Raw genomic sequence first — 104,013 nt, 5'->3', positions numbered from 1 at the left:
TTAACAAAAACTGGTAAATAAAGAGATGCAAGAATGTTTTACAATAATTTAAAATAAATTGAAATAATTCCTGAATGCAAGCAGACAAGCTTGTGGAAACAGATTTTAACCAAAGTTGAAAGTATTCAAAATAATTGCAAAGTTTAAATACCACATTAAGGAGAAATTGAAAAGTATGTTTTTCTGCAGATTCAACATCAGAGATTGTCTAATAGGAAACTTTTTTAATTTAACTACAAAATTTGGCTATTCCTGTCTGGCTCGAGTACGAAGAGTACAGTGGCTAAACCATGGCTTACAAGGGAAGTTAGAGATGCTATCAGATGCAAAAAAGACCTATAGATTGGCAAGAAAGAAACAATAGGATTTGAGGATTGGGAACAGTTCAAAATTTGGCAAAGGAGGACCAAGGTATTATTTAAGAATGGAAAAGTACAGTATGAGAGCAGGTTTGCAGGGACCGTAAGAACTCACTAAAAGTTTCTATAGGTATGTAAAGTGAAAAAAATTGGTGAAAACTCATGTAAATCCTTTACGGTCAGGAACAGGGGAATTTATAATGGGAGAAAAGAGAAACGGCTGATGAATAAAACTAATTTCTATCATCACAAGGGAAGATACGAGTAACGTATCAAAAATGATGGAGAACAAAAGGCTTAGGGACATGGAGGAACTGAAGTAAACTCGTTTAGTTGAGAAATGGTGTTTGAGGGATTGATGGGATTGAAGGTTGATAAATCCCCAGGGCGTGTCAAACATTATCCCAGAGTACTCCAGAAGGTGGCTCTAGAAATACTGGATGCATTGATGTCATCTTTAGACTCTGGATTGGAGTGTAGCTCCAATTGGAGTGTAGCTAATGTAACCCCACTATTTAAAGAGGGGGGTAAACTAAAAACTGAGAGACCAGTGAGTCTGATGTTAGTAGTGAGCAAGATGCTAGAGTCCATTATCAAGGATATTATGGAAGAAAACTGAGAAAACAGTGGTAGAATCAGAAACCAAAAGATTCTACCAAAAGAAACAAAAGGAAATCATACTTGAGAAATTTTCTGGGATTCTTGGAGGGTGTAACTAGCAGAATTGATCAGAGAGCCAGTGGATATGATTTATTTTGATTTCCAGAAGATTTTAGACCAAGTCTCACATAATGTGTAATATTAAAGTGCATGGAATTGGGGCTAGCATTGAGAAGGATAGAAAATTGGTTAGCAGACAGGAAAAAAAGGAATAAATGGGTCTTTTTCTGAAATGGTAGGCAGTGACTAGTGGTCTAGCGCAGTAATTGGACCCCAGCTATTCACAATGTTAATAGTTTAGATTCGGGAATTCAATGTAATATCTCAAAATTTGCAGTTAGCTTACCCTAACTCACCTTTTGAGTAATGAGGAAGATGCAGAGATGTTGAAGTGTGATTTAGACATGCTGAGAAAGTGGGCAAATGCAGGATTATGCAGATAAATGAGATGTTACCCACTTTGGGAGCAAAGTAACAAAGGTAGATTATTATTTGAATGGCAGTAAATTGAGAGAGGAAAATGTTTGATGAGACCTCAGCATCCTCCTCCGCCAGTTGCTGAAAGTAAGTATGCAGTAGCATTTCATAGAGGTTTTGAGTACAGGAATGAGGATGTGTGACTGCAATTTATACAGAATATTAAGGCCACATCTGGAATATTGTGTGCAGTTTTGGTCTCCTGAGGATAAATGTGTTTGCTGCAGAGAGAGCACAGTGCAGGTTTACCAAATTTATTCCTGGAATGGTAGGATTAATATATTAGGAGAGATTGAGATGGTTAGAATTATATACACTGGAGTTGAGAACAATGAGGGGGGTTTCATGGAAATATATAAAGTTCTAACCGGACTAGACCGGTTAGATGCAGGAAGAATATTCCTGATGGTGGGGGAGTCTAGAACCAGGGTCATATTTGAACCATAAATACTGAGATGATTTTTTTTTAATCCAGACAATGGTGAGTTTGTGGAATTGACTTCCACTGAAACTTGTTTCGGTCAGAACATTGTTTTCAAAAGGAGATAGATGTAGCTCTTGTGCCTAAAGGGATGAAGTGCTAGAGGAGGAAACCAGGTTCACTAACTAGCGGGAAACGTCGCCTAGGACAATGGGAAACTTGCCTGCGTGCCAGCTTTATATCCAGTATTCAGTGAGGTGCTTTCCAGGAGCCTGTTCTCTTCCGCCCCCCCCCCCCCCCCCCCCGCCCCAATCTTCCCATTCTCAGCCCCACCATTTGTTCACTCATTAATGGTCCCTCACAGATGAGGATGACTCTCTTCCACTCTCTGGTAGAGCTGTCGATGACTGTATAAACTGATGCAACTTCTGCAGGCTCTGTTATATTTGGGGCAGATGGAAGGGGTTGGGTGGGGCATTGGTGTGGCAGCACACTCTGCACCATTTCAACCTAGCTTCCACTTTTTTCCGACTGCAAGTCTTGAGATCCCAAATGTTCTTCCTCTACTTTGGATGTCTTGGACCAGTGATTCCCAGGTGTCTGTGGGAATGCCACATTTGGCCACTGAGGCCTTGAGGACATCACTGAAGCACTTCCTCTGTCCATCTGGGGCTTGCCTGCCATTTCAGAGCTGGCAGTAGAACACGTGCTTGGGGAGTCTTGTGTTGGTCATGCCATTGACATATCTGGCCCATTGCAGCTGATCAAGGATAGTCAGTGCCTCAATGCTATGAATGTTGGCCTGTTTGAGGAGTCTCGTTCTTACATCTTTCATCCCAGTGGATATGCAGGGTCTTACACAGGCACTGTTGATACTGCTCCATCGCCTTGAGATGTCTGCTGTAGACAGTGCACATCTAGCCATATAGGAGGGCAGGAACCACTACACCTCTGTCAACCATGATCAGGATATCGGATCTAATGTTCTTGAACACCTTTCCCTCAGGAAGCTAAAGGCTGCGCTAGCACACTGGATGTGATTCTGGATCTCATCAATACTTGCTTTGGCTGATAGGGCACTCCTGAAGTATTGGAAGTGGTCAACTTCCTCGAAGGCCTCTCCATGGACCTTGATTATTGGGGGTTTGTTCTACAATGCCAGCCTAGCTTGGTGGAGGGGTCCTTTGTCTTGTGGATATTCTGGGTGAGCCCCATGCTCTCATCTGCCTCTTTCAAGGTGCTAATGGTGCTCTGGACTTTGTCCTCTGAGATTGCATATTCGCAAACAATATCTGTGTACTGCAGCTTAATGATACTGGTTGGGTGGTTTTGGCCTGAAGGCAGTGGAGGTTTAATAATTTCCCACTGGTTGTATAAGTCAGCTCCACTCCAGCAGGGAGCTCATTGGCACTGCAGTGAGATAGATTGAGAACCATGTTAAGTCTAAAATGCTGCCCTGCTTTGACACCGGTCCAAATGGGGAATGGCCGGGTGGTTGAGTCATTTGTCATCACTCTAATTTGCATGTTGTTTTCGAACAGTGGAAGGATGCTCCATTATGCTTCGTGGTTGACTGTGTCCAAGACCTTTGTAAGGCCAAAGAAGGCCCTGTACAAAAGTAGGTTATTTTATCTGCATTTCTCCTGCAGCTGTTGCACAGTGAAAATCATGTTTGTTGTGCCCCTTCATGGCTGAAAGCTATACTGCAATTTGAGGTGGAGTTCCTCAGCCACAGGGAAGAGATGGTTGAGGAGGATGTTAGTGATGACTTTTCCAATGGTCAGCAGCAGGGAGATTTCCGTGTGGTTACCACAGTCAGACTCGTTCCCTTTTTTGAAAATGCTCATGACTGACATCTCGGAGTTTTCCTGTGATGCTGTCCTTCCGATAAGGCAGGCTTGGCTTTGAAGCTGCAGCAGGAGATCTTTGCCTCCACAGTTCAATGCCTCAGTGGAGATACCATCTGCTCCAGCAGCCTTACTTTTCTTAAGCTGATGTACGACCTTCTCTACTTTGTGCAGGCCTGGGGTGTCATTGAGCTCATGGTGTATATTGTGCTGTGGGATGCATTCAAGCATGCCCAGATCCAGACAGAGCCATAGCTGAGGAAGTCTCTGAATTGCTCCGTCCAGCACTGTTTGACGGTGTTTTTTGTCTTCGATAAGAGCTACTCCGTCATTGGTCAGCAATGGGTTAGGGCCTTGGTGTCTGGACCACGAAGGAAACTTTGCACATAATGTTTACCGGCCATTTGTTGTCTTCCAGTTCTTTCTCCACCCACCAGTTGTTCTTTATGTCACAAGTTTGTTGGACGTCTGCCTTTAGTTGCCTGTAAGCCTTTTCTCTTCTCAGTGCAGTTGTTGTTATACATTCAGAAATACCATGTGCCTCCAGCTTATCAGTTCTCATCGAACGAGTCTTGGTGCTTCATGTTTGAGTGACTGAGTTTTTGCAAGCATTGACAATGGTGGTCTTGAGGGCAGACCAGAGACTGTTAGGATCCTGTGACTTGGTGTCACCGAGAGTCATTAGGTTTGTGGAGAGGAGTTGGTTGTATGAGGTTATTTTTGCTCTGTCTTTGAATGCCTCGATGTTAAATTTCTTGCAACTTTGTTTTTATTGTCTCTGTTGTGATGGGGCTTTATTTACATTGATCCTGATATTGGATCGGAGGATGGTCTGTCCAGTATTCGTGCCTCCTCTCATTGGGCGGGTAAGTTTAACATCTTTCCAATCCCTTGCTCTGATGATGACGTGGTCAACAAAGTATGTGTTTGGAGCATGGGTGCCGCCACATTGTCTTGTATTTGCCCCTTTGTCAGAACAATGTGTTGGTGATCTCCCACCTCCTGTACTCAATACTCTGACCAATAAAGGAAAGCATACCAAATGCCTTCTCCACTATCCTATCTACCTGCGACTCCACTTTCAAGGAGCTGTGAACCTGTACTCCAAGTTCTCTTTGTTCAGCAACACTCTCTAGGACCTTACCATTAAGTGTATAAGTCCTGCTAAGAATTGCTTTCCCAAAATGCAGCACCCCACATTTGTCTAAATTAAACTCCAGCTGCCACTTCTCAGCCCGTGTTGCAGCTGTACAGGACATTGGTTGGAATATTGCGCGCAATTCTGGTTTCCATCCTATCAAAATGATGTTGTGAAACTTGAAAGGATTCAGAAAAGATTTACAAGGATGTTGCTAGAGTTGGAGGATTTGAGCTTATAGGGAGAGGTTGAATAGGCTAGGGCTATTTTCCCTGGACCGTCGGAGGCTGAGGGGTGACCTTATCGAGGTTTATAAAATCATGAACTATAGATCAGTGAGCCTGATGTCGGTAGTGGGCAAGTTGTTGGAGGGACTCCTGAGGGACAAGATGTATATGAATTTTGAAAGGCAAGGACTGACTAGGGATAGTCAACATGGCTTTGAGCGTGGGAAATCATGTCTCACAAACTTGATTGAGATTTTTGAAGAAGTAACAAAGAGGATTGGTGAGGGTAGACCGGTAGATGTGATCTATATGGACTTTAGTAAGGCATTCGACAAGGTTCCCCATGGGAGACAGGCTAGCAAGGTTAGATCTCACGGAATACAGAAAGAACTAGCCATTTGGCTACAGAACTGGCTCAAAGGTAGAAGACAGAGGGTGGTGGTGGAGGATTGTTTTTCAGACTGGAGGCATGTGACCAGTGGAGTGCCACAAGGATCGGTGCTGGGTTTTTGTCATTTATATAAATGATTTGGATATGAGTATAAGAGATATAACTAGTAAGTTTGCAGATGGCACCAAAATTGGAGGTGTAGTGGACAGTGAAGAAGGTTATTTCTGATTTCTACAGGATCTTGATCAGATGGGCCAATGGCCGAGAAGTAGCAGATTGAGTTTAATTCAGATAAATGCGGGGTGCTGCATTTTGGGAAAGCAAATCTTAGCAGGACTTATACACTTAATGGTAAGGTCCCAGAGAGTGTTGCTGAACCAAGAGACCTTGGACTGCAAGTTCATAGCTTCTTGAAAGTGGAGTCGCAGGTAGATAGGAAAGTGAAGAAGGCATTTGGTATGCTTTCCTTTATCGGTCAGAGTATTGAGTACAGGAGTTGGGAGGTCATGTTGCGGCTGTACAGGACATTGGTTAGACCACTGTTGGAATATTGCGTGCAATTCTGGTCTTCCTATCGGAAAGACATTGTGAAACTTGAAAGGGTTCAGAAAAGGTTTACAAGGATATTGCTAGGTTTGGAGGATTTGAGCTATGGGGAAGGGCTGAACAGGCTGGGGCTGTTTTCCCTGGAGCGTTGGATGTTGAGGGGTGACCTTCTAGAGGTTTACAAAATTATGAGGGGCATGGATAGGATAAATAGGCAAAGTCTTTTCCCTGGGGTGGGGGAGTCCAGAACTAGAGGGCATAGGTTTAGGGTGAGAGGGGTAAAGTATAAAAGAGACCTAAGGGGCAATGTTTTTCACGCAGAGTGTGATAGTGTATGGAATGAGCTGCCATAGGAAGTGGTGGAGGCTAGTACAATTGCAACATTTAAAAAGCATCTGGATGGGTATATGAATAGGAAGGGATTAGAGGGATATGGGCCAGGTCCTAGGAGATGGGACTAGATTGGGTTGGAATTTCTGGTCGGCAGGGCCGAATTGGACCGAAGGCTCTGTTTCCGTTCTATACATCTCTATGGTGTAGAGGTGGGCGTGATTGTGGCATTTGGTCAGAAGGTGCCGTTGAGTTTTGCCATCCTCCCCTCTTTCCCGATGACATCGCTCCTTTTGTGAACTCTGGAGTTGGAGTCGCCAAGAGCAATTAATTTGTCTCCTGCTAGTACCCGTGAGAGGGATTGGTCAAGGCTGGAGTACAATTTCCCCATATCCTCACCTGCTGCATTGAGCATTGGGGCACGTGCACTCAATACTGTGACATACTGGTTCTGAGTGAAGATGAATATAGGTGGCATGAGCCATTCACTTCTTCATAACCGCCCCCGCCCCCGCCCCCGCCCCCGCATGACTTACAGACTCCGCCCACGTAATGAGGCCCCGCCCCTCACCCTCCATCTCGAGCGTCCTCCCCACCCGATGCCCTTTGGCTCCACCCACGGCGCTGGACCACGCCCCTTAAACCGCCCCTCCGCGCCCCATCCTCAGGCCACGCCTCCCCCTGGGTTGGAGTCGCCTGTTGCCGCTACGTGGCAGAATCTGCCATATTGACCGCGTCAGCTGTGCGTGCGGAGCCGGTAAGTGCAGCACCTGAGGCCGGAGGTTGTGACAGGCCTCCCTGCGGTGAGTTGCTGCTGTCGCTGTAACCTGCCCTGAACGCAGACAATGGCGGTGTGGGTTCAGGTTGCTCCTGGAGATACATTCCGGAACCGCTCGCGGTTTGGTCTGTATGTGAGCTGCCCCAGTTTCACTGGGCTGTTGGGTGTGAGGTGCCCGGTAACACTGAACTCCTGAGTGCAAGGTGTCACTGGGATCGAAGTACAAGGGACGGTTTGAGGTTTCCTCTGTCACTGGGCTTACGGTGGGGGTTGAGATGCCCGGTATCACTGAGCACTTCACATCTTCTCATCACTCCTAGGCCAGAGACACTGGGTACTCTGAACCCACTCACCCCCGATTCAAGTGACCCTGGCTTTGGGGAGTCGGAGGTTGGTTGGGACAGGTGTGAATAGAGACTGACAATGAGCAACTTACAATGTCCTGAAAGACCATCTAATGGTTTTGGTAGTAATAGGGTGTGAGGTGCCAACGACACTGGGTTTATGATTAGATTAGACTAGATTTTCTACAGTGTGGAATGGGTGGACAGGATGGTATGACGTACCTGGTCATTGGGTTCAAGGTGGGTGTGGGGTTTGGAGTTGAAGAAGAGGGTCTGTGGTGCCTAATGTCACTTGACTTTTATTGTGGGGATTGATGAGATGCCCAGTTTCACTGGATTGCCTCTGTGTGTATGTGTTTGTCTGTCTGTTGTCATTGGGCTAGTGGGGGAGGGAGTGATGGAGAAAGTGTTGTGTGTCAGGTGAGATGTCTGTTATTGCTCGCCTGTAGGTTTGTTTATGCCAAGGCTGTAGTAGATGATGTGTGGGAAATGCCTTCTGTTCTTCGCCACAAGCTCTCTCAACAGGTACTTGGGCTTTTCTGTGGGTATATGTGAAATCTACATACTTTGTGTTATCTGGGATTTTTGACTGATGTCTTAATTTAAAGTTAAGCAGGTTCTGTATCTCAGTTGAAGGACAGGTCTCCACTGCTCGTTCTGATCCTGGGTCCTTGCTTCCCTCCTGAATTTAAACTGCAGTCCTGGTTCCATTTATTACAGAAGTTAGTTAGTGCTTGGAGTCCCCCTGTACTGACCAACTGCTGCTAGATGAGCCTGGTCAATCAAACGGTGCTAATTTGGTTCTTTTTAAGTTTTTTATTTAGCAACGTTGGACAATTTCAACAATTTAAAATGATACTGCACTTCATTTTAGAGAATATAGGTATAATGTTTAAATTTTTTTTCTCAGCAAAAGGTGGTCCAGTAGAACTTCAGTTGTGATTTAATGCTTATGTTAAAATCACAATTTTTGAGAACGCAACCCTGACTTTACTTGCGGCCAACTGTACTGAAATGAAAGAAGTGCACACAAATCCCTGATTCACCTAGTAGTAGTTTAAGTCTTTGGTTAGTGGCGAGGATAAGGGCAGGTGTTGCAAAGAAAACACCACTGGGCTAAAACAAATTTTGACAGAATATTCCCCAGAGGGCTACATTTGTTTAATATAGTATTTCCATTTGAAGTCCTTGGAGAAGTAGAGGTTTCAATTACTAACAAACATGTTTTTGCTGAAATACCTCAAAACAGCTCCAAGATATTTCTTTAAAACAATTATTATTTAGTAAACATTGGAATGTAACTGATGAAGACTTTTTAAAATTTGCTAACATGAATGAGAATTATTTTGAACATATCCTATAGTGCAGTACCATTGGGCTAATATTGTCTTGTAAAGTTTGTATCCTGGAAATTTATTTAACCACATCCCTGTTGAAAACTCTTGAAAAGTTTTGATTTAGTATCTGTCTCCGAATAGGTTTTTATTTAATTATCCCTTACCTTTGTTTTTATATTCTGTTTTTATAAAATTGCTGTTTTACTACCTATAGACCTTCCCACAAAAAATGCCCATTACTCTTCTGATTTCCATTTTTACTTCTCTATATTGGTATGCTACAATTGGCTTTCTTGATTAGCTTTAACCCTGACTCTAATTTGATTTTCTTTCCTCTTTCAACGGACTCCAGCTTTTGCAACCCATCATTCCTTGTGGAGCTTGTATATAAATCATCTCTTGCTTGATGATTTGTCCATATCCATCAAATTTGCTCTCCAGTTTATCTCCGTTTCTGTTTATTTCAGTCACTTTTCAGTTACATTATAGTTTGACTTATTAAATGTTTTCTTCATTTTGCTTTGCCTACTTGCCCACCCTTAATTTCTGAGAACTGGATTAGGCATGTTTTGGACAAAAAAAATAAGCACAGATGGAAAACCATCTCAGGTACATTGTACAGTCTCATCTGTACTAAACTGACTATATCTTTACTAATCATTAGTTTTCCCTATCACTGAATAACTAAAATTATTCATGTTTGAAGTATTCTTTTTTAAAAATATGCAACTCTTCCACTATCTTCTTTCCATCACTTTTATTCTTTAATTTCAAGCAAAATTGAACTTTTGAATTATCGCCTTGATCATTCTTGTGATTAATATTTGTGTTAAATAATCTGTCTGTCAGTACTTGCATATTGTTTACCAATGAAATCTTTGCGTGTATTTCATCAATTTTAATCACAGCTGTTTGTGCATTTCTAACTCAAATTTCTGCTCTGCAGACCTTGATATTTTTATCTCCCTACTGCTTGTTCTAAATTGCATGTAACTTTCCTGTTTTCTCTTTTATCCTTTGTGCAATTATTGTTCTTGCTGTCAGTTCCTTTCTTATCTCCCTGCTACTATTATTTTAAATTATTTTATGCATAGGAAAATGAATAGGCTATTCAACCCATTGAGCTTTACCCACCAATCAGTATGGATGATGAAACACTTCGATTCCTTTTCGCCATTCCATCCAAATAACACTGTACACCATTGATAATCTACCTTAAACATGTTCAAAGACTAAGCCTCCAAAGAATAAAGAATTCCAAAGGTTCACAACCCTCTGAGAAAAAATATTTCTTCTCCCTTATTTTTAAACTATATGCCCCCTTGTTCTAAATTCTCTAAACAGAGAGAACATGTTATCTGCATCTATTCTGTCTATCCCTTAGTATCTTCTAAGTTTCACTGAGATCACCTGTCATTCTATAAAACTCTACTGAACATAGGTCCAGTTTGCCCAGTTTATGTCCATACGACAGTCCTGCCATCTGAAAGGAGGACTGGTGAACTTTCACTGCATGATCTCTTTCCTGAGATAAGCAACCAAAATTGCACCTTCTCCTCCAAGTACAGCTTAACTAGGCCTGTAAACTATTCCTGTTCTCAGATCCTCTTGAAATGTAGGCTGACACTCCATTAGCCTTCCTGATGGCTTGCTGTTTGTTTATATTAGCCTTCAATTACTTATTAACAAGCACACCTCATCCTTTTTTCACTACTTTTTAAAGTAAATTTTTGTCTTTTTTCCCTCAGTTGCATTAAATTGTGTTCCCACTTTCTTTATCAGTGTCTTAGTCCTCCTTTGTATTGAAACAACCTTCCAGTCCTCAGGCTGCTATTTCCTTGAATCTTATACAATCCTGAACTTCCTCTGTTCGCCACAGTTCATGACCATTTCAGTTTCATCAAAGTGTGAAGAAACTGCACCATGTCTCCTCCAACTTTTACCAATCACCATGGCCTTAACACTACTACTGCCCACATGCCTAACATTTCTTCCTTTGACTTGAAGAGGGTGTTGAAACAAGTTTGAACTTCACTGGTTACTCTTTGATTTTGCACTACTTTTTCCTACAAGAAATTAAGACATTCATGACAATCCTGTGTAGTATTTTGGCAACCTATTTGTCATAGTTGAACAGTACATAGGTCTGTGTCAGGTAAAAGGAGAGATTAGTGAGAGACCCAGAGTTTGTCGTATAAAAGCATTATAGACAATGAAGGTTATTTTGAAATAAGCACAGAATGGTGGAAAAGCTCAGCAGGTCTGGTTGCTAGCATCTGGAGTTTCCCTCCAGTGTTCTGTTTTTCCAAAGTTCCACAGTATTTTGCTACTTAAGGGCTATTTTGAGTTGAAGCTGGAGAGCAGTTCAAGTAACTGATAAAGTTTGCCACTTCAAATTGAAAATGCTTTAGTGTTTGAGGAAAACCTCAAATAAACCATCAGCAAATGTACCTGTTTTCAGCCAGGAGCTGTGTTCCCCATAAGATGTAATCTATGCTCTGGAAGTCACGGTCACAGGTGGTTTACTGTGAGATAAATACTGGCTGAGTGATTGTAAATTTTTCAATGTACATGTCAAATTTTAAGTTAAATTGAAAGTTCAAATTGAAGTTAAATTTTCACGTTGAAAGTGATATAACCTCATATGCACTGTGTACAAATGTGCTGAATATTTTTGCAGTACATAGATGAATATTCTGTATTGTATTTGAAGCTTTGTAGATTATCCAGCCCCTTTATGATTTAATAAGACTGCGAAATACTATGGAGAACAAAGTTTACTGTAATCTCAGCCACCTTTGTAGGCTAGGAGTTTCTTTATAACCATAAAGACACAAACATGCTGAGAGTGATATCGGAATTGTTCTGATTAAAATGGTAAAAAAGGCATCTGTTGTTAGGCTGTTCTTTGTGGCATCTAAGCTCTCATTTGTGTATTTAAGAATGTTCTAAGCTGCTGATAAGTGAAGTGCAAGAAGGTCTCTGTTCAAATCTCACCCACCACTTGGTGTGTCATTTACATATCTGAGACAGTTGATTTAAAAATACTGAATTACAGTGGCAAACTGCAGTCAACATTATGATAGCTCATAGAGAGACATGAGTTAGCAGGATGGGCAAAAGTTTTCATGAAATGTTTGAAACCATAAAACATTCCTATTAATCCAGGGCACAGCTGCTTCTTCAAAGATTCTAGGATGTGAAGAATGGGGAGCTTCTATGGTGTTCAGAACAATATTGTTACCCAACCAATACCATAAGGAAGTGAACTAGCTGCTCGGTGTTTTAGAGAATCTACAGATCACAGAATCATTACTGCAAACTGCCATTTAATTCACTGTACTTCAAATGAATTAGTTTCACATGAATTACTTTGGGACAACGCATGAACATCGATAAAGTACTGATCAATATGTATACAAGTTTTCTATTAACTTTTACATTGCATTTTAAGTGACTAGCTCCATTTTAAAGGTTGCATGATAACGTTCTTCCATCACATTAATAATACTTATGCATTTATTGTGATGATATTTTGCAACCAGCCTCTGGAATGAAGACAATGCATTTGTTCAAACTGGTAAACACTCTTTAATCTCTGCTTTTCTGGTCCAATGGGGAATATGCATCAATTTGTCTGCTCTACAGCATAGTATAAAGAATTCCTTACCCCATTTTGATCCCAATACAACTACAGATGAGGCCGATCAGTGAAGTTTTCACTTTGATTTTGAGAATGCTGTGTTACTTAAGATGCGAATTTACAATTCTTCAAAGTTCTGTTGGTAGAGTGTGGTTGATTAGAGTGGTGCTGGAAAAGCACAGCGCAACAGGCAGCATCCGAGGAGCAGGAAAATCGACGTTTCAGGCAGGAGCCCTTCATTAGGAATGGAAGCCTTGGGGGTGGAGAGATAATTGGGAGGGGTTGGGGGTAGGGAGAAGGTAGTTGAGAGTGCAATAGGTGGATGGAGGAAGGGATAAAGGTGATAGGTTGGAGAGGAGGGTGGAGTGGATAGGTGGGAAGGAAGATTAACAGGTGGGACAGGTCATGAGGACAGTGCTGAGCTGCAAGTTTGGAACTCTGGTAAGGGCGGGGAGGGGAAATGAGGAAACTGGTGAAGTCCACATTGATGTCCTGGGGTTGAAAGGTTCCAAGGCGGAAGATGAGGCATTCTTCCTCCACGTGTCAGGTGGTGAGGGAGTGGTGGTGGAGGAGGCCCATCATCCGTAGTTACACTGGCACTACTCCCCACCTTTTCCTTCACTACATTGATGACTGCATCGGTGACACCTCATGCTCCCACGAGGATGTTGAGCAGTTAATCAATTTCACCAACATGTTCCACCCTGACCTTAAATTCACCTGGACCATTTCTGACACCTCCCTCCCCTTCCTGGACCTCTCCATCTCCATCAATGACGACCAACTAAACATTGACATTTTTTTACAAACCCACCGACTCCCACAGCTACCTGGATTACACCTTCCACCCTATCTCCTGCAAAAATGCTATCCCGTATTCCCAATTCCTCTGCCTCCGCTGCATCTGCTCTCAAGAGGAACCAGTTCTACTACAGAACACACCAGATGGCCTCCTTCTTTAAAGACCATAATTTCTCCTCCCATGTGGTTGAAGATGCCCTCTAACGCATCTCATCCAACCCCCACACCTCCACCCTCAAACCCTACCCCTCCAACCGCAACAAGGACAGAACACCCCCCCGGTCCTCACCTTCTACCCCACCAACTTCCGCATAAATCACATCATCTGGCGACATTTCTGCCATCTACAAACTCCTCCAACACTGTCACTCCCTCACCACGTGATGCCTCGAGGAAGAACGCCTCATCTTCCATCTCGGGACTCTTTAACAGGGCATCAATGTGGACTTTAGTTTCCTCATTTCCCTTCCCCCACAACCTTACCCCAGTTCTAACCTTCCAGCTCAGCATCATCCTCATGACCTGTCCCACATGTCAATCTTCCTTCCCACCTATCCACTCCACCCTCCTCTCCGACTATCACCTTTACCCCTTCCTCCATCCACCTATTGCAGTCTCAACTACCTTCTCTGTAGCTCCACCCCCTCCCATTTATTTCTCCACCCACGAGGCTTCCAGCCTCATTCCTGATGAAGACCGCCTGCCCGAAATGTCGATTTTCCTGCTCCTCGGATGCTGTCCGACCGGCTGTGCTTTTCTAGCACAACTTTCATCTTGACTCTAATCTCCAGCATCTGCAGTCCTCACTTAGACCATAAGACATAGGAGTGGAAGTAAGGCCATTCGGCCCATCGAGTCCACTCCGCCATTCAATCATGGCTGATGGGCATTTCAACTCCACTTACCCGCATTCTCCCCGTAGCCCTTAATTCCTTGTGACATCAAGAATTTATCAATTTCTGCCTTGAAGACATTTAGCGTCCCAGCCTCCACTGCACTCTGTGGCAATGAATTCCACAGGCCCACCACTCTCTGGCTGAAGAAATGTCTCCGCATTTCTGTTCTAAATTTACCTCTAATTCTAAGGCTGTGTCCACGGGTCCTAGTCTCCTCGCCTAACGGAAACAATTTCCTAGCATCCACCCTTTCCAAGCCATGTATTATCTTGTAAGTTTCTATTAGATCTCTCCTTAATCTTCTAAACTCCAATGAATGCAATCCCAGGATCTTCAGCCGTTCCTCGTATGTTAGACCTACCATTCCAGGGATCATCCGTGTGAATCTCCGCTGGACACGCTCCAGTGCCAGTATGTCCTTCCTGAGGTGTGGGGACCAAAACTGGACACAGTACTCCAAATGGGGCCTAACCAGAGCTTTATAAAGTCTCAGTAGCACAACAGTGCTTTTATATTCCAACCCCCTTGAGATAATTGACAACATTGCATTCCCTTTCTTAACCACGGACTCAACCTGCATGTTTACCTTTAGAGAATCCTCAACTAGCACTCCCAGATCCCTCTGTACTTTGGCTTTACGAATTTTCTCACCATTTAGAAAGTAATCCATGCTTCTATTCTTTTTCCCAAAGTGCAAGACCTCGCATGTGCTCACATTGAATTCCATCAACCATTTCCTGGACCACTCCTCCAAACTGTCTAGATCCTTCTGTAGCCTCTCCACTTCCTCAGTACTACCTGCCTGTCCACCTAACTTTGCATCGTCGGCAAACTTCGCTAGAATGCCCCAGTCCCTTCATCCAGATCATTAGGCCTAGAATGTGGTTGATGCCTGTCCATAATTTTGATTGGTTGATTTGAAACCAGTAGATCGTTCACTTTATAGTCTGAACAGAATCCAAAAATAATTTTGTCCATTATCTGATTATCTCATTCACCCCATGTAAAACGTTGAATGAATTTCTAATATCTTTAATTTCTTGTGACTGGTAACAAAGTCTGAGTTCATTTAAAGCCAATTCAACCAACAACTTAAATTGATAGTAAAGTGTTATTCAGCTCCTTGGATAGACTCAAAAATCTACAATGTTTTGGTAACTTTACATGCGTTAGTCTAAATGGAAAGAATGTTACTGGAAAAATGAATAAAAACCAACTTTTTGATTGTTTTCAATAATTTTATACTTTCAGAATGTGATTTACGCATATTTGTAAATTGGATGCTATATTTTTGATTATTAGATTAGATTACTTTACAGTGTGGAAACAGGCCCTTTGGCCCAACAAGTCCACACCGACCCGCCGAAGCGCAACCCACCCATACCCCTACATTTACCCCTTACTTATCACTACAGGCAATTTAGCATGGCCAATTCACCTGACCTGCACATCTTTGGACTGTGGGAGGAAACCGGAGCACCCGGAGGAAACCCACGCAGACACGGGGAGAATGTGCAAACTCCACACAGTCAGTCACCTGAGGCGGGAACATTTGGAACGTTTGCTAAAATTCTATATCAATTATATCATTTCTCCTGAGAGAATTTAAGATCAAATCTTTTCTCGGGATAGGGCTAAAACCGGACTATTGACTCCAGATGCCCTCGTGCACTATGCTTGTCGATAAGTACTGATGTTAAGTAGAATGTTTAATTGCTTTGTACCTCCAATTCTTTCACAGTTTGGACTGTGTATTTTTAAAGTTATTTCAAGGTGCATAACAGTATGCTGCATGTTGGTGAAACTATCTGTAACGAGCTGTAAAATTTTGAAGTATCGTTCAAGTACTGGTCATCCTGCTATAATGCACATTTCATTAATGTGAATTTGCTAAAATGCACTTGACAAATTGAGAACACACTTTCTGAAGCCTGAACTTTTGAAGCGTGTATTGGTTATAATGGGATTCTGGCCCTGTTAGTTTAAATGGTGCTGCTATTATGCAATTTTCTTATAACGCAGCATTGCATGAGAATGGAACTACTGCGTTATAGCACAACCAACTGTATTATGGATTAGTTGCATCAGATTTTCCCTGGTGTTACCTCACTATAACTGTTAGGTGCTGTGCTTTTATCCTCATAACTTCATTAATTTTAACCCACACTCAGTTTTTTAGCACTTCTCTGCTTTATTCGTCTTAATCCTCCTTCACAGTTTTCTCAACATGTTCATGGCCCCTGCAAGGACATTAGTGCCACTTCATTTCAGTAAAACGTTTCTTCTTGCCGATGCCACATTTCACCCTCAAATCCAGAAGTCAATTTATTATTCTAACTGCGAGGAAACAATTAGATTAAAGGCCATCTATACCACTGACTTTGGAACACTATTTACCACTCTCCTGTTCTCCCTCTTGCCCTTACCATCAATTAGCCACTTGACTCAGAAGAGACTGGCCCTTAGTAATACTCCTTTTGCTATACTTCATAAATCCTGGTGTTTAGGATGGGGCAGCTGTCAGTTTTTGCATTTTTAGAAGCATTTGTTTGCAGAGATGCACAGTACAAATATACATTTCCTAAACTCAGACTCCAGTTCCGGTATATACCTTTTTATAGAAGCTGAAGGGAACTCCTAGTTAGTGCTCACCATCAACATTCAACAAAATAAATTCATAAACACCGTGTACCTCCATGTTTGTTCAATACAAGGTGTCCTTTGTGTGGTCCGAGTTACTCGGAGGTCTCCAAACCTGTGAATGGTCACTCACATGTTTCCTCATGGTATTTCTTTGTTGTGAACCATCGGGTGACTACATTCTGGAATGTGCCATCAGAAAACCCTCATCATATGCTGTAGTATTTGGCCTATTGTTGCTCAATCACAGAGATCCTGTCTTGATTCCATTTTCAGAACATGAAACATTGGTCTTGACTTTGTAATTGTGTAAAATGGACCATAGGAACAAGAAGCTTATTTTACATCTTTTTAAATCATTTACTGTGTCACATATTTTACCTGACCAATTTGTTCCATTTAATAGGCGTTTTCTATCCCTGGGCACACGGAAAATCCATGATAACCACAGTACATGTTCCACATATTCATTGAAGGTATTTTTCAATCCTTTGTATCTACATGAAAAAATGTAGAGCATATACGTCTGAACTCCTACTGGCACTAAACTCCTAAGATGTGAGCAAATAATTTTACGTGATCACAAATCTGAGCTTCAGGGTAAGCAAAGCTCTTGCCTGATGTTGTTTCAAGACTGAACACTTTCCTGGCTTCACATAACTACCATTTCCGTCTTATTGCTGAAGATTGAGCTCTTGCTGCTTAGCTTAACTCTTATTCAGTAGTTAAGTAGTATGAGTTAAAATGTCGCCGGAGAAAGAAGCTACCATTAGAATTTGCATTTTGTAATTTAAATCTTCATAAAGTTTCACAGAACGATAGTGCTTTCAAGCTTGTCTTTCTTCAAGTCAGAATATTTATACCAATAACTTAATTTTGATACCTTTTTAAAAATAAAATTATTTTCTTTCACAGACTTAAGATTGTGAAGTTACAATGGCAACTTTTATGGAGTTCATCCAGCAGAATGAAGATCGGGATGGGATTCGGCTGAGCTGGAATGTTTGGCCATCAAGTCGTTTGGAGGCAACCCGAATGGTTGTTCCTCTGGGTACCTTGTTTACACCATTAAAAGAGCGACCTGACTTACCTCCAATTCAGTATGAACCTGTGCTTTGCAGTAGGGCAACCTGCCGTGCAGTTTTGAATCCATTATGGTAAGTCAGTATTAGAGATTCAAATATTTGAATTGACCAGTTAATACCTCTCAGTACAGCATGAATAACTTTCTCTAAGGTCTTTACAGATTTCATTTTGATGCAAAAAATTGGAATATACTACTTAAAATGTAAAATATATTTAAACATCCTTGCAATTCACACAAAAATGAGCTGGAAAAAATTGCAAATTCTGGAGATACTACTGAAAAGAAAGACAAGTAGACATTTTGAATATGTATATTTTGAGCATAAGGTTTTTGTAAATATATGTGCTGCGTATGCTTATGATATAATAATTGGCTATTGCTATTAACAAAAGGAGAGATGAGAATAATTGCCCTTGATATCAAGGCTGAATTTGACCAAGTGACAAAAATGAGTCAAGCAAAATTTAGTAGGAATTAGATGGAAATTTCTCAGCTGATTGGAGTCGGAACTGAGCACCAGGGATTAATCTTTTAACTTGTTGATCAGTGATCTTCGCTCCAGAACATCACTACAGGAGTTCCTCAAAGTAATGTCCCAAGGCCAAATCATCTTCAACTGCTTCATCAATGAACTCTCCACCATCATAAAGACAGTAGTGAGGAAGTTCAATGAGGACTTCACATTGTTGAGCCCAAGGTCCTTGGATACCCAAGCAGTCTGGGCAATATCAAGGCTTGTGCTGACAAATGACAAATAATATATCATATGTGCCAGGCAATGACCATTTCCACCAAACGCTTAGTGCATTTGTACACTACTGTACTTTCAGTTGCACAGCAGAAATTTATCTCCTGAAACAGCAACTTCTGAATCCATGACAGCTACCACCTAGAAAGACAAGGGTGGCAGATGCATAAGAACGTTATTAGCTGCAAGTTCATCTCCAATCGACTTAATGTCCTGACTTGTAAATGTATCACCATTCCTTCAGTGTCAGTGGAATACAGTTCACCACCACCTTTATAAGGACTGTGCCTTTTTATCTTGTGTTTTTAAACCTGGCGATTGAATAAGAAAGAACATTCTTAACAACCGGTATTTAAAAGGGTGGTTCTAGTTTTGAAAGTATGTATCCTGGCACCTATATCAAACATTGTGTAAACAATAATTTGGACATTTAGTAAATGAAATTAAGATTGCAGATGTTTGGAGTCAAAGGGGTGTACTGGTGCAGCTTTTGCTGGCAATGAGAATTTCATTGGTCTATGGACGAGTGCTGAAACTTTATTGCTGGAACAGCACAGCAGGTCAGGCAGCATCTAGGGAACAGAAGATTCGACGTTTCGGGCACATGCCCTTCTTCAGGCATGTGCCCGAAACGTCGAATCTTCTGTTCCCTAGATGCTGCCTGACCTGCTGTGCTGTTCCAGCAATAAAGTTTCAGCTTTGATCTCCAGCGTCTGCAGACCTCACTTTCTCCTATGGACGAGTGACCATGTAATGCTGATGGAGACTTTTCTGCTTGTCAACAACTGTGTGATTGGTTTTCAGTTAGCTGAACGGTTTGGAGCTGGGAACAAATTAGTGACAGAAGTGTTCAACCTTTCCCCAGCTCAAGAGCAGTCTCCCTATTCTTAGCAGTCAAAACTCACTAAACCTGAAGAGAACCATTGATCTTTGCTGCATCAGTTTATGTATGCTGTGGATTTTAGCTGATATGACAATTTTTTATAAGAGAACCAGCCATCTTTTTTGCCGCACTAAACAGTTAAAAATGACACAACATCAGGTTATAGTCCAACAAGTTTATTAGGAAGTACGAGCTTTTTGAGCGCTGCTCCTTGGAAGTACCTGGCGAAAGACAACTGAAGCAAAGTGCTGGTCAGCAGAAGATTATTAGGGTCATTTCAATGATGGTACCTGTGAACAAAGACTACTGAACTGTTTTTCCAATTTTTCTCCCTCTGCCTATAATCTATTTTACTCTGTCTGCTCATTTGTGTGTGTGTGTGTGTGTGTGTGTGTGTGTGTGTAAGGGGGAGTTTTAATTAATATTATATATTCACAATTTGTAACTCTTTACCTATAGCTAGAGTCTAATTACTTATAATTATAATTCATATTTGGTGCCAAAACCTGCACCATACTTTCTAGCAGCTTGGATCTGAAAGACGAGTGAATCATAATAATTTCTCAAGGGAAATTAAGATGGACAATAAATGTTGGCTAAGCCAATGGATATCTCATGAGTGCATGAAAAACAGTGCACCTTAACATGGCTCCTGGTAAACTTGTTACAATATGTGGAATAAATGGATACCTGGGTGAGGCACTGATCCGCAAAATCCAGATAGGTGCAATGCTCGTCCTCTAAGCCTTGCAAGTGCTTGGAGGTGAAAATTGGTCCCAATTGGAAAACTTGAGTTGGACCTTTGATTTCATGGATGTTACTTGATGACTCTCGGGGTAAATGCGTTTTCTGGCACGCCGTTTTAGCTCACACCAGCAGAATTGACATTAAGGTAAAGTTTTGTTATGATCCTATTTTTAGAGTTATTATCCAGCCAAGTCATTACCATAAGGAAAGAAAAATGAAGATGGCTACTAAGATGTTTAGAAAAAAATAGATAAAATTGGTACCATGTGAATAATTGCTTTTTATTTCTGTGCTCTAAGATAAATTGAGGAAGGCACATGTTTCTACACTAGTCTAAAATAAGTCTTTGAGTTTTTCTCTCTAATTTGACTTTTGTTTGTTTTTAGCCAAGTAGATTACAAAGCAAAACTGTGGGCTTGTAATTTCTGCTATCAGAGAAATCAGGTAAGTTGGTCATTATGGTTGTTAGTATAGTAGTTTGCAGCAGTATGTCTAGATACTGTGTAGTAGACATATACTGGAAGTATTTATGACATGAATCTAACCCATCATGGGCGTAATATCTTTAACTACTTAAAAACAGTGGTCATTTACTATTTCAATTGCTGTATTGGAGAATAGGAACAGGTGTACATTGTTTAGTCCTTTGACCCTGTTCTGCAATAAAACCCAATCATGAATGATCTTTGCCCTAACTCCATTTATCCCTTCATCTCAGATTTAGAATTAACTGTGATCTAGCATTGCTTCTGTTATCTTTTGTGTGTAAAAGCATTTTGTTATGTGGCTCCATGTTATATATTATGACCATTTTTAGTCTGAGAGTTGCTGATCAGTGGCTGTAATTTCTGCATATTGATTTCCCTTAATTTCTTGAAAATTTGGATCAAATCACTTGTCAGTCATTTGAATTCTTGCAATTACAATTCTAGGTTGTCACTTCTCTTAATTTTACCATTGGAAGACTAACTACATTTTGATCTATGCTGTACTCATCCCAAGGCAAACAGGTCCTGCTTAAGGTTTTGTACCCAGAAATACACTCCTGGTTGAAGTGTAGTCTAACTAGGACTTTGTAAAGTGGGAGCATATATCTTGCCCTTGTATTCTATTCCTGTAGATATAAAAATCAATATGGCATGAACATTTTTGTTTATTTTCTGTACCAGTTCATGACATTTTATAATCTTTGTTCAAGGTTCCTCAGTTTCTTTGAACCTCCACTGTTTCTATCTTAGTACCATTTAGAAATTACTTCCTTCTGTTCTTTTTCACTCACGGTTGGAAGACCTCATTTTCTGAGATTTAAGTCTTTTTGCCCCAGTTTTGTCAATCATTTAATTAATTAATATATTTGTTGTTTTCTGCTTCAGCCTAAATTCCTTACAATGATATTTTATCTTGTCATGTGACTTTCCACTTTATTATCAGCATCAATAATTCATGTTGTGATAGCTGAAGACCCAATACACATCTTTTTGGGCCACCATTAGTCATACCCTATGAATTCGAATAGCTGCTCATTTTCTTAACCTTGTCTCTTAGAATTTGGCCAGTCTCTTCTGAGGATGCTTATCCAGTGCTTTTGTAAACCTGTATGATATTGCATTTATTTTTGCTATTTTAGTTGACTCTTCTCAAAATCAATTCAGATTCATCAGATACAGCATTGCTTTTTCAAATCCATCTTTAGTTGGAAAATTTTAAGGTGTTTCAGTTACATAGCTTTAATTATAGACTCTAGTAATTTCCTGACAACCCGATGTTAGGGTAGCTGGTCTGGAGTTCCTTGTTCTCCTATTTCCACAAATTGTGAAATGAAGAGTATTCTAATCCACAGGAAAGGTCCCAAAATTGGCAACTTTGGAAGTGATATAGGCTTTTGCACTGTTCACACCTACTTCCTAAAAAAAAACCTTCAATAGAACTTATCTGGTCCTGTGGTTTTGTTATGGTCTGTACCACACTGGAATCTTTTCTTTGTACACCTCCTACTGGTTGGATTTTATTTAACCCATGAATTGATTTAACAGTTTGCTGTTTTCTTGTCTCATCCCATTAAAGTCAGTCTCATGTAAATTTCAGGTCTTAGCTTTTCAAACATTACATTAAAATCTTCATGTTATGATTGCTAATCAAAAAGGAAGTCCCGATACAGGTATTCTGGGATAGCACACATTTCAAGAGTGCAATTTGGCTATAACGTGGCTGAAGAATTAGGCAATGGTATTTTGGAGAACACTTACCTCTGTTGACAATAGCGCGATTCCAGTGGAGATCGGTTTGCACATTTTGTGATGTGCGCGCTGAAATCTGCCCATCATTTTGCGCATGCCCCGATGTTCTTGTCCACACCGAAGTCTCTGTGCTATTCTATGCATGCATGATGTCAGTGCTGTTCTTTGTGCTATTCTGCACATGCACTGATGTCAACTGCCGACAGAACAGTTTTCTGTGAGAAGTACTGTACAGAGAGCATTTTTAAAATGTGCTCAGTTAAATTTCCTTTTGTCTCATTAATAAATATGATTTCAACCTTCATTCAGGCAGTGGTATATCTTGTGTTAGGCTTTTAGGTGATTTTTGGGCGATTAGTGAGTGATATTTCTTTCTGGTCTGCCCCAACCCCACTTTTCCCATGGACCCCTTTATTTCTATTAAGCAAGGTTTCACTGGTATGCAAGTACGAGATTCTAGGAGAACTACCTGTATTTTTACAGCAGTCTTCACGATTACCACATATTTCAAAACACTCTATAGCTGATGGTGCTTTGATGTACTGAAACGTAGTCAGTGTTGTAATGTAGGAAATGTCAATTGCCCATTTTCCTATTTCTTTGGATATTTTAGAACTCTGGGTTCTTTCATGTCCACCTGAGAGGGTGGGATGGACCACCGTTTAATATCTCATTTGTAAGCCAGCATCTTAAACTGTACTGTTTTCTCACATTAGTACACTGCAGTGCAGTGGAAGAATATTTGTGGCTCTGAAATCACAATGGTACTTAATGAGCTATGGCTGACACAACATGCATCCACGTTAACATAGCATTTGTTAACTAAATATGGCTTATTGCTGAATCTAATTGGAATGTCTCCTTGTTGACTGACTGACTAGGACACATTGTAGCAGGAAACTATCTGAGACAGACTTAACAGATTCACTACCTTTTAAATTGATAGTCTTGTCTTCATTTGTATGGAAATTAAATCCCTTCATTAAAACCACGAGCCTTTGTTACATGCTTATGTAGTTTTTGTTTTATGCAATTTCCCAGTTCCGAGCTGCTACTAGGGGCCTATGTATCACTCTTAAATGATCATCTGCTTCTTGATTATGTCCTTAAAGTTTCCTCATTCTACTTGCCTCTCATTACATTCCCTTTCGTATAGGTGTAGTTTCATCTTTAATGATTGAGCTTGCTCCTTCCATTTCTATCATTTTTTCTTTACCTTTTCACTGTATGTCTAATAACTTAGTATGTTTAATTTGCAGTCCTGACCATTTTAGGCATGGTTTAGCGATGGCTACCATGACATACCTCCCATTTGAAGCTGTATTTGATCAATTTCTTCCTTTGTACTCCAGTCACCTTTAGAATCACCCATGTGCCATAACCTGTCATTCCACTCGAATGTTTTTAATATTTAATATATTTAATATATCTAGTTTAATTATGTTGCAATTATTAGTTTTTAAACTTTACTCTTTTCCCCTTTTTGTTTGGTTTTAAATATTATTTATACTAATATTTCCACTTAAACTTTTACTGTCCACAAATTGGCAGCACGGTGGCTCAGTGTTTAGCACAGCTGCCTCGCAGTGCCAGGGACTCAGATTCAATTCCAGGCGACAGTCTGCATGGAGTTTGCACATTCTCCATGTGTCTTGCGTGGGTTTCCTCCACGTGCTCCGGTTTCCCCCCCTCAGTCACGAAGATGTGCAGGTCAGCTGAATTGACCAGGCTAAATTGCCCATAGTGATAGGGGCATTAGTAGAGAGAGAGAGGGATTAGGTCTGGGTGGGTTATTCTTTGCAAGGTTGGTATGGACTTGTTGGGCCGAAGGACCTGTTTCCACACTGTAGGGAATCTAAAACAAATCATCTCCTCCCATCCTGTTACTCAGTTGAAGACATTGTACCTATTACCAGGACCCGCGTCGCAGCCCAATTTGAGTGGAATCCATCCAGTATTTCAGTCTCTTCCTCTCCCAGTGCTGGTGCGTCTACCCTACCACTCATTCAACAATGTGTTCATCTTTCTAATCTGCTTATCCTCTTGCCTGTTTGCAGTATCTTCGATTGGGTCAAGTACTCGGAATAAAACAAGTATTTTGTATGCAAGAGAAAGTAATTTTCATCTGTGGTTTCAACTTGCCTCTTTTGATGATTTTTTTTTACTTCGAAACAGTTTCCTCCTTCCTATTCTGGGATATCTGAGATGAACCAACCCGCAGAACTTTTACCGCAGTTTTCTACAATTGAATATGTAGTCCAGGTAGGACGGTTGAACTCCATTTTTACTCGACTTTTGGTTATTGTACTGGTAGCAAGTGATTGAAATTAAATACCAGTGAAAAAATAAAACCAATCTCATTAATGCAAAAAGTTAACTTGTTCTGCTGTATCTTTAATTTCTGTTTTCTAATATTAAATTTGAGTTTTGCTTTCACTTTTATATGCACATCTTTAGAGATTTAATAGATTCGCGGTTTAGAATAGCTTAAGCAGAACTATTTAAGAGCTCTTATCTTTTTCGATATAATTGAACTTTACAATGCCAGTGTTGTACAAGTGGTCTGAGGTAATCCTGTTCAGATCAATTTGCTGCATAATTTACACTTTGGACTTTATTTCTTTTACTGCTGACAACATAAAAGTCCAGGAGAGGTGAGAACCAGCCTCAGCCAGTTTTAACAGCAAGACCGCATTAATATATCACTGGCTAACTTCCTTATCACAAAGGCCAAGAAGCTGTTGCTTTGCTCAAATTCAGAGAATGGTCAGAAGCAAATATCCCAAAGGAGACTCTTGGTCATATTGGGTGGAGAAGACATGGCGATGATTGAAATCGAGCGAAAGTGCAATCTTATATGACCTTGCCTACAAAGAATATGTTTTGCTGTTCCTGAGTCAACACTAAACATGCCCCCAACTGAAAAAAAACATCTAAGGAAGAATAGTAGCTGTGTATAGTCAAATAGAAACTAGCTGCCGGGGGCAGGTGATTTTGATGTCTGCAATTTAAAGTTTCATGTCTGTTATGTAGGAATGAAATTTGGTTCCGCCCAGTCAAAAGTTGTTAAAATTGACGAGGCAGGGGAATGTCTGTAGCAAGAAACCTGTCATTGTCATTAGCAGCTGTTCAATGTCAGTGTGAAGAGAATCAAAGGACAGGCTGAAAAATCTAGGTAGGTAGAAGAAATAACCTGAAAAATAAAGGAAGGAAAATATTTTAGAGATACAGTAGGAGGAGCTGTCATAAAAAGCTATAGCAATTACAACATAACGTGTAAACCTAAGTAAAGCAAAACCCAAAACTTCAGAGATTTGAATTTCAGTTGCTGACCTCAAGTAAACACACAGTAATTCAAGAAACCTCTTGACTTCATTGAAAATGAAACCTGTAAATATCTAGACAATATTTGATGCACATTAACAAGAGGGAAAAATACTATTTGACATCATCTTCACCAATCTGATTGTTGCAGATGCATCTGTCTATGATGGTGTTGGTAGGTGTAACCATCATACAGTCCTTTGTGGAAACTAAGTCCCATCTACAAATCCAGGATACCCACACTTGTTGAGTGGCAATATCACCCTGATAAATGGGATATATTTCAAATGTGTATAGCATCAAACCTAGGCAACCACAAGGCACTGGGCCATCAGTCAAATAAACTCTTGGCTTGGCATTATCACGTTTTGGAGTTTAAAGTTTCATGTCTGTTATGTAGAAATGGAATTTGGTTGGCTCCAGTTTCTAATATTGCCATCAAGATGGGAGATTGTAATAAAGAATGCAGGATCCTTGAACACCACCAAGCATACCTAAAAACAAGGTGTCAAAGAATAAGTGATCCTATATCCAACATGTCGGATCTGAACTTTTCGGTCTTACCACGTTAACTGTTTACTACCATTCACCACTTAAACAGCTAACAGGAGTAGAGGCTGCACAAATGTCCCCATCTTTAATGATGTGGAGCCGAGTGCATTAATGCAAAAGAAAAGGATGAAATGCTGAGTGGGTAATCCACCTTGGCCTTCTTTGCTTGATTAGCACCCTATCCCCTCCACTTTTACCATTATCCCCTTCACCACTAATGCACAGTGGCAGTGGTATGTATGGTCTAGAAGATGCATTACCTTGACTCATCAAGGTACCTCTGATAGCACCTTCCATACCTGTGATTTCCATCATTGCCATGTCTTCTCCCACCACTATAACTGGGATTCTCCTTCCAGGATATTTGCTTCAGACCATTCTCTACACTTGAGCAAAGCAACAGCTTCTTTGCCTTTTTGATCAGGAGGTTACCACCTATGAGGTCAAGGCCAGCAACTGTATGGAACATCATCACCTGCAAGATTCCCTTAAAACTGTACATTCCTTCACTGTCACTATGTTAAAACTCTGGAACTCCCTTCCTGACAGGCATCATGGATCGCATACATCCCAAGGGCTGCAGTGGTTCAGGAACCTCAGGACTGCTTATTCTGTGGCAAATAGGAATGGGCAATCAGTGCTAACCTATTCAGTGATGCATATATCCTATGAATTTAATTTTTAAAAATGCAGCTTTAAGAAAAGGATTTTAATTATTAATGGTGTAGAAATTTCAAGATCGTTGCAGAGTTGATTGTAATGATTACTCCAAATTAGCTGAGTTTATTTGGGGTTTCAAATTTTTATCTGGGCAGTATTGAAGAGAGCCCTGTTTATGGAAGAAAACATTTTGAACAAAGTCGTTTAATATGAGTTGTTGTCGATGTGTCCACAGCTTTTGAATTTTTTTTTAGTATGCATTCAAATACCAATGTACTTGTTGCATCGAGTGAATAATGCTAATAAGATGTTTTAGAAAAAATGCATGATTGAGCAAAGCTTGATTTTTTTTTTTTGTTGTTTCGTTCACAGCGTGGCCCTCAAATGCCTTTAATCTTCCTTTATGTTGTGGATACTTGTATGGAGGATGAAGATCTACAGGCCTTAAAAGAATCCATGCAAATGTCCTTGAGCCTTTTGCCACCTACAGCTTTGGTTGGTCTCATTACATTTGGCAGAATGGTGCAGGTTCATGAGCTTGGTTGTGAGGGTATTTCCAAGAGCTATGTCTTCAGAGGCACAAAAGACCTAACAGCAAAACAGCTTCAGGTAGGTTATATTGTTCATGTTGAAAACTTGAGATGCGCAATTAACTTTGAAGTATTTTCCTTTAAATGTTGAAAGAAGCTTTCAAACTAAGTGTCAAGATTTATTTTGAAATGAAAGTACAGGTGTTTAGTGTATTTTTTGCAGCAGATGTAATGGAAATATGTTCATCTTTTTATCTGCTGTAAATTTCATTCTGTTGAGCACGTTTGAAAAACACTTTTAGTCAACTCGTGGGCTTTGGTTAGTTTCTCTGTGAAATTTGACATACAAGTTGGAACTCTTTTTGAGCTTTGGTTTATAAACTTTTTAAGACATTTAAGCCATCTCCTATATATTAGTTCAAAAGTACTGCATCTTGTGCCCTCATTAGAGACATCCTTAATGGCAAAAAGTAAATTGGGAATTCCTTTCTCTCATTCATTAGGTTTCCTCATATGAAGCTCTAATCATGGCCTTTAAAGTCAGACGTCATACGACACTAGGCTTTCGTCCAACAGGGTGGCTCAGTGGTTAACACTAGTACCTCACTGCGCCAGGGACCTGGGTTCAATTCCCGCCTCGGGCGACTGTCTGTGTGGACTTTGCACATTCTCCCTGTGTCTGTGTGGGTTTACACCGGGTGCTCCAGTTTCCTCCCACAATCCAAAGATGTGCAGGTTAGGGTGGATTGGCCTTGCTAAATTGCCCATAGTGTTCAGGGATGTATAGGTTAGGTGCATTAGTTAGAGGGAAATGTTGAGTTAAGAGGGGAATGGGTCTGGGTGGGATACTCTTCGGAGGGTTGGTGTGGACTTGTTGGGCTGAAGAACCTGTTTTCACACTGTCAGGATTCTGTGGTTTCTATGGATTTGTTTGAAATCAGAAGCTTTCAGAGCACTGCCCCTTCATTAAGTGAAGTGAAGAAAGACAAACAGGCACAGAATTTAGAATCAAAAGAGATCAAATGATTGTACGAGTGTGAGTGGAGTGTCAACAGGCTGAATGATACGTCTGTGCAGGTGATCAAGAATGTCAGACGGTGTGAGTAAAGTAGGCAAAAGTATTGAGGACTGCAGATGCTGGAGATCAGAGTCTAGATTAGAGTGGAGCTGGAAAAGCACAGCAGGTCAGCCAGTATCCAAGGAGCAGGAAAATCAATGTTTTGGGCTAAAGCCCTCCTTCAGGAATGAAGGCAGGGAGCCTCCAGGGTGGAGAGATAAATGGGAAGGAGGTGTGAGTAAAGTGTCAACAGCCGGATAACAAGTGAAGGGATGACTTATAATCTGATTAATTAAGGCAGAGTGATAATTACAAAAAAATTAAAAATAAGGTGGTGTTGGAGACTATTTAAATGACTGAAATGACATGATAGGTCTCATACTGCGGGTCTAACCGAAGTAACAAGTAATCCAAAACTGTACATACTAATTAAGGTAGAGACAACATAACAAATTATCAAGGTGATGGTGTCAAAGCAGGAAGGTAATTAAGATTTTATGAATACAGATCAGTGTGGTAGGGTTACATGTAGTGTGTGACATGAACCCAAGATCACAGTTGAGGCTGTCTTCGTGGATATAGAACTTAGCTATTAGTGCCTGCTCGACGATTCTGCATTAATGTATATATTGAAGGCCACCTTGGAGGACCCTTGCCTGAAGATCGGAGGCTGAATGTTCTTGTCTGCTGAAGTGTTCCTCAACAAGCTGGGCACATTCCTGTCTGGTGATTGTTGCGCAGTGTCCATTCATCCGTTTTTGTAGCATTTGCATGGTCTCACCAATGTATCATGCCTTGGGGCATCCTTGCCTGCAGCTGATGAGATAGACAGCATTGACCGAGTCACCTGAGTATCTGCCATGTATGCAGTAGGTCGTGTTCCCACGTATGATGGTTGTATCCATGTCGATGCAGTGTCATGTCTTGTAAAGGTTGCCCTAGCAGGGTTATGTGTTATTGTGATCAATGTTTTCCTGGAGACTGGGTAGTTTGCTGCAAACGATGGTCTGTTTAAGGTATGGCACTTGTTTGAAGGCGAGAAGTGGAGACGTAGGGATTATCTTGAGATGTCTGTCAACATTGATGACATGTTGAAAGCTGGGAAGAAAGTGGCATAGTTTCTCTGCTGTGGTGAAGTACTGGATGTCAAAGGGTACTCTATTGGTCGTGTCTTCTGAGGAGGTTGTTGCAGTTTTTTGCTGTGGCATGTCAGAACTGATCATTGAGTTCAGCATTGTATCCCATTTTTACGAGGGTGTCTTTTAGTATCTTGAGGCATCCATTGCATTCTCCCTTGTCTGAGCAGGACTTGTCCACTGGGGATGGCTTCTTTTAATATGTTTAGTAGGGAAGTTAGAGAAGTGAAGCATTGTGAGTTTATCTATGGGCTTGTGGTAGAATGAGGTACTGAGTGTCTATCCTTGATGGAGATGCAATGATACTGATTCTAAAAAGTATCCATAGGAAGTCTGGTGGGATGAAACTTGTGGATATTGTTGCAGTCGTTTCAATGATTCCCTGCCATGAGTCCCAAGGAAGGAAATATCGTCAGTGTATCTGTGTTTAGCTTTGATTAGAGTTCCTGTGCAGCAAAGAAGTCTTGTTTGAACTTGTGCATGAAAATGATGGCATATTGGGCTGCAATGTTGGTCCCTATGGCTGTTCTGTGTGTCTGGATGAAGAACTGGTTGTCGAAGGTCAAGATGTTGTGGGCGAGGATGTAGTGGATGAATTACAGGATGGTGCCTGGAAATTGGCAGTTGTTGGTATTGAGTACCGAGGCTGTTGCAGCGATCCCATTGCCGTGGGGGATGCTGGTGTAGACTGCTAAAATGTCTACTGTGATGAGCAATGTTCCTAGTTCAACTGGTCCTTGGGTGCTGAGTTTCTCTAAGAAGTCTGTAGAGACGTGACAGAAGCTGGGGTCCTTATACATTGGGTTTCCCTCGACTTAGCCAGAGAGGTTCTTACATAGGGTCCCATGGCCTGATATGATGGGATGTCCAGGTGTTTTGGCTTTATGTATCTTCAAAAGGCAGTAGAAGTCTCCTATGTGAGAAGATTGTGGGTTCAGAATGCTTAGGATACTCTGAAGGTCTTATCAGGCTGTTGAGTTAATGTGTGTGTTATTTAGTCAGATTAGCAGGTAGTGTTACTAGTTGTTCAGTTGGTATGTTTCTTTGCAGTAGTCCATTCTATTCTGCATGACGATGGCTCCTCCTTTGCTGGTTTGATGGCGATGTTGCGATTGATATTTAGAGCATAGATGAGCATTGCGTTATGATTGGGTGACATTTTGCGCTATCTTGTGAGCATATCTGATGAATCTGGCTTTAACACACCTCCTCCCCTTGAGCATACATGTCAAGCCTGGGGCAGCGGCCTTCTGGAGGAGTCCAATTTGACTCTTTCTTCTTTGGTCAGTGCACTACAGATCTCTGTCGCTTATTCCAGTTCATTGGTTGTCTCATTAGTCTTGCTGCTGACAACTTGAGGTTTGTTGAAGAATTCCTGGAGCTCTGCCTTAATTAATTGGATTATAGGCCATCCCTTCACTTATTAACACTTTACTCACACCATCTGACACTCTTGATCACTGCAGAGTTATAATTCCACATGTCGACACTCTACTCACGCCATTTGTATAATCTTTTGATCTCTGATTATAAATTCTGTGCCGATGTGTCTTCTCTTCATTTTGTCTGATGAAGCTGATGAAGCTCTGAAAAGCTTGTGATTTCAAATACACTGGTTGAACTATTACCTGGTGACTTCTGACTTTGTCCACCCCAGTCCAACATCACACCTCCACACCGTGGCCTTTAAAGTTTGATGCCAACTTTCCAATGTTATTTGAGATTGTGGATGATGAGTGGAAGATGTAAATTGTTTTATTTGCAAGCTGTTCAGTATTTCTTTAAATATTTGTGGCAAAACATGAATCTTAATCTGATTGCATTTCTTCAAGTAATCCATATTTCGTATAAAAACAAAACTGGACTAACGTTTTCGCTACTCTATTTGCTGTAATTTTCCCCAAAACTGGTGGGGGTTGAACAGAGTAGACCATGAAGTGGGCTGTTCAGTCGTGAAGAAAGCTTTTCTGCTCCTATTCCATGAGCAAAATGACCAAGTCAAACACAGGATGGCAAGGTGGCTCTGTGGTTAACACTGCTGCCTCACAGCACCAGGGACCAAGGTTTGATTCCAGCCTTGGCCAACTGTTTGTATGAAGTTCACACGTTCTCCCTGTGTCTGTGAGAGTTTCTGCTGGGTGCACCGGTTTTTTCCCACAATCCAAAGATATGCAGGTTAGATGGATTGGCCATGATAAATGTGGGGTTATATGGTCAGGTGGGGGCTGACTCTGGTGTGGGACGCTCTTTGGAGGTTTGGTGCAGGCTTGATGGTCCAAATGGTCTCTTTATGCACATAGAGATTTTATGATTCTATGAAATCTTGCCGAATTATCTGTACTTGTTAAAAAGATACTGTTTTCTACTCGAGATAAGGGTCCTGAGCTGTCTGTTAGGACCCTGCTAAATGGTTCTTCAAACAGTTGCAGCTTATTTCATAACTGGGTTTTCCCAATCTCCAAATATGTGGCATATCAAGCAAAATGTGGCCATACGGTTACATAATCAGTTCAATAATGTGTCAGCATTGTAGCAATTTTCCTAATATTAAGTCACTTGCTATTGGAATTTCTTGAGACACTTAAAAAGAATTGTTATGGTACTTAGCTGGAACTAACATGAAATTAACTGCTTCCTATTCCTCTTTGAAGTGGTTTCCATTTCTTCCTTAATACTGTCTTTTAAATAACAATTCACGTGTATTAATACTGATTCAATTTTTGACTATGCTGTTTGGTATAACCCTCAAATCGGGATCTATTGTTTGTTTTTCTGTTAAAGAAGATTGATGAAACATGTCAGCCTCCTTTTCTTTACCTTTATCCCTTTGACTCAATTTTTGAAAATTTAAATAAGTCAACTGAATATCCAAAAAAGTACCTTTTTTTAATATAGACCTTTTTCCTTTCTGTGTAATTCTACAGGCCTGAGGTCTAGTTGTGACATAGTCACAAAACAATCCAGGATGTTTTTCCTGCAGCATCTCCAAGTTTTTTTTGCTACATTGTGCTGCTCCTTTTTCTACTGATTGTCCCACCAGCCTTTTTTGAGGCCAGTCTTTTGGAACCAGTTAGGTTATTCCCCAAAATAAAATCACTTCCTTCTGTAATGATTTGTACACTACTTCAATTTAAACCTCTCCATTTACCAAGTCACTCGTTAATCCAACTCAATATAATGGGACGTATTTGTAATCTTAATGTACATCTCCAATTAATATTTTCTTCTTCACTGACCCCTTTGAAAGATGCATTGTATCTGCAGACAGCATAACTGAGTGACTCGCTCCGGTGTTTCCTAATATCCGTTCTGATTTACCTATTTATTTAGAAACGTAAACAAATATTTCCACTTTTGAAACAAAATATTCATACTTTCAGTGGTCTGAGTCTCTTAGTAATCGAGAAAATTTTCTTGACTGCCCTGAAACATCTCCCTTCTTTGTAGGTTCTTGGGGAATTGCTCCACTTGAGTTACAGCTATATTTTCAATAACTGTTTCTTTTCCTGAGGCAACCTTTGCTGAAGATTCCTTAAGTGTTCCTATTACTCCATTCAGTTTCCTATTTTAACTTGCAATAATTGGCTTTATTATGTCAAGGCTTAGTACAATGGACTAATGTTATTTTCTTTGTCACTTTCAGATTCAGACCTTTCTACTATTATTATCGTCGTCATCATTGTCATCTTATGTCTAGATTCTAAACTTTTTCCTTGATTATTTTGGAATTAATCAGTTTGCTCCCTAAAACTAATACCTTTACATCCCCAGATTTTCCAGTTTCCTTCATGATTTCCATTTAACCAATTCTCCATAAGTAACTGTGTAAAAGATACCAGTACTGCTGCTTCTTGAATCTTTGATATTTTATGCTCATCTAAATTATTCTTGAGGTTTGCTGAAATATGAATTTTGGAATTCGTCCATCATCATGATTTTGTTTACAATTTCATCCTTGTGACATTTTGCTTTTACTTCTAACTTCAATTGCCAGATCTTTCAGTGGAGCCTTAATCGAACATTTCAAATAATTAACTTAGGTTTTCTACTCCTAGAAATGTCTTAGTAAAATTTAAATCCATTTTGAAATCCACTTTGTGTATTATACTTCAAAATGACGCTCTGTTTTGTGGCCAGTACCTGCAAGTGCTTGTGCTCGTTTCTTTAAAGATTCACAGATCCTTCTTAAATTCAGTGAATTTTCATGTGCCATGAGCCCTCCACTTTGAATCCAGCTCAAAATAACACTGGAGAAGTCAGATTCCACCGTAAAAAACTTGGTTATTTTTGCTTTTAGTTACTGTGGTGGTTTGTCATTCAATAAATCGACACAAGGCTATAAATGTTCTTTAATCAAGGAACATTAGTTCTCCTCTACTGTAAACGATTTTGGTTGAGTCGAGGAATGGACAATAGATCTGGTTGCATGATTAAAGGCTTTAATTTGCATTGTCAATTTTGTTATTAGGACATGTTGGGCTTAAGTAAACCATTAGCCACCCAGGCAAGTCGTGGGCCTCAAGTTCAGCAACCACCACCGTCCAACAGGTAAACTTCCACTACGACTATATGAAGTTATTGTAGATTAGTTAGTCTGGATCTTGTAGTTATGATGACAGCAAAACTATGCATGTTAGGTGTCATTTACCCTGTGAAACTGACAGCAACTTCTGGTATCTGCACATGCACAGTTAAATGCAGAAATTTGCAAGTTAGTCATGGTTCTTTCTTGCACCTCCACAAGATCCTCTGCTGAAGTCTTTGCAGAGGGCTATCTTCAAAATCATTTCAGTAATGAGAACTATGCCTTTTATCTTGTAATATCACTCTTAAAAACTTATGATAAAAATTATGTCTCCTAATAAGATATAATTGAGATTTTAGTGGTATACTAAATCGTATCTTCCATAAATAAACCCTCTTGTCCTTGAAAACAAACACTATTTGTGTAATGTCAACTTTTTCCATTATGATACTTTCATAGAATCTCTACATTGTGGAAGCAGGCCATTCAGCCTATTGGGTCTACACTGACCCTCTGAAGAGCAACTCAGCCAGACCTACCCTATCCCTGTAACCCTACGTTTCCCATGGCCAATCCACCTAACTTGCCTATCTTCCGACTGTGGGAGGAAACCCATGCAGACACTGGGAGAAGGTGCAAACTCCACACAGTCGCCCAAGTGTCGAATCAAATCCAGGTACCTGGTCCTCTGAGACAGCAGTGCTAGACTTTGAGCCACAATGCCACCCATAGAGATTTAGTTTTTTAAAAAAGTTTCTTAAGGTATTTCAACTTTCAAAATGTACACCCCAATCCTATTTCACTCTGTAAAACCTTTAAGAAGTGCAAAATAATGAGTTCATTGTGCATTTTGATTGACTGTTAGAGAATTCTGCAATTAGGTTAACGACTTAGTCTGCTCGATGATAAATACTATTCTCAATACCTGGGGTTTCTCTGGACTTGGTCCAAGATTAAAATTGAACTCATGAAAAGTAAAATACATGTCATGGGCTATGCAAGGTCTTTGTGTGCAGCTTTCTTTTGAGATCAGTGGCAAGCCACTGTCTGCAAATTCCAGCTATGAATTGAAGTCATGAGAAAGCAAACCATTTGGTTACCTCTTATATAGTTCACTGAGGACATTCCTTGAAGTAGCAACACAGATATTTGTACTTTTCATGACCACTGAAATAATATCTTTTAGCAAAGATTCAGTTTTGAAGTAAAAGGAATACTTTTAATTTTAAAATTAGGAAAATTATGTTTATTAATTATTTGAGGATGCGTCAGTTCCATATTTTCCATGATCAGAGTGTACTTCAAAAAACCCCAAATTTAATTTCAAACAAAACATATTCTGAGATTCTGTTCTATATAATGTATAATCCAAAATTGCTGATAGTTACTTTGCTATATTTTAAATTTGGTAATTTTATATGTTCAAAACCCATGTGGCATTATTGTTGATGGAGAATCAAAGCATAATAGGCTAAGGTACATAGAATATCTGATTTGAATCCAGTAAAGATGGGTAGGATTTTCTGTTGTATGAATTTTGGTAATAACCGTCCATCACTGAGAGAGCATGGCACATAGCTACACTAAATTAGTTCAGCCATATGGATAGCTACTGCACAGAATGACATAGTGGGTGAAATTCTGACTTGTTTCTGGTTTATTTGAGAAATTGTGGTTTAAATAACATCAGCCAGAGTTGAATATTATGTTTAGAGAATGCATAAAACTGCAGAATAATGCTAAATTTATTGTTTAATTTTTTAAATTATGCATTTATTTTAAAATATTTGAGTTGCAAATAGAGACATTTTCAATCAAGTTAATGGGAAAGAGCAAGTAGCTCAAATGATTTTAGTAGAATCTAAAATTTATTTCAAAATTATACCTTAATTGCGATTACATTATAAATAATTTTAATCGAGCTTTGTTTGAACATTTTGAACCTTCTACCGTCTTAGTAAAGATTTCTGAGGAGACCATTGTAATGGTAATATTTAAAGAAGTAATGGGCAGGTAGCTGAAGGATTTAACTTTGAGATCAGTTAAATGGCTTATAGGTCCTGTACTTTCCAATGTTTTTAAAGATATTAGTACTACAACTGAAATAATTTTTCTATTCTTAGCATCTAATGCCACTGTCTGATATTATAAGGCTTTACTTATGTGTAAGGTGTAATTCCCTCTATTCTGCCCAGACTACTTCATTCAATAAATTTAAGGCTCACTTCCATGTTGCTGGCCACCTTGATTTTGATGGGTTTTTTTTTCTATGTTCTACTCTAAGACTTCCTCTGACCTCTGATCAATTATGCCAAAATAAGGCCATTTTTCCCCCCATGGGCTAATTCTTAGCTCTGGATCTGGATCGAGGCTACCTCTTTTACGTTTGATTGTTACAGCCAATAAATAGACTTTCATCTCTGTGTGGCTTGAATTTGAGCAAAATATAAAGAGCCAGTGTCCAAACCACCACAAGCTTCTGCCACCAACTGGCTCTGTTCTAAGTGGGCACGTTATTTGCCAGGTCGGGGCACTTTTCTTTTCTTGCAGCTGCCTGGTATTAGATGAAATAGCTATAAGTTCCAAAAAATGACAGCTTTTAAATGCAACATGGAAAATTTATAATAAATTGATTATAGACTTCGCCAAAAGGAGTGCTGTAAATTCTGCTGCTTGTGCTGCTAGCTTCAATCTTTAAAATACCTGAATGATAGTGGTTTCAGTGGTACATCTAACCACAGTGTTATACTGAGGGTAGCCATAAGGCGATGCTTCATAGTCTCTAAAATTCCTGTTTTGAAGTCTCATTGTTGAGACAGAAGTAATCAATATTATTTTTTGCATGGCAATCTCTGCATTTAATTTCCTGTTCCAAAGTAAATTAGTTTCCCAAATTTCAGATGTTTTAATTTTAAAAATACTCTCTGGGATTTTAGGATCAAGTATTCTGGGATCAACTCTGGCTACTGGCTTTGCCTTTCTGAAATTCTCTTTTTTTTTTCTTTGCAGTAAATGCTTTTATGGATATTTTAGGATTATTCTTGACGTTGCGCTAAGTCTGTATCAAAAGATAAAAATGAAATGAAGCATTGGCCCTGACTTAAGAATTCAGCTATGTATAATTCTATTTTTCTTGTGGAAAGTTGTCTCATAGAAAAGAAATTATGGAGGAAACATTATGCCCTTTATATTTGCTTTATTTAATATTCAATTTTTCTCTGCTTTTGCTACCGATGTATTGTTTAGTACATGATTCATGAAAGCCTGCATCTTGGAAGTGCAATCTATTTGCATACTTCTGTTACTGAATATTGCAGCTCATTTCTCTGTAAACTAGCTGCATTACCAGGCCTGACTTCTGAACATAGAATTACTGATTTCCAGCATTCGCAGTTCTTTGGTTTTTTTTGTAGAGAATTAGTTACAACATACCATTTATCAAATTCTGCCATAATCATCTCACTAACAGAAGGCATCTCAATGGTCCCAAGAAGAGTGCAAATAGTCAAGAATATCCAAATAAAAATAGGAAATCTTCACTGTCTATTGTTCATATATTTAGTGCCATTTCACCTTTAATGCATGCATGTTTTTCATAAATTCTGCATTATTTAAAGCAATAATGTTCACATGTTTAACATTAGAAGTGGTAATTTTTGATGGCTAAACAACAATGAATAGAAATATTCCATTCAGTATTGCAAAGGAATGAAAATGGAAATCCAAATGGAGGCCAATTAGGGGTATGGAAGAGGGGAATGATTATTAGTGAAGAATTAACCACAAAAGGCAGTGAGAAAAGAAATTGAAATGTCCAATGAACTGTAAGCAATCTAGCTGAGCTAGAAAATGAAATATAATGTAGTCAAAAGGAAAATTGCACCACCATCACAGAATTTTTACCTGTGACTAATTAAGATGGCCCCAGCACTGTAACAGGGTGCAAAACGTAACAGTGATGAACAGTAGTGCTTCATGTGGTTCAGCCAGATCCAGTAATGAATGATAAAATCTTCATATGCTAGATCAATCCTACACCCTTTATACTTGAGGGAGAAATGCATGCAAAATTGAGCAGTGATATAATTGAATTGTTTAACATGATGCAATGGTTTCACAGGTTTGGTCAAGGAAACAATTTGCCATGAAGAGGAATAACCTTACAAGCAGAGTTAGACTGTTTAGAAGCAATGTTAGAGAGCACTTTTTCACACACTCAACCAAAAAGCTATTGAGGCTGGGCCAATTCACAATTTCAAAGCTGAGATTGATCAATTTTTGTTCAGCAATTTGCAGCAAATGTTTCAAAGGTACAGGTAAAGGAGTGGTTGAGCAGATTGATGTTTGTAGAAGTGTTAGGGAAAATAGTAGCCAAAGACTAAGCAGTTTGGTGTTTTGCAGTGCAGTTATAAATAACTAGGTGGAGAGTTATTTTTTTCCTGAAAGGCATACCTAGAAGCTGGGTTTGAAGATGTATGTAAAAGGTAGAGAGGCCATGGTTTAGAATTTAAAGTATCAATTTGAATAGGGATGGTAAAAGGGAACAAGACGACAGCAAAATCGAAAGAGAGTGGGCAAAGTGACATGATCTGGAGATGGGGATTGGCTGAAGGGTAGTTGTTCAGTGCAGACGAGGAGCCAAAAAGTGAGAAATACTTTAGTGAGAACTTTGAGAAATGCATGCTTTTGGATGGCTTTTCCAAAACCAATCCTCAGTAAACTTTACAATAACTAACATGATATGATTGTAAATGTTATTGCATATATTTCTGAAGAAAACGTGCCCATCAAGTATAATAGTTTTAACAATATATAATACATATTCATTTGGGTTTCAAATCAAAGACTTTAGAATAGATATATTTTCCAATTGCCCTTATTTATTTACTCTGAAAAGCTTCCAGGATTTCTGTCACCACTAGAATATCTTAGCCAAAACTCTTGATTTGTTTTTCCAGACAAAAAAAATTATCTTGTTGTCAATTCATGATATTCTTCAAAAATGCATAATTAGCAGCAGTTCCAACTTTTGGAAAAGTAGCAGGCACCGTCCGAATGTTAACAACGTACCTTGAACATTCAATCTTTCCAAAGCTCACTAATGGATAAATAGGGAATTGTCATCCATGCCATGAAACCAATGATCAGGCCAAGAAGTGTTTGAACATATTTGGAGCGTAGTAATTCCTTTTATGTCTCGTATTTTAATATTTTTGTTTATTAAATTTCTTGTTTTAATCTTGTATCTGTTTGATCGCTATTTTGGGATCTGAAACATCCTCAGCATAATTATCCTAAAGTGCCTGAAAATATTTTTTTTGTTAAAAAAATGATTTCACAGATTTTTGCAACCAGTTCAAAAAATTGACATGAACTTGACTGATCTTCTGGGAGAATTGCAACGTGACCCTTGGCCTGTACCACAGGGGAAAAGACCACTGAGATCCACTGGAGTTGCTCTATCCATTGCTGTTGGCCTGTTAGAGGTATGTGGCCCTTCAGGAATTCCACTCTATGTATTAACTTTGCAGCAGAGCTAATGTATTATCAGATAAAGCAGTGCTAACTCTTTTTGAATTCATCATAACCATATTAATTTTCCTTACACTTCTAGTAGAGTGGGAAGTATAACCTGAGCACTTATTTCATGTTGTTAGTTAACTGGTTATTTGGCTAAATGCTAATATGCTAGGTTGCACACCATTCCCCTTCCCACCTTTTTTCTGTCTCCTGTCTTCTGAGTGAGAGATGTCATTGATATTGCTCTTTCCTTCAACCAAGCCTTCAACTGGAGCTCTGGAATAGATTGATGTGGGAGTCAAGGAATCTTTAAGTTTTTATTAATTTCAAAATAGATCCTAGCAGTCTACAAATTATATCTGCATATTCTTCTTGTTTTCTGGTCGTAAAAATAATAAGTCACAATAAGAAGTAGTACTTTCTTGCTGTCCATTCTATTCTGTTATGCTTAATACAGAAGAGGGAGCTGTAAGACCTTTTTTTGGTCTTTTTGATTCTCAGTACAGCGATCCTGCAATGGAACAGAATGAAGGATAACACCGACATTTATCCTTTGGGGTAAAGTCAATTTCATGGGACTGTGTATTGTTGTTTAATGTATTCTTTAACGTGGCCCTTGTCCAAAGTGTAGCCTGTGGTGATCTGTTTCAATAAGTTATTGTGTGTTTCTGTGCAAATACTAGGTCTTTGTCCCAAGTGCCTCTTAACTGATAAATTGAAGTATTTTTTTTTCATGTCACCCGTGTAACAATTTTCTGTTACTGCTTTGGGATTGCAAGGTTTGCCAAATTAAAGAGTAAGGAAAACACGTAATTTCAGTCCATATCCCTTGCCATGATAGGCGGCAGAAGCAAGATTGCCTTTTCTTCAAGTGCTGCACAGCCATTTTCCATAAAATCTTTACAATAGTTGCTGAATGAGAAGACCAGAGTCATTCTTTGCGTATTTTTGGATGACAAATCTAAGGGTGAGTCACTGTAACTCTGGCTGCTAATTCTGTAACTTGGCACCAGTGTCAATAAAAGTCCCTTTTAAATTAGAAGTGTTGGTTGAAAATACTGTTTTTACTCTGAGAGGAAATATGATGTATTAGAGGGTTCACACAATCTGTTTGGTACAAGTTTTTTTTAAAATGTTTCTCCCCTTTGAGATAAAGTGGGGAGGTGATGGAAGGATTCCTAGGCTAATTATCCATTAATTGAACAAGATCATGAATGCTGCTTCCATGCCCAACAAGTCCTAGTGTGGAACTTGGACTTGAACTTGAGCTGTTGGCCCAGAGGTGAGGTTATTACCATTATGCCACAAGACCCCTCTCTTTCTGTGACATTGTTTATTGACTGGAATTTTCCATATTAATTTTAAAGTAACTGACAAATCAGGCTTGTCAATCAATTTAATTTCAAATATGTATGTCCTATTCCTGGAATAGAGAACTTGATCATTGGAGAGAAAAACAAAAATGGCATCAGATTATTCATATTTAAACAGGCAAGTTTGATCCCATTTATTATCCTTTTGTGGACAATTTTCTTCTTTCTCACTTTTTTTTGTGAAAGTAATATTCTCTTCTTGGTGTCTTTAAAAAATATGACTTAATTACCATCAAAGATTCAATAATAGTATAACAAAGGAAAACAAACTATATCATCAGCATTCAAACTAAGGGCTGTATGCCCTTGTAATTTGACCCATGAGCCAAATTAAACTGGTGCACACAATCCACATAACTAACTTTATATTTCCACCCACATTGTCTTCTCATTGGTTTACCTGTCTAATTATTGAGAATCTGGAGATTTGAGTGTTACTGGCAGATAAATTCTAAGAATGGCTCATGTTCACAGCTTAGTCAGAGACGTACAGCACGGAAACACAGCCTTCGGTCCAACTAGTCAATGCTGACCAGATATCCCAACCCAATCTAGTCCCACCTGCCAGCACCTGGCCTATATCCCTCCAGAGCCTTCCTATTCATTTACCCATCCAGATGCCGTTTAAATGTTGCAATTGTACCAGCCTCCACTTCCTCTGGCAGCTTATTCCATACATGCACCACCCTCTGTGTGAAAAAGTTGCCCCTTAGGTCCTTTTTATAACTTTCCCCTCTAACCCTAAACCGATGCCCTCTAGTTCTGGACTACCCCACCCCAGGGAAAAGACTTTGTCTATTTATCCTATCTATGGCCCTCATGATTTTATAAACCTCTATAAGGTCACCCCTCAGTCTCCGATGCTCCAGGGAAAACAGCCCGAGCCTACTCAACCTCTTCGTATAGCTCAAATCCTCCAACCCTGGCAACATTCTTGTAAATCTTTTCTGAACCCTTTCAAGTTTCACAACATCTTTCCGATAGGAAGGAGACCAGAATTATGTGCAATATTCCAACAGTGGCCTAACCACTTTCCAAAACCTGGCTTCTTCCTGTACAGCTGCAACATGACCTCCCACTGTAAAACAACTGGTAAGTTTCTTTTGCCGTTTCTAAATCTTCAAAGTGTGCATTAATGAATCATATGTGCACACTTAACTTTAATTCATGTAATTAGCAACAATCTCTAACCAAAAATTTTAAGTGTAGGTTCTTAATTAATGTTATTTCCTTTACTCTGTAAAGAAAATGCCTTATTTTTAAACATATTGAACTTTCAAAAGCTGATTGGGGCAGATGTTCACAGGTAAAAGGACAGCTGGAAAATTGAAAACCTTCAGAAATTAGATAACAAGAGTCCAGAGACAGGTATATTCCTGTTAGGGTGAAAGGAAAAGCTGGTAGGTGTAGGGAATGCTGAATGACTAAAGAAGTTGAGGGTTTGGTTAAGAAAAAGAAGGAAGCATATGTCAGGTATAGACAGGAGAGTGAATCCTTAGGGTGTAAAGGCAGTAGGAATATACTTAAGGAGATCAGGAGGGCAAAAAGGGGACATGAAATAGCTTTGACAAATAGAGCTAAGGAGAATCCAGGGGGTTTTTACAAATACATTAAGGACAAAAGGGTAACTAGGGAGCGAATAGGGCCCCTCACAGATCAACAAGGCAATCTTTGTGTGGAACTGCAGGAGATGGGGGAAGATACTGAACAAGTATTTTGCATCATTGTTTACTGTGGAGAAAGACATGGAAGACATAGACTGTATGGAAATAGATGGTTACATTGTGAAAATCATTTTCAAGGTATGTAATCCTCCATATTACAGAGGAGGACGTGCTGGATGCCTTGAAATATATAAAAGTGGATAAATCCCCAGGACCTGATCAGGTGTATCCTCGACCTCTGTGGGAAGCTAGGGAAATGATTGCTGGGTCCCTTGCTGAGGTATTTGTATCATTGATAGTCACAGGTGAGGTGCTGGAAGACTGGAGGTTGGCTAACATGATGCCACTATTTAAAAAAAGGTGGTAAGGATAAGCCAGGGAACTATAGACCGGTGGGCAATTTGTCGGAGGGAGGAAAGGACGTACATGTATTTGGGAAGATAAGGACTGATTAGGGATAGTCGGTATGGCTTTGTGTGTGGGAAATCATATCTCACAAACATGATAGAGATTTTTGAAGAAGTAACAAAGAGGATTTGATGAGGGCAGCGCGATGGATGTGATTTATATGGACTTCATTAAGTTTCTCATGGGAGACTGGTCAACAAGGTTATTTGTCATGGGATACAAGGAGAACTAGCTATTTGGATATAGAACTGGCTCGAAAGTAGAAGACAGCAGGTGGTGGTGGAGGGTTGTTTTTCAGACTGGAGGCCTGTGACCAGTGGAGTGCCACAAGGATCAGTGCTGGGTCCTCTAGCTTTCATCATTTGCATAAATGATTTGGATGTGAGCATAAGAGGTATAGTTAGTAAGTTTGCTGATGACGCCAAAATTGGAGGTGTAGTGGACAGTGAAGAAGGTTACCTCAGATTACAATGGGATCTTAATCAGATGACCAAATAGGCTGAGAAGTGGCAGATGGAGTTTCATTTAGATAAATGTGAGGTGCTGCATTTTGGGAAAGCAAATCTTCGGAGGATTTATACACTTAATGGTAAGGTTCTAGGGAGTGTTGCTGAACAGAGACCTTGGAGTGCAGGTTCGTAGCTCCTTGAAAGTAGAGTCACAAGTAGATGGGATCGTGAAGAAAGTGTTGGTATGCTTTCTTTTATTGGTCAGAGCACTGAGTACAGGAGTTGGGAAGTCATGTTGTGGCTGTACAGGACATTGGTTAGACCACTGTTAACATATTGTGTGCAGTTCTGGTCTCCAAGGATGTTGTGAAACTTGAAAGGGTTCAGAAAAGACTTACAAGGATGTTGCCAGAGTTCGAGGATTTGAGCTATGGGGACAGGTTGAATAGGCTGGGGCTGTTTTCCCTGGAGCGTCGGAGGCTGAGGGGTGACCTTATAGATGTTTACAAAATTATGAGGGGCATCGATAGGATCAATAGACAGTCTTTTCTCTGGGGTGGGTGAGTCCAGAACTAGAGGGCATCGGTTTAGGGTAAGATGGGAAAGATATAAGGGACCTAAGGGGCAACATTTTCACGTGGAGGGTGGTACGTGTATGGAATGAGCTGCCAGAGGAAGTGGTGGAGGCAAGTACAATTGCAACATTTAAGAGGCATCTGGATGGGTATATGAATAGGAAGGATTTGGAGAGATATGGGCCAGGTGTTGGCAGGTGGGACTGGATTGGATCAGGGTATCTGCTTGGCATGGATGAGTTGGACCGAAGGGTCTGTTTCTGTGCTGTACATCTCCATAACTCTATGTTCCCCAATCTCCAGTCAAGCTTTTAATCAGATTTTTATTTCCCCCTCATTTGCCAACTTTACCTGACTATGTTTACAAGAATTTTCCACATGAGAAATGCTATGTAAACACAAGTTACTGTTGCTACAAAAGTAGCTAAATTTTGAATTGTATTTATTTTTTTTCTCTGTGAAAAAAGTGGCATTGCCTTTTAATACCTGCAGAGGGAGAACCTGAGCTTTAAAGAAATGACCTGCCCAATAGACAGGCTGCATGGTACCTGTTTCCTTTAATGTAGAAGATTAAGAGATGATCCTAGTATAGAATCACATCTCATTGAAATGTTCAAGATTGTTCAAGGAATTTATAGAAAACATGAAGGAAGCTGTTTTCTTTGCTGGGGGATTCCAAGCTATGATGTTAATAGAGCTAGGAGTGATGTCTGACAAGCATTTCTTCCCGTAAAGGGTAATGAAAATCTAGAACTCCACATCCCAATAAGCCGTTGAAGCTGAAAGTTAGTTTAAAACCTTTAGCTCTGTGATAGCAAGAGATTTGTTTAGCAAGGTCTTCAAGAATTAAAGAAACCAAAGTGGATAGATTAAGATACAGAATAGCTGTGATCTAATTGAACAGCAGACCAGACTCAAGGATGAGATTAGCTTGCTCCTATATCCCTGACTGTTGAATTACAGCACAGTAGCCGACTACTGGCTTTATATCATGTCTATGCCAGTGGCATACTCTTCAACTACAGCTACTCATTATAATCTCATAACTCTGCCCTCTTGCTGTACATTTTTCTTTATTTTCAAATATTTTTCCAAAGTTTTAAGTTGGATCATTTGTGCATCAAGAGCATTTATAATAAAGCAGTAGATATCCCTTTGTATGCACAAAGCTTAACAGGCTCAGGCACGGGCATGTGCCATTCTGGCATCAGACACAGCCAAAGGCCAGTTGTTACATATTTATGAAATTATTGCCAAATATTTTCAGCCAGCTGTCCATGATTGTTTACAGCAATTTAATCAATAAGCTGCTTTTAACGGTTAATAAGTCAATTTTAGGCCTTCAGCATACATATTTATGCAAATCCCCGGATTCTGGAGCACAATATCCAGGCTTGAGCTGAAAAGTGGCAAATAACATTTGTGCCACACAACTGTGAGGTAGTGGCCATTTTCAATAAGGGGCAATGTTATTTTCAATGATACTGCCATCATTCAGGTCCTCTCTTTTAACATCCTGGGGGTTACCATTGATTAGAAACTGAATTGAATGGGCCATATAAATGGTGCAAGAGTAGGTCAGAGGCTAGGAATGCTGCAACAAGTAACTCATTTCATGACTCCCCAAAGCCTATTCACCACCTCCAAATCTGGAATGTGATGGAATGCTTTCCATTTACTTGGATGGGTGTACCTCTAACAACACTCGAAGTTTGACACCATCCAGGACAAAGCAGCTGGCTTGATTGCAACCACATCCGCAGTTATACACTCCCTCTGTCACCAATGCTTAGTAGCAGTTGTATGTACTATCTGCAAGATGCAGAAATTCACCAGAGCTCCTAGATAGCACAAACCCACAGCCACTTCCATCTAAAAGGACAAGAGCAGCAGGTACATGGGAGCATTGCCATCTGCAAGTTCCCCACTGAGCCAATCACCATCTTGACTTGGAAAAATGTTGCTACTTCTTCAATGTTGCTGGAATTCCTTCCCTAACAACATGTGGGTCTATCTACAGCAGGTCAAGAAGGCAGCTCACCACCACATTCTCAAGGGCAAGTCAGGAAGAGTAACATGTCGTTTCAGACAACGATGTGCACATCCCACGATTGAATGAAAACAAAATTAATTCCTCAGATTCTCATGTTCATAAAAACTGGATCGCCTTGTATATCCCTGTGCCTTTTTTTTACATTTATATTGCTTGCATTCACCCATTTTACATTATTACTTTTGGTGAAGGTTTTTACACTTACATTCCTGATTAATGTTTACTTTGCTATTTCTCCTGGAACTCGGATTGCATTGTGTGTGTGAGAAATTTGGTTATTTCCTTATTTTAGCATGTTAATTTCAGCCCGGGGACTAAACATTCAGTGGCAATATGGATACAGAATTGTCTAAGCGACGAACAGTGGAAAACTGGGGTTAAGAGTTGCGTTTGAGTGGAGGGAGGAAAAAGGTTGTGTTCCCCAGGCATTGCTATCAAGATCATTGCTGTTTTTATAAAAGCAAATTACTGCAGATTAAGGCAATATAAAATTTAAGTTGTAAATCCTAACAGTACACTGAGAGGAGACAGAGATGGAAGTGTGTTGCTGGAAAAGCGCAGCAGGTCAGGCAGCATCTAGGGAACAGGAGAATCGACGTTTCGGGCATTAGCCCTTCTTCAGGAAGAAGGGCTAATGCCCGAAACGTCGATTCTCCTGTTCCCTAGATGCTGCCTGACCTGCTATGCTTTTCCAGCAACACACTTCCATCTCTGATCTCCAGCATCTGCAGACCTCACTTTCTCCACTGAGAGGAGACAAGCAGGGCAAAGATTTCTGGTCCATGACCAGAAATATTAACTCTTCTATCTGCATACGCTGCCTGACCTGCTGAGGATTTCTAACATCATCTACTTGGAAATGATGTAATTCCAAAGTTTACAATGAATTGAATCCTAAAAATGTAGTTGACATTGAGAAGGATAGTAACATACTTCAGGAGGATGAAATCAGTGCAGAGAAATGTGAAATGATTTTAGTAGGATGAATGAGGAATAGACAATATCAATAAATGGTACAATTTTGAAATGGATTCAGGAACAGAGATCTCGGGTTACATCTTTAAAGATGACAGAATGACTTGAGGAGAATTCTAAAAAATACAAATGGAACCCTTGGTGTTCTTAACAGGAATAGGGTACTAAAGCAACTGCTGTCACTATAGTTAGTGATGGATGTAGATAAGGTTTAACGTGGTAGATCAAATAAGCTGCATTTTGGTTGATAGTGTTGAGTTCGTGTTGGACCGCAATCAACAAGCAGAGAATAATCCATCACATTGCTGATTATGTGCCTTGTAGACATTAGTCAGGATCTAAACAGGGGAGAAGTTAGATATTCCCACCAAATTCTGAGCTCCTCTGACCTGCTCTTATAGCCACAGTATTTATGTGGCTGGTCCAGTTCAGTTTCTGGCTAATGTTAATCCTCAGTTGTACACTGAGTGAATTGAATTGTCTGAAGTATGGCATCAACACTGCTGTGAATATGGAGAAGCTAAAATAGATCATACTGTCAGCACTGACTGAAAGGGTTGCAAGTGCTTGATTCTGTGCATGTCATTGGGAGCCAGTTAGGTTCTCTTTTGTTGGAGATAATCATTCCCTCTCACTTATGTGGCATGCTTGTTATTTCCAATTATTCACCCAAACCTTAATGAAGTCTGAATCTTGTTGCATATTGAGGACAGACAGCTTCTGTATCTGAAGAGTTGAGAATGATGTTGAATATTGTGAAGTCATCAGCAAGCATTCCACATTTGGTCTTATGATGCGGGGAAGGTTGTGGATGAAACCGTTGCAGCCTTTCTCTAAAGAAGACCTGCAGCAATACCCAGGACAGGGGCGATTGTCCTCCATTAACCAAAACCTGATTCCCATTGACTCCAGTTCTGCTAAGAGTTCTTGGTGCTGCATTGGTGAAATGCTGTCTTGCCGTCTCACCTCACAATTTTTAGTTACAACTTTGCAGTCCATGTTTGGCTTTAATAAGATCAGGAGCCAAGTGGCTATGGTGAAACCAAAACTGGGAATCACCGAATAGGTTACTGTTGTGTAACTGTCGCTAGATAGCACTGTTGACAACACCTTCCATTACTTTGCAGATGATTAAGAGTAGAATGTTGAGGTGGTAATTAGCTGCATTGGTTTAATCCCAAAAGGCTTTAGAGGGATGTGGGCCAAACACAAGCAAAAGGATTAGTTCAGTCTAAGAAAACTGGTCAGCATGGACAAGTTAGGCCAAAGGGCCTTTTCTGTGCTCTATGACTGAATGACTTGTGAACAGAGTGTACCTGGATGATTTTCCACACTGTTGGCTAGATGTCAGTTGTAGCTGTATTGGAGCAGTTTGGTCTGGGGAGTTGCAAGTCTTCAGGTCTACTCCATAAAGTTGTTAGGTGCCTTTGCACTATTCATTGCCTTCAGCCATATCTTGATACTTTCTGGAGTGAATTAAGCTGGCTGAAGACAGGCTTCTACACTGTTGGAAGCTTGAGGAGAAAGCCAAGCTGGACCATAAGTTCAACATTTCTGTCTGAGGAGGTTGCAAATGTTTGAGCCTTGTACTCTGCACTGATGTGCTGAGCTCCAGCGTCATTTATGATTGTGATACACTTGTCAACTCCGGTAAGTTATTATTTGTCCACCATGACACATTCCAACATCTATTACCATATTTGATTTTTTTTTAATAACTGTGCACAGGCAGTTGTTTTCTGTATGTTGACATTTAAATCTATCTTTATTCACATGTTTGTCTTTCAGTGTTATGCAAAGTAAAACTGACCTACCATGCTGTAATTGTAAAAAATAATCCTGATAATATCACTGACCAGCTCTGTAGGCATTGAATTTTTTTGTCCTATCGAGTAAAGTTGAAACTCATGCAGAGAAACTTATTGAACTCCCTGTAATACTGCAGCATTCAGAATCAGTATTCATTTCAAATTATCCAAGATTGGATGAAGTATATAAACCATTGAATATTTAGGAAAAGTTATCTAAATTGGTATAAGTTATTCAGGATTTTTAGCTTATCCTTACAGAAGTACTAATAAATTGCCATATTGTACATTAGTGGTTTTGATTAATTTCTTAACAGGTTATATTTGCTCCTGTGTTTTCATTTGATGTTTCTTCTTTTAAAATAGTGCACTTTTCCCAATACTGGAGGTCGTGTGATGTTGTTCATTGGGGGCCCAGCCACACAAGGACCAGGAATGGTTGTGGGTGATGATCTAAAGACACCTATCAGGTCTTGGCATGATATTGAGAAAGACAACATTAAATATATGAAGAAAGCCATGAAGGTAAATATTATGCACATCTTTTCCTAAATTGGAACAAAAGTAGGCTATGTAACCATTCCAGTCTATTCTGCTTTTCTGTGAAATCATGGCTCATATGTGATCCAACTTCATAAAGCCACCTTTATCCTATATTACTTAATACCCTGTGAAAGAGTTCCAAATCTCTTCTGGTTTATTTGTGGTAGTTTTCCTTATTTTGTTTGCAGCTCTGTGGCCCTTTGTCCTGAATGCCCAACAGTAGTTTCTCTTAATCTATCTTCTCAATTCTCTTTAATATCTTGAAGACTTTGAAAATTAAAGCAGAGGAGTTGAGGGAGAAAAGGGAAGAGTTCAAATGGTCGATGGGAAGGCGAGGGAAAGGTGGAAATTACAAGCAAAGTTGATGGAATTTTCCTGGGCAAGAGCAGGAATCAACATTGAGACTGTCAATGATGTATCAGGAGAAGAGATAAGGGGGAGTACCTGAATAGGGTTCGAACAATATTTCACGTATTTCAAGAAAGGACAGGCATATCAGACCCATCCAAATTCTAATGTCAACATCTCCTGTTTCGAGGAATTGCCAGTTGGACAATACTTCAACATTATCTCAACTCTTTGACTCCTTCGACTTGAGCAATTGCTAACCAAGTAATTTATTTGCTCCACTTCTATGAGGTAGCAGGTTCATTGCAGGAATTTTATTGGATGTGTCTGGAAAGCCATACAATTAACGTTTTAAAACACCCTTTGACCACTATTATAGTCATCTGTTCAAAAAACAATCAAGTAGATTCATCAGTTTTAGCCTGCTCTTTAATAATCCATGCTGGATCTCTTCAATCAACTATATTGCTCAGGCATAATAATTTTGGAGCATTCTCTCTCTGGTTAAATAGTGGTATTCATAGGATGACAGCTATACTAATCCTTTTTACTATTCTAATTGCTAATCCAAAGTAATTATTCAACCTTTTTACTATTTCCTTGTGAATATTACAGTAAACGGCATGATGGCACAGCGGTTAGCACTGCTGCCTCACAGCACCAGGGTCCCAGGTTCGATTCCAGCCTCGGGTGACTGTCTGTGTGGAGTTTGCATATTCTCCTCGTGTCTGCATGGGTTTCCTCCGGGTACTCCGGTTTCCTCCCACAATCCAAAGATGTGCAGGTCAGGTGAATTGGCCATGTTAAATTGCCCATAGTGTTAGGTGCATTAGTCAGCGGGGAATGGGTCTGGGTGGGCTACTCTTCGGAGGGTCGGTGTGGACTGGTTGGGCCAAAGGGCCTGTTTCCACACTGTCGGAAATCTAATCTAATCAAAACAGTGAACGTACCTCATGCATATCTAATTTTTGTTTAAAAGAACAAGCAGATTAAGACACTTTATAAATTGACATTTCTTGTGATGTTTCTTATGACATCTCTATCTGTAAGTTATTCTGTAAGGGGATGCGAGGCTTTAACTCTTAGTCTTCTATTTCTTCACTGTCTTAGATGAGGAGAGAGAAATAGAGGGGTGGACAAGTTGAGAGGCAAGTCCAGAGTTTAGGCCTTCAGTTGAAAGGATGGCTGCTTCATGGAGCATTTAAAATTGAAGACTAAAGAGGCCAGAATTGCAGGAGTGCAGAGATATTAGTGGATTTTAGGGCTGGAAGAGATAACAGATAAGGTGCTAGGCCCTGGATGGATGGGAATTTTAAAATGAAGATATTTCTTAACTGGTAGCTAATGCAGGTCAGCGAGCACAGTGGTGATGGGTGATCAGGACCTGAAGCATGTTAGTATATAAATGCTACAGTGTAGGATAAGTTAAAGTTTCTGGAGAATGGAAGATGAGAGTTCGGTGTGACAAGGTTAGAGGTAACATGGGCAAAGTTGAAGGTTTCATGAGATTCTATCACGGAAGGAATGAATCATCTTAATGATGGGACAGCTTTGATGAACAGAGGCTAATCGTAGGTCAAAAACAGTTGTCTGGTTTAACACCAAATGATTGCCAGTCGATGTCTCAGGAATAGATTTTATGGTGTAGTTAAAGACTATGATCTTGATCTTCCCAACATTTAGTTGCCAAGAATTCTACTCAGGATTAATGGTGCTGGAAAAGCACAGCAGGTCAGGCAGCATCCAAAGAGCAGGACGATCAACTTTTCAGGCAAAAATCCTTGATCGGGAAATGGCTTTTGCCCGCAACATCAGTTTTTTTTTCCTGCTCCACGGATGTGGAACAGTCAAAACAAGTGATGTATGTTGTCAGTGTACTTGTGGAACCTGGCGTTATGTCTTTTGGTGCTGTTACTGAGACTCGACAATTGGATTAGCTGAAGGCTGGAACCAATAATTGGTCCTCGGGGAACACCAGAGGTGATGTGTGATAACAGGAAGAGAGACCATTATAATGATTCCCTGGCTAAATTAGATTGATTAGAATAAAATAAAGCTGGTATACCTTCACCCATTTAGATTAAAGAGAAAAACCTACTCTTGTTTTCCCCTCCATCCTTATCTGTCTCAATTTCCCGATACCCACCTCCTCCCTCCCCTTGCATTCACAATTTTATATACAGAGATCCCAACTTCAATGCTATTAAAAATATTAGGAAACATTGTAACCATCTGAAACTAGTTCAGCAATGCAACTATATTTGTTTAGAATGTTGGCTTTAAGATCTATTTTGGTCAATGGCCACAATAATAAAAAAAGAGAAAACATATTGTTGATGCAAACAGCAGCTTGATCACCTTTCTGTGTAAAAACTAATTGTTTCCTTTCTCCAAATTTGTACATTCATTCTGAGTCCTCTTCTACTTATTATTTACTCTTCCTGCCCAAGAATGGGAATGAAGAAATTGATGGTAACACAGATAACTAGTTTCTAATCTTAGAGATGTTGCATATTTGCAAAAAAAGACAAAGCATTAAAAAAACACAAGAAAAAGGAGCAGGTCGGTCAAATGATTCCTTAGGTCTGCACGGCAATTCAGTATGGTTTTGGCTAATCTGAGAACAAACAAAACTTACAGCCCAGGAACAGGCCCTTCAGCCCTCCAAGCCTGAGCCGATCCAATCCAAATCCACTGTCTAAACCTGTCTCCCAGTTCCTCAGCATCTGTATCCCTCTGCTCCCTACCTACTCGTGCATCTGCCCAGACACATCTTGAATGAATCTACCATGCCTGCCTCTACTACCTCTGCTGGCAACATGTTCCATGTACCTACCACCCGCTGTGTAAAGTACTTGCTGTGTGTATCCCCCTTGAACTTTTCACCTCTCATCTTGAAAGTGTGACCTCTCGTTATTGAATCCTTCACCCTGGGGAAAAAGCTTATCTCTATCTATCTGTCTGTACCCTTTATGGTTTTGTCGACCTCAATCCGGTCCCCCCTCAATCCCCTTTTTTCTAAAGAAAACAATCCTAACCTATTCAACCTCACTTCATAGCTAGCACCTTCCATACCAGGCAACATCCTCGTAAACCTTCTCTGCACCCTCCCCAAAGCGTCCACATTCGTTTGGTAATGTGGCAACCAAATCTGTACACGGTGTTCTAAATGCGGACAAACCAATGTCTTGTACAATTTTACCATGACCTGCCAGTTCTTATACTCAATACCCTGTCCGATGAAGGCAAGCATATCATATGCCTTGACCACTCTACTGACCTGTGCAGCAATCTTCAGGGTCCAGTGGACCTGAACTCCCAGATCTCTCTGCTCATCAACATTTCGAAAGGCTCTTCCGTTTATTGTATAATTTGCTCTAGAATTAGACTTCCCAAAATTCATCACCTCACATTTGTCTGAATTGAACTCCATTTACCACTTTCCTGCCCAACTCTCCAGTCTATCTATATTCTCCTGTATTCTATGCTTTCTGCTACTCCACCAATCTTTGTGTCATCTGCAAACTTGCTGATCATACCAACAGTGCCCTCTTCCAAATCATTTATGTATATCACAAACAACAGTGGCCCCAACACTGATCTCTGTGGAACACCAGTGGTCATCTTTCTCTATTTCGAGAAACTCCCTTCAACTACTACTGTTTGTCTCCTGTTGCTCAACCAGTTCTTTATCCACCTAGCTAGAACGCCTTGCACACCATGTGACTTCACTTTCTCCATTAGCTTACCATGAGGAACCTTATCAAACGCCTTACTAAAGTCCATGTATATGACATCTACAGCCCTTCCTTCATCTATCAACTTGGTCACTTCCTCAAAGAACTTTATTAAGTTGGTAAGGCACGATCTCCCCCGCACAAATCCATGTTGCCTATCACTGATAAGCCCATTCCTTTCCAAATATAAATAGATTTTATCCCTCAGTACCTTCTCTAGCAACTTTCCCACCACTGACGTCAGGCTGTATTTACCCAGAATATCCCCACTACCCTCCTTGTACAGGGGGACAACATGAGCAAATCTCTAGTTTTCTGGCGCTTCACCTGTGTTTAATGATGCTACAAAGATATCTGACAGGGCCCCAGCTATTTCCTCTCTTGCCTCCCTCAGCAACCTCGGATAGATCCCATCCAGTCCTGGGGATTTGTCCACCTTAATAACCTCTAACGTATCCAACACATCTTCCCTTCTTAGGTCAACGTGATCCAGAGTGATCAAACTTCTATCTTTAATCTCAACATTCATCATGTCCCTCTCCTCAGTGAACACTGAGGCAAAGCAATCATTCAGAATCGTACCCATTCTCTAAGGTTCGACACACAACTTTCCTCCTTAGCCTTTAGTGGATCAATCCTTTCTCTAGTTACCCACTTGCTTCTTATGTAAAAACAAAAGGCTTTGGGATTCTCCTTAATTCTGCTCACTAAAGCTATTTCATGACCCTTTTTAGCCCGCTTGATTCCTTGTTTAAGATTGGTCCTACTCCTCCGATATTCCTCCAGGGCCCATTCTGTTCTTAGCTGCCTGGACCTTACATATGCTTCCCTTTTCCTCTTGGCTAGTACAATTTCTCTTGTCACCCACAGTTCACAAATCTTGCCTTGCCTTTCCTATCCTTTGCTTTCAGCAGGACATGCCTATCCTGCACTATCTTTAACCTATCTTTGAAAGCATCCCACATATCAAATGTGGATTTCCCTTCAAATAGCTGTGTCCAATCCACATTTCCCAGCTCCTGCCTAATTTTGATATAATTGACCTTGGCCCAGTTTAGTACTCTTCCCTTAGGACTACACTCATCTTTGTCTACGAGTATTCTAAAACTTAGAGAATTGTGGTCACTGTTCCCAAAGAAAACCCCACTGCAACTTCTACCACCTGACATGGCTCATTCCCCAACACCAGATCCAATATGGCCCCTTCCCTTGTCAGACTACTGACATACTCCTCGACGTATCTTACAAGTTCTGCCCCATCCAGACTTCTGACACTAAGTGTATCCCAGTCAATATTGGGAAAATTAAAATCTCCCATCACCACCACCACCACCCTGTTGCCTCTACAACTTTCCATAATCTGTTTACCTATTTGTTCTTCTGCCTCACGCTCACTGTTGGGAGGCCTGTAATTGATCCCCAACAATGTAACTGCACCCTTCTTATTTCTAAGCTCCACCCATAATGCCTCACTACTCAAGCCCTCCATTGTGTCCTCCTTTAGCATAGCTGTGATATCATCCTTGACCAGCAATGCAACTTCTCCGCTCTCTCACCCCCACCCCCCCCAACAACCCTTTTACTTCCCTCCCTGTCCTGTCTGAAGCGTCTATATCCTGGAACATTACGTGCCAATCATGCCCTTCCTTCAACCAAGTTTCTGTGATTGCAATAATGTCATACTCCCAGGCACCAATCCAAGCCCTAAGTTCACCTGCCTTACCCACTACTCTGCTTGCATTAAAGTATATGCACTTCACACCACCAGTTCTTTTGTGTTCATCTGCTCTCTGCCTGCTCTTCCCCTTATTAATGCTCACTTCACGATTCTTACAGTCTCCAGTTTTCCACCTCGCTGTCTACTTGTCTTCTCTTCTGGTTCCCAGCCACATTAGTTTAAAACCTCCCCAACAACAGTAGCAAAAACTCCCCCCAAGGACATTAGTTCCAGTCTGGTTCAGATATAGACCATCTAATTTGTAATAGTCCCACTTTCCCCAGAACCGGTCCCAATGTCCAACAAATCTGAACCTCACCCTCCTACACCATCCCTTAAGCTACATGTTCATCCTGCCTATTCTTTCTTTTCTACGCTGGCTAGCGTGGCACTGGTAGTAATCCCGAGATCACTACTTTTGAGGTCTTCCTTTTTAACTTCTCTCCTAGCTCTCTGAATTCTTCAGGACCTCATCTCGTTTTTTACTTATATTGTTGGTGCTTGAATACATCAAAACAACTAGCTGTTCACCTCTTTTAGAATGCTCTGCAGCCGATTGGTGGCATCCCTGATCCGTGCACCTGGGAGGCAACATACTATCTGGCAGTCTCGTTTTCAGACACAGAACCGCCTATCTACTCCCCTTAGAGAATCCCTTATGACTGTGGCCCTACAAGTCTTTTTCCCGCCCTTCTGTACACCAATGCCTGCCACACTGCCATGATCCTGGCAACTGCTGCCCTCCCCTGGTGAGCCATCTCCCCCAACAGTATCCAAAACAATATACCTGTTTTGGAGGGAGATAACCGCAGGGGACACCTGTACTGCCTTCCTACTCTTTCTGCCTTTAGCTCACCCATTCAATGTTTCACTCAGCAATTCTAACCTGAGGTGTGACCAGTTCACTAAATGTGCTCTCCACGACCACCTCAGCATCGCAGATGTTCTACAGTGAGTTCATCCATAGCTCCAGAGCCATCATGCAATCAAACGAGAGCTGCAACTGGACACACTTCTGCAAGTGTAAGAGTCGGGAACGTCAGCCACTTCCCTGAACTCCCACATCAAGCAAGAGGCACATGCACGAGTCTGAGGTCCCCTGCCATTGTAAGCCTTAGCTTTATATCAACTAACTAAAACCAAACAATGCATTTAAATATATAAAAGAAAAGAGAGAGGAAAAAACAAGAACTTTACCTTACAGAGTCTTTTTTTTTCCTTCAGGTTAGAGGAGGTGGGGATGGGGGGTGGGAGGGAGATACCACATGTGTAGTATCTCTGGTTTAGCTGCTGCTCAAATTTATACCAAGTCCTTACCTTCCCGGCAACCTCCTGTTCTCCACGTCACTTCCGCTCTGTCTCTCGCTGCACCCGGACAGAAAAAAAAATCTTACGCTGAATAGGCTGGGGCTATTTTCCCTGGAATGTCAGAGACTGAGGTCACCATATAGAGGTTTATAAAATCATGAGGGGCATGGATAGGGTAAATAAACAAGGTCTTTTCCCTGGTTTGGGAACTAGTGGGCGTAGGTTTAGGGTGAGAGGGGAAAGATTTAAAAGCGACCTAAGGTTCAACTTTTTCTCACAATGGGTGGTGCATGTATGGAATGAGCTGCCAGACGAAGTGGTGGAGGCTGGTGCAATTGTAATATTTAAAAGGCATCTGGATGTATATACAAATAGGCAGGATTTAGAGGGGTATGTGCCAAATGCTGGCAAATGAACTAGCTTAGGTTAGATTATCTGGTCAGCGTGGATGAGTTGGACTGAAGGGTCTGTACATCTTTGACTAAGTTTCCAACTCATTTCCCATATTCCTTGATTCCCCAGTATACCAACAATCTCTCTATCTCACCCTTTAAATATTTTCAGGAGTGGAGCATCTGCAATCTTTTGGAATAACAATTCCACAGGTGTTCCCTCGTTTTGAGTGAAGAGATTTCTGCTTCTCTTAGTCTGAAATGATTGGAGCCTGATCCTGAGAATGTGTGTCTGTTTTCTAAATTCCCCAGCTGAGAAACAACTTCAATACATAACCATTCAAACATTTTCATTCTTCTTAACTCCAATGAATATAGTCCCAGTAATGTAACATGCTAACATATTGTCCCAACTCATCTCGCTCTCGCCTTGTTTGGAGTCAGAGTTATACAGCACAAAAGCAGGCCCTTTGGTCCAACTCATCCATGCTGACCAGATATCCTCAACTGACCTCATCCCATTTTCCAGCATTTCGTCAATATATCTCCAAAATCTTCTACTCATGTACCTATCCAGATGTCTTTTAAATGTTGTAATTATACCCCCTCAGTTACGTCCAATCTTTTTGGAAATCCAAATATACAACATTTCTTGCCTTTTTTTTAAATCTACCCCACCTCATTAAGAAATTCCAATTACTTTGTTAAATATGATTTCTTTGAATAAAAAAGCATGTTGACCTTATTCATATTTTTTTGGAGCATTGCTAAGATGCTTTTAATGGATTCCAGAATTTTCCAGGTGACTAATGTTGGATTTTATTTTCTTGAACTGCTCCAATACTTTACCTCCATTAATATTAATTCCCTTAGTTTTCTGTCTTATTAATCTATTGGTTAGGCTCTCTTTCTGGAATGTGACTTGTGCCTTATAGTATGTAGCTGTATTGCTGGAACAGCACAGCAGGTCAGGCAGCATCTAGGGAACAGAAGATTCGACGTTTCGGGCACATGAATGTGCCCGAAACGTCGAATCTTCTGTTCCCTAGATGCTGCCTGACCTGCTGTGCTGTTCCAGCAATAAAGTTTCAGCTTTGATCTCCAGCGTCTGCAGACCTCACTTTCTCCCCTTATAGTATGTAGACAATGCATTATTTGTTCAGTTTCTGCTGTTTCTAGGAGAGTTTTTCCTGTTTCTTCCTCTAACAGAACAAGATTTACTTTAGGCATTTTTAAAAATGTCTACATGAAAGTTCTTATTATCTGCTTTCGTTGTCCTGGTTCGTTTACTTTCTCATTATGTTTTCTTTCTCTTTTTAATCAACCCTATGGTGCCCTTTGGGATCAAAGGTTGTATGGAGAAAGCAGGAGAATGGCCTAAAGAAACATACCAACCATGATTGAATGTTGGAGCAGCGATGATGGGCCAAAAGGCCTAATTCTGCTCCTGGATCTTTTGGTCTTTGCTGATTTCCGAGACACCCAGAATCCAGAGACTTATCATTAATCTTTGCGACATACAGGCCTCCTTCTCTCACCTCATGCTGTCCATAACTTCCTTAGCAACTGTTGTATGCTTTTTGCTTAGCTTTTTTCTTTTCCAGCGATATATGTTTGTTAAACAGTTTAAATTGCTTGTTTAATTGTTCCCAATGTCTATTATACTTTTTGTTTTTTGCCCAAGCAACTTGGCAAGCTTCCCCCTTTTGTTGAGGACTAGAAGATGCTTTCAAACAATATGGAATTCAGTTTTATCTTGACCACCTTTTCTAAGCCGATCATTTCCAATGAGATGGCAATTTAACCTTGCCATATTGCAAATTACTAGATTCTAGTGTAGGTTTATACCTGGTCTACGCAAAATGTATTTTGTATTGTCAATAAAGCACTTTACAAATTCATCTTCCAGGCCCTTTTACCAATTTGAGTTGTCCAGTCTAAATGAAAGTTCAAGTCAACTACTGGTACAAGGTTGCCTTCATATTAAATTTCAATTATTTCTCACTTAGACTTCTAACCAACGACATAGCTACTGTTAAGGGATCAACTAGTTATTCCTGTTGATACTTTTCTGACTTTGTTCCTCTTAATCTCCATACTGATTCCAGCACAGGCTTTTTGCAAGAGCAACTTAGATAGTCCCAAACCCTCTCCCCTACCATTTTCCCCCAGGCCAGAAATTTTGTTTTCTCCAGATGGCTGTCCAATTCTCCTAAAAATCAATTTTTACTTGATATTGTAGATATTTCAGCGCGTTTTGAGAAGATGTGTAGCTCCATTTGAGGTTCTGGATGTAGTTGTGCTCGTTGAGCTGCAAGTTTTGTTTTCAGATGTTTCATCACCATACTCGGTAACATAATCCGTGAGCCTCCATCAGTGAATGATGAAGCACTGGTGGCAGACCTGCTTTCTATTTATGTATTTAGGTTTCCTTGGGTTGGTCATGTCATTTCCTGTTCTTTTTCGCAGGCGGTGGTAAATGGGATCTAAGTCAATGTGTTTGTTGATAGAGTTCCAGTTGGAATGCCATGCTTCTCGGAATAGAGACACGCATGAGAATTCCTAGAAGTGTGCCATTCCAACTAGAACTCTATCAACAAACACATTGACTTAGATCCCATTTACCACCCCCTGCGAAAAAGAACAGGAAATGACGTTACCAACCCAAGGAAACCTAAACACACAAATGCCACCAGTGCTTCATCCGGAGGCTCACTGATGATGTTACCTAGTATGGTGACGAAACTTCTGAAAACAAATCTTTAAGCTCAGCGAGCAAACTGACATCCAGAATTGTAGATATATCTCAAATGCAGACTTTTAAATCAAAATGAATGGAAAAGATAAATGATACTAGTTATGTATTTACCTTTTCAAATAAAAGCTTGTGTATGAGAGATGTTGAGTTGGTTTGATATTTCAGTATTTTATCATTTACTGTTAATGTAGCACTATGAAGCCTTGTCAAATCGAGCAGCAGCAAATGGCCATGTCATCGATATCTATGCTTGTGCATTGGATCAAACTGGGCTCAATGAAATGAAATGCTGCCCAAATCATACAGGGTGAGTAGTCTCTGGCTTGTTGAAATCAAATTACTAATGCTAATATGCCAAAGCCAAGTCTTAATGTATGAAATGTGAAGTCCGCAATGATGCAAGTGCAGAGAATATAGTTCCGTTTCTTTTGCTGAATGTGTTTGTTGTAGGGTCATCCAAACAATTTTTATTCTTTGCAGTTTTCCAAACAAAATCTATCTTGCCTCAAGTCGCTATTGTACTTTTTCTTTTTTATATCAAAGATAAATCTGTTTGGGGGAGGAGTAGATGATGGTGGTTGAAAGCATGAAAAAATAGATTCTCGGAAAGTTTTCCTCTCTAGTTGTTAACTGTAATCCAGTGAATTTTGTACTACTTTTGGGTTTCTATGAAGGTTTAATGCTTTCGTACAGTGCTTTCCATATAATGCTTTCATATGCTGTTGATGGAAGCACGAATGTTCCACCATGCAAATTAATAGCCTATCATACCTATAAGGAGTTTGGTTTGACAATCCGAAAGACAAACATTATGATCCAGGATATTGCTCTACCATCATCAATCTGGTACAAGGGCAGCTGCCACTTAGACAAAGAATATTGACAACTGGGAGATCGTCGTTGAGTCATGAAATCATGGCGGGTCATTTGAAGGGAGTTGGAGAAATAGAAATTTACTAGTGTGCGAAGGAGAGGGCCCAGGAAAAACAGACCAGCAAATCTTGCACTTCTCAGTCCACTGTCTTCTGAATCGCACCAGGTGACATTTAACATAGAATTGACCACAAAGCACAATTGTCACCATACAAGTGTGCACATTGTCTTGTTATAGATTTAGGCAGTTGGAAAATATGCAGAAAGGCTAGCAGCAGTTCTGTCTTGTATTATTTCACAAAATGTTGAGAGGGTACCTAATGCAATCTTGCTATGCTTTCCAACTTTCATAAATCTTGAGATGTCCCTTTTGAACGTTTCCATCTTTTAACAAGTTTGTGCTTAAGAAAATGTGGATTTTTTCTGTCTGTTTACCTTTTATAGATTAATGTATCTCTTTTAAAACTGAATTGTTTAAAAAAAAAACTAGAAGTCCCATACAAGGCAACTGGTCATGGCTGTAGGATTATTACTGAACTGGGGATCTGTTATTTGCTGTTGCCGTGTGATCCATTTTTGAGGATTGAAGCTGTGCAATTTTGAAGTATTGCAATATGGAAGCACTGCAGCACTATCTTTGAATTGCCCATACCTTTTATGTTTAAAGAGTGGTAAATATGTACAAGTTGCAGCTTCTAACTTGGTTTTGAATTTTGATTGATTGGGAAAAGAATAACAGCAGTTGTATCTTATAATTCATGCTTTTATGTATACAGACTTAACATTTTTTTATATCTCCAATTCAGAACCTATTTCAGGGAACTTACATTTTCTTAACTTATCAGTCACAGGAGTGTCTAATTTCTTGGTGTTCCCTGCATGTTGAAACAGGAACACATAGTTTGCGTTCCCCTTGGTTTTGTGTTTCTCCACACTTACTTGGAAAATTGTATTGAATATCTTGTTTTGTAATGTTACTGTTAGATTTTTTTTATCAACATGTTTGAATGTTTCGTGCTTCCTAAAAAAAGCAAAAGCCATGTCATATTAATGGCATGTTAAAAACGGGCAGAAACAATAAATTGCTCATTTTAGTCATTGGAACTATTTTGTTGACTTGATGTGCTGAATATTTGGAGTGAATTGGATAAGTTTGTTCTGTTGCAGAGCTGGCCATCCTGATGCAGCATATCAGGTTTTAATTCTTGAATACTATGCGGATGTTCTCAATTTTTATAGATTGTTAACGTTTGGTTTAAAATTACATTTGTCTCCTCTTTGCCTCTCAGTTTTACTGTTGTTCATGGATACAGCCTTTAGCTGTTGATGTTACAGATTCCTGATTATCCCAAATGATAATCTAAGACAATAGGAGAACAAATTCTTCATCTAATTTCTTCTTACTATGATGAATCTTGACCTATCACATACTGGAGCTTAAATACCTACCTGTTTCCTAGACCAAACTTGTGCATTGAAGCTGCTTGAGTGGGATTTGAACTCTGACAGTCATCTCAGCTTTAAGTTGGCATTGTATGAACTGGCATTTAATCTTACATGTTTTGTTTTAATTGATTCTTTTTCTTCAATTTTAGTTGAGGATAAAGCCAATGTTTTATGTTTTCTACCCCCCCCCGGCTCCACCCCCAATCCGTTTTTCAGAGGTTACATGGTGATGGGAGACTCCTTCAACACATCCCTGTTCAAGCAAACTTTTCAGCGAGTGTTTACAAAAGATATCCAGGGACAATTTAAAATGGCTTTTGGAGGAACACTAGAAATTAAGGTAATGGTGTTAGACTTATTTCTCACCATAAACTATTTTATTATTACAAGCTGTGTTTGGAGCCTTGAACCTTCCTGAATTCTAAAGATTTCCAGAGGTCATGCTATCAACTATCAGATCCCCTACAATGTTCACAAGTTCCATTATTGGAATGCAAAATGAGCATCAATTTTGTTTCGTTTGTTGAGACATTGCATATAAATATACTTGGATCAGAATTTTCTGTAGGATGTAAATTGCTAGGAAAGGAACAATGAAAATGGAGCTGGGTCTTTGTGTGAGGCTAGGAGAAAGTGAGGACTGCAGGTACTGGAGATCAGAGTCAAAATGTGTGGTGCAGGAAAAGCACAGCCAGTCAGGCAGCATCCAAGGAGCAGGAGAGTCGATGGTTCTAGCATAAGCTGTTCATCAGGAGATGATGAAGAGCTTATGCTCGAAACGTCGACTCTCCTGCTCCTTGGATGCTGCTGTGCTTTTCCAGCAGCACCACTTTTCACTTTGTGTTAGGCTGTTTACTGGCCTACAGCTTATTTTCAATTACTCCTCTTGCAAACATATAGTTGTGTTTTGCCTAAGCCAGAATGAAGACATTTTTGAATATTCCCTGTATAACCTTCAATTCTAAGTTCTTATAAAAACGTATGGTTTTGTATCACTGGTCACTTTGGGAGCAGTGCTCTTTAAATTAAGAGTATCTCAGAATCAATAGTAAACTACCGTTCAAAGGTAATTTCCAACTTTGATCCCAAGAAGTCAAGAATCAATATCAAGAACCAAATAGCTTTGCGAATTTAAAATGTATACAATGAACAGTGGCAGTAACTGTTCCAAATCTAGCTCATTCTATTCCTGTGTTAGCTAGTTTATTCATCATTAAAGAGGAATGTTAAGTTTGCCATCCAAAATGCTGTATCAAATTTTATGCTTACATTTCTGACATGTTGCCAAGAAGGTTGATTTACTTCACTGTTTTTAAGAAACCATTATGTCAGCCTTTTAATTAAACATACAAAGTCATCCAGTATTACTTAGAATAATTGAAATAACTTCCACAGTTCTGCATCTGGTGAATTTAATTCTGAATCAAAATTACACACCAGAAGTTAGTAGAATTATTCATGCATTTTTAAAATAGGTTATCTTGCTCCGCATACAATTGTACATGGCAAACAATTGAATGGAGTAATATTACTTGACATTCTTATTTTGATATTGGACTTGGAAAGTTTATTTTTAGTTGCAGGTGGATGTTTATTTCAAGACTTGAAATGAGAAAATTTATGTTCCTTTAAATCTTGAACATTCCTAGACTTAGACCAAACTTGTTTTTAATTAAAATCAAGCATAAATCTGCATTAAAGGTATATAATTTTTAAAAAAATTTCCTCTAAAGACATCAAGAGAAATCAAGATTTCTGGAGCCATTGGACCCTGTATATCGCTGTGTGCTAAAGGACCTTGTGTGTCAGAAAATGTGAGTAGTCTTCTGTTTTTATTCATTCTTAATATCCAGAAATAATATTACAGAAACAATGTGATGTTTGTGAAAAGAATTGCAGCAAGGGATTGCCTGTGGTTTCATGTGGAAGTATCTTATTTATCTTCCATGCTAAATATGAAATTAGCACTGAAGTGATAAGGGGAGTAAATTTGTCCAACCACAGTTCAAGTAATAGTGTGGTCAGCCATTGGTACGGGTTTCATGCAACTTCCAAATCTTGAAAAGGGAAGTGTTATTGTGAGAACCACATTGCATTATGTTCAATTTTTGAAGGTGGAAATGTATCCAGCAAAGTTCCACTGGAAGAGGAAATTGATGCATAGGACTGTAGAACAGGGGAGATAATTTTAAAGATTCAAGATTTTGCAAGGGGATGGAATATTTTGCATACATCCCATTTATAGAGATAAGCTACCAGGAGTGTTAGGATGTCTCGGATAAATAAAGCAGTTAGAAACTATTTAAAATTACACCGAGGACGATGATAATGCAAAGAAATAAATAAAAAAAGACTTTTAACAGCAGGAAGAAGTGAGGTAGAAAATACACAAAAACTCGGAAAGTGTACTTTTGAAAAAGAACTTAAAAATGCAGTATTAAAAAAAATCCAACAAACTGAAGATGCTGGAAATCAAAATAAAAACTGAAATTGCTGGTAAAACTTACCAGGTTTGGTAGTATCAAGGGAGACAAAGCAGAGTTAACATTTCATGTCCAGTGACTCTTCTTCAGAACTCCTCTGAAGGAGTTCACACCTACTGAGTTATGTGAGAAATTTGTTTTTGTTTAAAAATGCAGTCGTTATCTTGAAAAAGGCATTGTTAACTTGTAGAGATGATTACATTGGATATGTCTATCTGAGAAGTATAAGGAAGTTTTTGCTAAGCTATAGAAATTATATTTCATTGTACTGTCAAGCATAGTTACAGCCGAGAAGCATGTAAATAGGCCAGTGTAAGACATATTGTTTCAAAGGAATGCTGCATTAGCACAGTCTATATCACTAAACATCTTTGGGACAACTGTCAAGTTTGTTGTTAAGGATAAATTTACCAAAGAGAAAGTTGGAAGTTGCCAGCAAAGATTTCACAAGTGCCAATAATGTTTGACAAACAACATAGATGTCTCGGAAGTAGTAAGTAGTGTAATACATGTAGAAAATAAATTCAGTGCCGTGTTTGTGGACTTTAGCAAAGTGCTTCACAAGGCATAGAAATTAGAAGCAGGTATAGGCCAATTGGCCCTTCAAGCCTTCACTGCTATTCAGTACGATGATTGCTGATCATCCAACTCAGAATCCTGTTCTTGCTTTCTCCCCATACCCTTTTGATCCCTTTAGTCTTAAGAGCTATATCTAACTCCTCCTTGAAAGCATTCGACGTTTTGGTCGCAACTACTTTCTGGGTCACTGAATTCCACAGGCTAATCACTTTTTGTGGGAAGACATTTATCATCACAGGCTTGTTTATTCCTATTCTTTGTTCCTTTGTACCAACTAGTTCTCCATCTATGTTGATCCATTAACCCCCAGACCCATGTGCTTTAACTCTACATGCTGATCTCTTTTTTGGGACCTTATTGAGAGCCTTCTGAAGATCTAATAAAGCCACAACCACTGGCTGCGCCTTATCAGTTCTATTCATTACATCCTCAAAAGGTTGCTGTAGATTTGTCAAGCATGATTTCCCTTTTGCAAATCCATGCTGACTCTGTGTGATCCTGTCACTGTTATCAGAGAGCTCTGCTTTTAAATCTTTTATAATGGACAGCAGCATTTTCACTACTATTGATGTCAGGCTAACTGGTCTATAATTCCTTGTTTTCTTTCTATCTCTTTTCTTAACTAGTGGGGTTCCATTAAATACGCTCCAATCCATGGGACCTGTTCCAGAACCTTGAAAGATGCCCACCGTGCAACCACTTTTCCAGAACTATTTCCATAAGTGCCCTAGGATGTAAATTATTGGGCCCTGGGGCTTTATCAGGCTTTAATCTCATCAATTACCCAAACACTTTCCCTATCAATCCCTTCAGTTCCTCCCTCTCACTGGACATTACATTTCCCCAAGACTTTTGGGGCATTCTATGTGTCCTCCTCTGTGAAGACAGAACCAAAATATATATTTAATTGGTCTAACATCTGCTTGTTCCCCGTTATAACTGCCCCTGTTTCTGACTATAATAGACAACATCTCTCTTCCTAATCTTTTTCTCTACACATATCTATAGAAGCTACTACAATCAGTTTGTATATTATCTCTAAACTTGAACTTGATTTTCCCATCTTAATCAAACTGCTTCTAAAATGTAAACTGCTTCCAATCCTCAGGTCTCCTGGGTTGTTTTCTTTTTTTGACCAACTTATATGCTCTCCTTCAATCTAATACCATCCTTAATTTCCCACCTTAGGATCAATTTTCCTGGGTGTTTTTTTGTGCCAAACATGAATGAACGATTGTTTACAGTTTCTCCATCCATTCTTTAAATGTTTGCTGTTGACAGTTCGCAGTCATCCCTTTAAGTAGCATTCTCTGATTTATCATAGCCAACCTGTGCCTCATACCATCGTACTTTCCTTTATTAGATTCAGGACTCTGGCTTCATAATTTGCTGCATCACTTCCTGCCTTCATGATGAATTCTGACATATTATGGTTACTCTTCCTCAACATTATGACAGGTTATTAAGCAAGATTATTTCCCTAGATGATATAATCTCATTGATGGAGCAAGAGCGTGTATTCTGGCAATGCATAAACTTTGTCTTTTTATGCTGGAATCTTCCAGTCCTGCCTCCAGTGATGAGCTGACTGGGAGGCTCACTGCTGAATACTAATTCCAACAGATAAAAGGGTGAGCCATGTCTGAAAGGGACACAGTTTTAGCAGTGTCAAAAAGGGTGAGAGCAGTTTTGTTTTTGGATAGGGAAGTGAGGATGAGCCATATTGATGTTAGCAGCGGGATGGTGGTGCATTTGCACATGGTGTGCAGTGTCAGGCAGCACATATGTGCATGTGAGGTGTTCATGTGACCTGTCTTGGGATTGTCATTGTTTTGGGTTCCTTTGTTAGTCTATTTGATTTACTTAGAAATATGCTCCTGAGCAGCCTTTTACCAGTAATGCTTCTAAGTAAGTCAGTGTAACTCATGTTGGAAGTTGTTAATTGTGTTGTAAAGTGAATTCCCAGAACTTTTGCCATCATGATCCTCAATAATGAGCATTTGTTGATTTTCTGCAATTGAGATCAGAATAAGTGAAAAGAGTAAGAGTCACAGACAAAGGGTAGTGGGATGGGTCTGGGTGGGATGCTCTTCATATGGTTGACTTGTTGGACCAAATGGCCTGTAGGGATTCTATGAGGAGCAAAAACAGTTGAGTGCATTTTTCTGCGTTTGCAATGTGGCTCATATAAGTCATTTAAAGGTTGGAAGAGTACGAGATCAAGGAGGTGATGGTGAACTTGTACAAGATAATAGATTTGCCTTTAGTATTTCATCCAATTTTGGGCACTGTTGAAGCTTTAGGAAGTATATGAAGCTGGTGGAGGGAACGCAAAACAGGTTTATGAGTGTTTCTAGCTATGAAGAATTTCAGTTATAAACATTGGAGATTTTGATAGTGTTTTCTTTGTTGGAGATGTCCACGTAGAGATATGATCAAAGTATTTGAGTATCCTGAGCAATCTGCACAGAGTTCATGCAGAGGAAATATTCCCAGTCATATAAGTCTTGAAACTGGATTTAAAGTGATTAGTAAGCAAAACAAAAATAGTACAAAGAAAGATGTTTCTACAAAAATAGAGTGGCGAGGGCAGGTTCAATCGAGGCATTCAGAAGGGAATTAGGTATTTTTGAAAATGAGCCACACGGAGGGCTACAGGGAGAATGCAGGGGACTGTCACCAATTGGGTTGTTAATTTAAAGACGCATTGAGCTAAATGGCCTCCTTCAGTGTAGTAACCGTTCCGTTATGGAGTTCATTTCTGCAACCATTTTTGTTCATTGTTTATATCTGTGATTTGGATTTTGACTTGGAACAGAGTATGCTGCTGATGTTTCTGGATGCCTGATAAAGGGAACATTATTTTTGGGGGTCAACCAAATTATGCTTCCACTGGTGGCATCTGTGCTGGGAAGGAGCATGAACATGTTGAACACTATTTCCACCTCTCTCTCTTCTCTGAGGCTCTGCATTTTTTGTACTTTTCTATGGTCATACAAGTTGTGATATTGCTAATGTTATTTCATATTATTTGTGGTTATGAATAGCTCTTGTATGTGGAATGAATTTCTAATAAACACTAATAGTGCACAGATATGAGTGTTAGCATGAATTATATGGTTAAGATTGCTATCAAGGGACATTGATCAGCAGAGAAATGAGCTACACAACATCAAATGGAATTAAATATTAATTGTGAGGTGGTGCGTATTTGTTTTACAAAACTGCATGTAATTATGCTTTAGTGTCGGTTCCATGTTGTGGAAGAGACAAAAGGTTTCACGAAATATGTCAAAATTATGACTGAATTGTAATAAGAGGGACTAAGCATGCCAAATTGTAAAATTTTAATAGAATGTACAGATTTAAAAAGAGAATTTCAGCTAACAGTCTTTGGTTGCCTTTATTTACAGGAAATTGGAACAGGTGGGACCTGCCAGTGGAAGATCTGTGGTCTGGACCACAATACAACTCTTGGTATATACTTTGAAGTTGTGAATCAGGTGTGTAAGAAATGGATGTGATGATAGAGGTCCTTCCCATGGTTTCTACCCAATGTGCTCCCGGACCCCTGTATTACCACCCCATTGAAAAACTCCAGTGTACTCTGATCCTAGCATTGCTTGCTCAACATTGTGGGATTCCTGAAATTCCCCTCACTTACTGATACGTGTGCTCACGCACACGAGTGCACAACTTCCCCACACACATACCACATGCCCCCCACACATCCACCCCTTTCCATCGGTTTCTAGGTGAAAGATACCATCATGCTACTTTTTTGAAGATTTATTTAGAGGATCTAGGCATCACTTACTGGGCTAGCGTTTATTACTCATTCAAATTGCCATTCAGAAGGTCGTTATGGTCTACCTTTTTGAAAAGCTCAAGTCTGTTTGGTGGAGGTACATGCATAATGGTATTAGGCAGAAAGTTCCAGGATTTCGATCCAGCAGCAGTGAAGGAATGATATTTTTCAAAATCAGGGTGGTTAGTGGTCTGGAGAAGAACTTGCAGATGGTGATATTCCCATCTGTCTGCTGCCCTAGTCCTTCTAGATGGTAGTGGTTGTGGATCTAGAATGTCCTGTCTGAAGAGTGTTGATAAATTACTATAGTGCATCGTGTAGATGGTACAGACTGCTGCTTCTGTGCATAGGTGGTGTAAGGATTAAATGCTTATTGGTGTAATAGCATTCAAGTGGATTAATTTGTCTTGAATGATGACAGGCTTCTTGATGAGTGTCTTTGGAGCAGTATTCACCCAGGCAAGTGGGAAGTAATTCACCATACTCCTGACTTGTGCCTTGCACATGGTAGCCAGGCTTTCTGCCACATCAGAAGGCCCCTGTCCCAAATTCCCCAGTACTAATGTATAATTCTGTATCTATGATATCATTGTAATTACCCACTTCAAGTATAAACTAATTTTAAAAAATTAATTACATACTTCAGGACCTTTGTTTTATTTAGTATTCTTGTTTCTCTAAACTTTTGAGTCAAATATGTATGTGATTCTGGATTGCAATCTTGAAAATATCACCAGCAGCGTTACACTATATGGCTTAGGGCAAATCTAACATGATTTATTGAATTGCAGTTTACTTTTAGCCATGATAATATAATAATATATCTCACATGGTGGGGGGGACAACGCAAAAGGTGTTTAACTAGCATGCATGCCTATCCCACAGCATTTGTCTCAGCAGACTGAAAGGTATGGTCCTTTGTAAGGAGAGGGGTTATTTATGTCATTGATTATTTTGGTATATGAGTTAGGTGAATGGTGGATTTGTAAGAGAATGTGAACAAGACATAGTATCATGTATATATTCGTTTATACAACTCAGCAGTTGGTACATTTCAAATGTATTTTATTACATTTAAATGGTTTTGAGATTTTGTCCTAAGGTTGTGAAGCATTAATGCAAGTCTTCTGTAAATATGTAAATGAACAGCTATAGGGGTCATCTGTGGCCCTGCCCCCTCTCCCCACCAACCAAGTCCTAATCTGCACTGCCATTTAATCTGATTGAAACTTCAAGCCTACATTTCCACCTACCCAATTATTATGTAAATTGTGTGTGTAATATATCTGCACCATAAAATAATTTAAATATATAATTATTAAATAATCATCCCTCTTCATTTTGAATAATCATATTTTCTTTTGTAGTTTTACAGATTTAGTTAGGGAATTCTGAGTAAAACAAGCTGAAAGTGAGGGCTGCAGATGCTGGAGATTAGAGTTGAAAAGTGTGGTGCTGAAAAAGCACAGCGGTCAGGCAGCATCCGAGGAGCAAGAGAGTTGACATTTCAAGCATAAGCTCTTTAATGGGGGAGCTGCAGAGAGGGCTGAAAGATAAATGGGATGTGGTGGAGCCGTGGGGAAGGTAGCAGGCATAGGTAGATGAAGGTGGGCCATAATGGTGATAGGTCGGAGAGTTGGGAAGGGAAATGAGCAAGTAGATCAGTTCATGACGGTGGTGCAGAGCTAGAGGGTTGGATCTGGGATAAGGTGGTGGCAGGGGAAATGGGGAAACTGGTGAAATCAACATTGGTTCCATATGGTTGGAGTGTCCCATGGCGAAAGATGAGGCGTTATCCCTCCAGGTGGCTAGAGTTTGGCGGTGGAGGCGGCCAAGGACTTGCATATCCTTGGCAGAGGGGGAGGGGGAGGGGGAACGGCCGCAGGGTGGTAGGGTTGATTGGCATGTTAGTCCCAGAGATGTTCTCTGAAATGTTCCGCAAATTGGCGTCCTGTCTCCCTAACATAGAGGAGACCACATCGAGAGCAATGGACACAATAGATGACATGTAGAAGTACAGGTAAATCTCTGTCAGATATGGAAGAGTCATATAGATGTACAGCATGGAAACAGACCCTTCGATCCAACCCGTCCATGCCGACCAGATATCCCAACCCAATGTAATCCCACCTGCCAGCACCCAGTCTATATCCCTCCAAACCCTTCCTATTCATACACCCATCCAGGTGCCTCTTAAATGTTGCAATTGTACCAGCCTCCTCCACTTCCTCTGGCAGCTCATTCCATACACATACCACCCTCTGTGTGAAAAAGTTGCCCCATAGGTTTCTTTTATATCTTTCCCCTTTCGCTCTAAACCTATGCCCTGTAGCTCTGGACTCCGTGACCCCAGGGAAAGGACTTTGCCTATTTACCCTATCCATGCCCCTTGTAGTTTTGTAAACCTCTAAGGTCACCCCTTAGCCTCAACCTGTTCAGCCTCTCCCTATAGCTCAAATCCGCCAACCCTGGCAACATTCTTGTAAATCTCTTCTGAACCCTTTCAGGTTTAACAATATCTTTCCAATAGGAAGGAGACTAGAATTGCACACAATATTCCAACAGTGGCCTAACCAATGTCCTGTCCTTTGGGGCCTCGCCATTAAACTAACAGACAAGGAGGGGGGTGCAGTGGTAGTTTGGCACACCAATCACAACACCACTGAAGCCAAGCGCCAACTTGCAGACACCTCCTCTAACTGCCTCACCTCCCATCACCAAACCATCGTCTCCCAGACCATACACAACCTCACCACCTCAGGGGATCTTCCACTAACAGCCTCCAACCTCATTATCCATGAACCCCGCACCACCTACTAAGATTTACAAACCTGACTGCCACCATCGACCCATTATCTCAGCCTGGTCCTGCCCCACTGAACTTATCTCTGTATACCTTGACACCATCCTGTTCCCCTCAGTTCAGGATTTCCCCACATACATTCGGGGCACCACCCAAGCCCTCCAACTTCTCCGTGACCTTCGTTTCCCCGGTCTCCAATGCCTCATCTTCACCATGGACATCCAATCCCTGTTCACATCCATTCATCATGACTAAGCTCTCCATTTCTTCCTCACCTGTCGACCCAACCCCTCCACCGACACACTCATTTGATTGGCTGAACTGGTCCTCGCCCTCAATAACTTCTCCTTTGAATCCTCCCACTTTCTCCGGACCAAAGGAGTAAAAATGGGCACCAGCTATGCCTGCCTCTTTGTCGGGTATGTGGGACAGTCCATCTTCTGCAGGTAACGGGCACCATTCCCCACCTTTTCCTCCGCTACGTTGATTACTGTATCGGCGTCACCTCGTGCTGTCACTAGGAGGTTGAACAGTTCAACTTCACGAGCACCTTCCACCCTAATCTCAAGTTCACTTGGACCATCCCTAACACCTCCCTCCCCTTCCTCAGCCTCTCCATCTACATTTCTGGTGACTGACTCACCACGGACATATACTTAAAACCCATAAACCCCCACAGCTACCTGGACTACTCCTTCTCCCATACTGCCTCCTGCAAAAACACTAGCCCTTACTCCCAATTCCTTGGTCTCTGCCGCATCTGCTCCCAGGCGAACCACTTCCAACATAGAATGTCCCAGATTGCCTCCTCCTTCAGGAACTGCAATTTCCCCTCCTCTCGAGTTCAATGATGCCCTCTAGCGCATCTCCTCCATTTCCCACACCTCTGCCCTTGAACCCCACCCCTCCAATCACAATTAGGACACAACCCACCTGGTCCTTACCTTCCACCCCACCAACCTCTGGATACAACATGTCATTCTCACCATTTCCACCACCTACAAACAGACCCTACCACCAGGGCTATATTTCTCTTCCCCCCCCCCCGATCTGCGTTCTGCAGAAACCATTCCCTCCACGACTCCCTTGGTAGGTCCATGGCCCCTCACCAACCCACCCTCCACCTTCCCTTCCCACAGCAAGAAATGCTAAACCTGTGCTCACACCTCCCCCGTCACCTCCGTTCATGGCCTCAAAGGATCCTTCCACATCCGACAGAGATTTACCTGTACTTTCACACACCTCATCCGCTGTGTCCATTGCTTTCGATGTGGTCGCCTCTACATTGGGGAGACAGGACGCCAACTTGGGGAATGTTTCAGAGAACATCTCAGAGACACACGTCAATCCACCCCACCACCGGCCAAAGATTTGCATGTTCTTGGTGGAATGGGAGGGGGGTTGAAGTCTTCAGCCACCTCCACTGCCAAATTTTAGCCACCCGATTCCTGCACGAAGAAAGCCTCATCTTCTGCCTTGGGACACTCTAACACATGGGATCAATGTTGATGTCACTAGTTTCCTCATTTCCCCTGCCCCCACCGTATCCCAGATCCAACCCTGTAACTCTGCACTGCCCTCATGAGTTGTCCTATCTGTCCACCTCCCTTCCCACCTATCCGCTCCACCTTTCTTTTAGACGTATCACCATCGTCCCCTCAACCTAATCTACCTATCTCATTCCCAGCTACCTTCCGCCCCCCACCCAGCCCCACTCCCTCCCATTTGTCTTTCAGTCCTCTTGCCACTTCCCAACCCCCCCACCATCATTCCTGACGAAGAGCTTATGCTCAAAATGTCAACTCTCCTGCTCCTCAGATACTGCCTGACCAGCTGTGCTTTTCCAGCCCACTCTTTTCAATTCTGATTAAAAGTAAATTCTTCTGAAATTGTAAATTAAGGATATTTAAATTGGTTTTAGTATTTCTATCATGTAGTCTATCTACTGTATTTACATAATTGGCCACTTCATCATGCATTTATGAATATAAAATGGTTTATGTGCTGGATGATAGTATGCGTGCCTTGTCATGAAGCTGCTTCATTGGGTGATGCTCTAAATTGAGAAGCAGAAGCAGAATTTCAGTAGGTTACCTGTCTAATATTGACCATGAATTATGTAAACTTGCATCTCACAATGTTATAATTTTTTGTAATGATTATTTGATAGTTTGAGTTTTAAAATAGAAGTAAGTGGGTTTTTAGTTTTACTTCTGTGAGGTGACTTCTTTTAAGAGGTCAGAAAGTCATTTTGGAACATAGTTCAAACATCAGTTCCAAGAAAATGTAACTTAAGCTTGGATCAGCTACCTGGGAGTTTAATTGCTGAAGGTTTACTAAGTTCATTTGTCTCACCTACTACAACACAGATCATCAGGGACCGCTATCAAGTAGATTTTATTAGGGAAAGATTTATCAGCAGAAAGGCCATGAGTATAGTAGAGAGTTTAGTTGAAACGGTGGCACAGTGGTTAGCACTGCTGCCTCACAGCACCAGAGACCTGGGTTCAATTCCCGCCTCAGGCGACTGACTGTGTGGAGTTTGCACGTTCTCCCCGTGTCTGCGTGGGTTTCCTCCGGGTGCTCCGGTTTCCTCCCACCATCCAAAGATGTGCAGGGTCAGGTGAATTGGCCATACTAAATTGCCTGTAGTGTTAGGTTAGGGGTATGGGTGGGTTTCGCTTCGGCGGGTCGGTGTGGACTTGTTGGGCCAAAGGGCCTGTTTCCACACTGTAATCTAATCTAATCTAATCTAAATCACCAGGTTGAGAGAGTTGGAAAGACATCTCTTGACCATTAGAGCTAAAAGAAAAATTGCAAAGGCTGAGAAGCATCGGTGTCTATATTTGTGACTCTGGAAGAGAAATTGCATCTCATGAATGTGCAGAAAATAAATTGAATCAGAAATGAAGAGTTAAGATCATGAAAAGTTACTTTGCTAAAGTTGAAAGTCTGTACAGAATTTTTGTTTTGCTGTTTAAAGTGAGACTTTCCCAAATTGTCTTATATATGTAACACGGATAGCTTTTTCGTTCAGTAACTAATCACTACTCTAACCAAAGTGCAAACACAAATGTCTCTTGATCTATTAATCCAGATTTTACTCTGGGATCTGACTTGTTCAATTCTACCATCAGCTGGGATCTGAATGTTTGTCACATTTCTGAATCTGTCATGTGAACTAGCTAGTTGAGAATATTTTTGTGATTAATGTAATTGCATGTTTAGGATTTTTCTGGTGTATTATGTATGAAGACAAATTCCATTATGCAGAGTTTTGATCGTAATTAAAATTTGTGTATGGGATGAAAGTTCATGAATTACATGTTTAGTGAACATTGGATTCAATGGAGAACAGGAAAATGCAAGCTATGATTTTGCAAAACGTAGCCTGCCTCTGAGGAATTGAGTCTTTGTTGTGGCAACACACAGATGAGATTGTTCCTCAGTGTTGACTGTTTAATACATTCATTTACCTGTTTTTCATCTGCTTTGAATGCAGTCCTTAATTTCAATTTCTTCAGTTATTCTGCAATGCTAATTCATGGTACATCAGTCATGAATATGGATGCACATCAGATTTCTTGAGATCTGAAGCTTACACTTGCTTCTTTAGCTGAAGAAAGGGGGCATTTTTCTTTGTGTAGAACTCTTCTTTTGAGGTTTCTCCAGCTTTCGCGTATCTCATTTCTGTACTTCCTGAGTGAACATTAATTGAGTTATGAAATAATTTCTTTTCATTTTTGAAGAGTTGCTGTTTTGCAATCAACTGTTTTAATTGTATAATTATTCATATAAAACCTCAAAATTATTTTGTACCTTTTAAAATACATTATTGGGTCTTAATTAATTCTTAAGAAACTGACTCAAAGTAGTTGTCAGCAAGAAATTACTCCATGTTGACAATGCAGCTTTTTCAAGTGACAAAAGAACACTTGTCTACTCCACTGGTTCTGATTAATTTCTATTCTACATTTTTCAAATTATTAATATGGTAACTGATTTTAGCACAGATTTACAATACAATTTGCATAAAAGTACATCTATATTTGAAATCAATTGAGGATCATTTCATAACTGTAGTAGTGACTAACCACTGTTTAGTCCTAGTTTTTAGAAAGTATTTGGAACAATGTGGCAATATCTGGAAGATTGTTCATAAACATATTGCAAGATTTTTATTTGCGTAACAAAATAGAAGATATGGTGATGAAGAACTCAGTCTTGTGCCATTGATGTTGATGTGTTAAACAAGCAAAATAATGTACATAGACTGAAGCAACTTTTCTATTCCTTTAGTTAAGAAGAATGGATTTTTAAAAAATGCAAGGCTGTTGATTTGGTCAATAACTGAAACATTCATGATGTTTGCACTAAACTAAGCACTCCTCGATCAACCACAACACTGAAACAATAAAATACCATCAATTGGTGTACTGGTGCTTGATTATTCACTATGCTAGATTTTCAGTCAAGTCTTGAACATTGTGTGAACTTAATACAAATTTATTGTTGCTTAAGGACAGAAGGAACATGGTTGATTTTGACCAAGCTAACTCTTAGCAACCATGTGATACATCTGAGTTTTGGTTTTGGTTTAAGTCATAAAAGACTAGTGTATGAACTGCTTTAGTATTAAGTTATATTTAAAAAGTGTCAGTTTTGATGTTTAAATTGTTACTTGATAGAATACATTTATTTTTGAACAGTTACAGGTATGTGGAAAATGTCAACTTTAAACTGAAACTATTCATCCTATGATTAAATTGCAAAGCAGCAGAAAATATTGGAGCAGGAGTAGGCCATTTGGTCCTTTTACGTCTGCTCTGTCATTCGATATGATCATGGCTGATCATCATAATTACAAGGAGGTTTTATTTTAGCTCTTAATCTAAAACCTTAAGAAGGTAACTAGATAAGATCAAAAAGCTAAGTGCAGCAGCTATTCCCTATTCCCCATTTCTAATTGTTTTAATGTAATGTTACGTACTTCTGTGGCACAGAGTTGGTCAATGGATTCAGAGCAGATGTGAGAAATGCAAGCCATGTAGAGAGCATTTCTGCAAGTGGAGGAGGTTTGCCTTCGAACGTTTCATACATACTGATGGTTATATGTGGCATCCAGCATATTAGAAGGAGAACTAGAAAAAAAGGCAGAATTAATCAGTTTTAAGAACATACACGCCCTTATGACTTTTTTCTCTTCTGCATAGTCTCATGAAAAAGATTTACATGTCTAGTATTTCAAGCAGCATATCTTTAATCTGACTATCTGATCAAAAATTAGCTTTTTGTGTCTGTACACCTATCTTTAGTGCATTGTGTTTAATTTTTTGCACTTTCTTGTCTGTTGTGTTTTAACTGAAAAAAAAGTCTATGACTCAACCGTCACAATAGTTCAACACATTGAACTTGAAATGCAGGAAATGCACTAAGTTATCAGGTCTATTTTATTTCTGTTCATTTATTGTTTTTGCTAAATGGCTTTTCCTGAGTGAATCTTTTTTCATTGAATTCAGAAGCCAAGAAATATGTTTGAGGTGTCTCTAAATTCTTTGTGCTCACAAGATATGATAGTCATCTCCCTTTGGCAACCATGTACTTCCAACTGAAATTCTGAATAATGAGGGTCAAAGTGGATTTTGACCACAGGTGTGTATTTTGTGCTTAGTAAGGTTGGATAACACTAGCATGAGAAATGCTACTTTGGTTGCCGTTAGGAACTAGCCACGAGTGAAAGGCAAAGAGAGATGATGGGAACCAATCTGAGAAAAATGATCAGTGGGACATTTGACAGTAAGGAGAAGAAATACTTTGAGACTGAGAAGCAGGTAGAGGAGGTCTGCAGGCCAGGAGCTGTAGAGTGATACATCATGTACTGCAAAATTAATTAGAGTTCTTTTATTGCTTGAATTGCACTGGAAATATTTTGGAATTCTTGCTATAGAGGAATAGGCTGAACCAGATTGAGATGTTAAGGCAGAATAAAATATCATGACAATAACCTCTTATATGAAGGTAACTACAAGTGCTTCTTCCTTAATCAAGAAAATTAAGAAGTTCAATTGTCTGCATTTGTGTGTGTATACATAATACACAAAACTCTGAGTAAATAATAAAATCTGATAAATCACTGAATTAGTTGAGCCCTAGAAACATATTGCTGCCTTTTATATGTTAATGGAGAAATAAACATAATCAGATTTTAAATAGAAATCAAGATGTTGCTGCCCTTAATCTAAAGGTATCTAAAAATAATGAATTTCTTCATTTAGAAGGACCTTGCAAACTGCAGTCTCTGACAAGAAGCCTTCTGTTTATGGAAGTTATATTGCATTGTGTCGCCATAGTCTTACCAGATCATAGGGCTGCTCTCTCATTAGAGAGAAACAACTGGTGGTGATTTAACCTGAGGGCCACCAGACCTCAGGTGAGGGAAGAGGTTTTGAATGAGAGTCCTTCATGGTAACCTCAAACCAGTGATGGGAATTAAACCTACGCTGTTGGCATCACACTGCTCTGTAAACCAACAATCTAGCCAACTGAGCTAAACTGATTCCTGGGAAGTTATGAACATTTACGTTTAGAACAGGAATAGTACCAGTTATGTTATATAGTAAGGGGTTTTATAATATAGAGAACATTATTACCCCCTGTGAACTAATGCAGGCTGTCCTTTCGTTATTACTATATTCAATTGATTAAAGAATGTGTAGATAGTTTCAGATTATTTTCCACTCAACTGTTTGGGCCATAATTTGACTTTCAAACATCATGAATCAAATATTTGTTAATTGACAAGTTAAATAATGAAGCACAGCTGCACTGTGAAATAACGCTTGATTTAGAATGCCATTTTCAACGATTGAGTAAATTGTTTTAGTTCTTCACATTGCAGTATAGTGAAGTCCCAATTTAGTTTTGCCATAAAATGGAGTAATGCTGCTTTCCGTTAAGAGTTCTCCATTTGGTCTTGGAATTTAATGGTGTGCTTTACAATTTAACTCTGAAAGTTGAGCAAGTTTTAAAAATTTATTTTCATTTTAAAAAAATTTGTATCAATTAAAACATTAATCAAAGATTACTAACTTTCACATTTCAGAAAAGTACGATGTCGTTATGATCACATAATCTGACCGAGAGCGATTTTTGCCATTGTTATCTACAAAAGGACTTTGTTTTGCATAGGTCATGCAGTTCAAAATGTAAAACTAAAGTTATACATACATACAAAAAAGAATAGGTTTCTAAAAGGCAACTTACATGCTATTGAAATCAGTGCGATTGTGCTCCTCAGGTAGCGTTTCGCTGGCACAGTGTAACAATGTTGATCATTGCATTCATAAGTTCCTCGTAATGTTTGATGTCTTGCAATTTGTACAATGTAAACAGCCAAACAGCAGACTATCATTAATGGAAGAAGTACTCCAATGGCAATAGTAACCAAACAATATGCTTTTAAAGAAGGACTAAAAGTTGGTGCACAGATATACTTGTGTTCCACATATGTGTATTGTCCTAATCCTACAAAGGGTAAACTTGCATTGAGAATGCAGTAGATCCAGATAGAGAAAATGATTACCCAAGCTCGTTGTCTTGTAAACAGTTGTACATAATGGAGAGGCAAACAGATTTCTGCAAATTTGTCGACAGTCACCCAGGTCATTGAATGAACAGAGGCAAGTTGCAGCAGTGTGTAGAGAAAAGCAAAGAATTGGCACCATAATTCCTTTCTGCTATAACAATCTCCATTAGACAGAGCATTGTGCACTCCACCAGGAATCACAGCAAGTCCCAACATTAAATCGCAAATGCAGAGGTTAAACGTAAGTACCGATGTGTCTTTCTGCAGCTTTCGGTTGAATCCAAGTATCAACAACAACAGCATATTTGCAGTAATGGATACTGCACAAGTAAGGCTCATTAGGCAGGCATACAGAACTTTGATGGAAAGCATCTTCATTTAAATATTCATTGTAGTGTGAAGTAATTATATTTTTGTCAACCTTGATTTACACAGTGGGAAGTATTCAAGTCAAAAGATATATAAGCAAGCATTCAGAATGTTGCACTCTCTCACTGTGAATCACTCAGCATTCCTCAATTATATTTATTAAAGTAAGTCTCTGCAATGAAACAGAATTTTCCTAATCAGAAATAGCAGCATATTATCATATTGAAGTGTTTAAAAACATGAAGGACAGTAGGAAAAGGCTTCTCTGTTTCAGATCCATAGATACCAATAACCTTACAATACCTCACCCAGCTGACTTTGTTTCTAAACTTCCAGCAACATATTTTGACTTTTCTACTTCAATTTACTGAATGTATTGTTCCTGATGCAGTGATGATTGCTCTATCGAGCAACTCTGTAAAGTCAGTAAAAATGACTGAAATTCTAGTTGCCTCTCGTTTTAATTCTCCATCCTGCTCCCATTTTAACTTCAATGTTCTTGGCTTCTTACACCAAACCAATGATATTAGAAGCTTGAGGATCAGCAACTGATCTTCCAATTAGACAGTTCACAGCCCTCCTGACTCTGTTCAATTCAACGAGTTCTGATCATAATACTTCTATTTTTTCCAAACAAAAGCAGTTATTATTTCTGCTAATACTATTTATCCCTTCTCTTGACCTTTGTTTTGTTTCCTTGTTTGATCCGTTACTGTTACTTTTATTCTTGGACTGTTAGCCATTTTGTAATTTAATCTTTGTTTTTGACCTTTTCGACGGCCTTCTGTTTTATTTGTTCATTCTCTCTTCCTCTTTCCAGCTCATGCACTTGTTACTGTTTTACCAACTCTTGTAGAAGGTTATTGACTAGGAGGATAATTTGTTTGTCTCCGTAGATACTGCCAGGTCAGAGTATTTCCATCATTTTCTGTCTAGATTCCAGCATCTGCAATGTTTTACTTTTGAGTATTCATTCTGTATCACCAAGCTTCTGGTGCAAACTAAAAAATGTGCACTTTGTTTAATAAATACTGGCACTCCTAGATATTATCAACGCTTTATTTTTTTAAAAAAATTAAGTATTAACATACTCTTCCATATATTTGGCATATGCTGTAAGGAATTTGATAATTATTTTTCAGTTCTCTTTGTATTGTGTACAAAGCTTGAAGTTAATTAGGTTATAACACTTGTATTGTTTTACTGAAATTGTGTACAAAACTGAGTAAAGATAATGACTTCATGCAGAGGTAATTTTGTTATCAGCTGTGCAACCAGAAGGCAGAATGGCAGTTGGTGCACAGAGCAAGGTTGCAAAATTACAATGCAATTCCCATTTCACTGCTTTTGGATGTGAACCAGTCATCAAGAAAAAAAAACCAACAAGGTGGGTGGTTTTAACTGGTCATCTTTTTTGTTCGAGCATAACAATTAAAACATTTAGATTAGGATGTGGAGGAATAAGTTTAGTTGAAAGGTAGGGAATAAGAATTCAAGAATCCTTTGATGCAAAGATTCAGACCTTGTCAATTATGTAAAATACTGATTACTGTTACCTGCCTGCCGGGGCGTTGATTTTTTTGTTCTCCAGCTTATTATTTATCAATGTGTAAATACTGAATAAAAAAAAACTGAAATAGAGATAATCAGTGCAGACTGTTTTGTAGTTAAAAGCACCATATGCTAGATAAAGCAGCTGTCATTTGGTAACTTTTTTAAATGGAGAAAGTGAGGACTGCAGATGCTGGAGATCAGAGCTGAAAATATGTTGCTGGAAAAGCGCAGCAGGTCAAGCAGCATCCAAGGATGCAGCGTTCCTGAAGAAGGGCTCATGCCCGAAACATCGATTCTCCTGCTCCTTTAATGCTGCCTGACCTGCGCTTTTCCAGCAACACATTTTCAGCTCTAACTTTTTTAAATGGCAACAAGCTTACTGGCCTATATTTCAGAATTATGTTTTAAGTTCATACCACAATTTAAAGCTCTTTGTGATTCTATCTTAGAGATCACACAAAGGTGAATTTTTCCTACAGCCTACATGCTGATTAAAAGGTGTAAGCCATTTTGATTATTCAATATCTGTAGCTGCACTGCCATTTTAAATGAGTATATGTGACTAAAATAAGTTGAGTAAAATAAGTACAATGGGAGAGCAAAAGAGCTACTAAACAATAAAATTTCTTCTATAGCCTCTGGTATGCATGAACTTAATCTGTAATCATCATTTTCATTGTTTTAAATGAGCTAATATTTAAGTTAGTTAAATTCCAAAACATTTTTATAAATATCAAATAATAACAATTTTTAATTCTGTAAACTAATGGTACTGTACTGTTTTTCCAGATGAAAGCATTGTTCTCAAAGTGACTTTACTAGGTCAAAGAAAAATTTTAATGTTCATTTGGATGTGATCTCTTTCAGCTGTATGAGATCTAAAGTAGTTTAACCTTTAACAGATTTTCTAATATGTACAACACTTGCGTTTTCCATACATGGCTGATGTTTATACATGTTGAACAGTTGCAGTTATTTTAAAGAGTTACAGTTTTCAAACACGTTTTCAAAAAAAAAACCCTTTTTAACCTTTATAAAATAAAAATGACCACTGCATTGGTATTTTAGTTCTTAATTTTTGAGTATCCTAATGTTTCTCTTTTTTTTGTAATTAAAGTAAGCTAGAATTAAACATTTACCTGAATAATTGTGCAGATGCTGTTGATCCAGTTTTGTTTCCCTTGTTGTTCATGAACTCACTCTGAGACTGAAGAGTTTACAAAAGCAGGTCTAAACTTCATTTAAGCATCCAAAGAAAACTCCACGCTTTGTAAAATATTTCCACTGATTGGAGAAATATCTATTTAATCTAACAATTTTAGCCAAGCAGGTTAGAAAATGCCTCTAGTCTATTCTGTCTGCTGTTCATGAAGCAGCTGAGTACGTCGACTTATGAGCTGAATGTGACTGTTATAGGAAGTGGGTGGTGAACTAAAAGACTGTGTCCATGGTTAAAATTGAATGCTACGGTACTGTGTGCTTTGTTGTTTCATTGACCTTTTCTGATTGTTGCATTTTTGTATGGTAAATTTTCTACCACCAAATATTGTTTTTTGTCAATTATTCTCAGCACAATGCTCCAATTCCTCAAGGTGGTCGTGGTGCAATTCAGTTTGTGACACAGTATCAGCATTCCAGTGGACAAAGGCGAATCAGAGTTGCAACAATTGCTAGAAAGTAAGTGTAAAATACAGTGGCTGTACAGGTACTTTTGAAATGTTGCTTTAACTTTTATTGAAGTAATAGTTGTGCATTACTAATAGAATTTGACAGAGATGCAGACTTATGTTTGTACTAATGCAGATATGTTGCTTGGTTTAAATTTAGCTGTTCTGATTTTTATAAAGTTGATTCACAGTTTGAGTCTTCACCTATATTGCGTTTTACTCTTTGGTTTTCCTTCTGCATTTCACTCACTGGGGGCACAACATCTTTATTAAATTTCTAGCTGTATGCAACATGCATGTGTGAAATCTTGTTTCTTTAGCATCTCCTATGTGTTATTCTTGTTATGTCAGTGCAAACTGTTTCTTTTTACCTGTGATTTTTCATCCATTTTGTCCTCTGTTCTCCATTGTAGTTTTTTGTCTCTTTCTTTTGCCTCCCTAACTTCCTTGCATTTTGTTTCTGTTGTCTTTTGTGTGATTGTTTTTGTTTCATTTGGATTGTTTGAATTGTTATCGAATTTGCTGGTTTAATGATTTTGATCTATTCGAGAATGCACAACATTGACTTAGTGCATGGTGAAATGAGTTCGATATGGTCTGCTCTGGATTGTCTTGGGATATGGGAGTGGACAGGTGAGAGGGAATGAATAGTGAGAGCATTAGCAGCAATGGTCAAAGTGACTGCACATGAGGGAAGAAAAGGGTGAAGTGAGAGCAGGATAGAGCTGGGCCTGTCTATCCTGAAGAAGATAGTGGGGTGGCCAGCTGAGGCAGGCTGGTTGGGTTGCCCACCTGGGCCTGCTGGAACCTCTTACCAGCTTTATTAACTGTTAACCCCTTGTCCATGCCTCCTGGCATAGTGTTTTTAAAGCAGTAGTGATGGCTTCAGCATTTTTTAAAAAGTTAAATAGTGGGACTTTATTTAAAAGTAACTTCAGATCATGATACTTAAACCGACATTATCTTTCCCTTTGAGAGCATCTACATCTCCTTCATCAAATTGTGATTCCAACATGACAGATTAAGGCTGTGAAGAAATGTCATATTGGACTTGAAGCATTAACTCTGTTTCTCTCTCTGTAGATGATAGACTGAGAATTTGATAGGCCATATATGTTCTGTTGAGTATTGCTGTGATTGGAACCAAATAATTTTAATTTGCTGAATTTCCCCAAGTCTTTGTTTATATTTTATTAGCCAAAATTATGTTTGCCTTATCCCAGTGCTAGGTTTAAATAACACTTCTGAGTGCTAGAATCCCACCGGTGAGATTCATGTCCTGCCCCCGTCCTTTCGTCCACTGGCAGAAATTATATGTAACTTCTGCGTTCTGACCCGGTCTTCATTTTTTAAAGATATGCTTAGTCTTCTGAATTTGGCAAAACTCCAGCTCCTAGAACAGGAAAGGAACATGAGAGTGGACTGAATAGTAATTACAAATATGATTAGATGATGTACATTAAGCATAATACAGTTGACTGGAGTGGGCATTGTAAGACTGAGGCTTAATGATGGTGTAGTCCTGTTCTCACTCAATCTGTGTGTGCATTCATGTTTTATGAAACCTATTTTCCCAAATTATCAGTTTGAAGCTTGGTGCTAAGAACCAGTCAAGTGAAGTTGAACTGGACTAAGGCATAAGGACAAACCATTTATGTTTTAATCACTTAAAATGCTATAAATGCTGTCAGTAATTTAAGAACAAATTTCAGACATGCAACTTTGTGCTGAAAACTGATGAAGAGGATTTATGCTAAATCTGAAACAGGGATCATAGGCTAGGTGAAAATGGGTATCTCAGAAACCCTGTTGGAAAAAGATCACAAAGGATGAGACTGGCTTGGGTGGAATTGGAAGTCAGGTTGCAGAAAGAAATTCTAGCTGGATTCTGGGATTGAAATAAAATAGTTGGAAATCCTAAGTGAGGTGAACTGTCATACTGTGAGATTATGAAGGTGATGTATGGGATATTATAAGGTTTCATACATGTGTATGATGATATGCTTGAATGGTTTGAGGGACAGCACTTTGTTTTGGCACCAGTAAGGAGGGCTTTGCAATGTCGACAGGATTGGAGGTGCCATTATTGTTTCTGATCCTTGCGTTGATGCTTGGTATTCCTTCTGGTTACATTCCTTTTGTCATTATGATAATTTGATACAAATGAGTGACTGCTTGACTACTTCAGAAGGGATTTTAGAGTCAGTGGATCCAGAGTCACAGACCATGTCATTAAAAGGCAACAATTGACACTGATTTCATGAACATCATTAGACCAACTTTTAATTCCAAATACAGCCTGTATACTAATAAAATTCAAATATTGCCATCTTCTATTGAATTGAGCCCACATCCCAGAGCATTAGCTGTGACTTCTGAGGTACTCATCCAATGATATTGCCACAATGTCGCCACCTCACTTGTGTATTTTTTGAAAAAAGAGGTCTGGTTCAGCCCATGTATAGGCCCCATGATTGGCAAGGAAGTGATTTTTAAAGACTTATCAACCTGTAATTAATTCCTCAATTTTATTTTTGGTTAACAACACAACCTTTCCTTGTTAATAATTTAATTTTAATCAACACTGAAATTAAAAGCCTTGTTCCTGCCTAAGAATTAACTTCCCAGCTGCTTAATATAATAACAATCCAGGGAAATTGCATATGTATTTAGATAAATTATGAATGTAAATTTTTAATTTCAGAATTACAAATTTACATTTGCTCACACTTGGTTTCAGCTCTGGCTTTAAACATTGCAGTTGGTTGAGCAAAGTATGTACAACTGTAGAAATGATAGGAAAATTGAGAAGCACCAACTGGTACATTAATCATGCTGTTGATTAAACCTAAGATAAGGTTGCTGAGATTGATCTGGGTGTTTATTTTTGGCCATTTTTGCTGAGCTAAATCACTTGACTTACACATGATTTAGAGTGGCAACGAAAATATCTATTCCTCATTTAACTAAATATACAACATTAAATAAAATGCAGTATCCAAGTTCTACATTTTAACCTAACAAGTTGCTCAATAATGTCTATTTGTTAAATGAACTGGGATTTGATTAACGATCACATTTCAATGGCTTAGAGATTGCTTTCACATCTTCAGACATCAATTAATAGCACCATTAATTTTCAATCCATTGTTTTTATGCTTGATACTCCACTTCTAAAACTGCGCAAGACATGATTGCTTTCCATGATTGTACAAGAATGCTGCTGTTGTTTTGAGGTCTGCGGTTCTGAAATTCTTTCAGTATTATATAAAATAATTGCATGCTTTTGACTTTGCCCTGGGTTAAGTATATGCTTCCTCAATAGCTGTAAGGCGTCTACAAGCATCTGTTTGCGTTCTCTGCATTTGCCACTATGTCGCCGCCTCACTTGTGTATTTGAGAAGGAAGAGGGCCGATTCAGCCCATGTATTGGCCCATGATGGGCAAGGAAATGATTTTTAAAGATTTATCAACCTGTAACTAATTTGAAGCAATGTTGTCAACTCTGATTTTATTTGTTCTAGATTGTTATAATAAACATAACCATATCTGCCCACCCTTCTCCAAATCTAGCCGATTTTGCTTTCAGGTGTTCATTCCTCAGTTGTTGATTCCTTCCTTCACAATCCTCACTACATTCAGAAAGTTATTCACATGCAGGCTTTGCATACCAGACTGAGGAGAAGGCAAACAAAAATACATTACTCTTGGAAAAAGATGATAGAATAATACTCTGTAGAACTTTATACTTTTAAAAACTTTAAATTCATGTGAAGTTGTGATATTTGCACAACTAATCCACCAAGCAAAGTTAAAAGCCTCCTGCACAGATCCTTGCTTTCTTCAGTTGCCTAATACTTTATGCCTATATTTTTCATTTTCTTTGTCTTTCTCTGGTTTAATTTCTCACACATTTATTGCGCCTCATGTCTTTTTTTCTGTCTCCCCCAGTCTCTGCTATTGCACATGTGCATTGGCAATCTTTGCAGTTTCCTCGATTATTGGCTTGTGTTGACTTTGCACCTGGCAAAAAGAAACCTAGATTTTCCAAGTGAATGAATTGCGTCTTAATTATATTCTGATGGTGGACATTAACTGCAGTTTGACTTATGTCCCTGTTAAAAGAAAGACTGAACCTAGTGATTTATTTAAGTGTAATACATTTCCATTAGAATTGTCATGATTCGCTCCAGGGCGTTGATGAGACCACATCTTGAATTCTGTACAGTTTTCATGTGGCTTATTTAAGAAAGGCTGTAAATGCATTGTTGGTGGCTCAGAGGAGGTTGACCAGATTAAAATCTGGAATGAGCGAGTTGTTTTATGCAAGTAAATTAAAGCTAATAAAATGCTGGCCATGATATCTGGAGGAATAGAGTACAAGGGATGCAGAAGTTATGCTGCAGTTAAACAAAACTCTGCACTTCAAGTAGAGTCCAACCAATGAGCAGATCAAGGCATCACATCTTAGGAAGGATATATTGGCCTTGGAAGGAATACAATATAGGTTTACAAGAATGATACTTAGATTTCAGGATTATGAGGAGACATTACACAAATTGGGCTTTTTTTTCTCTAGAATTCCCAAACGTAAGGGGTGATCTGATTGTTGTTTTCAAGGTATTAAGAGATTTAGACGGGGTAGATAACAATGAACTATTTCCACTGGTTGGGTATTCTAGAATTAGGGGGCATAGTCTGAGAATTAGGATCGCAAGTTCAGAAGAGATGTTAGGAAGCACTTCTGCGCACACAGGATGGTAGATGTTTGGAGCTGTTGCCCAGAAGATGCTGAATTAGTTGTAATTTTAAATCTGAATTTTTTTTTGTTGAGCAAAGATGTTAAGGTATTTGTGACAAGGGCAGTTTTATGTAGTTAGATCACAGATCACCCATGATCCCATCCCAAGATCAAACAAGCCCAGCCTGTTAGAAACATAGGAACAGGCTCGAGAGGCTGAATAGCATGCTCCGGTTCCTATATTTCTAACAGACTGATCTTATTTCTAATCTTGTTACACAAGAGAGGGGTGACTTGATTATAACATGGGTACTTTCCCTACCTCTGAGCTAGTAGGCACAGATTTGAGTGCTGAAGAAGGGTTATACCCAAACATTGATTCTTCCACCTCCTGATGCTGCTTGGGTTGCTGTGTTCTTCCAGCCTCCTGTTTGCTCCAAATGTGGTCTCCTCTACACTGGGGAGACTGGACGCCTTCTCTGAGAGCACTTCAGAGAACATTTCCAGGACACCCGCACCAATCAACCCTACCACCCTGTGGCCGAACATTTCACTTCCCCCTCCCACTCTGCCAAGGACATGCTGGTCCTGGGCCTCCTCCATCGCCACTCACTCACCACCTGACATCTGGAGGAAGAATGACTCATCTTCTGCCTCAGGACCTTTCAACCCCAGGGCATCGATGTGGACTTCACCAGTTTCCTCGTTTCCCCTCCCCTCACTTATCCCAGTTCCAACCATCCAGCTCAACACCGTCCCCGTGACCTGTCCCACCTGACAATCTTCCTTCCCACCTATACTCTCCACCCTCCTCTCCGACCTATCACCTTTACCCCTTCCTCCGTCCACCTATTGCACTCTCAGCTACCTTCTCCCCAGTCCCGACCCCCTCCCATTTATCTCTCCACCTCCAAGGCTCCCAACCTCATTCCTGATGAAGGGCACCTGCCCGAAACGTCGATTCTCCTGCTCCTCTGATGCTGCATGAGCTGCTGTGCTTTTTCAGTACCACACACTCTCGACTCGGCCTCCTGTTTGTTTATAGGTTCAAGTCCCAGCTGTTTCAGAGGTGTCAACCATCCCTGGACAGGTTGATTTTTTAAAAAAGCCTGAAGGGTGATATGATTTATATGGATAAGATCCTGAAAAGGAAATTTCTATTGGAGGTGAATCCCGAATTGGTTTAAAACTGTTTGAAAATTCCACTTAACCCTTTCAGTACCAAAAAGGAGAAAAGGTTTTGAGGTTTGTGTGACTTTGGAACTCTGTGACAGAAAATTGTGGAGGCAGGCCACTTGACTATTTTAATGCGGAGATATGATTTTTGGTTTTGCAAAGGGATCAAAACTTATGCAAGGTAGCTGGGAATGTGGAATTCAAATCAAACAGATTAGCCAAGATCTTATTGAATAGCAGGGGGTAGAAAGTGAGGACTGCAGATGCTGGAAGTCAGAGTCAAGAGTGTAGTGCTGAAAAAGCACAGCAGGTCAGGCAGTATCCAAGGAGCAGGAGAATCGCCATTTTGGACATAAGCCCTTCATCAGCCCTGATTTGGGATTTTTTTTTTGGATATATATACCTTAAATATTTTAGCTAACATGGTCAATTTTCTATGCTTGAAAAGAATGGCATTTTTGAAGGAAGCAGCATGCAAACAGTGAACAAAAAAGCCATAAAAAGCCATGAGGAAAGTGCCACGGTTGAACTGTGAATGGAAGTTACCATGATGTGGAGAGTATATTAGCAGTCTTACAAAGAAAACAAATGATTGGCACTGTGCATGTTTGGAAACCTGGAAATGACCAAATGATTTCAACTGGACCGTATAGCGGCACGAAAGAAATATAGAAATGCAGTTACAAACTCAAAAGCTCAGTCAAGAGCTAATACAGATTTCACAGAAAGCAGTGGGACCTGGAGAGGCTAATAGAAATAAATACAGAATTTGTAAATGAAATAAACGAAACATAAGCTAGAAAAGGCTACAATATTACCAATATGAATGAACAATGCAGATATATTAAAAAGTCTGCTGAAGAAGGATGGGGAAGAGCGTTGGCTTTTAAGAGGAAAAAGAATCAAGAGACCATGGGTCTGCAATGCTGCAACGATTGAAGAAAGGAGAAAATGAAAGAATGTCAATTATGAACAAAACAATGAAAAACTGATGCTTGAATTACAGGTTAAGAGGACAAGGGAAAAGAATGATGGTTAGAGCAGTGTAATATACTTAAAAGATCTTTCATATGAAAAAGCAAAAGACATTTGTGACACTCAGCATAAAGATGAAAATAATTGCAGTGAGATGGAATGTGTTTTTGATTAGATTAGATTCCCTACAGTGTGGAAATCGACCCTTCGGCCCAACAAGTCCACACCGACCCTCTGAAGAGTATCCCACCCAGACCCATTCCCCTCTGACTAATGCACCTAACACTATGGGCAATTTAGCATGGCCAATTCACCTGACCTGCACATTTTTGGACTGGGGCAGGAAACCGGAGCACCCGGAAGAAATCCATGCAGACACTGAGAGGATGTCAGATTCCACACAGACAGTTGCCCGAGGCTGGAATCAAACCTGGGACCCTGGTGCTGTGAGGCAGCAGTGCTAACTACTGAGCCACTGGGGAAACACTGGGTAATGAAGAAACATGTTGAAGAACTGCCAGCAAAAAATGAAAAACTGAAATGATTGAGCTATCAGAAGAGAGTATTGTTGGGATTGATTTCATGAACTAGAAATATGGCATGGAGATAAGAGCAACAATAAATAAGATAAAAAATTAGGAAGCAGCTGTAGTGGTTGAAACCCATAAGACTGGGAATGAACCTAACATGAATATTTGCTAAACTATATAGAATTTACTCAGGAGAATGGCCAGACGACTTCAGGCAGGCAATAACAATTACTGCAGAAAGAATCTGATTGTCCATCCATTGAAGCTTTTACTAAGAGTTAAAGCAGAGGGTTGATGGGAAGGCACAGAACTACATTGGAGATGATGCGTTTGGATTCCAGGGAGAAAGAAGAATGGGAGAAGCTGTCGACATTCTAAGATTAGTGAGTAATGAATGCACTTTAGAGGTCAAGCAATAATTATGTATGTCCTGTGGATTTTGAAATAGAATTTGATTGGGTAGACTGAATTAACCTCTTGGCTGAAAGACTGGACAGAGTCAAATCTGTGTCTAGAACAAACAGCAACAATAGGACTCACCCAATGGGGCATTGGAATCATGTGTAATTGGATGATGACTTCAAGTTGTTTAGGTCTTGCTGCATTGGGACATAGACTGCTTCATTATCTGAGGAATCATGAATGGTATTGAAAATTGTGCTATCATCAGTGAATATCCCCACTCTTGATGGAGGGAAGGTCATTGATACAGTAACTACAGTTGGTTGACTACAGGACACTTCCCTGAGGAATTCCTGCAGCAATGTTGTGGAACTGAGGTTACTGACGGCCAACAACTGCAACCATCTTCCTATGTGCCTGTTACTTCCATTGATGCCATTCTTGTACGGCAGCTCAATGCCACACTCAGTCAGATATGGCCTTAATGTCAAGGGCTGTCACTGTCACCTCACTTTTGAAATGCGGTTCCACTGTCCAAGTTTGAATCAAGGCTGTAATGAAGTCAGGCACTGAGTGCCCCAGTGGAACCCAAGCTGGTCGTCACTGAGCAGGTTATTGTTGAGCAGATGCTGTTTGATAGCACTGTTGCTAACTAACCCCTTCCATCGCTTTACTAATGATCAATAGTAATCTTAATTGGATTAATCTTAGTTAATTAATCTTAATATTAATTGGCCGGGTTGGACATGTTCTGTTTTTTGTGTACAGGATATTCCTGGGCATTTTTCCATCTTGTTTGTCAGATGCTAGTCTTGTAGCTGTACTGGAACAGCTTGGCTAGGGCATGGGAGGTTCTGGAGCGCTTTGTTTGTTGGTTAGTTCTGGCATCTGATTCCCAAGATAGATTGAAGATAGGGTTATTAGAAGCAGTCTAGCAGTTGTTTATTTTCTGTACAGAATGCAAGATTTCAACCATACAAAAGAGTAATAATGACATCCACTGCATATATTTTAGTTTAGGTGGGGATGCTCAGTAGATGTTTTTATTAGACATGTTTAGGGAGGCTGCTGTTGACTCTGCATGGTCAATTAACTAGTCTGTGTTGCCAGTGTCCTAATTTGATATGCTATATGAATAGGTCAATATTCTCCTGCGTTGAGATTGTTGTTGTCAATGCTGACTTTAAGTAGAACTACTTCAAAACTGAAATCATGTATATGGAATGACAGACTGGAGCAAGGATTACATGACTACTGATAAAAAGTTTATTTCTTCTCTCACCAACTGATGATGTTGTGAATCACATGCACCCTGTGTAACGTCTGATTAGAATATTGCATTACAATTGTTCATACAAGTAGATATTTGAAATGTAGTTTGATAGGTTTGCATAAATGAAACAGCATCTTGCATCTTATGATCATTAACTTTAGTTTTATAAAATCTCATGACTGTGCAGAATAGTTATCTAGCATAAATGTGCCAAGTTATTTTAGAAACTTTCCTTTTAATGTATGTGATTCTCTAAGTTAGTTGGAGAATAATATTCCTGCAAAATATGGTTCTGATGAGAACGTTTTTTGATGTGTTCAATTTTGTCCTAAAATTTGACTCTGTAATGTCATGCCCGTTAAAAGCATAATTATTTCTATGTAGATTCGTTAAAACAGATTGTTAGTTAACTTACAGGTTGTACCCTCTGCTCTGTATCCAGCAATTTTTATTCATATTAAACTAAAATCCAAGACATAAAACCAATTATAGATGTTACATTTCATTATTAATATTATTATTTAGCATTATTATTTTGTTTTATGATTCCTATTTATAAAAATCAAATGTGTATTTTCCCCCTTTATAAAGCTGGGCAGATGCACAAACACAGATCCAGAATATTGCTGCATCCTTTGATCAAGAAGCTGCAGCTGTTCTCATGGCAAGATTGGCAGTTTACAGAGCAGAGACGGAGGAGGGACCTGATGTTCTCAGATGGCTAGACAGACAGCTTATACGACTGGTATGATGCATTTTCTGTAGTTCTCTGTATGTGCATGGGTGGGCGGAGGTGGTGTATAGAAGCATGAAACAATTTATTGGCTGCTTTAATTTGTTAGTATTATAATGCTTAAAAAGGATAATATCCAATAAATTAAATCCTTTTCCTTTCTCAGTGTCAGAAATTTGGAGATTATCACAAAGATGATCCAGCCTCTTTCAAATTTTCTGAAACATTTTCTTTGTATCCACAGGTATGAAATGAGCACTTTATTTTCATGAGTACATGTCTCTCATAGATTTTGGTTCATCAACTTTCAAATTATGCTATAATTCATTTGACAATGTATAGAGCATACAATAGGAACTCATATATTTTAAAATTGCGATCATAAAAATAACTTTAACAGTAGCCTTGATTTACAATATTGAAATGAGAAAATGTATGTTTCCATTTTAGTTTATGTTTCATCTGAGAAGATCTCCATTCTTACAAGTTTTTAATAACAGTCCTGATGAGAGTTCTTACTACCGTCACCATTTCATGCGTCAGGATCTTACGCAGTCTCTCATCATGATTCAACCTATCCTGTATGCCTATTCTTTCAATGGACCTCCAGAGGTGAGAAATGTATTTTGAGATATTTTATTCATCTGTTGATGTCAGATTGAATAACAACTGAGCTTTACAGTATTCATCTGCACTAAAATTCAAGTCAAGTGATCAATTAGATAGTAATCGAGGTGGTCAGATGGAGTTCCCGATACAGATCAACCATGATCTAATTGAATGGAATAATAGGTTAGAGAGGCTAAACGCTCTATCTTGCATGAGGTGTTGATTAATCTCTAGCTCAAACTGATCATTAACAGTCTTCCTCTGTACAAGCTATGATGATCCTATGTGAAATTTGCTTTCAGCATAGTATGTGGTCTGTGTGATTGCTTTACAGTACGACTGCTCTGTCTGTCCAAAGCAAACTTTATTTGGTCTGAGGCTATAATCATAGGATATGTGTGGTTTACAAGCGAACCTTACTTTACCTTTAAGTCATACTGCGTCAAACAAGAAAACATTGATGCAAAACAGAAGCTATTTCACACTGGTACTGAACTTTGAAGAAATGGTGTATTTGTGCTGTATTTTGTGAGCAAGTATGCTGAAATCAGAATCCAACTCTTACAATTTACCCCAAGTCCATGCTTGTTTCCTGTGTAATATCTCTCTTATCTAGAGTAGATGTGGAATAGAGATGCTCACGTATTTTGCAAGGAAAAGCATTCTGAATTTTGTCAAACTTGAAAGTGGCTGTAATTAGAAACAACACCACAATTTTTTGAAGTTTTAAATTCATTTTAACATCAATAAACAGCACCTTGTAATTATTCAGTACCTTTGACAAATGGATAGTTCCAAGGTATGTTACATTGAAAGATTTGTTACCAAGCAGAAAGGCGAGAGATTAGAAGAATTGCCCAAAGGTTAGTTGGATTTTAAGTTTCTTATAGAAGTATAGGCAAATGGAATGTCAGAGGCTTTTGGATATGCATTTGCAGAGAATGGATGGAGGCAACAAAGCTGTTGTTTATCCATGGTGTGGGGTGTTAAAGAGGCCAGAGTTAGAGAAAGAGTGAAAGAGTTGGAGATCCAAGAGTGGAGGGAGTTATGAGCATCAAGAGGAGTGTTGAGCAGGTCGGATCTAAACATTAGGATAAGCGTTTTAATTTTAAGGCTTTTGAGTACTAGGAACCAATGTACTTGTGCAGTTCTAAGCATAACTTCCTCAAATTGTTAATAAAAAGTATATTTGCGTATTTTGGGGGAAGATAAGATCAGGTAGCTGAATCCATTTTGGAATCTGAAGTTTTCTAACTACGAGCAAAGGTTTGGTGATCAATTTGTTCTCTGCTTTTACGTAGCCTGTTCTTCTCGATAGCAGCAGTATTCTCCCTGATAGAATTCTTCTTATGGACACCTTCTTTCAAATACTTATCTACCATGGAGAGGTAAGAACATATCACTTCAAAACATACATAACACCTATTTCTGGTCAACACTAGAAATGCTAGTTGGTGTTAGAGAAGTGTTAAAGTTGTATCACATTTCATTACACTTATTAACTACTAACATTGTTAATTTCACAGATTATTTAACATGAAGTCATTAACCTCTAATTAGTTTATTTTAACATTTATAGCTATAAATGAACACAGTAACTCAGTAGATAATCATTTTTCCTAGACCATTGCTCAATGGCGTAAAGCTGGCTATCATGACATGCCTGAGTATGAAAATTTCCGCCATTTACTACAAGCGCCTGTGGATGATGCACAAGAGATTCTACATAGTAGATTCCCTATGCCACGCTATGTTGACACCGAGCATGGAGGAAGCCAGGTAACCTTCATTTGTGTTACTTTAAATTGTGAAAATTCTGTCTAGCAATCTGGATTTTTACATGTTAATAATTTGCTCTGTAAGCATTAGAAGGATAGAATAATGCTCAAGAATGATCACTTTTGCAGGAATCGTTACCAGGTTTCAATTCTGTAACTGTGCTGAATACTATTTCTGCAGTGTTAGTGCCAGCTTCCATGTACGTACATTGCACAAGAAGCATGAATTCATTACTCTTTAGATGATTCTCCTTGTACATGCCTTTGGAAATGCACCTCTGCCCTTTCCATTTTGCAGATAACATTGAAGCTCATTAGTTAATTTCACTGGTACTTCTTTGTCTCAAAATCTTAATCATAGATATTTGTTTACTAAGCTATTTGTATTACTCCAGATAAAATTTGAATAACTGTTCAGTTTTAATGATGACAATATGTCCATTATTTTTGGATCCCAGATCTATGTCTGACAAATAAAGGAGATTTGTGCTGAGTTAACTGGGTGATGGACCAGGACTATTAGCAGAACTGATTTTGAAAAATAATTGTTTGCTCTGTCACTTCTGCCATATTAGTTTATTGCTACCAATGTTACATTGTCTCTACAGTGTCCAGAACCCGTCTAATCATCAGTAGTCGAGGTTAGATCACTCCAGCATCTTGCAGAAGAGACACCTGTCTTAATTAACAGGCTAGTTTGTTGCATGAAAGCAATAGGACAATTTACATTGGTTGTCAAGCATAATTACTAAAGGCTTTCAAGGGCTGCAAGGAATACATCAGTCAAATGTAGGTGATGTGTGTAGACAATGTCTGGTGGTATTGTTGCTAAACTATTAATCCAGAAACCCAGATTTTCTTCCTGATACCTGGATTTGAATCTTACCATGGCAGATAGTATTTGAATTCAACAATAATCTGGAAATAACAATTTAACAATGACCATGAAACCTTTGCCGATTGTCAGATTATCACCTGGTTCACTAATTCCTTTAGGGAAAGAAATTGCCACCCTTGCTTGGTCTGGCCTGCATGTGACTACACATCAAAGTGATAGACTTTTAACTGCTGTCTGGGCAATTCACAATGAGCAATAAATGTTGGTCCAACCAGTGATGCCCACAACCCATGAATAAATCATTCGAGAAAAAGAAAGCTATTGTACAACATCCAATGTCCTACCTCCACCAAAATACTGTGTGTCATCATTACAATGGGTAGCAATCATGATTGAAATTCCTTTCCACCTTTTTTTCTGCAGCAAGGATGGTATTTTCACACCTTGATCCGGGTGAAGTGGATGTTTTCTTGCTTTCCGGAGCCAAAGTACAATTCACTTTCCAAATTTTTGAAAGTTCTCTGCCAATGACTATTGTAAATTTTCTTACTGAAATCCCACTTTAATTAGAGTCCCAGTCTGTTTATTCTTTAATTTCTCCTGCTTGTGCTATTTCTACTTGACTCTTTCACTCGAATTATCTAAACTTGCTCCTTCCCAGCTTCAATACAAGTGTATAGGATTGTGACCGATTTAATGAGGTGGTTGAGGTCAAACATCGAAACACAGAAAATAGGAGCAGGAGTAGACAACTTGGCCCTTTGAGTCTGCTGTACCATTCATTATGACCGTGGCTGATCATGCAACTCATCAAGCCTGTTCTTGCACTTTGATTCCTTTAGTCCCAAATGTTGTATTCAACTCTTTCTTGAAATCACACAATGCTTTGGTCTCAACTGCTTTCTATGGTAGGGAATTCCACAAGTTCACCACTCCAGTGAAGAAATTTCTCTTCCTCTCAGTCCTGAATAGATTACGTGTATCCTTAGACCATGATCCCTGCCTCTGGACTCTTTCCCCCCCCACCATTGGGGCCATCTTTCCTGCATCCACCCTGTCTAGTCCTTTTAGAATTTTTTTGGTTTCTATGAGATCCCTCCTCATTCTTCTGAACTGCAGCAAATATAATCCTAACTGATTTGACCTTTCCTCATACATCTCAGGAGTCTGTCTGATAAACCTTTATTGTACTACCTCTCAACATCTTTCCTCAGATAAGGAGAACAAAACTGCACACAATATTCCAAGGTGGTCTCGCCAAGGCCCTGTATAATTGCAGCAAGACATTCCTGCTCCTGTACTCAAATTTTCTCACTGTGAAGGCCAACATGCAATTTGCCGCCTTTACTGCCTGCTGCATCTGAATGCTTATCTTCGATGACTAGTGTGTGAGGATAGCCAGGCCTCATTGCTCACCCCTCAATTTATAGCTGTTCTAATAAACTGCCTTCCAAAGTGGATAACCTGACATTTATCCAGGTTATACTGCATCTCCTGTGCATTTGCTCACTCCCTCAGCTTGTCCAATTCACACTGAAAACTCTATCTATTAGCTGATGGTGCAGATACTAGGGGGCAGAGATTTAATGTTTTTAATGGGAGGTGCAGAGGGAATGTGAGAGGGAGTTTTTGGTTTTTCTTTTTTTTAACTTCGTGCAATCGCGCACAATATGGAGGGTTTTTTTTAGACACATTGATCGTGATGATTTGAAGCTTGTTTCTCATGAGGGTGGCAGTATGAGAAACAGCCAATGATTTCAAAAGGAAATAGAATGGATACTTGAAGTAAATAGACCTGCTGGGTTATGGGTTAGAGAGAAGGAATGGACTGACTGAGCTCTTTAGGGAACCAGCACAGACTCAGTGAACTGCATGACAGCGTCCATTGTCAGAAACGACTCTAATGTCCTCCATTACAGCAGTGAAAGCACTTCAAAATTATTGATTACAAAGCACTTGGGAAGTCAAGGGGCTGTGTATAAGTGCTAGTCTTTCTTTTAGTAATATGTTTGTATTTCATAATTTTCATCAACAGGCGCGTTTCTTGTTGTCCAAAGTAAATCCCTCACAGACCCACAACAACATGTATGCATGGGGACAAGTAAGTCAACTTTTTAATGGATAATCTAGTTTAACAGGCAAACTGAGATTGCTTGAAATTATTTTTATTGGCTGAAAAATATCATATAGAATGGTCCCCATTATTATTATTATGTCTGATCTTTAAACATTATATATTGAGATGGTGAGTTAGGAATGTAATCATGATTTATATTTAGTTCCATTATTTTGTTTGGTGTCAATACTTGTCCATCAGTAGTTATCTGAAATATTTGTTCATAAGGACAATACGTTTGTAGCAGAGGATGTTCTCTCTAAACCCAGGTTAATAAACTAAATTATTGTTGGCTCATTGTTTGGCTTGTAAGGAGTACTGAACCAGTAATCAATGGACTGTTTTAGAATAATATCTTTTTGTTTGTTTGGTAATCTTAGTTCATAATTGGTAGTGTATAGATAAGTTCAAAGTATAATACATCAGGCTGGCTGATTTATTGTAACAAGTAGCAAGGTTACTTGTTCAATTAACTTCCGTGTATGAATCTTTTCCTTAGGAGGCTGGAGCACCAATCCTGACAGATGATGTCAGCTTGCAAGTGTTCATGGATCACCTGAAGAAGCTAGCAGTCTCGAGTGCTACCTGAGTGTAGAAGAGACCTGAAGTAATAAATAGTATCTGCAGTTAGCAGGACGAAGAGAGCTGGCAATCTATTTCAGCACGTTATACAAAACATCTGTCTGTGCTATTTGCCTTTTAAACAGAACAGATTCACACTGCGTTGGTAATACACCAAAGGAGGACTTAAAAATTACTTGTCTTGGTTAGATAAAATTATTGCTTCTGTCCAATAGAGTCTGAAGGCATGTTCTAAAATTAGTGCTTCCATATACACTACAGTGCAAATCACTGATCTAGAGTCTCCAAATTCTGCCTTGATGAACAAATAGCCGCATCAGTATTGTTATTTTTAACGTGCCTCATGAATTCCTGTTTCTTTTTTTTCTCTCTAATTGTAACATAGTGGAACCTCATGTAGAACTCCTGTCAGCAATCAAATAAAATTTGTGAATTTTCTGAAGAGTCCTGACCTGTGGAGAAATGTTTAGACCTTACTAAGATCACTGCCGTGTTGTTATTAAGTACAATTCTCCCAGTTTCCGTAAGTTTTTGCTTGGCTGCAATTTGAAACAGCTCCAAAGTATGTCAAATAAATCATAATTACTTTAGATGTACTCAACCACTTTATTTTGTCTTCAGTAGATTTTGTGACATATCTTTAGAGACATGCTGCTAAGGTGCTCAGTTTTATCCAGCTTCCATCATGTTACAGATACATTTATATAATTAGAAAAAAATCTTGCACCCATCTCCCTTGTATCCTTGAGACTTGACTTTTTATCGTGCAGCTATCTCCTCCCCATGATATAACAAACCCAATCTGAAAATTTATCCGGATTGTTTGGGTTTTTAGTGGATGTCAAATATTCAGTGTTGTAAATAGTGTATTTGTTCTAAAAAATCAACATATAACTGAAAATTTTTAACAGTTTAATTTTATTGGATGTAAAGTACTTTATCCTATGCCGAATCTACATTTATTTATATCTTGTTCTGAACCCTAAACATCAGTTGTGATGGTACTTATCACCTCTTCACATCATTTTTGACACCAATTCATTTATATACAACAGAATGAAAAAATGTGTCTGAATTCTTTTGATGGTTTGGGATTTTGGTGTGCAACCAAGATCCTTGTAAAAACCTATGCTGGCTGATACATAAAGCATTAAAGAAAAACTGTCCAATGCATTGCTCAATTTTGTAAATAATCTCTAGGTGGTCTAATATTTTTAATCAATGTCCGGTCAACCCACTAACTCCTGCAGCTTGACCACACTTGCTCCCTGCAGTAAAATAAAACAAAGAACAATGAATGCTGGGAATCTTTTTAAAAAAAAAACAAATTGCCAGAGAAACTCAGCAGTTCTGGCAGCATCAGGTGGAGAGCGAAACAGTTAACATTTCAAGTTAACAGTTAACAGTTACATGATGGCATCACTGGACTCGAAACATTAACTCTTTTTCTCTCCACAGATGCTGCTGGACCTGCTGCGTTTCTCCACCAATTTCTGTTTTTGTTTCTCATTTTGGTAAGGTTGCTTTTGCATTCTTCCAGTTTCTATATCATCCCTTCCAGATGTCTTCCATTTTCCTTGGCCATAGATGCCCACCATCATGCTCCTAAACTGTCTGTTCCATTTTCCACTTTCGCCCATTCCCCTCCCTCCAACAACCCCACAGGCTATTGCTAGTTCTTCGTGTTCCAACAGAATTTTTTTTGCTACTTCCAGTATGGTGTCACAAGAAAACACAAGCCCCCCCCCCACCCCAACACACACACACCCCTTTCTTTTTCAACATTCCAAATTCAGCATGACATGGTTGGCCGGACAGCACTTTGAGCCATCTGGTGGGTTCCATGTAAATGTAAGTCTTTTCTTTCTGATCTGCCCCACTCCCTTTTCTGGTTTCTCTGTTCACAGTCCTCCTATACTGTGACTAAAGCACATTGTAAGTTTGAAAGGCATCACTTCATTTTTTTTTAATTGAGCCTTCCATTCAACACTGCATTCATTTTTAGATCATGATTACTGCCCCATATTTTCAAACAGTAGCTGTTGAAAATAACTGTTGTTCTCGCTTACTCCTCTAACCTCCCCTTTTGTTTCTTTTGCTTTCTCTTTTCATGTAGAATTCTTGGTTGTCACAGGGTTGATAGTCAAGACCTTCCAATGCAATAATATCACAACTGAGCAAATGGAAGTGGTAGAGCCCATTAATTACCTCATGCTGATGGATTGAATGCATGCCATTGGCTTTATTATCCATGTACAGGTCATTCTGCTGTAACACGGCAGTTGGGTTCTTCTGCAACCTTGTGTTGTAGAAAATCACGCTATAGGAAACCGCTATAGAAATTGTGCTGTAGAAAATCGTGCTATGGAAAATCCGCTATAACCATTCAAAGTTTGCATGATGCAAACAACGTCCTCAATTCATCAATTGCACTATTGTGAATTCGTGCTGATGCAACACATATTATGGAAGAACTACCTGTACTATAACTGTCTGTACTGGAACTGTTCTTCCAGTTATAGATATATATTGATGACTTTTTGCTTCGAAATCATCTCATTTGGCACTTAATCTTATCTGTTTTCCACCCTATCCCTTTATTGTTCAACCTCCTCAGCACCCCACAAACATATTTTTCTGCCATTTGAATTTCCTGAAACTTGTTCCATTTCTGACTTTGTCACGTTCTGAAAAAAGGTAACAACCTGAAACATTAACCCCCTTTGTTTCTCTAAATGCCTGACCTGCTATGTGTTTCCAGAATCTCCTATTGCATTCATATTCCAGTGGCATGCACTTAGATTCAAGTCTGGAATAATATTTCACCTGAACAAAAGGGTACATGTCATTATGGAACAGTGAAATATATTGACTGACTGGTGGAAGAGCGTAGCCTGAAGGAGCTGGACAAATATGGGATTCCTTTCTTGTCGCAGATCCTGCTTTTACCTCAGGTGAGATCTGCAAGGAGTGCCCAATTGCACCAGATTGTACGAAGGACTGATAGATTCAGCAGGAGATTGAAGAGGCTAAAGTACAGTTGCAGCAACTGTATTTCTATCATGTATGAATAGACAGCTGTAACATGACCATTCTGGCTTCCTTCTCGAGGCATAGTATTTTGTCAGGACCTTGGCATCTTGATCAGTTCTTGGAGACCTTCTGCAATTATCGTCGTACACATTGAAGACCTTTTGAAATATATTGATGACTTTTTGCTATCAAGAACAGGAAAAATGTGAATATCTGTACCATGGAATTCTGTAGCTTCCTATATTTGAGTAATATCTGAGAAAAGGAGGAGCAAGGAGATTTTTCATCTTTATAGAATTCTTTGCACAGAATTGAAATATAAACATACAGAAGTAAATGATACATGCAGTAAAAGACTAGTTGATTCACTTTGTCATCTAATAAAAAGTAAGGCATTTGAACGATAATGGGTTGTGTGCTCCCTGCTCCCCACCCCTGTACCATTTACTTAGAGGAACAAAAGAACAATTAGATTTGAAGAAAGACTGGGTCCTTTTATCGACAGGAAAGAATTCGGACCATTTCTCTCTGATCCGTGAAGTTATTCAAACATCAGTTCCAGGAAAAAGTTCCACAAAGCCTGTGGTGCATCATCGTCATCATCATCTAAAACATTTTGAAGCAATTATGTTGGCCTCATCCAGAACCTTAGCCAGTGGCTATTGAATACTTGCAGTAAAATGGCACCCATTCCTTGAGCTGGCTATTCAGCACAAATGTCGTGACCTTCAAGAGGGGAAGAAACACCTATCATAGTACAATTGTTTTCATCTGTTCTCCATTCCTTATGGCATTCACATACCCACACTGTTTAGGGGTGACAGGTTATTGTTTCATTGCTCTTATGTGATAATTTGTAATCCCAAGGCTGAGACTAATGATTCAGTGATACAAGTTCAAATTTTAAAGCAACTGAAGTATTTAAATAGTCAATTAAATCTGGGTTAAGAATGCAATGTTGATCATAAAAGTTACTAACTTGTTGGTAAACACCTATCTAGGATAGGGAATAAACTTCATTTTCTTAATTTTGCCACACCTATGTCTGCTTCCAAACTTAGAGCAATGCAGTTAGTTCTTAATAGCCCTCCAGACAGCAATGGTTCAAGAAAGAAACTCACTGTCATCGGCTCAAAATCAAATAGGGATGGGCAATAAATGCAGAGCTGGCCATAGGAGACAGGAGTTTAAAACTTTTTAAAATACATTTCCCAAGTCTCCATGAAATCTATGCCTTTCTGTTGTAATCAGAACTACCTCTTTGAGCTTTTAATAACAGCTGAAGATTTTTCAATTTCAATATCAGCTTTGATTCCCCCAAAAGAGTGCCAGAAAACATGGCAATCATCTGCCTCCAGAACTCTGCCAATCAAAAGGTCTTTGGAATGCCTGGGCCAGGCTAATGTATTTTTTTTTATTGACAGAATGAGAGTCTCTCTGGTCAGATCAGCATTTATGTCCCATCTTTAATTGCTCAGAGGGCAGTTAACTGTCAACCACATTGGTATTGGTCTGGAGTCTCATCTCGGCCAGACGAGGCAAGGACTACAGATTTCCTTCCCTAAAGGATATCAGTGCATCTAATGGTATTTTTAACAACAATTGTCAGTACTTAAATGGTTACCTTTGTGCTAGCTTTTTATTCCAGATCTCTCTCAAAGATTGAATTCATATTTCACCACCTGTTGTGGTATTATCAAGCCATGTTCCCAGAATATTAACTTGGGGTCTGCTTTATTACAAAAGGGCATTGCCACTATCTTTATATCTAATTTAACTAGTGCCCAAGGATGTCAACTGTTTCATCTGATGATCCTCCTATACTTACATTTAAGTAGAGATATTCAACCCAGTGATATTGAATGAATTTCAAAATCTGTCTTCTAGTCGAGGTAGCTTGTCCATAATATTGTTCCTCCTCTCTTTATTGATGGCAGAGTTTACAGTGCAGGGCTGGCAAAGTAACCTTGGTGAGTTGCTGCATTACATACTTTTGTGTACTAACAGCATACATTGTGAAAGATTGTTTTACAAGATAAGTTGAACAAAGCAGTTGTTCCCTGGTGTGCTTGAATATGGTTATTTAATGGCAGTTTTCCAGATCAGCATTC

The 104,013-nt window shown here is 39.4% G+C and overlaps 1 protein-coding gene across 2 annotated transcripts; it reads left to right on the top strand.

Moving 5' to 3' along the window:
• The first annotated feature begins 7,019 nt into the window (after positions 1–7,019).
• Positions 7,020–99,459, top strand: sec23a (Sec23 homolog A, coat complex II component). 2 transcript variants are annotated; one of them, XM_043697863.2, is made up of 20 exons: positions 7,020–7,153; positions 17,751–17,992; positions 20,687–20,744; positions 24,713–24,799; positions 27,446–27,682; positions 34,265–34,344; positions 39,663–39,807; positions 49,513–49,671; positions 60,141–60,256; positions 62,485–62,608; positions 64,002–64,082; positions 68,744–68,833; positions 83,020–83,126; positions 92,805–92,958; positions 93,113–93,190; positions 93,397–93,558; positions 94,857–94,943; positions 95,179–95,334; positions 98,207–98,272; positions 98,787–99,459. In XM_043697863.2, the coding sequence occupies exons 2-20, from the start codon at positions 17,772–17,774 to the stop codon at positions 98,874–98,876; spliced, it is 2,298 nt and encodes a 765-aa protein (XP_043553798.1). In that variant the 5' UTR covers positions 7,020–7,153; positions 17,751–17,771; the 3' UTR covers positions 98,877–99,459. The 2 variants fall into 2 exon arrangements, with proteins under 2 accessions (XP_043553798.1, XP_043553799.1); XM_043697864.2 differs by having other exon boundaries at positions 7,118–7,199.
• The last annotated feature ends 4,554 nt before the right edge of the window (positions 99,460–104,013 follow it).

Source organism: Chiloscyllium plagiosum, unplaced genomic scaffold (genome assembly GCF_037043375.1).
Source record: "Chiloscyllium plagiosum isolate Xiang-an unplaced genomic scaffold, Cpla_swu_hap1 HiC_scaffold_8, whole genome shotgun sequence".
Taxonomy (NCBI): Eukaryota; Metazoa; Chordata; class Chondrichthyes; order Orectolobiformes; family Hemiscylliidae; genus Chiloscyllium; species Chiloscyllium plagiosum.
Note: the sequence above shows the minus strand (reverse complement) of the source record. Positions and strands in the feature narration are given on the sequence as shown.

Bases quoted from the DNA above. Each gene is read 5' to 3' on its own strand.
- sec23a (XM_043697863.2), top strand. From the start codon at position 17,772: ATGGCAACTTTTATGGAGTTCATCCAGCAGAATGAAGATCGGGATGGG. The intron at 64,083-68,743 runs GTGAGTAGTCTT...CTTTATTTACAG, and splicing joins GACCTTGTGTGTCAGAAAAT to GAAATTGGAACAGGTGGGAC. The intron at 93,559-94,856 runs GTGAGAAATGTA...GCTTTTACGTAG, and splicing joins CTTTCAATGGACCTCCAGAG to CCTGTTCTTCTCGATAGCAG.